The following is a 144,179-nucleotide window of genomic DNA, read 5'->3' as shown; positions in this document are numbered from 1 at the left end:
TGTTGTGGGTTTTTGTGTAATGTGTGAATGTTTCACTTATGTAATCAAATTTGTGTTTGTTCGTTATGTATTTATTTTATTCACCAGAGATGATAAAAAAAAGTTTACGGAATTTTTATAGATGCAAGGTTAGTCTTAAAAATAGTCTTATTAATTTACTCATGAATGATTTGGGCAGGTTCCCGATGGAAATGTATTGTCTCATTGGGACATGCATGTGTACATGAATTTATCCCTACGGTATACCACTTTCTACGTTCTGGATATTGCAGCATCTGGAAAAGTGTATTGAAAAGCAGGTGCATGTTCATTTAAAAAAAGGTAGGTGGTTGCAGGTCTTGATGTTGGTAAGGAATTTGTAAAAGTACTACTAATGTGGCTCGGCGCTTAGATGGTCTGGACTGTTAATGTGAATGCAGTCCTTTCTCTGAATACATCCGTCCTCAAGAGTTTTTTATTGCCCCATAAGCTTGTCCAGCCAGGTCTGTTGCAGTAGACATTATGACTATAAATGACTGTTTTAGTCCTATATTCATTACATCTATTGCCACACTGCCATCTTTATCGAAGCTGAAGCTCATTCCCCTCAATCTGTGTTTTTGTGTCTGTGACTTTCTTTATTTTTTCTTAACAATATATTCATTGATTTCATCCAATTAGTTTCCTCCATAAATGCAACAAAAGGAATAGATCAGTGGAGAAATAATGTAGTCTGCCAAGTACACAGAGATATGTTGAGAAGACGGGGTAAGAAAGGGTAACAAAAAAACCCAATGAAGAAAAGAAAAATAAGAACACACAAACTAAAATCAAGTGTGCAGGAAAGCAAATCAGATGTCTCATTCGACTCTAGTAGGATCTGTAAAATCTGATTCCATCTACATTTTGTGTTCTGGAACCTTGTGATATGTTTTGCTTGGTTGAAACCTTCGACAGCTAATTTCCCTGATTGTGACAAGAAACTGCGGTTATATGCCATTAGATACTGGATGAACACACTATGTTAAGCATGACATCCTCAGAATTGGTTTCCTCAGAAAAGCCCAAGATCCTATCCAGGTACCCTTATGTCACCAGGTCAGACACATGCTGAGCTGCCCTCGTCCTGCCTAGTCGGTCATTACCATAAGTTTTAAAGAGTTTACAAACTCAGTGATGCGTTTTGTCCTAAAATATTGGCAATAGCTTTTCTATGGGGTATATATGCTTTATTTTCGACAGCCACAGTCCTACGGATAGGGGTGAACTGCTACTTCTATAAGTTGGTGAGTGTCTTCTCCCCTACAGCAGCAAATGAGAAACCAGTATTCCCATGGGAGAATATAAGCATAATTGGTCCTCCCCAGGGTGGCCTAAGAGTATAACCATCCTATCTAGAGGGAGAGCTTTGCTAGTCATTTTCTTCATTAGGGTTATTAGTTAGACTCAATGAAGCTTCACTTGCAGGCATGCCCCCCAGACATGAAGCAGTGCGCCCCACCAAGCACAGGTCCGAGCCCCACAATATCGCCTTCAAGCAAACTGGGTCAAGTACCAGCAAGTCAAAATCTTGTTCACATTTTCGTTGTATTGGTACAGAGCGAGATTATCTATGCCCTCTGCCAGATAGTCCACCATTCTTCATCTGATAGAGTACCCTCGAACTCCCACCTATACATGTAGTTGTGGTGGTTGTAGGACCTACCTTCAATGTTGTGTATAAACAAGATGTACCCAGTATCAGGAAAGCCTGTGATAGGATGGTTTCAACTGGTGTTGACTCACTCCTTGCTCGTGCCACCTCAGTGCCCTCCCGTTGTATTGCCTGAATACATTTATAAGTGTTTCTGGGCTGTAATTGGAAAGGTTTTGCCTTAAATGTTTAGCCCTACTCCCTTGGGGGCTCAGGCAGTGCTTAATTTGTAAAAAAAGAAGTGCAGGTGCTGAAAAGTTTGCCAAGGAGGCCACAGCTCACTTCTTCCTCGGGTTATCCCCACTTTCAACACTCTCACTGACTCGGTCTCTATCTTCTAACCTTGATCTAGTGCCTGTCACCTAAGTCTTTGTTCTAAGTGTCTATCCTCTCACCTCTCTAATTGTTTTCTATCAGCTTTGCACACCTGGTGGGTTACCTTATTCCCTGTATTTCTGATTTGCCCTCTATTAATTCTAGCCCTGCCCCTTTTCCTCTTCACTTTTATCCATGCTCTGCTCTCTCTCCCCTCGATTTTAGCTCTTTACCATCACTCTTCTAACAGTGATTAGCTGTGTCTCCGTTTTATCATGTGTCTGCTTTTTTTCCTCTGTCCTGTCCTCTACATCCTTTCATTCTATATTCTCTCTTCTTAATGCTCTCTTCTTCACATCATGGCTGCTTTCTCTTTGTATCTGATTTGCTCTCCTTTTCTTCTACTTAGCTCAGTCTTATCTCTCTCCTCTTGTTTCTTTCTCCTCTTTACCCCTGCTCTTGCTCTCATCTATAACACTGCTGCTGCCTGTGACCTCTGTCGTCAGCCTGTACATGTCCCTGCTATTTTGAACTCTGTGTTTTCCTGTTGTCATTCCTAAAGAAGTGGAAGATGGCATGTTTTACTTTCTTACCTACACTGAGTGCAAAAACTAAATGTACACCAAATGAAAATGCTTTTTTTGCATATATTAATCAGTGCGGTATGACTGGGTTTATTGCGGAACAGACAGTTGCTCGAGCACAGCAGGTGATGTCACTGCTAGTGCTGCCTGTAATTAGAAGGTCCAAGGATGGCAACAGCATCGGCATCCACTGCTCTGCTTGCTGTGACACTGCCTCCTACAGCACAGGCTTTGTCCCCAGCCTTAATGCTGCCAATGTGGTAACTATGGCTGTGGTGCCTACTGGATTCACGCACGCTCAGCAATTACTATGCTGGGGTGCAGCGCATAGGTTCTACAGGTGACGCCATGGCGCACAAAAGGTGTGTTGGGCCACAGCCGCATCGAGCACGTTGAGGATAGCAGCAATGCAGGGCTGCAGGATATGCTACTCTGGCTACGCAGCAAGTAGAAAGTCCACACTTACTTTTGTTTATTCTTCCTCAAGAGCCCTCACTCCCAAGTTCTAAATGCGCTCTCGCAACTTCCTTGCCTCAACCCCATCATTAGCCAGCCCACAGCTACAATTATCCAATGGGAGGCTTAGGCTCAGGCTGTGGCAGGGTGCAGTAGACTCGGGGAATAGAATGCAAGCCATAGTTTGTCGATGACTTCTTGGATTTGTGATCGACGTGATGAAATCATCACTAATGTGGTGATACACAATCATGCTTGCCTGGACAGGGCAGGCGTATGCTGGCCTGTCTATGAACATTTACCAGCCAGTCACCATGAAATGTAAGTTGTTCTTTTTATTTTGAATTCGAACAATTAATATGGAGACCACCACCTGCAGGTCAGAAATTGTAGCCCCGGCCCTGTGAAAGAAGTGCCGGTGCTGAGCACCTGAAAGCACCTGAAAGCACCTGCTCAAATTAAGCACTGGCGGGTACTGTATAAGCCCGAGGCTGCATTACGCTACCACACTGCCCTGACTCATCCCTCCCTCACAGGATGGGGTGGGGTCAAGCATAACTGACCCCACCCATCTCTATGACGAGTTGAGAAAAGTAGGTTTTTTTTCTCGTTATTACAATAATGATTTTAAGCATTATTGTAATAACTCTACAGATTAAAAAAAAAATCCACACACACACATTTCCTTATATTACAGAGTCATGAGACTTAACTCATGACCCTGTCATGTGGAGTCACATGATACATGCTGCACAGAGTAGAGCTTTCACTTTCAGCTCCTCTGAACCAGCAGCAGCTCTGAATTCAAAATTTGCAAACATTCGTGACAAGAATTTTCAATTCTATTAAGGACAAGGAGGCGAGGATTATGCTATTCTCATTTCTTTACTAGAAATGCCCAGCAGCCAATAAAACAATAAAAAACTACAGTAGCCATGAACACCAGGGTAACAACCATAGAGACCATAGTATAAAAGGCCATGTAGACAGTCACACTTCCTCTTTCTTTGGTGAGGACAAAAGTTCAAATCAAAACAGGAAATCCAAAACGTAGATCATCAGGAAGAAGCCAACGACCACCGTAGCTGTCCAAGGTGAACGAGGATGCAGAAATCCATGGAAAGGCAAGCGAAGGCAGGCTGGTACAGGAACACCACTACTTCGGGTCAGAACCTGAAAAGAGACATACAGCCATAATACACATCCAGTGCAGAAAGCATAAGCCAAAAACAATAAGGGGGGGTAGAAAAAACAAGGGATTTGAAGAAATCCATATGCAAATATCAACATGTGTACAGTATCAATAAAGATGCAGAAACAATAACAACGGGTGGGATAATCCTCGCCTCCTTGTCCTTAATAGAATTGAAAATTCATGTCACGAATGTTTGCAAATTTTGAATTCTATTTCAGGACAGGAGGCTCCGATTATGCTTGTTTAAAGCTGATCCACCACAACAGAAGCAATATGATCAATCGGTTTATAGTAGAATGTTTTGAACACAGAATCAGAAGACCAATCTGCGGCCTTCATAATGTCAAAAAGAGTGACACCCACAGAAAATGCTTTAGAAGCCATCGCCCCTCGTGATGAATGAGAGCCAAAAATGGAAACATCAATGCCAGCCTCCGACATGAGCCATTGTACCCAGCGAGCCAAAGTAGCTGGGGTAACGGGGCGTAAAGGCTTCTGCAAAGCAATCAACAACTGACCGTGCATATCTGAACGAAAAGGAGCAGTACTTACTTCGTAATCCTTGACACATTGGACAACGCAAAGGTTGGGATGATTGGGAAAAGAAGGATAGGTAATTGAGGTAGTATTCGTTTTGGTACGTCTGGGAAGGGTAAACGTAACACCGTCAGGTGTAAAGCTGCGACCTGCCAAGTCTAAAGCTCAAACATCAGACACCCGTTTACAGGAAACAAGGCATAACAACATAGGTAATTTGTCTGACAGTTGTTTACGGGATAATAAAGAATTGGAAGGCCAAGCCTCAAGAAATCTCAAAACAATGGAAACATCCCATAACGAGACGTACTTAGGACATGGAGGGTTCGCCAGACGGATACCCTTAAGCAACTTGGCAATTAGAGGATGCTCACCCGCAGGTTTACCAGCATTATGTAAATGGCCCGCAGAAATGGCAGAACGGAAATTGTTGACTGTTCGATAAGCCAAACAAGAGGACACATGAGAGGCCAAAAAGTTAATTATCAAAGAGACATCCGCTGAAGTGGGATCAACGTCCCGTTGAACACACCAGTCACACCATCGCTTCCAAGACCCCTTGTATCGTTTGTGAGTATTGGGTGACCAGGCCTCACTAATGAATTTGGAAATGTCTCGAGAAAGGCCAGGGACCGACCAGCGATCCCCAAAATTCGCCATGCCAGCAGATGGAGATCGCCTGATAGAATCGGAGGGTACGGAGTGTTGAGAGGATCCAGCAAGAGATTCCACTTCAGGGGAAGAAGGAGCGGCACTGCGCAACACATTTCCAGGAGAACCGGGAACCACGCTTGAGCCCTCCATAGAGGAGCAATCAGAATCAAGTCTGACCGATAACGTTTCGCGTAAGCCAGGACTCTGGGAATCATCATGAACGGGGGAAAGGCATAACACAGATTGGACGGCCAAGTCTGAAGAAAGGCATCCGTGGCCAATGCTTCCGGGTCCGGCCTCCAACTGTAGAACAGCGGGTGCTGAGTGTTGAGGCGAGAGGCAAACAGGTCGATCTGACACTGGCCTCAAAGCCGGAGGAGAGAACGGAAAACGCGAGGATGGAGCCTCCAATCGCTGAAGTCCCGAAGATGCCTCGAATTCCAATCCGCAATCTGATTGTTGCGGCTGGGAAGATACTCTGCAATAACAGTGATCTTCTGCTGCAGACAAAAATGCCCAAAATCTTTGGCTATGTCCGCTAATACCCTGGACCTCGTTCCGCCCAGTTTGTTGACATAGCGGACTGCCAAAACATTGTCCATGCGGAGAAGTATACAGCAATTGGACTGAAGGGGAGTGAAACATCCGATCGCAAAGGACCCTGCCAGGAGTTCCAGGCAATTGATGTGGAGAGACAATTCCTGGGACGACCAACGACCCCCGTCGATACAGGACCACACCGGGCTCCCCAACCCCACAGGCTGGCATCGGACTCTATCACAAGTTCCGGGGAGGCACCGAACAGGGCTCGTCCATTCCAAGCATCCATGTGGTCCAGCCACCATTGCATCTCCCACCTCGCTTCCTCTGAGAGAGGAATCCGATCTGAATATCGGAGGCCTTTCTGGAGATGACGGATCTTCAAACGCTGCAACGCCCTGTAGTGCAGAGGACCCGGGAAGATCGCTTGAATGGAGGACGCCAACAGACCTACAACTCGTGCTAACGATCTTAATGACACAGTCTGTTTAGAAATAACCAAAGTCAATTCCCTCTTGATATACCGAATCTTTTGATTGGGTAAGAGAAGTTGACATGAAAGCGAATTGACCTGGAAACCCAGAAAGTCGATCACTTGAGTTGGAGTCAAGAGGGATTTCTGAATGTTCACTAGAAATCCCAGAGATTGTAAGAGGTCGATGGACCAGTCAAGATGAGTCAGGAGCCGGAGCGGACAGTCTTCCTTAATCAGAATGTCGTCCAAGTAAATAATCAGGCGAACACCCGAGCCCGTAAGTGTTCCACGACAGGCCTCAGAAGCTTCGTGAAGCACCAAGGTGCTGACGAGAGGCCAAACGGGAGAACTTGGTATTCGAACCAAGTCCCCTGCCAATGAAATTGAAGGAACCGATGATGAGGGCCGAAGATGGGAACCGACAAATACACGTCTTTGAGATCGAGACGAACCATCCAGTCCCTTTCTCGCAGAAGATCTCTCAACAGATGGATTCCCTCCATCTTGAAATGTCTGTAAACAACCCCTCCGTTGAACTCCTTTAGGTTTAGAACTAGGGGAGAGCCGCCCCCTTTCTTTTTGACCAGAAACACTGTGCTGACGAACCCCTTGGGATGACGGACAGTCGGAATTATCACTCCCTTTTGTAGGAAGGAGTCTATTTCTGTCTAAATGAATTCCCGATCTTTAAGGGAAAAACACAGAGGTGAGGGTGGGCGGGTCTGATGTTCTGGCTTGTAAAACTCTATCCTGTAACCTTGGACGGTTTCCAGCACCCAAGCATCGCTGGAGATCAGACGCCAATTGTGGAGAAAAAATTGTATCCTGCCCCCAGAACCACTTCGCATGCAGGAATCAAGCTCACCTGAAGCGCTGGAATCTTGGTAACCACCTTGGTGTCCGCCGGAGCGTCCTTTGTGATACTGGCCTCTCCCTTTTTGAGAGGGATAGAAATTGGATCTGGTATTATAGCCGGAATCCTGGCCACCGCCTCTATGAGACTGGGATCCCCTCTGGGATTGCTGCTGAGAGCCACGGCCGAACGAGCGTCCACTATTTCGTCCGCCCCGGCAAAAACCGTATGCATTGCTCGCCGTAGGGAAGCCTGAGCTTTGTCTAAATCACTGAAGGTGGCCACAAACTTTGTGAGTTCCTTAAGAAAGGGCTGACCGGGGGAGGAGCTACGCGCGCATCCGAGATGGCCGCGTGAGCACAGGGCTCCCGAGGACCCTCGCTGCCTCCCGCATTTATCCTGGATAATATCCTGATTTGATGGAAGGTCATTGAAGACACAACCCGGCTGATGTACTAGCAGGTTTTTGGGTCGGAATCGGACGCAGGGTCCCCGAGTTCTGCCGTCTTGAAATTTGTGGCCTTCTCCATGGAACAGCCTGGACCTTGAGTCGTAGCAGTGCCCAGGTCGTAATTTAACAACAACGGCTTGAGGGGATCAGACCACAGCCTCACTTCACTTTCGGTTTCGTTTCTCCAGCGCATTGTCTCCTATCTGTCTGTTGATCGGACGAGCTCCGATGCCAGCTCATTGAGCTTCGAGCTAGCGACGGTTTGGCTGTGGACTCAAATTGGCCCAACTTCGCCTCCTGTATTCTTGTGTGTGAATTTTAAGGAGCCATTTGGACCAGATCCCAAGCCTCCCTCCGGGGCACCCGGCTCGCCATGACGGGCAAGCCCGAGGGTGAAAAACGGAAAGTCAAGACCACTATCCGTGGAGGTTCAACCCAGACGAATGTCATGGATCGCTACACACTTTCTAAAGGATCCCCTGGTGGCGCACCTAAGGCCCGGGAGGAGGCTGTCGACGATCCTGCTGTATTGGCGGAATTAACGCTACAGGACGTGATGGGCGCCATTGCTGGTATTCAGTCTTCTATTGGCCAACAGTATGAAGCCCTGGCTCTGAAGTTAGACACGGTGGCTATTGATGTCAACCTCATTCGAACTGATTTGGCCAAGACGAACGAGAAGGTGAAGTCATTGGACCTAAAGACATCCAGCCTTACCACGGATGTGTCCGACTTGCAAACAGAAGTGCGCAACCTTAGATCTGCTAATGGCTTTTTTGCTAGTCGCTTGGAGGATTTTGAAGGCCGTGCACGGCGCAACAACGTGCGTATTATTGGGGTCCCGGAAGATTCTAGTTCACTCGCCACTGATCTTCGAGTGGAGGACCTCATTCTTAATCATCTTGCACCCAAGGGCCTGAGCAAATTATTTGCCATCGAACGTGCGCTCAGAGTGCCAGGGGGACAGGCGAAGCCCGGTTTTCCCCCCTGTCCGAATATTGCACGGTTCTTCAACTTCAGAGATTGCGACGCCATTCTGCAGGTGGCACGGACAAGCGGCCCTACGCAGTTCGAGAACGCTGCTGTGAACTTTTATCCGGACTTTTCTCAATCGGTCCAGAAACAACGAATGGGATTTCAAGGGGTGAAACGGCGACTAAGAGACATGGAACTAAAATACGCTATGTTATTCCCGGCCCGACTGCGTGTTGAATATGACAATCGAACATTCTTCTTTGTCAGGCCTGAGGAAGCGAGTGATTGGTTGGACACTTTGCTGGCTCGCCGTGCTCGCCAGGAACATGCTGGTGGTGCTGAGGGGGGACTGATGGACCAAGAATGATTATGGAGCCTGTGTCCGGAACACTATTCAACGTGTCCAGCTGAGGCTCACTGACTTCCTTGATCATTCCATTTGTATCTTGGGAGGTAGCGGGGATGGCGGGACCCCTTTCCTCCTCTGGGGTTTTCTTTGTGTAGATTAGTTCTTTGTTTGTAATTGTTATGGCGACAGGCACACTGCAAATTGGGGTGGCTTTTGAGTCGGTGCAGGGGTGCAGGGTGGGGGGGAAGTTGTGCTGGGAACCTTGGGGGGAGGGAGGGCCATGTTTTGGGATTGTTTGTTTTTTCTTTTTCAAGGCAGGGTACTTTCATTAACTTTGACATTGGTGTGATGCTCGTTTTGCGATGGGAGTTCATTGTGGATCTGGATGGGGGGTAGAGGGTTGAGGGTATTATGCTGGAATGTGAATGGGTTGGGTGATCGGATAAAGAGAGGGGTGGTTATGCAGCTGTTGCGGCGCCTTTCGCCTGATGTCGTTTTGCTACAAGAGACACACTTGATAGGAAATACTTGTCACGCTCTTAATAGACGGGGTTATCGTCTTGCTGCCCATTCTGGATTTACATCTAGTTCTAGAGGAGTGGGTGTTTTGCTTAGGGTTTCCGTCCCCCTCGAGGTTGACGATATGATCCTTGATGCCAGGGGTCGATATGTTGCACTTGTTGGGCGGTGGGAGGGAAAACCAATTTCGTTGGTGTCGGTGTATGTCCCTCCGGGCTTACAATCCACGACATTTACGGACCTGGGGCAGATGGTTCTGGGTCTCCCAGAGGGTGTTTTGATACTGGGTGATGATTTTAACTCCGTAATTTCTGGCAGAATAGACCGCTATCCGCCCCGAGATCTTCCTGCTGCGCAATCCTGGTTGGGTGACTTCCTGGAAACATTGGGACTTATAGATTGTTGGAGACTAATGCTTCCAGAGCAAACACAGTTTACTTTCCATTCGGGAGCTCATGGTAGTCTTTCTAGATTGGATTATATCCTGATACTGGCTGCCCTGTCCCCTTCGATTGGAGAGATTAGACACTTGGCCCGGAGTATATCAGACCATTCCCCTATTTGGTTTCATTTGAATCTTCGCATCGGCGCCGAAGGGAGGGTGGCCCGATTAACCCCTGGTATTTTCTTAACCCTAAGACTCGCACTGAATTGATTAAATCATTTGATCTGTATTTTACTGAGAATTCTGGTTCTGTATCCTCGCCTGTTTCGTTATGGGAAGCTTTTAAGACTGTGATCAGGGGACAGGCATTGTCTTTGGTGGGGTGTGCTAAGAAATGTAAGAATGAGGCAATTGTTCAGCTCGAGACTGAAATCACAGACCTGGAGACTGCATTGGAACGAGAGGTGTCTCGAGAAGCATTGCATGTCCTCCGCCTTAAACAATTAGAATATAAAACTTTGGTTACTGATGCCGCGAAGATGATGAGTAGGGAACAGCAGGGACGGCTATATGATGTGGGTGATAAAGCACGAAAATTGATTGCCTGGCTGGACAGAAGGGAGAGAGCGAGTCGAGTGGTTCCGGTGCTTGAGACATGTGGTGGTGTGCGAGTAACGGACCCTGTTGAAATTGTAGAATGCTTTGCTGATTATTTTCGAGAGGTCTATACCTCGGTGTCCGACAGGCCCGAGGAGGATTCGCAGTTGTTGCTTCGAGATATAGCACTTTCATGTTTGTCGGAATCGGATCGGGACTGTTTGGATGCCACGCCCTCGGTGGATGAGGTGGCTCTCGCGCTACGCTCCATTCGTTCCGGCAAGGCTCTGGGTCCCAATGGCCTTCCTGTTGAACTGTACAAATTACGCCCTGATACTCTAGCTCCCTATCTCCGTGATATGTATTTGGCTGTGCGAGACAGTGGCTCCCTCCCCAGAGATCAGCGTCTTGCCACCATTGTGGTGATCCATAAGGAGGGTAAACCACGGGATCGCTGCTCGTCTTATTGACCCATTTCGCTCTTAAATGCGGAGCCTAAGATCCTCGCCAAACTGCTTGCTAATCGCCTGATTACGGTTATTAGCGACCTGATTCATCCGGATCAATCTGGTTTTATCCCGCACCGTAACACGACATTAAATTTGCGACGTTTGCATGGTGTTCTCGCGAGGGCCCGACGCTGCGTGAACCGGCCATCTTGGCGTCCTTGGACGCCACGATGGCCTTTGATACAATCGAATGGTCTTATCTCTGGGCGGTACTCGACAAATTTGGATTCGGCGCTGGTTTTATTGGTTGGGTCAAACTCCTGTATGAAACGCCACTGGCACAGGTGGTGGTTAATGGCCGTGTCTCCGTGCCTTTTACTCTTGGGAGGGGCATGCGGCAGGGTTGTCCGTTGTCCCCCCTCCTCTTTGCTTTGGCGTTGGAGCCACTCGCCGCTTGGCTACGGTGGGAACCTTCGATGAAGGGTATACGCTGGACGCCGGAATTTGAAGATCGCATTTCCTTATACGCGGATGATATTTTATTGTACCTTACATCGCCCCAAAAATCGCTCAACGTATTGTTTGACGTACTTAACTCCTTCGGGAAGAACTCGGGCCTCATCATTAATTGGTCTAAATCCTACATTTATGTACTTGCGGGTGATGTCCCTCGTTTGCCGCGGGGCTGTCCCATCCAGTTGTCGCAGTCTGGCTTTAAGTACTTGGGTGTGTTTATCTCGTTGGATCCGGCGGTTCGCTATGAACGCAATTTACTCCCCCCACTCCAAAGGTTGCTCTCCGATGTAGCGCGTTGGCGTGAATTACCGTTATCTCCCCTAGGGCGTGCAGCCCTTTTTAAAATGATGTCCTTGCCGCGGTTCCTATACGCACTTCAGAATAGTTTTGATGTCATCCCGTCGAAATATTTTCGGGAAGTAGAATCGTTGCAGAGGCAATTAATATGGGACGGACGTTCACTTCCCTGGTATGATGGCGTTCTAGCACTCCCGGATATTCGTAGGTATTATTGGGCCTCCCACCTTGCTGCCATCAACCACGAGATGTATGGCCCGGCGTTGAATCCAGCATTTGAAATGGATAAGTGGCTGCTCCCGGGTGGTGATTACTACAGGACGCTTTATTCGAGACCCTCGCGTTCACAACTCTCGGGACCTACCGCTATAGCTGTGCGGGTATGGCATAGCGCAACGGCGGCTATGGGCTGGAGTGATAAACTAACTGGTGCAACTCCGCTCTATGCCTCTGCGAAGTTGGGTGGCCTATGGAAGACGAAGGGATTTGATAAATGGGACACGATCGGTATTAGTAAAGTGCGTGATCTCTGGGTTCAAGGAGAGGTGAAGACCTTCTCGGATCTGCAAGTAGAGTATTAGCTGAGTGACAGGGAAAAATCTCGTTATGTCCAGGTACGCCATGCTCTGACCTCTGTGTTGCCAGTGGGTAGTGATATTCCGGAATCCTCCCCCCTCGAAGATCGTATACTAGACGGTTATGTGCCAGACAGTACTATCTCATTGTTCTATAAGAAACTGATTAATGACCGATCGAGTCTGCTTGATCGCCTTCGTGAAGCTTGGATTGCTGATGGTATTGAACTGGATGATGAGGACTGGCAGTCCGCGATCTCCTCTCCCAGGGAGGTGGCGATTCCGGCCCGCCTCCGTCTGGTCCAACTCAAGATCCTCCACAGAATCTATGTCACCGGTCCCCGTCTGATCCATATGGGCTACTCCACGGATGGCATGTGTAGGCGTGGGTGTGGTCTCCTTGGCACCTATATCCATATCATATGGGAATGCCCTGAGGTGGTGCTATTTTGGAAACATATACATGAGGTGATGGCTGAAGTAACGGGTGTTGTGATGATGCCGGAAGCCCGACAATGTTTATTGAATGTGTGGGGTCCGAATGATTATGACGTGTCGCAGCTTTGGTGGGTGACTCTTGCCAATATGGTTGCGAAGAGGGATATTGCACAGTTGTGGGGGTCCCCGAGGCGGCCTACAGGGACTGCTTGGAAAGAGAGTCTGGACTGGTGCATGTTCAGAGAGAAGACAGTGTATATGACAAGAGGCAGACCCCAAAAATGGGGGAAGATTTGGAACCAGTGGAACTCATACCGTGGAGATATCTGTACGCCCCCACTCACTGTGATTCCTAGTCCTTCCCAGTCGCACTGACCTACATTCCTTCTAGCTGTGGTATATTGTGCTGTTCATATGCAATTCTAACTTTGGCACCCTCCCCTCATCTGTATTCAAAAAATCTTTTCTCCTGCTGTCATATATCTCCCGTCCTCCTTGAGCGCAGGCCTAATGGCTGTATTATTGCTGTATTGCCTTGATTGTATGTTTGATGTGTTGTTTCCTTTTGTTTTATATAATAAAAAGTAAAAAAAAAAAAAGAAAGGGCTAACCAAACAGCAGACCTTGAGCAGCAGGAACGGATTCCGAGGAGGAGAGCTCCACCAACTTAGGATCTAGTTTCAGAAGAATGGAACGGCGCCTCTCATTTGAAAGTGCACAGTTGGCATTTCCCAACTGGCAAATAGCCCTTTGCGCCCACTCTATAAGCTCATCCGGGTCCACACCGGCTGATGATTCCTTGGCCAGGAAGCCAAGATCCAGGATTTTGGTAAGAGGACCCAATAAATCAAGGAGCTTGTCCTGACAGGAACGCCACGAACTGTCCAGACACTTCTTCGGGACTTTGGCGTACTTTTTGAGATAGGTGAGCATCGTGGGATCACCCTCAGGAGTCTCCGCCAGATGGTCTGCCAGATCCGGCCTAGGGCGCTCAGACCGAAGCCTAGCCCTGACATCCTTTTCGAAAGGCTGGCGTATGTGCGCCTGGACATACTCTGCTACAGCAGGGAAGGGAAGCCAGGACGTGGAATGGGGATGAACTATATCGGATGGATCAAATGTCAGGACAGGAGGGTGTGTGGGGGCATCAACGAAATGTTTCTTACACACCTTCTTCTTAGGCGGAGGATCATCATGATCCGAAGAAGTAGAGGAATGCGTGTCATCGGTATCAGTAGGAGGAGGGGCGGATGACGACGCACCCACAGAGGCCTTGGACTTATCAGACGCTAAACTTCTAGCCAACTTCTGAAAGTCAGATTTATGAGGATTTACAGGGGACTTAGAGGACTTACGGGAAGCAGGTAGCCAACCCTGCTTTTGCGCATATTAAGTTAAATGGCGCTTCAATGGATTAATAGCGTGCACAAGGGCTTTATTCACGGAGTGCTGCACTCCCTGGTCCAATGCCTCCACCAAATCATGCTCCAAAGAGCCAGAATCATCCTCCTCATAGTAATAGTCATCGTCATTTAAATATTCTTCCATGTTTACACAGTGTGTAAAAGTAATGCCCACTAGATGACCTTTATGAAAAAAGTGTCAGAGACACAATTCAGGGGGAGTGACAAAAACCACACAGCAAGCCAGCAGCACAGGCAAAACCTGCACACAATAATGATTCAAATGTGGAGGGAGGGCTTGCTGCCACACAAAAAACGCACTCTAGGCAAAGCCTATGCAGGTTATACAGCCCAATGCAGTCTGACAGCAAAAGGCGTCACACGGGGTTAAAATGTCGAGGCTGTGGGCTCTGACGCTGTAAAAACTACCTTCCTTCAATCCGGCACCGTGTAAACACGGAAGAAGACCGGAAAATGGCCGCCACGCATGCGCGGTAACGGCCTCCTCGAGATGTAAATAAAGAGCTCGCGCGAGCCTCCTAAACCCCTTTCCCGCCCCACAACAGAAAACCGACACGGGCAGCAAGCGCCCGGCCAAAACAGGGGGAGGTGCGCTCATGCTCCCAGCACAATGCGCGCAATAGCGGCAGAAGCAGAAAAACGGCAAAACAGGCAAGGCGCGTCGGAGACGCTAAGAGAAGGCGAGGAAAGCGCTAAGTAAATATGAGCAATATACAAACCGGTATGCAAGCAAAATGCAAAAGCAATATCAGGTTAAGAAGTAAAAGGCACTTAACTGGCTGCGGAGCAGCAAAGAAAGAGGAAGTGTGACTGTCCACATGGCCTTTTATACTATGGTCTCTATGGTTGTTACCCTGGTGTTCATGGGTACTGTAGTTTTTTATTGTTTTATTGGCTGCTGGGCATTTCTAATAAAGAAATGAGAATAGCATTATCGGAGCCTCCTGTCCTGAAATAGAATTGGAGGTGGCCGGAGTAGATCCAGAGACTTCAGGAGAAGCACAAAGCACACAGCAAGCAGCATCGAGGCCATCAACTAGCTGAATAAGACAGAAGCAGCTGCCTGATAAGGTAAGTGTGACATAATAAATTGTACTTTTAATTTTTTGTGCAATGTTTGCTTGTTTAAATATGCTGCTTTATAACTATTTTAGCATATTGCCCAGTTGGTTTGCCAGGTCTAGTATAATGCCTCATGAGTGCATGACATTTTTTTTGCAAGGGTTAATATGATATTAACCCTTGCAAGTTTTTTAAATGCCCTCTAATATGTCTGATGCAAAGCAGATCATGTAATATGCAGATGACAATATTTTTACTTTATGTAGCTAGATAAGTGGGTCACTGCTTTTAACACAGGGATAATTATCGACAGTTCATAAATTGTAATCCTTCTAATATAGCACAGTGAGCTATAAACAACATGCAACTCTTACACCTTGTATCCCTCACTCACTTATGTAACACAACCTGTACATTCATTTACACACTCATTTTTATAAAGCGCAACTCCTTACCCATAAGGGTTTCAAGCAGTGTGGGGGTGAGGGCAGCGGGTGAGGGGGATCTGTTGTTCTGTCGAAGAGCCAGATCTTGAGATCCTTCCTGAATTGCGGACGTAATGGTGATTGCCTGAGGTGGAGAGGCAGGGAGTTCTAGGAGTTAGGAGAAGGATATTTTTCCAGCAGTGGTCTTGCTGATACGTGAAATGGTGGCCTGGGCCACTTGGATGGAGTGGAGATGCCTGGTGGAAGTGTAGAAGGAGAAGTGGTGGTTGAGGTATCAATCAATCATGTGTTTGTTAAGCACGACTACTCACCCGCAAGGGTCTCAAGGCACCGGGGAGGAGGGGAGGTGCAGGTTCCAGTCCATCAAGGAGGGGGTCTGTTGAAAGCCAAGTTTTGAGGTTTCACGTGAAGATGGGAGTGATGTTGTCTGTCTAAGGTGGAGCGGTAAGGCATTCCAGGCTCTGGCCACGAGGAAGGATAAGGAGCGGCTTCCTCATCTGGTCTTTCTGGCGTTGGGGACAACGGCGTAAGAGAGCTCTGCTGATCGTAGGGTCCTTTTGGGTGAGTGGAATTTGAGTCCGCTGTTCAGGTATGCTGGTCCGGTGTTGTGGCGGCCTTTGTGTGCGTGGGTGAGAATCTTGAGGGTGATTCTAGCCTCGATGGCGAGACAGTGGAGTTTGCGCAGGTGCTGGGAGATATGGCAGTGTCTTGGCAGGTTGAGGACCAATCGTTCGGCAGCGTTCTGGATGTTTTATAGCTTGCGGGTAAGGTTTTTGTTTATTCTGGCGTAAAGTGCGTTGTCGTAGTAGAGTCTGCTGGTGACAAGGGCGTGAGTGGCGGTCTTTCTGTGCTCGAGGGGGATCCATTTGAAGGTCTTACGTTGGAGGCAGAGTGTGTGAAAGCAGGAGGATGCGGCGGAGTTGATCTGGCAGTCCATTTTGAGCTCGGAGTCCAGGATGATTCCCAGGTTGTGTGCGTGGTCCATGGGGGTGGGAGGGCTTTCCGAGGGCGGGGGCCACCAGGTGTCGTTCCAGGCGTTGGAGTGTGGGCCCATGAGAGTACTTCTGTTTTGTTAGTGTTGAGTTGTAGGCAGCTGCTTTTCATCCATTTTGCGACAGCTTCCATGCCTTTTTAATAGTTGTGTTTGCCTGCATTGGGTTCGCTGGATAGGGAGAGAATGAGTTGGGTGTCGTCTGCATATGAAACAATGTTGAGTCCATGGGTTCTGATGATGGGGCGAGCGGAGCCATGTAAACGTTGAAGAGCCTGGGGCTGAGGGAGGACCCCTGGGGACTCTGCAGGTGGTTGGTGTAGGGTCTGAGAGGAAAGGTGAGAGTCTGACCCTCTGCTTTCTTCCGAAGATGAAAGAGTGGATCCAGTCAAGGGCCTTGTCCCGGATCTCAGCATCATGGTGGGGATGCACTGCAAGATCTTATGAAGTAGATGGAGCGTGTGGAAATAGGAGGATGAAACAGCGGTGATTTGGTGGTTTATATAGAGGGAGGAGTCCAGGAAGATGCCAAGGTTTTGCGCGTGGTCAGTGGGTTCCAAGTGCTGCGGGCCCCCTCTGCCTGGGCCTCCAGGTTCATCCCAGGCAGAGGGGGTGGCAGCACTGCGGGATGGATCCCAGGATGAGAACTTAGGGGCTCATTATGATGGCTGAAGGACTGCCATAGCCGGGCCGGCGGTGGCGGTCCTACCGCCATCATACTGAAAATTCCCACCACCAAATTAGGATGATGGTGGGAATCACAATGGTTCCGCGGCAGACGGAAAGTCCGTATGCCATGGTTCTGCAAGGCAGTCCTTTTACGCCCGCCTTGTGGAACCCGGAACCAGGGCAGCATTGCAGCAGTGCTGTCCAGGCACTGCCATATTGATTAGGGTATGCCCTTCTGCCTGTCTCTTTGCGGCAGATATCTCGCTGCAAAAAGACAGGCAGAGACTGGCTTTGGGGGCCCATTGTGGGCCCCCTCTGTGTGTGGAGGGGGGGTGCACTGGGAAGGTACCATGAGTTCCATGCACCAGGTGCCTGCCACAATGGTGCAGGGAAATGCTGTGCATGCTCTTTTGATATTGCGGACGGTGCTGCAGCCAGCAGCACCATCCGCAATGTTAAAAGGCCAGGATGCGCCCAGTATGGCGGGCGCATCCTAATTGCACTGGTGGGACTGCTGCACATCTGGTGGGCAGTCCAAAACCAGTTATGATGGCCCCTTAGGTCTTGTTTGAGCTAAGCTTGAGGCAGCTGTCCTTCATCCAGGTGGGGAGACTGTTTTATCTCCTTGTGGAAGTTGCTCTTGCTGGCTGTGGGTTCTTCTGTGAAGGAGAGAAGCAGCTAGGTGTCGGTGACATAGGAGACAATGTTGTGTCTGTGGTTTCTGACGATGGCTGCAAGTGGAGCCCTGTAGATGCTAAAGATGGTGAGGCTCAGGGAGGATCTATGTGGGCTTTGAATTGAATGGTGGAAGTCTGACTCTCTGTGTTTGGCCGGTGAGGAAGGAGTTGATCCATCCAGGGATTTGTCCTGGATGCCGGCGTTGTGGAGTCTTGCGCAGAGGGTTTGGTGGGAAACAATGTTGAAGGAGGCTGAGAGCTCGAGGAGGATGAGTGCAGCTGCTTCACCTTGGTCGAGGCATTTGCATCTAGGTGTGAAGCTCTAGATAGCTCCCTGGAACAAAAGGATGACAATGGCCCTTTAAATTCGGTCCGATGGATTCTGATACGTCCCCCCACCCCCTTTCCACGTTGCTGCTTGGAATGAAAGCAGACAACCTGCAGGTGCTGCTGAATGTGTCCCTCTTACAAATGGGGATTTTGGTTTGCTAGGGTATACACATAAGCCAGCAATAACCCATCATTATAGTCAGGTTAATTCAGATACACATGTAAGATTACCTCTGCTCATCGTCTGGTAGCTTGGCCCAGAGCAGGCAGGCTTATCAAAGAGGCAATGTGTAAAGTATTAGTGCAACACACAGTAAAGTAACACAGTGAAAGACCCCACACCAGTTATAGAAAAAGAGGCCATCTTTATCTAGTTAAAGCTAAGCCTAAAGGACAACAGTCTAATCAGTTTATCAAGAGTTATGCCAGTAGTAAAGTTAATTGCTCATTCTCCTGGGGCATCACAATGCTCAAGAAAGATGCAGGTGCTCCCTTTGAGGGAGTTATAGTAATCCTCCAATGAGTCCACTGGTCACCTCCGCCTCGGAAATGTCTTCAATGCAGTGGTGGTAGAAGTTAGGCTGTGGGCCCTCAAGAGAGTACCTGGGGATTGGAGTCGCTGCCCTGGCTGTCTGCGGTCTCGCACACGGGGTCCACGGGGCAGGAAGTTGAGTTGGGTTCCGGCATGGTCGAAGGAGCACAGTCAGGTCTATGGCCCCATACTGCTGTGTTGGCGGGCCTCACACATGGAGCCAATGTTGGTAAGAGGCACAGAGGCAAGCAGGGCTGGGGTTCAGCCACAGTAGAGTCACATGAGGTGTTCCCATAACTCTGCTCACTACATCAACAAGATTCTAGAGTCCATGCACAGCGCCGCAGGCACTAACTGCAATGCACACATACTAAAACATACACACACATTGGTTCACATATATTCGTTTACAAGTGTATGCACTTCTTTGCAGAAACCAGCAACATTACACAAAAATATACAAATCACAATGCTTGCAGAGACCCAGTATCTCACTTGCACTCATGCACATTCCATTGAAACCACCTGATTGTATTATCTTAAATGTTTGTGTTTATTTGTTTGTTTAAAACAGTATTGTACAGGTAGCACATTTGCTAGAAACATTACATGAATACAGTGCAGTAATTGTTGGTAATAATTCATTTTTTTCTTCTTTTAGCACATGAGAAATTGGAGTTAAGACTGATCGTAATATAATCACACTCAAGATCAGTACTGCGAGATATTGAAAGAAGACACGTGGAGGCTCCGGCCCTGCTGCGACAGAACCTTGATCGAAACTCAGCTTCCTGGTCCTGTACCTCAGGCCAGAAGGTAGGACATGCTTCTCTATTTACCACAAAGGTCCACATTCAGCTGTGTATGGGTGCCAACTGTGTGGTCTTTAGGTGTGGAGGCCTGTTGGTTTCTCCTAGCAGAACAGTGCAGCGAGTATGAGATTGTAGCGAGTAAAAATGGGATAATTTTGTGTTTCTTCATGTTTAACTATGAAAATTCCAAAATTGTTGATTTTTAAATTTTATTATTGTATGCACTCTTTCATTTATCTAACTGTAGCCTAATAATCCTTTAATATCCCTTAATGCTTACCGTCCCTAAAGATATTAAACCCCAAACTGCCCACACATTCTATCGTTTCTTGATGCTTAGAAAATGTTATACTCTTTAATGCTACCCTGATTCATAATAGCCCTGTACTACTCCTTAGTGCTACCCTATAATCCCGTAACTATCCATTAACCCTAACTTTACCTGAATCATTACAATTCATTGCTAGGCTCCTGACCCTTTACTTCACCTCATTTTAAATGCTCCTGTCTACTTTTGGAGGATGGTCCCTACCCCTGCTACCAGTACAATTATGTTTCCTGTATAATGCATGAAAGCCACTACTTATTGTCATTCTTTTTTTTCAGTCAACAATGTTTTTCACACCGATGTTTTTCAGTCTACTTTTTTCCGCACCATTTTTTTTTTCTTTCAGAACAAATTTTATTAGTTTTGTAGCAGATGATGGAATACAAAAGAAACACTGCTTCCATAATGGCAGAAAGACAGTGAGCATATAAGAGCGATAGTGGTCGAGAAATTCAATCAACATTGCCCAACACCCCCCTCCCCGCATTCCCACCCGGTTCCCACCCCCCACCCTGCACGGTGTTCACATTGTCCAGAAACAGGAGCCTAAGCATAATAGTAGCCACGTGTGAGCAGTTCATTTGGGGGTAGCACAGACGTGGCCTATATCAGTGGTTCGTGGCGCCGGGGGGTCCAGCAACAGGCCCCTATAGTCTGCCCATTTCTTCCAAATTCGATAATGCTTCCTGGGGCAGCCCCTGGCCTCCAAGATCGGGCGTTCCAGTCCCATGCTAAAGTCCATGCCCCGCTTCCATACCCCCAACAACGGAGCCTTGGGGGCCTTCCAGGCTTGGGCTATATCCCGTTTGGCCACTGTAAGTCCCAGTAGGAGCAAATGCCGTTTATACAGATTACCCCCCACATGTTCCATAACATGAAGGCCCAGCTGTGGCGTGCGAGGGAGTTCCCATGCCAAAACCTCCTCCAGGCAGTCCCACACACTGGTCCAAAACCTCTGCAGCCGCACACATCCCCATACTGTATGCAAGAAGGAGCCTACCGCACTGCCACACCTCAAACAAGTCGGGGAGGCTATCAGCCCCGCCTTCCACAATCGCTCCCTTGTGTAATATGCCCTGTGAAGGTATTTAAATTGGATAAAGCGCAGACACACTGTTATCGCTGCTCCCCTAGGGGCCTCCAGGGCTTCCCTCCAGTCCTCCTCCTCCAAGTCTCCCAGATCACTCTCCCAGACCGCCCGCAACTTATCAAGGGAAGGGGAACAGTGTGTCACTAATGTTTGATATATGGTGGAGATTTTCTTCGATTCCAACTCCCCCATAAAGACTTTTGCTTCTAGGGGACTACATTCCGGCAAGGACGGTATGCCTGTTATTGCGGGGGTTAGGGCGTGTCGGAGCTGTAGGTACCTGAAGAATTGGGACCTGGGCATGTCATATTCATCCTGCAACGCCTGGAACGATTTGAGGACTGTGCCCTTCAGAACGTGGCCCAGCGTCGAAATGCCGATAGCATCCCAGCCCTCGAAGCCCCGGAGTGAAGCCATACTTTGAAAATTACTTGGGTGACCCTCGGGAGTCTCTTCCGGATAGCCGCCGAGTATAAAATAGTATGGAGCGTGTGCGGGTCCATCATATACCTCTCTAGGGCATAGGTCGGATCACTGCGATCCCCATACCACCATTCATTAAGGACAAGTAAGTGCGATGCCTGGTAGTAGGACTGGATATCAGCCGTGGCCAGCCCTCCACAGTAGGTCGACAGGAAGCAGGCGCGGAGCGCCACTCTTATTGCTCCCCCGGTCCATAGGAACCGACCCAAGGCTGAGTTCACCTGTCGAAACCACTGCTGCGAAACTGGGTATGGGTGATTCTGCAATTGGTATAGAATTCGGGGTAGGGCCACCATCTTAAAAATGGCTGAGCGGCCATAGACATTCAGGGGCATCCTGGACCATATCAGCATATCCGAACGGATCTTGTCCCAAACAGGCACTATGTTACGGGACCACGACACTCCCTGCACATCGGTCAGAAAGACACCAAGGTACTTGAGGCCTCCCGCTGCTTCCTGAAGGACCGAGGCCCAGGGGCCCAAAGTTACCCCGTCGCCCAGGACCCACAATTTCGACTTCTGAGTGTTAAGCCTAAGTCCTGACACCTCACCGAAAATGCGCATTATTTGAAGGACCCTCGGCCCCGATTTATTGAGGTCCGTGAGGAAGAACAGGACGTCGTCCGCATAGAGTGCGATTCTGTCAAACGGGCCTCCTACCCACTCCATACCGCGCAATTGGGCATCCATCCTCACCCAGGCCGCGAGCGGCTCCATAGCCAGGGCAAACAGGTAAGGTGAAAGAGGGCATCCCTGCCGGGTGCCTCGACCGATGGTGAACGAACTGGAGGTGGCTCCCGCTATTCTGACCACCGCCGTCAGGTCCGTATATAACAAATGAATGTATGACAGAAATCGTGGGCCCAGATTGAGCCGAAGGAGGAGGGCTCGGAGGTATGACCAACTCAAGGAGTCGAAGGCCCGATCCATGTCTGCCAGCAGGAGGGCCGCTGGAATGCCCGCCGCTCGTACCGCCTCCACCACTAGGTGAGCACGTCGTATATTGTGTCTCGTTGCCCTGTGGGGCATGAAGCCAGCCTGGTCGGCATGGATCCGGTCCGTAATGTAGGGGAGAAGACGGTTCACCAATGCCTTCGCCAGTATTTTCGCTTCAAAGTTCAGCAAAAAGATCGGACGATAAGATTCCGGACTGTCTTGGGGCCTCCCTGGTTTACAGAAAACCACAATCTCAGCGTGTCGCCAGTCCGCTGGCAATCTGCCATGAGCCCTAGCCGCCTCCAGGGCCTTCTTATAGCGCATCCCCAATTGGAGATGAAACAAATTCATGAACTCACAGGGGAACCCATTGGGCCCAGGGGCCTTGCCCGTGTTTAATCCGCCCAGAGCTTCTCCAAGCTCCTCTGCCGACAGTGGGAGGTCCAGTCGGGCTCGTGCCTCATCCGAGAGCGCCCGGGGTGGGAGGTCTGCGAGAAATCTGTCGATCTTCTCCGCTGGGAGGGATTCCTGGGGGGCATACTGTGTCCCATAATATTGGGCAAACATCTGGGCCAGGACCTCAGGGGCCGAAATAGGACCGAGGTATGAATACAATATGCTAACAAACCAGATCACCAGATGTGAAGAACCGGTAACGTGAGTCCCCCCTGGTGTAGGATTCCCATCAACGGTCTTGTGATGATCAATATTATCATTTGGTAGTCCTAATCGGGTATTGTGTCTCTAGATCATTGAGACCGGCATACCCCGATAATCAGATAAGGGGTAGCGACCCACAATCACTTGGTACTACCACATGTTGTTGATGTGGTGGGAAGTGCAGTGTAAAAATATAATAAGTGGTGTTTTAAAAAAGGATAGGGAGCTCAACCCAGAGAACTTTAATAATTGTTTGCCCCTTCCTTGCTAAAAACAAGAACAGTATAATATCGTCATCGCAGTACAAACAAATAGCTGCGAGGAGACCAACATGTTTCAGCCACTCAGGGATTAGTCCTTCGGCTTTCGTCAGGGTCTCTGTTCTATACCAATACTACTGCATTAGTCGTGAATAAGGTGTGAAAAAAATATATGAAAAAAACACACAAGTGACAAAACCAGCAAAGGATACAATTTTCCTTCAGCTGTTTCAACTCCTCTCTTCGGCACCTGGTTGAATATGTACTATTTAGAGAGGACAAACGTACAGGAAAAACACAATCTATTACCCTGGTCTGTATACAACATAATAAATTCTTTAACAAAAATGTATATACCAGCTTATTTACTCACCCAGTGTGTCCGGGGAGTGGACCTCACCTCTTCCTGGACCTGGCTCAGGATATGTGAGACCCCGCTCTACAATAACAAAAACCGACTACGTCAGCTACACAAACCGGGCAACTAAAAGTGCAGCTACTCTGGTAGTGTATATGTCTACGTAATCCAAGGTATTCTGTATATGGAGTCAAATGGCCCCCATCCATAGGTTCACAACACACCTACCCTCCACCTCCCTGCAAACTACAGGCTGAAGTAAACAAGGGTTCACATAGTTACAAATATGTAGCATATAGCTAACACAATGGCATGCCCATAACGTCTAGCTGATAAGGCAGGTCATCATACCTGTCCGTCGGTGTCCCGGGCCGTGACTGAGTCAGGGGGAGGCACAGTCCTCAAAGCACTCTGACTTCTTCACAGTTTGGCCGAGGAACACTCATCCAATCAAAACCGGTGAGGGAGGGGCTGGCCAAATCGCAGCCTCCTCATATATCACCCTGTATATGTATTATAGTAATACAATTGCCGCGTACCTCATTGTTAATGCCCGCCGTTAATTCCAGGACAAGATACCACATCTGTCCCGCGCGGTGTTTACACTCGAAACGAGGCCCTGAGCGCGTCCTCTCGCGAGAACGGGCCGGTCTAGAACTACAAAATGACATCATATCATGGGTGATTGTAGTTCTTGTCAACAACGCGGATATAATTCCGGATTGTTGTTTCTAGCGTTGCCCAGAGCGGTGTCACATAGGCCGCCTAAACTCAGGACCGACTGGGAAGTCACTCGGCCTAGATACAGATAGCTTCCCAACCCTGGGAGTATGCATAAAACTGGATTCTGTGAAGCGCTCGTTCAGCCAATAATAAAGAACTACACGATGACATCATGTCAGGAATAAGTGTAGTTTTTTATTCTGATTTTGGTAATGGGCTTCTGAACTGGAACCAGACTCTACTAGTAGTCACAGGAAAGACGTGAAAAATCCCAACTAGCGTCAAAATTGCAAATACATTAAGGCAAAATAACTGGTTGCTATTTAGACATTATCAAACATAGTGCACCACCACAACTGGGCACGTTAGAAAAATTACAGCGCGCTCTACAGGGATTTCTAGACTCCACATAACTTGTGAGCTGGAATTGGACGGGTAGTATTCGCACGTGACAAACCCTGCTCAGGCATCGGTGCACATCCAGATGAGCAGGTGCACCGTCGCATGTGACAGAAAGCGAAGTACTCTTTAAATACTCAATAGTTCTTGGGCTCAAAATGCTGTAACCAGAAGCCAACTCGAACTGTCTCCCAACGGGAATAATACTGTTAAGTATGGGGACAAATCCTCTGATTTACAGTGAAAGTCACGCAAGATGCTATTCATAGAGGCACAAATCAAATTGATCAAGACAAAGAGACCCACGGAATGTCATCGTTCAGCCCTTGTTTGTGTGTCCCCAATTTGAACACCCACCTTTGCTCACGAACGAACAGATATCTGGACACGTCACTCACATGTGGAGGAATGTACGGTTTCTCGAGAACATGCCATTTGAAATCTGTTTCGGCATGATTACACGTGAGGAAGTGCTTCGTGAGTTTGGAGACATCTTTCCTGCAACGGAAAGTGCTCTTATGTTCCTGCATCCTCACACGTACCTTCCTCGTGGTCATACCCACGTATCTTTCGTTGCACGTGCACGTGATGAGGTAGATCAGGTTGGTGCTGTTGCAGTTCGTAAACTGCCGCAGCTCCCAGGGCTTATCTGTACCAATGTCCACACTCGTGATTTTCATTGTTAGAGGGCAAATGGAGCAGCCTCCGCAAGGATGATGCCCTACTACTGGCGGGAGATCCCATAGGGTACCTAGTTCTCTCCTGGGTGTACTCTTGGGACGTGTATGTACCAGGCGGTCCCTCAGGTTGGTAGAGCGTTTGAAAGCGAACAGAGGAAAGGCGATCTTCTCTTTGCCACTGTTCAAAATTTTCCAATGTTTTCTAATCACTTTTTGGACCAAGTTCGATTTGGTGTTAAAAGTGCTCACTAGAGTGAGACGATCCAATGGTGGTTTCTCTATGCGTGGTTCCAAGAGGGCAGCCCGATGGTTGTTCGCTGCTCGTTTATATGAACGTTGGACCAATTTCTTGGGGTAGTGTCTCTCTCTCAGCTGTTCGGAAAGTTCCTCTGCATGGAGTTTGAAATTGTCTGAGGTAGAACAGTTCCGATGGACCCGGAGAAACTGTCCAAAGGGCAGATTGTCCCTCAAAGACTTAGGATGTTGACTCTCATACAGGAGCAATGAATTCCTCGCCATTGGCTTTTTGTACAATTCACTCTCCAAGCCCGTCGAGGTGCTGTAAATAGAGAGATCCAGGAACGGGAGTCTGTCTTTACTCATTTCCATCGTGAAACGGAGGTAGTTATTCTTGCTGTTAAGCCATTCGTGAAATTGTACAGCCGATTCACTAGTCCCTCTCCACACCATCAGGATATCATCAATATACCTTTTCCACCAAATAATGGATGGAAAGAAGGGATTGGTGGGATGTAAAACTGTCGACTGTTCGAATTGGTGGACATAAAGATTCGCCAGCGAAGGGGCAAAAATACTGCCCATGCTGGTCCCAGAGACTTGATGGTATATCTGATCCTCGTACATAAAAAAGTTCTCTTTCATGGCTATAGTTGCTAGAGCCATAATAAACGGTACAGGAGTGATGGAGTTCAGTTCCGATTCCCCCAGGATGGACCTGATGGTATCCAGGGTCGCATCCTGGGGTATTGAGGTATATAGAGACTCAACGTCCAGAGAGGTCAGATAATCTGTCTCTCGATCAAAGGCAATGTCGGGAATCACTCTCAGGACATCAGCAGTGTCCTTAAGAAACGTGGGCATCTTGCTCACCAAGGGTTTGAGAAAATAATCAGCAAACGCCGAAAGCGGTTCAAGTAATGAGCCCAGGCCTGAAATAATGGGTCTCCCTGGAGGCGGTCTCTGTGGCTTATGCACCTTAGGCAAGGTATAAAAATAAGGCATGATGGGATGCTTAGCCTGCAGGAAAGATGCCTCTGCGGGGGTAATCCAGCCTTCCGCCAAAGCTTCTTCAACCAAGACTTTGATCTCACTCGTCAATCTCGGAGTCGGGTCAATGGTCAATGGCCGATAGGCATCGCTGTTGCTCAACTGACGGAGACACTCTGCCCTGTAAGTGTCTACATTCTGTACCACAATGGAGCCCCCTTTGTCGGCGGGCTTCACAATTATCGTGCTGTCTTGGGTCAGTGATTTAAGACCTTGTCTCTCTGCAGTGGTGAGATTATTGTACCGTGGTCTGGAACTGTACTGTATGAGGTCTATTTCGTTCTTGACTGCTAGTTCAAAAGTGAGAACTTGAGTAGGTATGGCATGTGAGGGGGTGAAAAAGTAGATTTATTCCTCAAGCCTGTGTTGGTGTCCACCTCTACCTCTAATTCCTCAGAGTTCTTATTTTTGAAAAAATAATGGAGCCTCAGTTTCCGAAAAAACTGCGCCAATTCCACTTGTGAAACAAATGGATCGCCCTCATCAGTAGTCACAAAACCTAGGCCCTTGTTCAGAACCGCTTCCTCTGTGTCCTTTAAAGTTCTTGAACTGAGATTGACCACCAAACTCTGTTTGGGTTTGTTTATTGTTCTTGAGCATTCCGTCTCGTTTGGCTCCGAGTTCCTGCGTGAGGGCCTGTTGTATCCTCCCATTGGACCTGAGGTTGTCCCTGTGCCGGTCTTCTTTTGCCCCGTGACCGTCTGGGGCCACGTGCTAAAAAAGGCTGGCTGTTGAAATTTTGGAAACCTGGAAAAGGGCCCATCGGTGGCGCAAAATTGCCTGGATACCCCCAGGGTCCCGGAGGCCACCACGATTGGCCGGGCATATTGTACTGGCCCCTATAATTCTGTGATCTACCACCTCTGCCACGGAAGTTACCGGCGTTAGAAGGTTGATTACTGGTCTCTGAATCACTCCCTGACTCCGTGCTAGATCCTGAATAGTTCGATCCATACACTCTCCCTCTTTTGTTAAAATCAGGAGCTTTGTAGTTATCGCTGGTGTAGGGATAAACAGTTTCTAAGTTAAACTTGGCCAGGTCTTTCTTGAATTTCTCAAGTTTGGTCTGGAGTATCGAATCAGCAAATTCTTTGTTGGCTTTGTCTGATTCGTCTTTGTTTTTCTTGAAGGTGGCACTGATGGTAGCCTTGATTTTGCCCTCCAACACTTGTATTTCTACTAAAATGGCGTCTGATATCCGTTTGGCTGTGCTGATAATTAGAATTAGCCAATCACGGGTACAGCGCCAAGCGATCATTGACCAGTCCTTTAGGAATGGTTTGTCACTCAGAAATAGTCGTGGAGCATTGGTAACTATAAGCCCGGGAGGTGCGCAACTGGCTCTCATGTACTCTGCCATGATGACCCCATGGGTCTGAGTCCGAGATTGCGACTTCTTTAAGGCCAGCACTTTAGTCCAGTCATCTGTTACATTCACTGTAGGTGTAGGCAGTGTGTCTAAGAGACTTGGCATGTTGTCTAGAATAGAGTGGTACATGGCGTCGTCATATGCCAAACCATGGCGTTCAGCCATTATAGCTGTACAGTGGAGGGGATAGGAGGTGTAAGAAACCTACAGACAAAAGGTCAAAATACTAATCACTTCTTACCAATAGAAATGAAATGATCGCTATTATTCTCGATCAATCTATACAAGCCCGCAGCTGTACGCTGCTCTAAACATGAAAAAATACGAGTTAATGCAGGGCTAGAGGGATGTTTATCGACCAAGCCTAAGTATTATCCCCCAAAGGAATCAACAAACAACAACAAACTTAGGGGTCTAAATTAAGGATTCAACCGTCGTCCTCTACTCTTCAAAACCTTGTCAATAGTACAGAGGTATGAATACAATATGCTAACAAACCAGATCACCAGATGTGAAGAACCGGTAACGTGAGTCCCCCCTGGTGTAGGATTCCCATCAACGGTCTTGTGATGATCAATATTATCATTTGGTAGTCCTAATCGGGTATTGTGTCTCTAGATCATTGAGACCGGCATACCCCGATAACCAGATAAGGGGTAGCGACCCACAATCACTTGGTACTACCACATGTTGTTGATGTGGTGGGAAGTGCAGTGTAAAAATATAATAAGTGGTGTTTTAAAAAAGGATAGGGAGCTCAACCCAGAGAACTTTAATAATTGTTTGCCCCTTCCTTGCTAAAAACAAGAACAGTATAATATCGTCATCGCAGTACAAACAAATAGCTGCGAGGAGACCAACATGTTTCAGCCACTCAGGGATTAGTCCTTCGGCTTTCGTCAGGGTCTCTGTTCTATACCAATACTACTGCATTAGTCGTGAATAAGGTGTGAAAAAAATATATGAAAAAAACACACAAGTGACAAAACCAGCAAAGGATACAATTTTCCTTCAGCTGTTTCAACTCCTCTCTTCGGCACCTGGTTGAATATGTACTATTTAGAGAGGACAAACGTACAGGAAAAACACAATCTATTACCCTGGTCTGTATACAACATAATAAATTCTTTAACAAAAATGTATATACCAGCTTATTTACTCACCCAGTGTGTCCGGGGAGTGGACCTCACCTCTTCCTGGACCTGGCTCAGGATATGTGAGACCCCGCTCTACAATAACAAAAACCGACTACGTCAGCTACACAAACCGGGCAACTAAAAGTGCAGCTACTCTGGTAGCATATTGTATTCATACCTCTGTACTATTGACAAGGTTTTGAAGAGTAGAGGACTACGGTTGAATCCTTAATTTAGACCACTAAGTTTGTTGTTGTTTGTTGATTCCTTTGGGGGATAATACTTAGGCTTGGTCGATAAACATCCCTCTAGCCCTGCATTAACTCGTATTTTTTCACGCCGAAATAGGACCGCCCGCGACATCTCGGAGACCCGGCAGGGGTTGGGCTTGATAAGTGTTGTGACATAACCTATATAGCATTGTGCTAGACTTGTCCCCCCCATTGGTAGATTCTGCTCTGCGTAGCGAGCCAAGCCTGTCGGGCTTCGTCTAACAATAATGAGGTGTATGACCGCTGAAGGTGCAGTAGCTGATCCACGGCATCCCCACTCTCCCCCGTCAGGCATCTCGCCTCCTGGCTCCGCACCCGGTCTGCCGCCTCCTCTACTTCTAGCCTGTGGGCCCTACGATTCGCGGCACACCACGCAATGTCTACGCCCCGAAGGACAGGTTTAAGGGCCTCCCACATGGTCGTGGCATCTATACTCGGGTCCTCATTCTCTGCCCAGTAATGCGCTATCGCACCATATTTTTAATGCACACAGAGTATGTACAGTGAGTAGGATATATAAAACCTATCTAATGTGTTGTGACAGTGTGACTCCTGTCCATTTAGTAATAGGATCACTAATATGACTAGCACTGTCTATAGGTCTTTTGCTGTGCTTGGTACAGACGGCTACCTGATATATCAGAGATCTGCCTAGAACTCTTTTAAAGGGTATTGCTCAATGCAAGTCGTATGCTTTTTACGGAAATTTTCAACACGTTTTGTATTATTTGCCATCTAAACTCAAGTCTAAATGTATAAGTACTTCGTTTTAGGTTTACTCCTTACATATAGTGATTTTATCCTTATAATAGTAATTCAAGGACCCCATAATTGGAATATACCCTTTAAGTTCTAGGCAGATCACTGAATTGACTTGCTCAAGCTTTTCAATCACCACTGGTGTTGTGCTTGCAATGGCACTTAGCCTCAAAGCTTACATCATATTTTAATTATTAACAGGATCCCAGGAGGAACTCTGAACTAGTTACAAGGCTATACCACATGGGGGACAGCTGTACGTGCTGCTGCAGTTGCATTCCTGTCAGAATGAGGATGGATTACTAATTGCTGTTACTATTGTGTGCATGACAATTCATATTAGTGTATTCAGTATTTTGCGTAAAATAGTTTTTGTGTATTCAACCTAGGGAATATTTAAAACAGGTTAGGTTTTCTATTTACAGTCTGATCTATTGCTAGACACAATGAACACAGTTTACAGCTTACTCGTAAACCCCTTTTTGGGCTTGACACATGCAGATAAACTGCAAGTGAAAACATTAGGAGCTGATAAACCTGAAATTGAAATTGAGCAGTCTGCAAAAGATAGGGGACAGGGTTATACATGTCTGTTTACCCGAACATGGTATGATAGGATAGAGTGGGTTACTGGTAGCGCTTCTAAAAATGCTTTATTCTGTTTCCCTTGCTTACTTTTTGGAGGTGAAATTCCATGGACAAAACAGGAGTTACTGACCTAAAGCATCTGGCTGAAAAAATAAAAAACATGATTCCTGTAAATCCCATTTGACAAATATGTTGAAATGATCTCTTTTCGGAAAATCGGACATTGTACAGCAATTGAACGAAGCATACCATGTGGGAGAAAGAAAACATAATGCAGAAGTTGATAAAAACCGATATATTTTATCAAAATTGACTGTATTCATTTTTGTGGTGCCTTTGAATTGGCATTACGAGGCCATGATGAAACTGAAGAGTCTCTAAATCCTGGTGTGTTCAGGGGCCTTGTTGATTTTGTCTCCAGCATTGACAGTGCTATGGAAACACATTTAAAAACAGCCACAGTGTTTAAAGGTACTTCTAAAACTATTCAGAATGAATTGCTGGACTGTATGCTGGAGGTAATAAGAGAATATATTATACAGCAGTTGAGAAGCACTGATTATGTAGCTATCCAAGCTGACAATACAACTGATGTCTCTACTAAGACACAGTCAGTTCTAGTCTTCCGCTACATTGATGGAAATTGCAAGGTAGCTGAAAGATTTTATTGTTTCACACATCTAAAAGACTCATCTGCAGAAACAATTGCCTCAGCCATTCTTAATGAATTAAACATTGTTTTCCCTGAGCAATGTACTAAAGGAAAACTGATTGCTCAAAGCTACAATGGTGCCAGCGTCATGCGTGGTGCAACAGGTGGGGTACAAAAGAGAATCAGGGATGTTTACCCAAATGCACATTATATTCACTGCTAGGCCCACCAACTTAACCTAATTATGGAACAGGCTTCCTCCAAAATATCTAGAGTAAAAATTTTCTTTTCAGAGATTGGTGGTATAACAGCATTTTTTGCACATTCCCCGAAAAGGACTGAAATTCTTTAACAAATAGTTTCAAGAAGACTTCCAAGAGGGTCTGCAACTCACTGGAACTTCAATGTTCGAGCAATATTGATAATTTATGAATACAGAGACGATCTTCTTGAATGCATGTCAACCATTGCAAACAGTGGTGATTTTGAGTCAAATACTATATGTGAAGCTACTGGATTTAGTAGAGCATTAGATGATAGAGAGTTTATATTCTTCCTGCTTCTTTTTTACCATATAATGCCCCAGGTAGACATTTTATATAATCAATTGCAAAAGCGAGAAATTGACACTGTATCTGTCCAGAAAGCTACTACAGACTTTGTGATAAGCATCACCAAAGTACGGGAATCCATTGACAGTTTGGATTCCACACTGCCACTAGAATGTACATTTGTAAACTGGAGACTGAAAATAAATACTTTGACCCAAGAAGCAAAGGAAGTCTGTGACATTGTGGTTCATGCCAGAGATCGCATTGCATTCACAATGCATCTTGTAGGTGCAACACTATTGCGAAGTGACCTTTATGAAAGACATGACAAATCTTTCCCAGCTGAGGCACTCGCAGAAACGATAGAAGCCTATCTTATGTTAGACAAAGCCAGATTGCGTACAGAACTTTCGGTCCTGTATGGAAGACATGACTTCCGTCAAATTACTGGTGGTGCCATGGCTTTATTTAGCTTTTTGTGTGAAAACAACTTAGAGAAATCCTTTTCTGAGACCATAAAGCTTTTAAGAGTTGTCATTACGACACCCATGACAACAGCAGAGTCTGAGCGATGTTTTTCCACACTAAAGAGGGTAAAAACGTTTTTGCGAAACAGTGACTCAAGCTAGACTTAATGCATTGGCTATGCTGTCAATGGAAAAAGAGCTAATAAAGGAAATACCAGAATTCAACAAAAGAACAATCGAAAAGTTTGTTCATATTAAGGATCCACAAGCACATTTTCTTTATAAATAGAAAATATTAATCTGATGTGTGATCATAGTTTCAGGTGTTTATAGCTCGGTTTGTTTTGTTTGATAACATTAGGAAGTACTGTTAGAAATGTACTCAATCCATTTAATATTCATACAACTCCTGTATTTGATATGTATTTATATATGTGTGCTTATGTATCTGTGAATTTATATTTGTTTTCATACTTTATTATTATTTAAAATATTTTTGTTGTTAGTGTTTAAAAATATGTTGGTTTTGTGGGTATATGTCTTTTTATGTACAACATTTAGTTAATTTCCTAATTTATTTTTATTTAACCATTTTCTACTGTACTGACAGGGACAAGAACCCTTCTACCTGAGATTGACATGCAAATTATTTAAATATTATTTTTATTTTTTAAATTGTGTTTAAAAATATCATATTGGTTTTGAAAAGTCCTAAAATGTACATGTATTTATTTCCATAATTTCTTTTTGTTTAACTTTTTCTGCTGTGCTGTCTGAAGGGCACAAGAACCTAAGAGTGGCATGCAAAGTATTTACATAGTATTATTTAAAATAATTTTGTTTGTGTTTACAAATATCATATTGGTTTTGAAGGAATATTTCTTAAAATATACATGTATTTATTTTCATATTTTATTTTTCTGTAGTCATTTTCTACTGTACTGACTGGCACATGGGCCTGAGAGTGGCATGCAAAGTATTTAAAAATAAAGTAAAACGTTTTTACCTATCCTGCTTATACATATAAAGTTGTTGTTGTTTCTTTCTAAAATAAATGAAAGATTTTTAATTGATAAAACTTATATTTTAAGCAATGCATATTACACTCATTTCATAACTTATTTTTATTTAGTGGTTTTCTAAAATACTGATGGACCCTATAGAGCCATATATGAACTATTTTAAATACAATATTTACTTCATTTTTTATTTTGCAAAATTTACTTGCTCAAAAATGCAAAGCTTTTGCTGACTTCCTAAAAATTAAATTTTTATTTCGAATCGATATTTCTTATACTTGTAGCTATTTAATATGTCATGAAGATTACTGGACAATCAACATTCAATAGCTGATGCAGAAAGGGAAGTGGGCAGCCTTCATTTCTGGTAGGAACAAACTTGAAAGTGTGTTTCTTTGTGGATGTTTATGCACCTATGTTAGGTGTTTTCTATTGGAATGGGTAGAGACAAAGCAGTCTTGCTTAGTACCCTAGTCCTCTTCAGAAGTCAAACTTGCTTGGCAACACAAAAATTCTCTGAAATAATGTATGAGGTTTTTTTATGAATGCCTAGGAGAACTGATTTTTCAGTCCATTTATCACAGAAATAGTGCTGAAAATTACACCAAAAATTGCCAATTTAAAAAAAATATTCTTCACGGGGGAGAACCCCCCGAACCCCCCTTATTGCCGTCGGCCTCGCTCGCTCCGGTACGTTGATTCATACTTCATACATCTCACCAGTTTAAAATTCCATTAGCTGCCACTGGACTCGAGTGGACCAGGTTATGGTAGAAGGATGCTATTAGACGATAGCAGAGCTTCACATCCCACCTTTTGAGAAGTGACTGCTTGGTAGTCATGTGGCACAAGAAAAAAATCTGTGCAGAAAACACATTATCTGTAGCTCTGATTCTCTAGTGATACCGTCAGATTATCACAGATTCAGCCGCACTTAACTATCCTGTAAGGCATAGGGTTTTACTTCTGTGCTTGTACATGTTTATGTGCATTTTAAAAACTGATAAGTAGGGGTTTCCTTATAGCCTTTACAGTGATTGTCAAAATGTGGGCTTTTGCTGGTTGGGCTGTACATGAGAACCTGCTGTATTTAAAATGTGTGGCATTCTACAAACTAACACTGGCTAAGTGCCTTAATATTACTAACATTATATAAATCTTCAGTGCGATAATATTCTGCTCATTACTAGGCATCCCTCCTCTGTTTTTATATGTTTACAAATTCCTATGTTTCCTCTAGGTGTGTTGTCAGTCAACTGGTGACGCAGTGCTATTTTGAAGAGATGCTCACTCACCTTTAGTTTCCAGAGCCACTCCTTAATCTTTAGTTCTGCCTTGTTTTTAAGCTAGTTGACCCCTGCAATCTTAAATGAGCCATCAATTTCTACAAACCTTCAAGCTAATCATCTGTGTCTTCTGCTTGTATCCATCACACTAAGCAGGTCTCTGGTGGAAGAGCAGGCGCTGTGGTTCTTCTCATCAATCCCGATGTTAAGTGCTCCTCAGAAATCTGGGCTTGATTCACAAAGATAAACTTCCATTTAGACTATCCTATCTTTTAATGCACGCCCTCTCCCTCACGAGTTTGGAGACTTCACGGTCGTAAAGATTCTACTCGTAAAATATCTTTATGAATAGGAATGTATTTGCTTTCTCCCCCAACTGCCAGAATATCAGGTGGTACGTCCCTCCCAATCAGCACTTCCCTCTTTCCTTAGTTGCAGAAATGTGTTTTGTCTACCCACAGACATTGATGTTTCAGCACAGTTTCCCTGCCTGATACTTTGCTTCCTCACTGACACTGGAGAGGTGGAGAGGTGTGGCGCAGCGGCCTGGGCAGCTGACTTCAGAGCAGTGGGCTCACGGTTCGATCCCCAGCTCCGGTGGCAGCTCAGCTCAGTACCATGTGACTCTGGGCAATAGCTCACTTAATTTCAATGATGGCCCCCAGCGCCTTGAGACCCTATAGGGGTGAGTAGTTTGCGCTTTACAAATACTGGATTTACTATATACATTTACGATTCTTCTTGAGCCACAGTACTCGAATCATTTTACTTCTCTTCCTACATAAGATACTTTGTTTCATTCAAATAATTTCTTCCAGCATAAAAATGTGTTTTTTTAAATCAAAGTATGTTGTTGCTGTGAATAATTAAAAAATGTCTCAAGCAGGAGAAATATCCACAGAATTCTCTGAAGTCCAAATAGAAGAAAGAATATTACACCATGAAGTTATTGCTAACCCAATCAGCAACTCAGTTCAAAGAGTGGTTACAGAGTATGTGCAGGCTGTAGTAAAGGATCTAAGTAAGTTTTTAAAAGAGATTTTGATTCATCAGACACTCCTGGTTGGTGACACCAGGCATACTGCTGGTACTTACTGATTAAAACAGTTCTAAAAACCTCTCAAGAAGAATCTTTAAAAAAAGAAATCATATCATTGTTAATGTTTCTGCAGATCCTTCAGTAGCATGCTTTTCCAAAATCTTTGGAAATTTCATTCGTAGTAACAACTTGAAAAATTACTCTGGCTCGCAGTCTGTAATTAGACCCTCAAATATGGAGGTAGACAAATCTTCCCAACACAAACGTATTCTAGTTACTCAAATTATGGCACCAATTCACATTGTTATCATGGTCTACAAGAATCTCCTGACATTATCTTTGACCTGACAGTGATGACCTAGATTATTTTAGTGCAATAAATAAAAACCCAGTGCAAATTTGCAAATGAGAATGTACATTTTCAATGTAATGTTAGATTCTCGATTCTGTGGGAGTCCAACTCTTCGATCCTTCTCTTTTACAACATGTTGTAATCGCTAAATAAAACCCACATGATAATTCTATGGAGTATGTCTGCAGGCTCAACATCAGACTTTCCATTGGAGAAACCAATCTGCAAAAAAATTAAAATCAGAATTCCTGAGACCATCCGTTTCAGACTCTGTGCCTGCCATCTCAACAATTGATCCTAAGGTCCTCACAAGTTTGGAAGAGTCAAGTTGCCAGGACAAACTACTGAATTCTGTCGGTCCCATCGGAAAGAGTTTTAATATGTGTGAGAGTGACAAAGATAAATTCAAGACCAGTATCCCAGCTGAACTTCAAACTGGAAACAGAGATATTTTTCTAGTTTAATGACTCCTAATTGTATTAAAGACATACAGAGACCATTATTATCTCTCCTCAATTTTGCAAATATTTTTCTTGTTCCCCATCCTGTTTAATCCCCCATTAAAGTTTCTTTTTCTATTTCAGTTATTGCAAAAATAGAAGACTTCTGATATATGGTTGTCATGGGAACACCGGCCGACAAATGTATATTTGAGCTCCGCTGTTACTACAATATTGAACACATAGGCTAAGGTAGTGTAATTACATGAATTGACATCCTCCGCTTCACACTTTACTCCAATAAAAAAAATTCTAGCTTCTTTTCATTACAGTTTTGCAGGAAAGTTACATTACACCACTTAGATGTTTTTAACATTTTTCTAAAAACATACCAGCACATCGCATCAACTTTTCTATATTCCCTTCAATACAACTATAATCAGCTCTCCCCCTTCCCCCAAGGTTCCCTTCTATTCATTTCCATCCTCTGACCCCTGTCGTCTCGATTGGGCAGTAGGGTCGCTGCACGGAAGGCATCTCTACTTGTTTAAATTATTCCAGACTCTCTCCCACTTTTGAGGACAGCCCCTGTTCTGATAGATCGTTTTTTCGGCCACCATGCACCAGTCCATGTCTTTTTTCTAATCGCCCATGATGGTGTAACATGCCCCCAACTGTGTGCTATATTTCCTTTTGCAATTACCAGGGTTAAGGTCACTTCAATTCTCTCCTCCTCCCCAGATCTTTTGCCTCCCACTGTTGTAAACATACCTAGGACCCTATTTAAATATTCCCAATTTTATGCCCTTATGTGGTTATAACAAATCATATCCTTATAAAGGCATAAGAATCGTATCCATATTTAGTCATAGCCAATGCAGTCCAAATACGGCAAGGCTACTCCCATAGACTCCTAGAAAGCACAACGCGTTCTTAAACAAACCAAGCCTCCAGCAGCCCAGGAATTCCCCCTGCTTCTGTATTGATTTGTCCTAGAACTCCTGGAGTCCTAAAAAGAACTGCGAGTTCCTAGTGACGTCTTATGTCCAACCTTACGTCAAACTCTGCACCTTCCAGGTATAAACAGCAGCTGCCCTAACAAAACACATGGTGGTTTGGAGCAGATCAGCTATCTACTTGCCCGACGCCCTGCTGTGGCAAGTGCCGAAGGAAGCCGACCCTCCCATTGACGCACTGAGAGAGACGCTGTCTTTTCTCCTGCCGAGAAATCCAGCTCCAGTGTTTCCAGTCACCCTTGCGGGTTGCTGGGAGATCGAGTCCTGAGAAAGAGATACAAGACCTCCTTCATTCTATAACCAAGGTACGGAGCTGATTAGATCCTTAGAGAATTCTTGATTCAGATTCTTGGCAAAAACTAACTTAACTTAAAACTGCAGCTCACTTACTCCTTCCCAACACTAGGCTTAGGTTAGGTACACCGGGGTAGGCGTATCTTAGAAACACCAGTTGAGTACGTTTAGTCATGCTTTTATCTATGTATATATTTTATCTATTTTAAACACCGTATGGCTTAGAAACCATACAATGCTTTTACAGTATTATTTTATAATACTCCTTTTACTGTACGCACTTTACTTTATGACAAGTATTGCAATTGTGGCAACTCGCTTCTCTTGCATGAGAAAGAAGACTGTTCAATAAATAACCAATTTTATTGAAAACGCCCGTTTCTCTATTTCTCTGCGCTTCTGGTGAAACTAAGTATGCACGATTGACTGAGTGAAATAGTTATCTATTGTTTCCGCGACTCTGGAGGTATACTCCTTATTCTGGAGGGAGCAAAGTTGTCATGTTTATGCGGTTGTCAGAAACTAATCCCTTCTTGTCTATTCAGGAAAATTAACACCTTCTTGTTTACTCGAGAAAGTTTCTAGTGACCTCTGAGCTAGCTGGCATTCATAATTAAGTCTAACATATTCAATAGAGACCTAGTCGATCTCAGTCCTACATCTAAACTATCGTTTATGTTATTCCAATGCGCAGAGCCTATTGGGAATATAGGAACTACACTACATGGCGCCCAACGTTTGGTAAGGCGATAATTTAACGCTAGATGCTAGAGTAACTCAGTCATGCTTTTCACACAGACCCCTTTTTCCGGTAAATACTCCAATATACGTTTGGAGTGGGTGAAAGGTTATTATCCGCCGAAACTTAGTAGGAAGAGATTCCTATGTATTAGTTTTTGGTTTCGTCAACGTTGAAGGATACAGTGTTCCAAAATATTGTGCACCTAATCTTTGTTTCCTTGAAACTTGCTCTCCAAACTTTCTGTCAGAAAAAAGTCGGAAAGTGAAGACGAAAGGGAGAGAGCTAGAATAGCAACCCAACTTTTAGCGGAAGACACAAGTCTCTGGCAAGATGACCCGGAGGCTATAATCATCCCAGTCAATGTAAGGAAGGGTGTAACTTACAAACTTATAAATAATGGAGTATCACCAAGAGGTGGTACAGTCATATTTGTGGTAGAGGCCCATGAATATCGGCAGACAGAGGTATTCTATTCCTGGATACATTTTCCAGCAGCACATGCTGTGACACACGAGTTCCACTAGTACAAAATAGAGGGATCTCCAACGGAATACGTTCCTTTCGAGGTTATTGAAATTCCACTTATGTACCAAGAGCACCAGCTCTGGTTTAATGGCGCCCTAAAACATCAAACTCACTTCACCAGGTTCGGTCCACTAGGTAGACCAGGAGCCACATGGCCGGTTCTAGCCGGCTATACACCTCATCCTGACATTGAAGAAATGTCAAGCGGAGAACTTTTAGTTCAGCTAAAACAACTAATTAAAATACATAGACCATTGGTCCAATATGTCATGCGGACTTTAACAGTCCAACCAGCAATAAGAATTCCACGGCACACCCCTCACCAGGGGAACACAAATAAAATTACACCACAGACTATACAATCAGTCATTGGCAAATTACCCGCAAAACAGGAACAAATTCCATTCTGGTTTTTTTGGGGGGGGGGGCAGGTCTCCACAAAGGGAGGCCTCTGAAAAAACCTTAGAAAAAGGGATAATTTAAGAAAACCTGACAGATATCAAGATAATGATACACGTCCCTCTCTATCTTTTCAGACTTCCTCACAGAAATCGGAAAGAAGAGGACGGTCAGAACATAAAGAAGAGCGCGTCAAGTCCAAAGACAAGGAACCTGCTCATCAAAGTAAAAAATTACAATTTCCAAAAAAGAAGGTAGCCAGTATTAAAATTAAACATGCCGAGGATTCTGAGGACACAACTCAAGAACGGAGAATGGGCCCAGACAATGCTAGACAGCGCAGCAGAAGTGACCATAGTTCGCAAGATCCTGTTGAATCTTTTGGAGACAGTAGACACGAATGAATACATTCAGGTGGAAACTGCAGACACCAGAGTTAGTGTGCCCCATAAATTATATGAAATAACATTACGTATAGAGGGGGACAAAACTAGGAAAATAAAAGGTCTCTTTTGGGAGAACCTATCTCAAGGCTATGATATCCTGCTAGCAGAAAAGGACTGGCCACCAGAGTTTGTCAGGGAGTGCCCACATGGCGAAGAAATGATTACGCCTGCCTTCTCAAATCACATTCCAATTCATAAAAAATACACATTTGCTAGAAAATGGGCAGTGGCCCAAGCCCCTGCATTATATAAAAATCATGTAGGATGGGATGAGGATTCTCCTCACCATAAAATTCAGTTAAAAAATCAACCTACTGCACAGAGGCAGTATCCTGTTAAGCAAGAAGCTAAAAAACAAGTCAGGGAGATCTTAGATCAACTTGAATATCAGGGGATGATTGAAACATGCACCTCAAAATGAACAATCCTTTGTTTCCTGTCTCCAAGCCAGACAATTCATATCGTCTAGTTTTAGACTACAGACATTTAAACTCATGCTGCAAAACATTTGCAGTACAAAACTCACACATTGTGCGCAAAAAATATAAAACGACATTAGATATCTCAAATGGTTTCTTTTGTCAAAACATTGCACCAGAAAGCAGGTATTTGACCGCTTTCTCAAGTATGGGGGCGCAAAGGCAATTTTGTCGTCTCCGCCAGGGATTCAAGAACAGCCCAGGATTATTTTCAGCCAGGGTAACATAATTACTAAAAATGTATGATGATGAGGCATTATCTTATGTCGATGACATCTATCTTACAGACGATGACCTGGAGACACACTTGAAAAGAGTGAACACCATTATACTTGGGTTCGCATCTGAAGGGTACAAATTCAACTTCAAAAAGTCACGAATTGCCCACCTCACTGTCCTATTTTTAGGATATGAATTATCAAGTGAAGGCAAAAGCCTAGCAGACAACTTCTTAGAGAAGTGTGCAGTACTCCAAGCTCCAAAAACGCTGAAAAACTTACAATTAATTCTAGGTTTCCTGAATTTCGTAAGAGCTTACATTCTAAACTATGCAGAGATGGATAAACCTCCCTACGAATTAATAAAACCTGATTTCAAACCAATCAATTGGACTCAGAAACACACAAAAATTTTAAGATCAATACAAACAGATATGTTAACTAAAACAAAACTGCAAACATGCGCAAATGAACGCAACCTTGTAATCCGAGTCATCCCAGGAAGATGCGGATTCACGTACCTGACCTCTAATGAGGGAGAAACGGTAACAATAGCTTATAAATCACACTTGTACACACAAGCAGAAATGAAATTCAGTTCTACTGAAAAAATTCTGACTGCGGTTCAAACTGCTGTAGCAAAAGAAAGAGCCCTAGCCCAAGGCAAGAGCATATCTGTTTGAACAGCAGTATCAGCCCTTGAGGCAGTAACAAGACCGAGCATTCCGAATGCTAAAGCTTTAGATCCAAAATGGATACAATGGGAAAATTCTCTTGCTGCAACAGACGTGAAACACGCGTTTGATCCAAAAATGAAAAAAGTAGAAGATCTGGAATCCGAACATTAATGTCCTCTGTCAATCGAAATTCTGCCTCTCGAACAGTAGACCTGTGTAATCTACACGGACAGATTTGCACAACACTACGTTGTGGAAAAACAAATTTACAATGCAGCATGCACGATTGTTAAAGGTCGCTGGCGCTTAGGTAAATTCAGACTGATGGTCACTAAAACTGAATCACTCAGAAACTGTACAGCTCAGCGAGCTGAAATAAGATCTTTAAAGATGGCGCTTGAGAATGCCGATCACGAATTCCCCACACTAATAGTGTGCGATTCGTATTATTGCGTCCAGTCTTACAACAAATTCATGCAGACCTGGATTGAAAACGGTTACAAAGATGAGACAGGTGTCACAATCAAACATAAAAAACTTTGGGAACAAGTAGTTCTTTTACAGAAAGAACTACGAAAGACTCACGTGATACATACGCAGGGTCTTCAACGTGATGGCGTTCACGTTGCAGGGAATTCATTGGCTAGCAGAGCCAGAACGGCAGCGGTTCAACCGGCTTCCGTAGCTACAAAAAAGCATTCTAAAAAACAAATAGATGGAGAAACCATGCTGGCAGTAAAAGCCTCATTAAAAGGCGAATATGCAGCATTACCTCTCAACTATCCACTCGACAATACATACATAATTGATGCAAACTCCGTTCCTTTTGCTTGAATCCCTGGAGTGGGGGACAGAGTAATTCCAAACGTGAACCGGAGGGCTTACTTGATTCAAGAAGCACACATGGGAATGGTTTTGAGACACCAAGAGATCTTGAAATCTCTAATAGAATTACAATCACAATACTGGTGGCCGGGGATGAGCATGCAAATTTATAACTTTGCAATGGATTGTCAGGACTGCAACAGAGATCGCAGTTGTGAACCGGACCAGACACCTGCCCGGACACCTCTATTAGACAGCATTAGGCTATCTATACGCAGACATCCAGACGGAAAAATGCGATCCCATAATTATTAAGACGAGATTCATTTAGATGAGGCACCAGCGCTCGGCTGACGCCAGAACTGTTATAAAAGATTTGCGAGTCTTTATCGGCACATACGCAATTGGCATGCTACATTCTGACCAGGGTCCTGCGTTTAGCTCTCGAGCTTACAAGGTGGCCATGGCCAGCTTGGGCATTGCATTGCGGTACTCTAGTCCATTCCATCCCGAGTGAAATGCGGTAGTGGAGAGAAAAAAAACGTGACATAAAGCAATCTATAACAGCGAGGGTATTAGGTTCGGGTGACGGGTGGGTCAAACATCTAACAAGTGTCCAACGTAGTCTCAATAATCTGCAAGAAATTCTCTGGGGGGAATCACTCCGTATGAACTTTTGTTTGGTACTAGAATGATAATCGAAGACCTCGATTGTCAGACTTCAGTGGTAGAACAAAAAAGCTTTGATATCAAAGATCGTTTGGCTGTTTTACAGGACTTAAATGAAACAAGAAGAAGTCTAAGTAACACAAAGCTAAAGCCAACGGCCACTGAAGAAAAACCACCTGTCCCAGCAAGACCTGTCTGGATTCCAAAGATTGGGGATCTGGTCAGAGAAAAGATCGCGGTGAAGAAGGAATTTGGGCCTTCTTACAGAAAAGCAGTACCTGTCTTAGCTATCAGCGGAACAAGATAAGTTGTACTACCGCCCCTTGCTGGTAAAAAGGAGAACAGAGTTGTATCAATCGACCTGGTAAAACCACAATCATGTGGCCAATAATAAGTAGTAGGCCCAGTGGACTCCCAAGAAGTATCAGAAGACCAAACCTTGCTACAATTCAAGAGGTTCAAACTGAGAGACTAATCACATTTGATAAACCTGCAGTGAATAAAAAGGACTATGCAACAAAGCCATGGAACTTGTGCCTCTTGAAACCCAAATTGCAACAGTTCGTCAAGAAACGCCAATCTACAATGATGTAGCCTCTGACTACACAAATGCAAAGATTATTGAAAATCCGGAAGCAATTCCAACAATTGACAGAACTGCATCTGGCTACTTCATCAATTTCGATGACTTTTCTGAAGATCCAAGTGAACATGAAGAAACGCCAGCAACTACAACTTTCAAAGAAAAATTGACTGAACTCTTTCATCAACTCAAAGAAACATATCTGATTTCACCATTGATTGAATTATGGATTGTTTTAGGTGTACCTTTCCTCCTACTCTGGCTCATTTTGGTTTTAAGCTTGGGAAGAATGATTGAAGGAAAATATAGTACAATGGACACAGCAAGTCAGAACATCAACTTGGTCCTAAAGCCTCACAGATCTTCTCACATTGAAAAAAGAGAACTATCATCAGTGAATATCACAGCCTATCCTATACCTGGTGGTGTAGCAAGGGACACTACTGATTACGACATATATGGCCCGGTTGAGCTTTTGAGATATACACATCAGTTCAAGGTTTCATTAAGTGACTTTTTATCACCTAGTACTTTCTCTGATGATTGGGACTTTGAAAATATTAATAATATGATGTCAGATTTAGAAATGTCAGCAACATTTACAGAACATGATTATTTAGAAGGCTCATCAAACTATGAAGAAATGTATTGCTTTAATCATTATGGGCATCACTATTTGCATAAATCTGCTAATCCTAGAAATGTTTTTGCTTATACCAATGGGAACATTGTCCAACACCGCCAAAAGGCAGCTTGAAAACATTTTATGAGAAATTCTAATACTTCTCAGGGTTTAACATCACTGATTCAGAAACGTTTTATTTTAAAATGTTAAATAAGACAGGAATGAAAAACATGTTGACAAACACTAAATTGATATATTCCACAACATTTTATGAAAAAATGTCTACATTTGGTTTTGAATTTTGGAAAAACAACATTGAAACTAAAACCATTTGGGGTACAAAAGATTGGCAGGTACAAGGTCTAGATTCATTATTTAGAGCCTGCATAATCCCAGAAAAAAAAAATGTTCCTGAATGACACCATTCAACAAACAACCTGTCTTGGTCTAGCCAAGATAAAGGACTTAAACAAACCGTCTATACCAAAGCCCATACCTGATAGTAATAGCTCTACAGATGCGGAAATAGACGTATCCCATATTTTACACCAAAACAGAACTAATCCTGATTGGAGAAAATGGTTGATCTGGCCCACAGACACTAATAACTGTCAAGATAGATTCCTGAATAAAAGACAGGGGTTCAAACAGAACAGGCCAGACCCAAGATATTCCCAGAGACAACATCCAGGGATAATTACAACATACAGTGTATGGAAACTATGCCTCGAATGGCTACATAAATCCACACTACCTGAAATTAAGCAACACTGGACTTTACTTAAAGAAGGTGCTGACTTGCGAGATTTCATATTGGGACCTCGCAAACAGCGTCAAAAACGTTTCATATACGCCGGTATATACGCTGCTTACAACGAAGCTTGGAAAGTAACGCAAATTGAAACTGCTGAAAAAATACGAGAAATTGATTGTATTAATTTGGAAAAATCACTGTCTGTAGTGGACAATGGGTTAACGACTCTGTCCTCCAGAATTTATTCACTGGACAGCATTGTATCATCTGCTATTGATATAATAGAACAGAATATGCTAATGTTACAACATGGCAAGTCCCAGTTGCGTTCTATTTTACAGTTTGGCTGGACGTTGTAAAACCTCAGTTCAGGCTACGTGCCTTGGCGTCTAATCAACACAACGTCATTATTTTCTATCTTTAACCTTACTGATAAACAAATCTCTTTGGCACAAAAAGGAGCAGACTATACGGTGCTGAACGTTGAAAAACTTGAAAAATTGCCATTGACAGTCTCCGAAAGACCCGTCATTGAATGGATAATACATGGCACAGTTACAATTCCGATTACGACTTTTCAGTTTCAATATTGCCAAAAGCATATACCAGCAGGCCTGTATGAAAGGTTGGGTAAAGGTTACATCAAGTCGACCTGGAATCTACCTTATCCACATAAATGTTACAGTCAGGGGAAAAAAGAGGTGTTTCTTAGTGGTAATAACTGTAAAAATTCACTAAGCTGCACTTTTTATGTGTCAAGGAATTAACTTGCATGGAGCCTGCGAAGGTTCATCAAATAACCTTTCATGGGGGAGGAGCTTAGCCGGCAACCATGATGGCCGCTTAAACCCTCGGCTCCGCCGACCCTCTCGCTTTCCTCCCGCATTGCAATCTATCCTGTAATCTATCCTGTATGTGAGCCGAGTTTTCAGGACGGGGAGGCGACTCCGATCCCAATGGTGTGTTCCCCGGCGTGCTTCCAGCGGCGGAGGTGGTGAAATGTCCTCGCTTCTTCCCCGGCTCCTAATGGCGGTGAGACCGGGTCTTTGTACGTGAGGGACGGCCAGCCCCGACCACAACAACGGCGGCCATCGAAGGCTGGGGGAAGTCGGACGGCCGGAGAGGGGTTGCCGCATTGCGCTTCCCGCTGCAGAGATCTCCTCTGTTCCGTGAGTCTGCACGCTTGGAAGGTATTGCTGCTGCGCGGGATACATTGTATCATCACCCCAGCCCGTGGAAGACCCGGACAGTTCTTTCATCTCTCCCTACGCCGTGGTGGGAGCCATTTTGTATGTCGCACACTCGGCACTTGTATTTAATGACCCTGGGCCGCTATTGAAGGTCCAGGTAATTGCCGGCATTGATCAGCGCTGTGTGTGGTGACGGAATGGAGTCTGCTGTTCCTGCGCCTCTGGCCCGGTTGTGCTATGAAGGGCGTCGGCGGGGTGACCGGCTGATCGCGGGGGGTGCTGGTGGTCGGCTTCGAGGGCCATTACATGCCTGTGAGCCCCGGGTGGAGTCGAATGCTGCATCCTTTCTTCCGGGGGCGCCGCTGGTGACCAGCGATATCCTGGGCGCTCTGGGTGCTTTGCGGGATGCCCTGCACGATAATGCCCGGGACCTGGGGGGCCGGCTGGATGCTATTCTACTGGATGTGCCCTCGACTGGCCGTGCTTGTTCTCGAGTGCGGGGCACTGCGCCACACCCTGTGTCCGATTGCAGTGGACTACCTATCCGGGTGTTTACGGAGGCGTCGGAGGAGCGGGGTCTTGATACCGCCGCGGTGTTGACCACAATGGTCGTGCAGAGGTCTGGTGTTCGTGGATTCGTGCAGTGGCTGGGGACTCGTCTCCGGACACCATGTCCGGCAACTCCTTTGTGGTATGATGGCGTGACTCCCCGCCCTTTCCTGGAGCTGCTGCTACTGTTCTGGCCAGCCGGCCTCGGGGGATTGCTGCTCTGCGTTGCTTCTCTCTGTCCCGTTCCTGGACGTACAACGTTGGTTTGGACAAACTTTGTTGGACAGCACCCCGTTCTTTTGTGGCCTTCCCGTACGCCTAACTCATCTAAGATGGCGTCTGCACAGCTGGACTTCGTCGACGCACCTGATCGAAGGGTGCAAGGATGAGGACGTTTCCTTGATTACTGTTGCTTGCACTGCTGGGATTGTGACGGACAGGCGATACATTGACTGGGATGAACGTTGGTATTACATCGGTTCGGGGGTCCGGGGTTGGGCGGCTGAGAATACATATGTTGGTTGTCTTCCTCCTCCATCCTTTCTTCTCTCTTTACCTCTTCTTTAACTATATTTCACATTATATTTTTCCCTACTGTGGGGCAGTTCCGGGGCGACAGGCACGCTGTTAGTGGGTTGGGCCGTACCCATTACAGGGGTGCAGGGTGGTGGGTGTGGGGGGGGGTTTGTTATTTTAGTTTGTTTTGTTCTTTGGTCCCTATTGCTCTTTTCCGGCTTTGGGAGGGTTCTTTCCTCCTCATGGGGTGGGCTGTTTCTGGGTCTCGCACCTTTTTTCTTCCTGTGTTTTAACAAATCTTTGTTTCCTGTTCTTAGGGGTGGGCTCTCCGGGATTACACTTGGAATTGTTGCTTTTTGTAATGCTGCTTGTTGTCCGGTCTTATTGTTGCGGTGGCTTAGCCTATATAGTTGCTGTATTTTTAGCCTAACTTCGATTGTACATGGGGTACGCCCCTCTTGCTGCGTTTCCTTTGTGTCCCTTTATGTGAGATGTGCAGTACTTTCCGTTGCAGCCCCCTCGCTTCATCTAAACTTAAAAATGAAAACCTCCTATCCTGTGTTGCGCACCCCGTAATCACTTCTGGCGTACTTTGTAATATCCTGATGGTATGTTGACCTATTGTTCTCCTGCTTTTTCTCATCTGTCTTTGCAGCCGGCCGTGATGGTTGTGGGCTTGCGCATGTATCTCCTAATTTTGTCTCAATAAAGGTTTAAAAAAAAAATTAATAAATAAATAAATAAATAACCTTTCATGCCACCTGCACGGCACCCCAGCTACACAGATAGAGCCTTTTTTCAGACAACTTTCCAACGGCAGTTACGTTATAATAAGTGACCGCAGCTGTTGTGGCATGGTGGCAGGAAGTGCCTATCTTGTCAGTGTAACTTCCATGGTCACTTGCTGTATGCAAGTATTGTATCCAAACAACAAACCAGACAATGAGGCAACAATATGGCCTTCTCTGAATATCTCTTTTATTCGAATTGATACTTTAAGCAAAATGAAATCCATTCTTTTACAAACAACTGTGCCTTTAACCTCGTCCAAAGAGACGTATGATCTGCAAGTTGCAAGGACAGCCGCAGAGATACATGCATTATTATCAACAAATTGCCCCGTGCATTTCGCAGAAATGTTAGGTCAAATTTTAAACTTGTCCGATACCAGTGGCATCGCACATGTATTTAAGACAATTTTATCGGGACTATTAGCACCCTTTGAAGCAGTCCTGAGCATCTTCCCGAATTTCGTGCACTCTGTGTTTGGCAGCCTGCCTCTCATCTTTGGACTCGTAGCAGGAATTTTATTTTTGTTCCTTCTGCTCCGATATGGCAAATCCAGCCACAAACAAAACTCAGGCAACCATGGAGGAAACGATCCTTGCGATGAGGTGCCGAGAAAGAATAACTAAAGTACTCGGTTTAGCTCGGCTAAGAGATCTGAATACCACATGGTTTCTTTCATTCAGACCAATCTGGCAAGATTGCATCCTACCTGTTCTACGATGCCTGCTAAGCAGAGAAGAATGCGTGTTGGATGTCTGTCTCACACTACCAACAGCAGTACCTTTGGATATCGATACTTTGCTTGGTTCGGTAACGGCTCATGCACTGTGTTGTCCCCAGCGGCTACCTATTCTGATGACGGCATTCGTTGAGACTTCACCATTACGATTAGGTGACGGTGAGGTACGAGATGAAAGCGGCACACAGGTACCACCTTCTGTGACTATGGCTGATCTGAACACCGATAACAGCAATGCCTCTCATATCTGCACTATTTCTGCTTTTTCGAACTTGGTCGAACTTTCACCTACTGTTGTAGACAAATTCTTTGCCACCCTATCTGAGGTAATGTTCTCTCCTAACAATGAGAATAACTTTTGAGCCCACAGCGTTCCCTGAACTCTGAATTCAACCTTCAATTTGGAAAAACAGTAACTTCTAAAAAACGGAGGAACTATTTTTTTCCCTGAAAGCAAAAAATGTTTTCCCCGTTGCCAAAATATTTACTTTTTTTTGGGCACACGATACTCTGCTTAAAGTAGAACTATTCTTAGAGAACAAGATTTCTATTTTGAAACTCTAGAGACAATATTTTGATTCAGCCTCTAGCACATGTACAATCTTGTATAAATATGGGATGAAATGGTCTCGACCTTCTCTTCTGTATTAAGAGCCATTTCATCAATGTCATTTTAGTGATTCATTCAGCCAATATTTCAACGTACTATACATGCATTATCTGAATGATACCACTGCCTGAAAACGTACAGTATATTACTCATTTTTCATGTACATACCATTTCAAATGCATTTCATGTATTTTGGGGTGGGATGGAAAACGCATGCATACTCATATGTTTAAAATTGCTTAGTATTTAGTAATGATGGACATTGTACGTGAAGTGGGTGTTGTAAACGTATCTAGGACCCTATTTAAATATTCCCGATTTTATGCCCTTATGTGGTTATAACAAATCATATCCTTATAAAGGCATAAGAATCATATCCATATTTAGTCCTAGCCAATGCAGTCCAAATACGGCAAGGCTACTCCCATAGACTCCTAGAAAGCACAACGCGTTCTTAAACAAACCAAGCCTCCTGCAGCCCGGGAATTCCCCCTGCTTCTGTATTGATTTGTCCTAGAATTACTGGAGTCCTAAAAAGAACTGCGAGTTCTTAGTGACGTCTTATGTCCAACCTTACGTCAAACTCGGCACCTTCCAGGTATAAATATACCAGCAGCTGCCCTAACAAAACACACGGTGGTTTGGAGCAGATCAGCTATCTACTTGCCTGACGCCCTGCTGTGGCAAGTGCTGAAGGAAGCCGACCCTCCCATTGACACACTGAGAGAGACGCTGTCTTTTCTCCTGCCGAGAAATCCAGCTCCAGTGTTTCCAGTCACCCTTGCGGGTTGCTGGGAGATCGAGTCCGGAGAAAGAGTTACAAGACCTCCTTCATTCTATAACCAAGGTACGGAGCTGATTAGATCCTTAGAGAATTCTTAATTCAGATTCTTGGTAAAAACTATCTCAACTTAAACTGCAGCTCACTTACTCCTTCCCACGTACTAGGCTTAGGTTAGGTACACCGGGGTAGGCATATCTTAGAAGCACCAGTTGAGTACGTTTAGTCATGGTTTTATCTATGTATATATTTTATCTATTTTAAACATCGTATGGCTTAGAAACCATACAATGCTTTTACAGTATTATTTTATAATACTCCTTTTACTGTACACACTTTACTTTATGACAAGTATTGCGATTGTAGCAATTCACTTCTCTTGCATGAGAAAGAAGACTGTTCAATAAATAACCACTTTTATTGAAAACGCCCGTCTCTCTATTTCTCTGCGCTTCTGGTGAAACTAAGTATGCAAGATTGACTGAGTGAAATAGTTATCTATTGTTTCCGCGACTCTGGAGATATACTCCTTATTCTGGAGGGAGCAAAGTTGTCATGTTTATGCGGTTGTCAGAAACTAATCCCTTCTTGTCTATTCAGGAAAGTTAACACCTTCTTGTTTACTCGAGAAAGTTTCTAGTGACCTCTGAGCTAGCTGGCATTCATAATTAAGTCTAACATATTCAATAGAGACCTAGTCAACCTCAGTCCTACGTCTAAACTATCGTTTATGTTATTCCAATGCGCAGAGCCTATTGGGAATATAGGAACTACACTACACCACATGTTAAGCAGGCACAACTTGGCCGACAATGGCAACTTGACTCTGTATATACGACTTAAACATTGATTTATCGTAGCCCAGTACGACAGGATCTTGAGGCAGGCCCATATTATATGGAAAAATGTTCTCTCTTGACAACATCCCCTTTGGCCGAGTCGATCTGGTCTCCTACCCATCTTCACCAATGCTGTGCATGAAATATAGGTTCTGTGAAGCACTTTGAGTTGTATGAGGTGAAATCGGGACCTAATGGCTACTTCTCTAAGGGAAGATAGGGTGTCAGGCCAATCATCTTCTTGCATATCTGTGATGTCCCTCTCCCATTTCTCCTGCAGCTTTGTTAACATATCAGGGGCATTATTTACTAGCTTTCTGTATGTTAGCGAGATTGCCTTTTGAGTTATATGTTCCTCTCCTAGTCTGTTCTCCAAGGGTGAAGATTCTGGCGGCTCTTCTTCTCTGGGTATTACAGTGTGCAGGGCGTGGCGGAGTTGCAAGTACCGGAACGCCTCAGAGGGTGCCAAGTTATGTTTTTTGTAGGTCTGTAAAGGGTACTATTCCTGTCATCAATCAATCGATCAGGGGAATTTAAGCGCGCTACTCACCCGTGAGGGCATCAAGGAACTGGGGGGGGGGGGGAGTTCCGCAGATCTGTTTAGCCGAAGAGCCAGGTCTTGAGAGTCTTCCTGAAGGTATTCAGGGAGGGGGCGTGTCTGATGTCCGCCGCTAGCTAGTTCCAGGTCTTGGCAGCAAAGTGAGAGTAGGATCTTCTGCTTGCTCTGGCCCTGAGGATGGTCGGGGTTTCGGCCAGTGCAAGGTTGGCAGATCGGTGGTTTCTTTTGGGTACGTGGAAGTTGATTCTGCTGTTGAGGTATTTGGGTCCGTTGTTGTGTAGGCATTTGTATGCGTGGGTGAGGATTTTGAAGGTGGCTCTTTTCTCCATGGGGAGCCAGTAGAGTTTACGTAGGTGTTGGCTGATGTGTTCGGGCAGTGGGATGCCGAGGACAAGTCTGGTGGTGGCGTTCTGTATAGTATGGAGTTTATAGAGTAGGGACTTGTTGATGCCGGCATAGAGGGAATTTTAATAGTCCAGTCTGCTGGTGATGAGTGCGTGGGTGACTGTCTTCCTTGAGTCCGGGGGGATCCATTTGAAGGTCTTGCCAAGGATGCGGAGGGTGTTGAAGCAGCTGTTGGTTCATGGTAAGTTTTGAGTCCAGTACGATGCCAAGGTTTTTGGCATGGTGTGAGGGGGTAAGTGGGCTTCTAAGGGCGGTCAGCCACCAGGTGTTGTCCCTTGCTGAAGGGGGGGCTCCAAGGATGAGGACTTCTGTCTTCTCGGCGTTGAGCTTCAGGAAGCTGTTGGTCATCCAGATTGCGACGTCCTGCATTCCTTTCTGGAAGTTGAGTTTGGCGGTGGTGGGGTCTCGAGTGAGGAAGAGGATGAGCTGGGTGTCGTCGGCGTAGGAATTGATGTTGAGACCGTGTTGTTGGACGATGGCTGCGAGGGGAGCCATGTAGCTGTTGAAGAGGGTCGGGTTCAGTGAAGACGTTGTGGGACTTTGCAGGTGATTTTCGTGGGATTGGAGAGGAAGGGTGGCAGTCTGATCCTTTGGCTTTTTCCGGTGAGGAAAGATCGGATCCAGTCCAGGGCTGTTCCTTGTATGCTGGTGTCATGTAGTCTGGCTACTAGTGTGCGGTGAGAGACAGTTTCAAAGGCTGCTGACAGGTCGAGTAGGATGAGGACTGCGGAGTGGCCTTGGTCCAGGAGTGTGCGGACATAGTCTGTGATGGCGAGTAGGGCTGTCTCGGTGCTGTGATTGCTTCAGAATCCAGATTGAGACGGGTTAAGGACGGCGTTCTCTTCGATGAATCGAGTTAGTTCCCTGTTAACTGTTTTCTCTTCAACTTTAGCTGCGAAGGGGAGGAGCAAGATGGGCCGGTAGTTCTTGAGGTCGGTGGGGTCAGCAGTGGGCTTCTTGAGCAGGGGCCTGACTTCTGCGAGCTTCCAGTCATCAGGGAAGGTGCCTGTTTTGAAGGTGGTGTTGATGGTGTGTTGCAGTTCGGGTGCGATCGCGGCCGTGGCTCTGTGATAGATGTGAGGAGGGCAGGGGTAGGTGGGGGCCCCTGAGTGGATGCCTTTCATGGTCGCGGTGGTGTCTTCATTCGTGATTGGTGTCCAGCTGGAGATGGTGGACTGGCTGGTTCCTTTGGAGGACGGGGGGCCGGCTGTGGCACCTGATGGATGGTCGACGAAATTGTCGTAGAGGGTTTTGATCTTGAGGCGGAAATAGGTCCCAAGCTCGCCACAGAGGTCGTGGGACGGGGTGATGTCTGTGTCTTCGCTGCGTGGGTTGATGAATTTCTGAAAGACACTGAAGAGTTCCTTGGATTTGGTGGAGTTGGCGAGGATTTTGTGGTGGATGAAGTTCCTCCTGGTGGTTCTGATTTTTTTGTGGTAGTTGTAGGTGGGGTAGTTTTCAGTTGTTTTGGTGTTTCTCCAGTTCTTCTCCAGGCGTCTGCAGGTGCGTCTGGCTTCCTTGAGATTGGCGGTGAACCAGCAGCTTTCCTGGGGTGTTGTTTGTCGGGGTTGCTTAGCGGTGCAAGCTTGTCTACGCAGTTGGAGATCCAAGTGTGAAGTTCTCTGGCTGCGATGTTTGCGTCGAATGTCCAGGTATATAGCTGTCTCGGGTGAGCGTGGAGTTGAGTTGCTAGTCGGTGACTTTGCTCCAGTTTCTTGGTGGAGTTCGGATCATTGGAGTTGTCGAGGTGGAATTTCAGTTCTCCTATGAGTATGTAGTTTGTTTATGCAATGGCGTGGGGTGCAAATGAAGTCGGTGATGGTGGTGGCGAAGGGTGTCAGTGGGGGGTCTGTAGACGAGGGTTCCTTGCAGTGTGGCGTTTGGGCTGGTGTGGAGCTGGAAGTGCAGGTGTTCGGTGGAGGGGAAAGTTTTGCTGGAGGCGCTGAGGCAGATGGTGCACTTGTGGGCGATGGCGAGGGCTCCTCGGGGTGGTTGGGGCAGGCCTTCCTCTGGATCTTGTATCCTTCCGGGATGGCGGTGTTGATATCGGGGGCGGAGGAGGAGTTGGTCATGGTTTACATGAAGAAAGCGATATTGGGAGAGAGAGAGTCGAGTAGGTCATTGAGCAAACATCTCCCAATCTCGGGATTTCCAGTAGATCCCAATTATCGAATCGCTGCCTCAACCCCATGTCCCCAAGGAGGTCGGAGTCCAATAATGGTGTAGATAGTGTGGTCTTATTTTTCCATCCCAGCTTTTTAAGTGTAGATTGCCAGATTTGAACTGTCAGTGCCGTCGGCCCGCCTAGGGAGTTGTTCCCGATGCAGTATAGAGTGCATGCAGATATCCCTTTTGCTGTAGTATTAGTCTGTCCATATGGTAGGCACGGTATGTCATTGGTTGGTGGGCCCATTGATTAATAACTACCAGATGCGCTGCTCGATAGTATGTCTGAATGTCAGAGAGGGCAATTCCACCGTCCTGCCATCCCAAAGTTAATTTATTGAGTGCAATTCTAGGGGAACCCCATCCCACAATAAGGTTCTGACGTCGCTCTGTATGTCTCTGGGGTAGGTATCAAAAACAGGGAAGGGAGTATTTTGTAAGACATATAGAAAATGTCGCAGTGCCATAATTTTGAAAAGGGCCGCCCTTCCTAACAAGGAGAGCGGCAGGAAAGGCCAATGTTGCACGTCGCCCTTCAGGCGATTTCATGGGGGGGAGAAGGTTTTTGGACTTAAATAGGTCTTGACTGACAGTCACAAATATTCCTAAATAATGGAATCCTTCCGTAAGTACCTGTGTCTCGCACTCCTTCGGCATTCGCGGTACTGGACCACATAGGACAAAGACCCCAGACTTAGCCCAGTATATCTCATATCCAGAAAATCTCTGGAATGTCGCGAAGATGTTGAGAATTCGGGAAATGGAAGAGTGATGTGCCGCCACATATAAGAGAATGTCCTCTGCATACAGGGATATTCTATCTGCCCAATCTGCCGTCCATCGGAGGCCACAGCTCAATGGGTCACCCGGATCCAAGCTGCCAGGGGCTCCAGCACTAACACAAATAGCAATGGTGAGAGAGGGCAGTCCTGTATGGTGCCCTGCCAGAGCAGGAATGTATGTGACACTTTACCATTCACAACAGCTTGTGCCAGAGGGGCTGTGTATAGGAGGCGAATCCAGGCAATAATCCGATGTCCTACACCTATGTGTTCAAGGACTGTGAATAGGTACGTCCACTCGACGGTATCAAAGGCCATGCGAGTGTCGAGAGACAAAACCACTGCATCCTCTCAAATTTGATTGGCCCGTCCTAGAACCCCATGTAGGTGTCTTAGATTGAGGGCTGTGTTTCAGCCCGGGATAAATCTAGATTGATGCACTCATTTGGCAATGATCGGGATAAGATGGAGGGCTAGAAGCTTGGTCAGGATCTTGGCTTCAGCGTTTAACAAGGTTATGGGTTGGTACGATGCACATTTGTCAGCTGGTTTACCATCTTTGTGAATTACCAAAATTGTTGCAAGGTGCTGGTCCCTAGGCAGAGTACCAACTTCCTTGCTTTCTTCATACATCTTGAGTAGGTAAGGTACTGTAGATGTAGCCATTATTTCATATAGTTCAATTGGGATTCCGTTTGGACCCAGTGCTTTTCCTGATATAAGTGCGGTGATTGCCTGCCTCATTTCCTCACACGTCAGGGCACAATTTAAGGCTTGGATGTCTTCTGGTGTGGGTTTAGGGAGGGCTAGATCCCTAAGGAGATCTAACGCATCGTGTTTAGTATTTGTCATCTCAGAGGTGTAAACCAACTCATAATGTGCTGGTAATGCATCCACTATTTCCTGAGGGTCAGTGAGTTTATCGCCATTTGCCAGTTGGATGGAGGCTACCCACCGACTGGCTTTTTCTCTCTTGTCGAGCCAGGCGGGAAGCTTCCTGCTTTGTCCCATTGCTCATATACTCGGTGCTGAGTCATCTTAATCATGCTGTGGTAGTTTCAGTCGTTAGATCTCCCACTTGTGGGACACCCCCGCGCCGCACGGCCACCAGCTGCTGCGTGTGCCCCTGTGCTGTGCCCTCTGCCTCGCTGCCTGCCTAGCCGCCGGCTGACCCTGCTGTCGTTTGCTCTGTTCTGTTTTGCCATTCATTTGTGCTTGTTTTATTTTTCTTAGTTTCTGCCCGTGTCAAGCGTTCTTTGAGTGTCATTTGTGCTTGTTTTTATCTTTCTTAGTCTTTGCCCGTGTTAAGCGTTTTGACTGTAATTTGTGCTTGTTTTTCTTAGTTTCTGGCCGTCCTCCGTCCTGTTTCCCGCCTCCCTCGCCGCCCCCCGCTTCCCACCACCACCGCCGACCCCGCCCCTTTTTTCCTTCTGTTCCCTCCCCGCCTCCCAGCTGCCCCGCCCACCCGCGCACTTGGCCTTAAATGGCGACCGTGCGACACAGGTGAGTGTGACCCACTTGTGGGACACCCCCGCGCCGCACGGCCACCAGCTGCTGCGTGTGCCCCTGTGCTGTGCCCTCTGCCTCGCTGCCTGCCTAGCTGCCGGCTGACCCTGCTGTCGTTTGCTCTGTTCTGTTTTGCCATTCGTTTGTGCTTGTTTTATTTTTCTTAGTTTCTGCCCGTGTCAAGCGTTCTTTGAGTGTCATTTGTGCTTGTTTTTATCTTTCTTAGTCTTTGCCCGTGTTAAGCGTTTTGACTGTAATTTGTGCTTGTTTTTCTTAGTTTCTGGCCGTCCTCCGTCCTGTTTCCCGCCTCCCTCGCCGCCCCCCGCTTCCCGCCACCACCGCCGACCCCACCCCTTTTTTCCTTCTGTTCCCTCCCCGCTCCCGCCTCCCAGCTGCCCCGCCCACCCGCGCACTTCGCCTTAAATGGCGACCGTGCGAACGCGCAGCGTTGACGCGCAGCGGGCGCGCCGATCGTGCGCCGAAGGCGCGCCAAAGGTAAGCCCGTCTGCGCCTGGACCGCGCCCAGTGCCAGGACCCCTGGCCCCCACCGACGGAAGCCGACCCGACGAACCTACACCGCCGCCGAGCTCATTGCACTCAACACCGGCCGCATCCCAGGATGTCATCGAGCCGCCCCGAAGCACACCCACGGACCCTTCAGCTGCCACGCCTGCAAGTTCACCTGCATCCGGACCTTCCCTGCACCAGCCAAGCCGAACACCAGCAGCAACCACCTCAAGTGCATCCTGCTCAACACCCGCTCCGTCCACAGACACGCCGTAGAACTCTGGAACCTCCTCGACACCACCGCCCCTGACGTTGCCTTCCTCACCGAGACCTGGATGAACGCCTCCTCAGCCCCCGACATCGCCATCGCCATCGCCATCCCAGAGGGCTACAAGATTGTCCGGAGGGACCGCAACGCCAACCAGACGGGAGGAGGCATCGCCATCATCCACAGAGACACCATCCGCATCACAACCAACACCGACGACACCCTAACCACCGCTGAACACCTGCACTTCCAGATCCACACCAACCCGAACACCACCCTCAGAGGCACCCTGATCTACCGACCCCCGGGGCCACGCACACGATTCAGCGAGGACATCGCCGACTTCGTCAGCCCGCATGCCCTCCCCTCCGCCGACTACATCCTCCTGGGGGACCTCAACTTCCACCTGGAGAACAACAGCGACCGCAACACCATCAGCCTGCTCGACAACCTCGCCAACCTCGGACTCAAGCAGCTGGTGTCCACCCCCACCCACCTCGCCGGACACACACTCGACGCCGTCTTCTCATCCAGCAAAGACGTCACCTTCAGCCACGCAACAGGACTCCACTGGACGGACCACAGCTGCGTCCACTTCACCTTCAGAAGAACGACGATCCACCACCACCAGCAACAGGTTGCCCGAAGAAGCTGGAACAAGATCACAGCCGACCAGCTCACCGCTTCCCTGAGCCAGCACCCTCCCGCCAGCTCAGCGAACCCCAGCCAGGCCGCCGACAACCTCACGAAGTGGATCAACAACTGCGCGGACGAACTCGCCCCTCTGAGAACCCCACCCAGCAGACCCTGCAGCAGAAAAACACCATGGTTCACCGACGAACTCAAGAGCTTCAAGAAGAACTGTCGAGCCCTCGAGAAAGTCTGGAGAAGGGAACCAACTACGGACAACATGACCACCCTCAAGCTCGCCACCCGGAAACACCACCAACTGATCCGCGCCACCAAGAAAAATACATACAAGGACCGACTGGACAACAACCATCACCCCGTCGCAAAACCTCTGCAACTCCCTCGCGTCCTACTTCCACAACAAGATCACGGACATACACAACAGCTTCAGCAACCAACCAACGCAAGCCACAACCGCAACAACGCCACCCACCACCACCCTCCGCACCTGGACTCCGATCAGCACCGAAGACACCATCCGCACAATGAACTCCATCCATTCCGGATCTCCGACTGACCCCTGCCCTCACCACGTCTTCAACAAGGCCGACGCTGTCATCGCACCCCACCTGCGGGACATCATCAACACCTCCTTCGACACCGCCACCTTCCCTGAGAGCTGGAAGCACGCCGAACTCAGCGCTCTTCTCAAGAAACCCACAGCAGACCCCACCGACCTCAAGAACTACCGTCCCATCTCGCTCCTCCCGTTCCCGGCCAAAGTCATCGAGAAGACCGTCAACAAACAGCTGGCCGCCTTCCTCGAGACGAATGGATCCCTCGACCCCTCACAGTCGGGCTTCCGAGCGAACCACAGCACCGAGACCGCCCTCATCGCTGCCACCGATGACATTCGAACTCTGATGGACAACGGAGAAACAGCGGCCCTCATCCTCCTGGACCTCTCCGCGGCTTTCGACACTGTCTGCCACCGCACCCTAGTACAGCGCCTCGGCAACATCGGAATCCAGGACAAGGCACTGGAATGGATCACCTCCTTCCTCGACGGAAGAACACAGAGAGTCCGCCTACCACCGTACAAGTCAGAGGCCACCAAAGTCATCTGCGGCGTCCCTCAGGATCCTCACTGAGCCCCACCCTCTTCAACGTCTACATGAGCCCCCTCGCGGCCATCGCACGCCAACACAACCTCAACATAATCTCCTACGCCGACGACACCCAGCTGATCCTCTCCCTGACCAACGACCCCGCCACCGCCAGAGCCAACCTGCACGAAGGGATGAGAGATGTAGCCGAATGGATGACGACCAGCCGCCTGAAACTGAACTCGGACAAGACGGAGGTCCTTATCCTGGGCTCCTCGCCCTCCGCCTGGGACGACTCCTGGTGGCCCCCCGCCCTGGGCACCGCACCCAAACCGACGGACCACGCACGCGACCTGGGCTTCATCCTGGACTCCTCCCTCTCCATGACCAGACAAGTAAACGCCGTCTCCTCGTCCTGCTTCAACATCCTGCGCATGCTACGTAAGATCTTCCGGTGGATCCCCACCGAGACGAGGCAGACGGTCACCCAGGCCCTCGTCACCAGCCGACTGGACTACGGCAACGCCCTCTACGCCGGAACCACCGCCAAGCTCCAGAAGAGACTCCAGCGGATCCAGAACGCCTCGGCCAGACTCATCCTCGACATCCCCCGACGCAGCCACATCTCCGGACACCTTAGAGATCTGCACTGGCTCCCGATCAACAAGAGAATCACCTTCCGTCTCCTCACCCACGCGCACAAAGCCCTACACGACCAAGGCCCGAGCTACCTCAACAACCGGATCAACTTCTACACTCCCAAGCGCCTCCTCAGATCAACCAACCACGCCCTCGCCGCCGTCCCCCGCATCCGAAGAGCGACAACAGGAGGAAGGTCCTTCTCCTACCTGGCCGCCAAGACCTGGAACTCACTCCTGACCGACCTGCGCCTGACCCAAGACCACCTCTCCTTCAGGAAGAAGCTCAAGACCTGGCTGTTCGAGCAGTAACGGCACCCCCCTCCCACCCAGCGCCTTGAGACCCTACGGGTGAGTAGTGCGCTCTATAAATGACCTGATTGATTGATTGATTGATTATTTTTGTTGTTTGAGGGTTAATATATGTCTTGTGTCTTTTATCGTTTAGTCGTACCAATTGTGCTTTAAGGTCTAAAATATTTTGTAGTCTCTGCCTCTTTCCTCTTGTCCTTCTTGTGCCCGACCATCCGAGAGAGGGCCTGTCCCTGATTACAGTTGTATATGCTTCCCAGAGTGTCCCCGGTCATGTCACGGACTGCTCATTTTCTTTAAAGTAGAGGTCTGTTGCTTTTATCAAGTCTTCGCTAATCTTCTGGATTTTTAAGTATGAGTGGTTAAGGGTTATTGCGCTACTGGTTCACTGCTTGCCAATTCTATAGTGCGCCCATATGGGGGAGTGATCGTGTATTCCCAGGGGTAGGTGTCTCACCTCCCCAAAACCCGGCAGCTGGGCTGGGAGTGCGACAAGGAGGTCAATTAGTGAAAGGCCACCATGTACTCCAGAGTGAAAAGTGAACTCTTGAGCGACTGTTTCAGTGCTCTCCAGATGTCTATCAGTACCATGGCACCCATAAACTCCATCAGTTGTGTTTGTGTCTTGTGAGTCTTCCTCACCGACACACCCAATACATGTTATCTCATTGCTTTCAATGCAGTGGCTGAGAGGGAGTTTCATGAATGGATGAGGGAGGATGATATCAGACAGGTTTGATAAGGGAACAATCCAAACTTCCCCCAATTTAAAGAAAGGATAGCACCCTGGGAACACCCTCGAGGACCTGGCAGTGCCCTCATATGGATACGGATGTGGCATCTTCCTGGTTGTTTTGCAGCAAAACACCACTCCCCTGTTCCTAAGCAGTGTGTCTGACTGGTCCAATGAGATACAGAGGCGGTGTGCAGCAGTCTTCTTTTTCCTTGTTGCACCTGCTGCCAATGCTTTCCTGGAAGGGTAGTTGTGACAGGGCAGGGTGTGGGCTGATATTTCAGGCTGTTTCCTGGTTGGCTTGTTTGTCTGGTGCAACAGGTTTTACTGTTGTTGCAACATGCAGTCCATACCTTTGCAAAACACCTATACATAGTGTCTTGACAAGTTCAAAACATATGTTCTGCACGTTTTAACTGTCTGATTAGCTACTGGGGGTGGGGGGCACTTTTATTTGGATGCCCGGGCTTATTTTCTGTCTCAGTCTAGCCTTGTCAACGGGGATGCTTCCTTTCCAGTTTGGCTGGCAGACAGGGTGAGCTCTCGGACAGTTGGGGACTTGACTGTCCTAAGGTAGTGAAATGACATGAAATGACAGCCTCCCTTTCACACTTTACCCATTACATTTTAAAACCTCTCTTCCACTGCAATGGCTAAGAGGGAGCTTCATGAATTGAGGAAGTTAGGATAATATCAGACATGTTTGATAAGTGAACAATGAAAACTTCCCCCAATGTAAAGAATGTATAGCACCCTGGACCACCCTGGAGGGCCTGGCAGTCCTCTCACGTGGATCCGGGTGTCGCCATCTTCCCGAATGTTCTACAGCAAGACACCACCCCACTGTGTTTGTCTGACTGGCCCCATGCGATACTGAGGTGGTGAGCAGCAGTCTTCTTTTTCCTTGCCCCAGTGCAGTCTCCGCAGGGTAGGTGTGACAGGTCTGGGTGTGGGCTGATATATGAGGCTTTACTGTTGATTTCAACATGCAGACTTCCATGTATTGTTTTGTAATGTTGCCCCACCCTCATTCAATTTATATAAAAGCAAAATAAAAGAAAGGTCCAACAGCAAAGATCAGACACAGCTGAATCAGAAGTCAGGATAGGTGGTTTGAATCAGTTCAGCATTTGACCATCGACGTCCGGGACATAAGGTGAAGTCTGCTGCTGAGGTCAGTGTTGCTTTTGTTTTTACAGTAAGCCACATTTTCTTCTTTTCTCCCTTTATTTATAGTTCTATTTTTTCCCATTCTCTTTTTACCTTTCTTTTGGTAGGTTTGTATTTAGCCACAGAAAACGGTGGGCATTGACAGTGAAGACACGTAGTACCTTAACTCTCCACAAGTGGGAAGGGTTAATCTGGAATAGGCCCAGCGAGATGGCTTCCCGAAACCTGCTGAAGAACCCCAGCGCTACCGGTGAGTACTAGGGCTAAGGACGTTTCTCTGCATGTATTGCCATATGTAAAAAAATAATAATAATAATTACTGTAAAAAAAAAAAGTGCTTCAGCATTTACCTTTTCTTGCTGCATAATTTAGTCAACCCTGCCACATTGTTTGGTGCTCCCTAGCCGCATAATGCCAGTGGCCCTACCTATGAGGTTACCTGTCCTTCTAATAGCATTTATATAGAGCCTTTTTACCTATGGCGATTCATTGAAGCGCTTTACGTTGGGCAGCACGCCAGGATGCCAAGGTTAGTGGTTAATTAATTTGTTATTGGTTTGATCTTGTTTTTTAAAATAATACCATTCCATGCATATACGACTCCAGTTTCTTGTGTGGTGGATTACATGAATAGGAATTAGGCATGCTCATTGTGGGGTTGGGGTAAGGTGGTGTGGGGGGGTATGGGGTATGTGCAGGTCACAAGTCTTCAAAAACAGAAGGTGGGGGGACTATCCAAGTTAGGCTGTTTGCCCAACTGTGACATCAGTACGGCATCACAGAAAGTGGTACCAATAACCCTAATGACCTCTTAGGAAATTACATCAAAATAAGTGATATTAGATCTGAACACCTCACACATATGTTTAGCAGATCTATCATGAGTACAACATTTTGCATGCATTACGAGTTTTAACAAATTACATTTTGCATTGGGGTTGTGCCAAAGAAGTGACACAACCTGATGCAACATCTGGGCATCAAGGTAGACATTTTTTTAAACTGCCACAAAGAAATTGGCACCAAGGAGACACGTGGTAGTAAATCTCTGATGCTGAATTGGTTGCAAAGTCTACATTTTAAAATATCTTGTGGGATTAAGGTACCTGCTGCAGAGATTTTTGTGTGCCGTCAGGGACCAATAATATTGGTAAGAGGTTAACACATTTGCTGGAGAGATCTGGGTTTCATCTAGCCACAAAGTTGAATGAAAGTAGCATAGAGGGTTAAGTACTTCCTGAAAAGTACATCATCTATCATGCAGATGACAGATTTGTATTTTATTTAGCTAAGTAGGCTGGTTACTGATTTTAACACAGATATCCTTTTGCAACTTGCAGTTCATAATTTGTGATCCTTCTAATCTTGCAACGTGAGCTAGAAGGACATGTGGCTCCTATACCTTGTAACCCTCACTTGTTTTATGTAAAACATCATGTAGATTGATTTACATACATATGATTTATTGTCAATGTATGATGTGTACATGTGCTGTAAAGTGCTCTGACAAACTGCACTGGGACGAGTTGCGCTATAAAATAAATAAAATAAAATAATTATATTTAAAATTGTTATTTGTGAAAATACTGGGACAAATTAATACAGATGACATTCCTACAGTGCATGCATATCTCTTATTTACAGGGACTGAACAAAGTCAAAACTATGCCTCTCTTAAGTACTAGTGAAGTAATAAAATAGTAACAAGTTGTGTGCCTTTGTTTCCAATGGCAGCTGGCAGGGAATGGGGATGGTGAGGCGGGTGGTTTGAAAAAAAACTAAAGAAAAGAAAAACCACTTACCTCTTTATGCTCCTGTCTCTCCTCAGTCATTGCTTCTCTTCCTGACGAGTCCAGGAATCACACAGGCTCCCATAAGCCAATCACGACGCTGCTGTCACCATGACAGTAGCGTCATGATTGGTCTGAGCGCCATGGTTCGTGCTCAGAGAGGGACTGGGAGCCTGTGCATGTTCTCCACCCAGGCTGGGTATTACAGCCTGGTTGAGAACATGCTATGTGCGTATGACTATGTGGCCAGCCCAAGACGATGATGTTATTATCAACTTATTTTTCCTGTTTCCACTGCTCTTTGAGCACTAAGGTTATGCTCCGCCACCTTAGCGGAGGAGCCCCCCCAGTTTATTTCCCCGAACATGCGTATTTGTAAAGCGCACGTTCACCCTTAGATATCTTGGTGCTGAATAACAGATGTTTCCTGTTACCCAACTCAATGGTACTCATTTTATCAACCTCAGATGGATGAAAGGCTATGTAGACCCACCGAGATTTGAGCCTGTGACCATGAAATTGAGCACAGGCCCCTGCAGTGGACTCATTAGTCCACTGACCCACCAGACCCCTTCCATTGTATTTGCATCTACGTGTGAGGTTCTCGATATCTCCCAGGCAGGCTATTCAAAAACAATTAGGCCTACTGGCCCCTTAACTTTGGCCTTTGTTTAGTACCTGGCTGGAATTAAGTGATGCGCAAGCGGATGACAGACGGAGTGCTGAACAAATCAAACATTCACCCCCAGTCAAGAGATCTGGGTTAAACTCATTGTTTTTTTGCTCACCATCCCACCCCAGTTTGGACCCAGCCATATGCAAATCAGTCTTGACCCAGATCTCTTGACTGGGGGGGAAAGTTTGATTTGTTCAGCATTCCGTCCATCATTTGTTTGCACAGCATGGCTGGAATTTAGGGCCACTTGTACGACGAAAACATTTTGTGAGTTCCCATTTGTGACTTTTTGTGACTCGCAATTAGGAACTCGCAAAATGCGATGTACTACAGCGCCTGAGACACTGTTTGCGATTCCCGGTAGGGTTACAATTTACCTGCCTCATCAACATTCATGAGACAGATCGTAATTTTCGACTCATTGGGAATGCCTGTAATCACTGGGATCGAGGCATGCTGGGGTCAGCAGACCACCATGCCTGTAATTGCTTTTTAAATAAAGTATTTTTTTTTATTGAAATATAGCCCATTTTAAAATGGGAAAACGGAATGCATTTCAAAAATAAAAATGAAAAGCAACCTTTTCATTTATTAAGAGTAGGCAGTGGTCTGTGGGACCAGTGCCTGCTCTTAAAACATGTTGGTGTCCACATTCACAAAGGGAAAGGGCCCCTTGAGGACCGCTTCCCGTTTGCGAATGAGTTATCACCTCTTTCACGGAGTCGGTACAATATGAATGTTTTGCAACAGCATTCCGATTACAAAACATTAAAAAATGCCCTTATTTTGCGAGTCTGAAATAGGCTACTAACTCGCAAAATAGGGTTAGTGCATGCCAAACAACTCTTTAGTGGCCGCAAACAGCCTGATTCTCTGTTTGCAACTGCTAAAACATGTCGTATATGTGGCCCTTCAAATATTCAATCCCCCTTGCTGCCTGCATGTTGCTGCTCAGAACGAAGGCAGATAACATGCAGGCACTGAGGAATGTGTCCTGGTGTGGAAACTTACAACGGGACCGGTTCTGCATATTTCAGTGGGGCCCAACTTCTTGGCAGGGTGGACGGCGTCCACCCTGTGAAAATAGTGGGTTGACACCATCTACCCATGTGTACCCCGACTTGTGCCCTGGGTATTTGCTACATATATGACTTTAAAAGAAGACGAGATAATTTTTTAACATTTTGGAATGAAACAAGGACAATTAGCAAAAATACAAGTGACTTTCTGGTTCAATGACTGCGGATCAGTCAATCAATAACCTGTGCAAAAAAAATTAAAAAATAATTAACTTTCGAAACATAATTTCCTTTGGGAAACAAACAAGTAGTGAATAGGACCGAGCCAGTGATCTGCAGATCACATATAGATCTCTTCTGCAAACACTTAACTCACTAAGCACTTTTACTGACCAGCTCTCATTAATCTGCAAACATCCGCTCTCCTGGATCTGAGGTGGGTTTGATGAGTGCCTGGCATTTTGGGAGTGCTAATCTACTTTTTGAGGTAAAACACCTACTTTTCTTTTTTGGGGGATAATTCTTTATTAAGATTTTACATTACACAGTGAGTGCAGTATACTTGTCAATATAAAACACCTACTTTTCAAGAGTAAATGAGCCCGGTTTATCAAAGACTGACATTGAAAGGATAGGGCTCGCTTTAGGAGGACAGGGTTCTGGCTCCTGCATAAGGCGTACAGGCAGATTGCTATATCTGCTGCTGAGGGATCTTAAGAATTGTCCGTTTTTTATTCATTGGTAAGGGTAGAACCTGGAATAGGGACAACAGGGGGCAGCGAAGGGAGTGGAGTTGGCATTGATTAGATCAAAGCTTAGTCATGATATTGTCACCTATTATCAGTATAGATGTATCCAAAAAACCTCAGTATTATGAAGGATTGTTGTATATCATATTTAAAAAGGTACCACTTGCTGTGCTGTCTCCCATGCATTTATTTTGGGATACCATAGGCAGCCTTTGTAAAGTTATATTCCCTGGATTCTGAATATATTCAGGTTTTTTTTTTAACACTGTCACTCTCCTAATACGTTTTAAAGCTACATGTGCTTCCTAACTGCCCAAAAAACATAGGAGGGACTGAGTGGTATTGCCAAAACACTTTGTAAAGTTTCACTTTTGATCACAGTTACTGTCGAAGAGTATTTTTTCAAATATAATTTTGCGACCGATTTCCCAAATTATGAAGAGAAGTCTGACTCCCCCAATGTAAAAATATCGGTATGGTTTCAATAAATGCTTCTGGCTCACTCTGCCTTTAAAAGTATCCCCAACAGTCTTTGGGGTTGAATATTATTGTAATTTGGTGACAGAGCTGTCCACCTTACCTCACATCCCTCTCTTACAAGATTGTCAGTACATAGGGTTTTGTCCCATGAACATATACTTCTGGCCATAGATCTGAGCTCGAGATCTCTCCATGTTACTGTACCAACCATTTCTGTAAAGGGACATTTTTAAATTGAGTTGATTCAATTTTGTTTTCAACATAAAAAAGTGGCTCTTTAACACCAGCCCCCAGTAAGGCAGAGATGTTTTGCTCTAAGTGCAGGTGTTTGTCTATCCTTTGACCAGGGCATCAAATTCTTCCGAAATGTATCCTCGTGAGCTTCAATACCCTACATGAACAACATATTATTTAATACAATCATAATTAATTTTCATGTTCTTTGAAGATACCCTTGGTGTGAGTTGGAAACAAATGTAAATGTACAGGAATTTATATAGCGCAAATCACCAAGCGGTTTCTAAGCGCTTGCTTAGGGAACCCGTCCTGGTATTCCCCTGTGAGATAACCCCAGCAGGGTATCCGCAAGGTGAAAGCCAGGCATCCCGCCGCGAGGGGCCGTTGTGGAGATTAAGCAAGCTATTGCCCAGAGTCGCAGAGTGTGAACCCGTGAATCGAGTAGGCACCGGAGCGAGAATTGTCGAGTCCATGGACATTTTAGGACTCAAGACCCCGCCGAGCCGGGAATTGAACCCTGGTCCCGGGCTGACCTCTGCTTCCAGGTCTGCCTCCTCTAACCAGTGAGCCACACTTCAACAACCTAATGTTCATAAACAACCTCTGCTTTCCGCATCTTCTAAAGGAACTATAGCCCTAATTTAGAGTTTGGCACTAAGTGTGATTGAACACACTAGCTGTTATTTGTGATGGAGTACCCTATCTGCCAAACTCTCAGCCTGTGCACCCTACTTAAAGGTTCAGGACTATCAACTTTCTGTTGGTGGTGGCCCTTGAAGGAAAGCTTTCCCTGACGACCTGTCAAAGTGTAGGCTGTCGGAGTAAGAGCATTACAGTGGACAACCTAATTAGGGCTGTCAGTCTAATATCCTTGTTTCTGTCAGTCACTGCCAGGCGAACCAGGGCCGGACTGGGAACCCAAAGCAGCCCTGGCAATTTTGTCAGACGGGCTCCCACCCCCAGAGGGGGAGGGGTTAGCGTTAAGCACTACTGTTAAACAAAACCGGCCCCGAGCACTGCTGCTTTTGTTACTGAGACCCGATATTGCAGCTGCACTGCAAAACCGTCCCGCAGTAAAAAAACTGGTCCCCAATGCTCCAAAACCGGCCCCCACCCTCCCAGCCTCCTGGGCAAACGCCTGATGCCTACTGCAGCCATTCTGGCACTGAGAACTGAAAATGTCTGGCAGTGATATCCAAATTTGAAAGTTCGCTGTCTGTCAGGATGACAGAGGCAATGTCCAGCTGCGGCACCCTGACAGAGTTCTGGAAAAAATATTAAATATGTTACCTGATTTCTGGGGTTTTGTAGCATTAATCTTTTTCTTGTGAGGCCGATTTCGAACACCAGTCATAATTGATATTTGTAGTGCATTTTATTTTTCACCCATTCTCTTTGTAATAACCTGCTCTATATTGGTTTGAAGTTGTAAACCATTTCAAGTTGATTCTAGAAGCACAGAGTTAGCAGCTTATCGGAAAAGTAGTATTTGGATCTCATTAATTGATGGGACAGATGTTGCTTTTATGATAGTTTGTAAAATACAATCACTTTAGAAGTAGATGTGCTATTTCTGAGAGCTCCCCTATCATGCCTACCCTAACTGGAGGTTCATGATAAAGTGGGGAAAATTAGTGCTTGTCAATGTTACCTACACAATCTTTCCATAGTGCAGAACTTTGGATCCTATGAAGGGGAGCTGTGGTCAGTACTAAATGAGAGCGAGGCCATGTCTGGAAAACCTGAAATGCAGCCTACTATAAAAAATGTTAACACCCCCATCCTACCATTAAAACTGGACTGGCAGTAAGTACACTCACCTCTCCGCACAGAAAATGACTGGTACCTCTTTAGAGCAGGTTGTCAAGGACATAGTCTTCCTGGGTTCTTCTCAGAAACTGCAGCCTAGAGCAGGAGCCCTTATCTTGGATTCTGTTTCTCACCTACTATCTGAACTTTTATGTGTCCTCCATCATGTTATCATATTGTTGGCTGAAGGCCTCTTTTCTTTTGTCATTCGAGGGTGAAGGATGGGATTACTCCCTCAACCTGGTACTTATCAATTGGGTTCTCTGTAATTAGACTTGCTATTGGATGGCAATTCCTTCCAGGCTCAGTCCTCCTCCTGCATGAACCATTCCTCCAAATTTAAGACTAGGCCCTTTTCCCAATAAACCAGTAACTTGGTCTAAAGCTCCCATTTACTACTGAGGTTGATTTATAGTAGTTGCTCAGTAGGTGCTCCTTTAGCTGATTCGGGTCTAGAGTAATTGTAGCTTTTGTTTTGGGTAAAGGTAAGAAACAGAGTTAGGTTTATGGATGGGGATAGAGATACTTTTCTATTATTAGAATATAGGGTAAGTTCAGCCTTAGTATTAGGACTTAGCTTAGTTTTGGGTTTAGGTACAATGTAGGGCTAGACTTAATGATTGGACTAACAAAGTTTGTGTCAGCCCTCATTACTAGGGGTGGGAGAAATTATATATTTTTCATTTACGGATCGAACTTAGAGTTGCTCCGCGGGTGAAAGTGAAAGCCCAACACAGTTGCTTTAAGGAGCTCGAGGTGCCAGATATTATACTTACCTTAATGATAATAGCATTTAGGTAAAAATAGAGCCTATATCCCTGACAGTGCTCTTAAAAGCAACTCCCCCAGCAGGAAACCCTGTGTGCATCTCATGCCTGCAGGGTCCTCCTGGTGCTCTAGCAAGCAGGCGGAACTTACTGGCTCTACTGCTGGGGAATTTGATTTCATTCACTGGAAGGAGCCGGGCAGTGCAATTAGTTGAATGCAATTATTATTAACTACTGCATTGCCTGCTCCCTGACACATGTGGGCAGCACAATAAGTCCCCTTTCCATGCATTCCTTGCTTTGCGGAATGAAGAATTCTTGTGCTCCCTTTTAGTAAATTGGGGGCAGGCAGATGTAAAAGAAATGAAAATGGGTGGAATTTACCCAGTGTTTCGAATCCACTTACCATGGATTGAAAAAACAAGGATTACTCTCAACTCTGCTCATTATGAATTTGCCTCATCATGACTTGTCCAGAAGTGTATACTAGGAATGGCATATAGCTTTGCACAATGAAAACATTTCTGATCCCTCTGAGCTTGAAATTACTGGACCACAAATACCAGTCAACAATCCTGGACACAAGAGTTGGACTCAAAGAGGACCAGGCAGGACAACCACTGGCTGTTGGGCCCAACCTGTGCTTGCCCTACTGCATGGGGGAAACAGTAGAGCACCCCTAATCTCTCCCCTTTACTCCTGGCCTTCCCACCAGTCCTTAAACCATACCTAAGACAAAGCCCCTAGATCCATTTAAAACATGTTCTAAGCAGATGGTGAATGATGAATGAGTCTGTGATCTGGCCATTATTTTCCATGGCTGGAATAAAACACACAGTTTTGGACCAGAAACTCCTGGGGCAAAGTATTATTCTCTATTCCCCAGAAGATAGTACATTCCCTATTATTTGGTGCACAGATATGGTTTGGAATTATAGAGTCTGGCTGCCAGTAAGCCCACATCAAATAACAACCCTTTTGTAATGAGGCCCTTAGTGCAGTATATAGGGTTACATTTAAATGCTGGGAAATATGAGGTGTAGGGTTAGATTATATATTGTACTGCTAGTGTTGTATAGTTCCTAATAATACATAGGATCTGCACATTTAGACAACATAAACTAAGGGATTGGTGTCCAGACTGATTCTGGACACCCCCAAAGGATATATGCGCCTTCAGATCAGCTAGCTGACAGTGCCCCTATAAGCCCCCTAACTTCACCAAGGAGCAAATAGTCTCTGGCAACTATCGAACATGACAACCCTTGATCCAGGGATTGTGGAAACAGTGCTTTTTGCTCAGTCAATCGTGCTCAGTTAGTCTCAGAGAGATATACAGAACAAACGATGGGGACATTTTTCAATAAGCATTTATTGATCCAGCGTCATTCTAGTATAAAACATATTTGCTACCACAATCATTAGACAGAAACAGATATATAAGATTACAAGCACCGACAGAGTAAATAAAAGGTAGAATTCTGACATGGAACTAAAACAGTAAATATATGCAGGCATATCAATACATGACAGTAATCAAGCGTACTCCTACAATGCAAACCCTAAGTGTACCTAAGTGTACCTAGCATGTATGTTGGGTATAAAGCCAAGAATCCCCTAAGAAAGAGACAACCCCATTACCTGATGGAAGAGAATGGAGGACCCTGTCTTGGTATCAAGATGGACACCCCACAAAGGATGTCAGACGACTGCGTGCTGGAACTTGTGCAGGCCGGGACCTCAGCATCTAGTGTCAGTGTGAAAGCTTCTCCTCTGGTTCCCCAGCGAAGATGTGGTTCTTTTATCCCCATAAAATACACTCAAGGGTTCTACCTAGATATGTAATGGCTTGCCATTATGGGCCATATGTATCAAGATACCAATTAACGATTCTGTAATAGCGATTTTTAAGAAATCGCTAATTGGTATGTATCAAGAAAATCACAATTTTTTAGCGATTTCTTGATATTCCTTAATTGCGAATTCGCAAATTGCGAATTCGCAATTAAGGAATACTTTCCCATTCATTTCTTTGGGCCTCCTGGCCCATAGGAAGGAATGGGAATTTATTCTCAATTTGCGATTCACAATTTGCTAATCGCAAATTGAGAATAATTTCAAAGGTGCAGGGCTGTCCAAAGGACACCCTGTTGCACCCCTGAAATAAGTATGGGTGCACATGTGGTGCATATACATGCCCTAAGGGCATGTATATGGGTGCACATGTGGTGCATATACATGCCCTAAGGGCTTGTATGTGCGTCACATGGCACTTAGAAAAATGCGAAAATTGGCATTTTTCAAGAAATTCGCAAATTACCACCAACTTGAAGTTGGTGGTAATTTGCGATTCCTTAGGGACAATTAGCAATTTTTTTTAGCTTCATACATTGCATTTAAGGAATCACAAAATTTGCGATTCCTTAAATGCAATTGCAAAATAAGGAATCGCAAATTTTGCGATTCTTTATTTTGCACCGGATTTTCATTCATACATCCCATTTAGCAATTTCGGCCTTTGCGAATGCGAATTTGTTTCATACATATGGGCCTATGTATAGTGGACTTGTAGTTCAAGGATGATGTTAGCGGTGACTTATGTACAGTTATTATATAGAAGATGGCAATCCTGCTGTGCATGCCCTGGGCAAAGAGATTGAGATATGATACTAGGACTCCTTATGCATAATAAATGAGGCCAGTTTCGGAGAAAACTGATTGACATTTTTTCAGCATATAACTAGATGTAATCTCAGTGCCAGAACAGTTATGTAGAGAAAAGTAGGACGAATGTAGGTAAAAGGTCATATTGCTACCAAGGCTCATATTGGCGTACATTGGGGTTCGTAAGACCAGCCAACGCCAACCAAACATTGACATCTACATCTTCTCACACGCCGACGACACGAAACTCAGTGCCACTCTCAAACATAGCCCACAAGACCAGGGACAGGTTCACTGCCTGCTTGATCAACGTCACTGCCTGGATGAAGTGCACTGTCTCAAGCTGTACACCGACAGGACAGAAGTAGGGATCTTTGGACATAACACATCACCCTGGGACGCCACATGGTGGCCTACTGACTCGCTACCTAGACATCATCACTGACGATAAACCGGACATTTCCTCACAAGTCAATGCCTTCACAGCCGCAGGCTTCCACACCCTGAAGCTGCTGAAGATGGTCTTAAAATGGCACCCAAGCATTACCAGAAAACCCGTTACCCACACCTTCATCAAACTGGACTACGGGAACACCCTGTATGCTGGAATCACCAAGCAGTTTACCAGAAGACTACAGACCATATAAAAAAACGCAGCCAGACTCACCCCGCAACTTTCTTCCCAGGCCTCAACTCACACCACATCTGCAAGAGCTCCAGTGGCTTCCTATACACAAGTGCACCCAGTTCAACTCTTCACACACATATTCAAAGCTCTACCCATCACAGGACCGGACTACTTAACACCTTAGCCGCGGTAGAATTTACCGCGGTGCGCTGAGTTTTTTTAAAACCCACGTTACATGACGAGCTCAGCTCGTCATGAGTGTACGAGAGGTGTACCTCATGACGAGCTGAGCTCGTCATGATCGTCGAAGGTGTTAGTCACTTCTCCCTCCACCGACTTGCCAGACCTCAGCTCAGACATACTTCCTCTCGCACATACCCCACACAATCACAGAAATAAAGCACGGAGGTCAAGCCTTTTCATACATCCTGCCTAAAGCATGGCATGATCTCCCACCACACATCAGAGCCCCCTCCTCCTCTCTTTTTTTTAATTCTACAAGGACCTGAACATGTGGCTCTTTGAGTAACCAGCCCTCACACCTGTTAAGCACCAGGATAATCTCATGGGTGAAAGTGCACTATACGCGTAACATAATTTAAGGCTAGTGTACACATTCTTATACATAATTTATTCAACATAGTCATATTCTCAGTAGTGAGTGTGATACCCCTGTGAGACTCAGGTAAAAAAACACACTCGGATGTAATTGTATGATTAATGACAGATTTTTTTTGTTAAGCATTTGCTGTTCAGCTTTTCAGATTCGCTTTTGTTTTTCTTGCTCTAAAATCATAATATATCATCACTTTTGCACCAGTGTTCTCTGAAAAAGGTTATCCAATAAAAAAGTATCACGTCCTGAAATATTTTAATAGTTTTATTTAAGGTAGTCATTTTAGCTTCAATAATCTAGTATTTTCCTTCTCTTGACAACTTTTTGCAGAAGAATTTTGTCACTGGGAGCTTGAAAACGATGGAGACGGATGGGCAATTGTTGATTTGGAAGGCAGCTGTGGTGCAGTAGCGTCTCATGCATTTGCTTCTTCATATGGGTAATTGAACAAAGCGCCGATATGCTGAGCTGTTTTCAGGCATCACCTGACAGCTGCCTTAAATATTGCACTTTTATTTTTTGGCTATGGCTATGGCCTGATGATGGCCAAGCATAACACTAAAGGCCCTACAGTGTTTAAAATGTTAACCCTATTTTCATGACTTGTGTTCCTATCCTTCATTTTAGGTTTGCATTTGTTTAATTTTTTTGCAAAGGTTACAAAACATGAACTCTCACCTACATCCACTGGCCGGTGAGGTGAAACATGGGGGCAGGGGGCAGAAAAATGGGGGGAGGGGATAGGGAGGAGTAAAGGTGTTTTCAGGTCTAACAATATTGCGGGGGTGAATGAAAGAGGGAAAGCATGAGGGAGATGTCCAGAGGTGGTAGTACTGGTTGACAGTTTCCTGCTGCATTGAGCATGTAATGTTCCTGAGGTGGTCTCTGAGCGGATGCAGTCATCCGGGGTTAGTTCTCACTAGTCTTATAAGCACTCACTACTTTTGGTGCCGTGAGTCAAAGCACTCGTAAGTAGGCCCGGCAAGACAGCTCCCAGAAGTGTCGTGTGAGGAACTGTATGCATGGGCCCCATGTCAAATTTGGGTAGCTTGTGCTCTATGGAAGGTGTTAATGTTTCAGTGCCAAGTAGCTTTTAGAGTTTGTGTAGCCAGTCGACCTGGGTTGGTGTTGTGACCCTCTTTGACAAATTGACTTGCTTGGCCACACAGAGCGATAAGGACATTGCTTTCCTTGCTGCAGAGCGCAATGAGTAAATCAAGGCTTTAGGTAGCTCTAATAGTATGTACTAGGGAATTTGGATATGCCTGTCCCATACATCTCATTAATATCTTTCAACATGTTGTTCCATTACAATTTTAGTTTGGGGCAGTGCCATAGAAGTGGGAAGGTCTGCATTATGTAGAGGATCTTTACGAGTAGGGTCAGTTTGTTCATAGCTATTCTACCTGTGGTGTTCAGTAGTTAAGTAATAAATAAACTAGAAGCAAGATAACTTCAGCGTAGGTTTTATTAAACCTCAGCCACAAACGTTAGGAGTCAACTGACTCTAAGCATGATCAACATTCCAGAATACATCGTTCGAACATAGAATTAAATGACATCAGAGATAGCAGAATTAAAGGAACAGAGAAAGATTAATGGGAGAGAAATACATCACACATCTTCCTTCGCAACAAAAAAACAAATTAATAAAGAAGAAATTAAACATAATCTTTCATGTACATTGGTACACTACATAACCTCATGCTCCTCTTACGGGCATTACAAGATGAAGAAGGTACATCCGCAGAGAAATAGATAACATTAAATGAATCATTATCATTAGGTGAATTAGAAACTAAAACATTAGATCTAACAAGCACAACACGACTCTTATTCCATATTCTCCCATCCTGAGTTTTAATAGCATTCTTGAAAACTTTTATGACAGGCCTGACATTAGTATATTTAGACCACGATTTACAACCAACAGGTGCTTTTATTTTGACCAGATCACCAACTTTAATCTCAATCTCTTGAAAACGTACACACTTCTTCTTGTCAAAATAAGACTTCATCAGAAATTGTTTATTCAACTCCCTTTCTCTCCATTCTCCTATACTATTATCAACCAAACCTTTATTCATTTTCATCCAACCAGGACACCACATAGTATTAGGTATCCTACCTTTGAACAATTCAAAAGGAGACCTCCCAGTAGTGGAATGAGGAGAACAACGATAAGCATTAATTCTATCCTGGAGAGTCACAACCCAGTTCAAACCTTTAGACCTAGCCAATTGTATAGACTCTTTAAGTGTTTTGTTTACCCTTTCAACAGCACCATTGTATTCGGGATGATACAAAGAGTATCTCTTATGAACAACACCACATTTTTAAAAAAAATCAGAAAACAAACTAGAACAAAATTGAGGACCATTATCAGACAATAAACTATTTGGAAAACTCTCCCTTTTAAAAATATCGTCCAAAAACTTAATGACAGAGATAGAGGTAATGTCTCTAACTGCAGTCACCTCAATTCATCTAGAATACAAGTCAACAAGGACAATCAAGTACGGGGTATCAGATACACCACTAAGAGGACCTAAAATGTCAATAGCAACCTCATCCCAAGGATGACTAGGCAACTGTCTACACACCATGGGCAACTGTCTGGTTTTTAGAATCTTATCACTCGCACAACATTCAACACAATCCCTGACTAATTTCTCTACGTCCAAATCCATACTAGGCCACCAAAACTGCAAACGCATAATTTCCTTCGTTTTTACAATACCCAAATGACCACTATGAACATGTGATAACAGTTTTTTCCGAATACCAACTGGAGGAACTAACTTAGTACCACGAGTCAGCAAACCATCAGTAACAGAAAGTTCATCAGCCACAAGAGACCAGGGCTTATCCAAACGTACATTACCCTTCAAAGAATTCATAACAGAAATCATCTCATCATCCTTTTCCAATTCACTTTTCCATTCACATTCTTCTACAGCTCCCTCAGTGACCTCACAAACATTAATAAGCTCCTCCGTATCACATACAGCATCCACATCACAACTCTCACAGTCAACCAATCTTGATAAACAATCCGCAGATTTGTTAGCTACCCCTGGAACATATTGTACCTCAAAATCAAATTCCTCAAAGGAAATAATCCATCTTCTAATCCTAGAAGAAATAGAATCCAAACCTTTTTTTAAAAACACTTCTTTTAAAGGCTTATGATCAGAAAATACTACAACCTTAGTACCCCAAATCAAATTCTTAAACTTTCTTAATGCCCAATAAATCGCTAATGACTCTCTTTCAATTACCGAATAATTTAATTCAGACCCTCTTAGACACCTTGAAGAACAACAGATCAACACCTCTTTTCCCTCCTTCTTCTGGAGAAGAAAAGAACCAAGACCTTTTTCACTCGCATCAGTAAACATATAAGTAGGAAGACCAGGAACAAAAGCATGGAGAGAAGGAGCTTTCTTTAATTCATTCTTTATACACACAAACTCATTCTTGCAATCAGAAGACCACTCATACGTGACGTTTTTTCCTGTCAACTTCCTTAGATTGAATGACTTTTCTGCAAAGTTCGGTATAAACTTCCCATAAAATTCTACCATCCCAAGAAATGAAAGCAATTCATCCTTGTTAACTGGCTCTTTAACTTTATCAATTGAGTCAACTAATTCTTTTTTTGGAAACACACCTTTGCAAGTAATGCGATGACCAAGATAATTTACCTCCTCCATTCCAAATTTACACTTTTCCTTTTTTAAAGACATGCCAGCACCATTCAAACGTTCCAACACAATACAAACACGTGAATTATGCTCCTGGATGTTCTTGCCATAGATCAAAAGATCATCCTGATAGCATTTCACACCCTTTAGACCTTTAAGAATCCTAGACATTATACGTTGAAATACAGAGGCTGCCGAGACAAGGCCAAAAGGCATTCTCCTAAATTTGAACGTACCAAAAGGTGTAATAAAGGCAGTCAAATCTTGAGAGACTTCATCTAACTCCACCTGATGATATGCGGAGGCCAAGTCTAATGTGGTAAAGTATTTTGCACCCTCAAGTGTAGCAACCATCTCATCTATGTTAGGAAGAGGAAAACGATCTACAACTACTTCCTTGTTTAAAGCACGTAAATCAATACAGAAACGAATCTCATTATTCGGTTTTTGAGCAATAACAACTGGCGCTAACCATTCAGTGGCCTCAACAGACTGAATAATTCCAATCTTAACAAGTCTTTCAATTTCTTTCTGTACACTTGCTTGTTGAGATAAAGGAATTCTTCTTACTTTTGCTATCACAGGAATAGCATGCTCCTTTAACATAATATGATGCTTGTAACCCTTCAAACATCCTAAACTTTCTTTAAATACATCAGGAAATCTCGCAGAAAACATAGCAGACAAGTCACATATCTCTTGAACTATGACTTGAGGAGATGGATTGGGATTGAGTTGAACACCAAGATCACGCTGACGCAACCAACTCAACAAAGCATCACCTTTCTTTGTCACATATATCTTCCCAACTGTCAAACGACTTCCCAGTTCTAGCTTAGCAATGAAGTAACCTAACATTTTGATGGGTTTATCTCCATAACCCAAAGGAGCAATATCACATCTTAATAGTTTAACTTTACTCTTAAATTTTTTTATAAACAGTTCTTCATCAATCATTGTAATATGAGAACAAGAATCAAATTTTAGATTTATCATCACATTTTCTACAGAAACTAAATGAGAGGGATGATCAATTTTTTCACAATTGACTTGAAAAGTCACAGTTTTTACTTGTGGCTTGGACCATTTTCTAGTTGAACTCTCAGCACTAACCTACAGAATTTTGCAAAATGTCCTCTTTTACCACAAGTGTTGCACAAAGTTTTTAGCGCAGGACAATCAGGAGAATTTGCCAAATGACTAAATTGTCCACACCTGAAACAAGAAAACCTATTTCCTGTGTTTGTATTGGAGACAAAAGGCATAGATTTTTGTTTCTCCATGTTAACATTTGCTTTATCGTTAACCTGACAAACCACTTCTTCTACTTTAGTTTCACTTTTTGTTTCAACAGAAGATGTTTTCTCTTTTTCTCCTTTCAATTCTTCAACACATTTGGTCATATGTTCAACTTGCTTTGCAATTGCAATAACTTCATCAAGAGGTGGTTCATCTTTTAACCACAACTCCTTTCTTATGCTGTCATGTGCACATCTCAAAACAAATTGGTCTCTAATTCTCTCATCCAATGTTTGTCCAAAATTGCACGAAGATGCCAACTTCCTTAACACTGAAACATATTCCTCGACGGTTTCATCTTTCTTCTGTTCTCTTAAACCAAAATGATACCTCTCCATAATAGTGCTAAGTCTAGGCAAATAGTGTCGATCAAGTTGAAGAATCCTCGTCGCCAATTTATGTGGTGTTCAGTAGTTAAGTAATAAATAAACTAGAAGCAAGATAACTTCAGCGTAGGTTTTATTAAACCTCAGCCACAAACGTTAGGAGTCAACTGACTCTAAGCACGATCAACATTCCAGAAAACATCGTTCGAACATAGAATTAAATGACATCAGAGATAGCAGAATTAAAGGAACAGAAAAAGATTAATGGGAGAGAAATACAACATCACACTACCCAACCAGGAGATGGTGCCACCCCTCCAGATTTAATAATAGTAATAATACTGCCATTTGTAGAGCGCGAACAGCTACATCCGAAGAGGTGTCCCGGCGCTATAGCAACAGGTGTCGCGCAAAGACATGCGGCGTTCAGAGAGTCCAGAAGATTAATCTTGATTAAAAAGCCATGTTTTAACTGCTTTCCTAAATTGTGTTTTGGCACAGGGCGTTGGGCAAGGCGTTTCAAATCATGGATGCCCTGAAGGTGAAAGATCTGCCACCCATCCATGCTTTTCGGGGGTGCAGAGCAGGTTCTGAGAGCTAGACCTGAGTAGTCGAGACTGCTTGTACGTGCCTAGCCACAGCTTCAAATAACTGGGGCATGTTGCATGGAATGCCCGAAAGGCTAGGGTTAAGGCCTTGAACCAATGAAATTATTTGAGATGTGGAGAGATATGCTGTCTAAATGGAACACGTTTGATCAATCTTGTATATCAGACCGAGTGGACGCTAGCAACTCAGTATAGCCATCTACTGCTGTTTAATCAATTAATTAATGTATTTCGAGACCCAATCACAGAACCTTTTGAGTGGCCTAAGGGAAAGGGAAGAGGCGCTCGAGCTGGGCCTTATCACTCTGGAGAATAGTACGGTTGAGGCCCTGTGACTTTCATATGTTGACTTTGAAAACAGACACTCTTTCAAAGGCTTTAAGTTCTTGCAGGAGCGGTGGTAAGGAGGTTTGTGGCTGGGTAAGGGCAATCATAACATCATACACATGAAGTGCAATTTTATGCTTCTGACGGCCCATGATGATGCCCTTGATCTGGGGGTTCATGCATATCCTTTCACATAAGGTTTCCATGTAGAGGACAAATAAGAGTGGGGACAGGGGTATCCCTGTCTCGTGCCTTGTGGTGGGTCGAATGGCCGCAAGGTCAGCTCTTTAATTCTCACCTTAGCCATGGGCTTGGCATAACTGCACCATATCCACTTCCAGAATCTGGTACTGGCCTTCACTGTAAAGTACCCATTGGAGAAAGGGCCAGTGTACATGCTATCAAATGCTTTCCCCGAATCTATGAACAGCAAGTGCGCAGGGTTCCAGGAGCATCTTACTTTATCTATAAGAGTTAGGAATCATTTTGTATTATCAATACAGCACCTTTAGGTATGAAGCAAGCTTGGTCCAGATGATCAACCCCCTGCATGTAGGGGCCAAGATGATTTGCTAAACTGCAGGTAAAGATCTTGGCATTGACAGTTAGAAAAGAGATGGGCCTATACAATGAACTTCGAGTGGGATCTTTTCCGGATTTGGGAATCACTGTGATGGTTTCCTCCCTCATTTTGTTGCTGAATGTGCCTGTTTCACTAAAGGAATTATTGAGGAGGTTAATGACAGATGCCAGTTGGGTGGCAAATAGCTTTTAGAAGCAAGAGTTGAATCTGTCTTGCCCTGGTGCCTTGCTCATCTGAAGTCTTAGTAGAGCCGCGAGGACTTCGTCCTCTTGTAGATTCTTTTCCAGTTGGAGGGTGTCTTCCTCCGGGATATGCACAGTGGTCACCTGGGACAGGTAATTTGTGGTGTCCATAGAGCTTCTGTTGAGTACAAGTCGAAAAGCATTCAAATTCCTGCGCTAATGTTATGTCATTGTGTTAGTTTTGTCCCTGTGGTTCCCGAATTGCGGCTACTCTCTGCCTGTGTGTTTGGGCCATCTACCGGTGAGCGAGTAGTTGCCCAGCTTTAATCCCCTCTGCGTAATACTTTTGTTTGGTGCAGAGGATAGCGTATTCCGCTTTGGCCATATACAAAGCCTTGAACTGTTTTCTATCCAGTGTTATTTGCCTCTTCACTTTATGGGTGCCCCATTGTTTGTGGACCTCCTTAAAGTCTTTCACCTGTTTTTCTAGGGTGGTGCATTTGTCCTTCCTGTCCTTGTTGAGTCTTGCGGAAATGGCTATGAAGGTGCCTCCAAGGAAAGATTTTAGGGTGTTCCCGAGAAGGGACATAGAGGTGCCTGGTGCTTCAGTAGTACAGAGGAAAGTGTGCAGGACCTCTTTGACTGCTTTTAGGGTCCAATTGTGCACTAACAGTTTGGGGTTAAGATGCCAAGTCTGATGAGACATGAGTGAGCTAGGAATACTCAGAGTGATTGAGAAAGGAGAGTAGTCAGACAGTGCAGCGGCCACTATTTCTACCTGGGCAGCAGTCACCGCGAAGCTGAAGGACATCAAAAAGTAGTCTATCCTGGCTTAGCTTTCATGGGATGCAGAGAAAAAGGTAAAATCCTTCTCAGTTGGATTTTGAGCTCACCACACATCCAAGAAGTCCCCCTCCTGAGGTCATTGAAGGCCTGCAGAAATGTAGGTACCTGTTTGTCCTGCTCTGTATGCTGAATTGCCTAGAAGTGTATCATGGACAATGTTGAAGTCACCTCCTCTTAGTATTTCAGTGTCCGGTTAGTCGGTTAGTCAGTGTATGCTCTAGGGCATTGAGGATGGATTCCTCCTGGTGATCATTGGGGGAATAGATGGTGGCTACAGTAAAGGTATGCATGTATATCAAGAGTCGCAATGAAAGAAGACTGTCTGGTAAATCTGCTTGGTCTGAAGAACTTGGTCCTGGAAGTGCAAGGCGAGTAGGATTGCCACTCCTGCCTTTTTCCCCGTCCGGAAAAGAAGTATTGCCGGTCGATGCTTCCAGTCACATTTGGAGTCTCTAAGCATAGAGAGTTGTGCTAGTCTCTTTGCCTGAGCGATGGGACAGCAAACATTGAAACTCAGGAGTTTGACCAGGTGTTTATAGATAGAGGGGTTTTTTCTGTTGGATTGGAGGGGAAGCCAGCAGTCAGCAAACTCAAACGGACAGTCAGGACAGTCCACCTAAGGGCTGTGCAATCTGTCAAGCAACCAGGTGGTCATAGAAGCCTAAGGAGTGGTATCAGAGAAACAAGGGCACTCATCCTCTCCCACCATGACAGCCAGAAGAACTGTATGAAAAGAGATAATGTAGTTGGCGAGCAAGTACTGATGGACATGAAGTGAGTGAAGGAAGCCCCGTCATCCCTATATATCTGTAAAGCGTAGTTTGTTGGCAGATGTGATTAATCCCCAGGCCTCTGACCCAGAAGGGGGTCTGCACTGCAGGTGCCACAAGCATCCCAGCCATGAGGTGTGAAATCTGAACCCAGAGTTACTCTTTGGAGTCTTGGTCGGAAGAGGGTCCCTAGTGTTGGAGCTGCAGAAGCAGGGCTGATCGCTCTCTGTGGGTCTCAGCCGCTGAGCATTTACCTGTTTTCTTCTGGGATGGGTGGTGGGTTCTCCCACTGGTGCCTGGGTGGGCCGATGAGTCTTGAGGCACTGGGGGCTGCACACCCTCGTCCCACAGAGCCTACAGACCCAGGATCTACTGTTCTTCTTCCATAGTGCGGATCATGTGTGTCTCCTTATAACAAATGAAGATTGGGCAAAAATGATGGCCCCACATGTATCTTACTCCTTTCTCCTTCTCAAGGAAGGCTTAAGTGAGCAGCGGCATTACCGTGTTATAGGGGACAAGTCCTGATACTGCCATACTTTTGTCCCTTCGAAGACGATCAAGCCCTGATCCCACACTGCTGACATGATGGCTTTCATTTATGGTTGTGGTGTACATTTTTTAGGATGTCCTATGGGGTGCAGCCAGTGCTTTTGAAGGCCGACCCACTGTAGCCGTGTGGTTAAGGACAATACACTTCTCACTGAGTTACAGCAGAATTTGATGAAAGAGATGGATCTTGTAATTCCCTAGGTTGCTAGAGTCAGCTTGGAGGGGGAACTCCTTTAATTCTAATGTTTGAATGATAGGATCTATTTTTAAGGTCTTCCAGGTTAAACTGTAATTCCTCGTTGTCATCCCGCAGCTCTAGCAATTCGCGTTGGTGACCGTGAAGTTCTTCTTCCCTTGCATCGCAGGCTTCCCTCAGGGGGGCTGATCTCCACCACATCTTTTTTGATTTCTTTGATGTCTACATTATCTTCTCCTTGTAAGGCGACGATATCGCTCCAGAGTGTGCCAAAGATGGTCTCCATGTAGGAGTGCATGAGCAGGGCATCGCCCTCCAAGGTGGTCTGCATCTGTTGCCTCACAGGATGCCAGCAGGGCAGGTGAGGTGTCCATAGGATGGTCGAGTTTCTTGGCAGAGGGTTTGGCGAGCATATCTTTCAATATAGTGTCTTTCTTGCATTGGTGTGGTCCCATGTCAGTGCTGGGGTTCTCCTTTACCATGGCCAGAAGCTATAGCATACGTTAACCGGCAGGCCTCCTTAGAGGTTTAGCAATGATGTTGTCTAGACCAGTGTCAGCAGGGGTTTTGCAGTCCTGATGGCAGACCGAGGGGCTTCGTCCAGCACCCCCTGACACAGGCTCCTATTATAAGCTTTACAGTGTACTGCAAAAACTTGGGGGGGAGGGGCTGCCACGCATAGCAGCTGTTGCCTCATTGGTCCTGCTGACCTCTCACCCCTGGTCTCCTTGCTTCTGCTCTCACCTTTATCTTATGCATTTGGCCCCACCCACCGCCAACAAGGAAGGGGAAAGCAATGTCTCTGACTGTGGTGTCCCACAGCTGGTGCGACCTGCCAGCTGATTCCGGCCCCTCCCAGGTGCAAAGGGGGTCGTCTGCTATTGTGGCCATCAGGGGGTGGCCCAGTCAGTTTCAGGGTCACAGTGGCTACACCACTGTATTTCACCCTGGTGGGGCCTCCAGAGTCTTTGGCTCGTGGGGGCCACCACAACCTAGTAGGTGGTTCAGCCGGCAAGCCCAGCGGCTCTGTAGCTAGCAATTTGCCCTGTCAGGGACTCTCCGTCCCCTGGTGCTGGTCCCGTAAGCTTCCTCAGAAACGGAGTCTGTGCGGCCGTAGGTGGCTCTAGTGACCTCATCAGGTAACAGGTGAGGGGCTCAGCTCACGCATCGGGCTTCAGCTGGCACAGCCTGGCAGGCCACTCAATTTGCAGGCCCGCAGCAATCTTCATCTTGCCTCCCAGCTGCCGATGCACATCTCTAGCATTTGGTGCTCCCCATCAGTTCACCCCAGTGTAGGGGCCAGGGAGTGCACTAGCAACCATCCATGTGCCGCCCCGCTGAAATCCACGGCCAGATATGCAGACGACCAGTCAAATCCACCAGGTACTGGATTCTGCTGACAGAGCTCCAGAGAAAGGCTCCTACTTGGATGCCATCTTGGGCACCCCCCCTTATCTTTCATTTTAAAAATACTTTTTTGAAATAATGCACTCTCTTTTCCACTACCAATCCTGCTAGAAGGTACTTTTACCACTCTTTGAATGCAAACAAGTTTTGTTATCCCTGAATCTCCTTTCTCTGGCTCTGTACATGCTGAGGGCGCTTTATAGTTGCTTTAAGGCACAATTCATAGTTACTTGAGATAACTGTAATCGATGAATTTCATTGATTTGTTAGTTGTTTTTTTTCGCAGTGTTTTATATAGCGCAAACTTGACCCGAACTGAATCAGGTATCAGAGCGCTTTACATTGCAGCAGTTACTTTACATGAGGACACACATTCATTTTTGTTAGGCACGGGGAGATTAAGTAATTTGCCCAGAATCACAGGATGTTTGGCGTCGTTACCAAGACTCGAACCCAGATCCCCATGTCCGAGGTCGAGCGCCTTAGCCGTTATGCATTATGTTCTAAATTGACATTTTCCCCGAACTATAAAGTCCCTTTAACCTTTTTTTTCAGTGCACATATGTACATCTATATTATCCAGTGGCGGTCACCACTTTTTAACTTGCTAATAACTGTGGCACTGTTTAAGAAATTTGCACAAAACTTTCCAAAAAATATCTCATCCACCTCTGCTCCTGGGAAGGTTTTCGGGTGATCAGTCAAAGGTGGGTCAAGAAAAAATGAGGTGGGCGGTCTCAAAATGTGTTTTCCCCTTGCAATTTAATCAGGAAAATTCAACACAGCCACCGCGTGATTTTGTGCAAATCCAGTCCTTAGTTTTTGAGAAATAAACTTTAATAATATATTTATATATCATGTTTCAGAGGAGCCAACAGGTCTAACGATGAGATCGAATTGGCTGTCACCACATCAACAAAGATGTGGTGGCAGCCATTTTAGAACTCAGGTACTCAGTCTCCTGTCCTAAAAAATGAATAAATACACATAGGGGGCGTGGTGGTCCAAGTAAATATTTTTTATATTTTTAGTTGTACCCTGGATCCCTTTTCAGATGTAAGCCCCTTGGGTGAGCCGTGGTCCAGGGGGTGGCACAGTTAGTTTTTTAGGGGAGGGAAGACATACAGAACTCTCCAAGCTTCAGAGAGGTCACGAGACCCCTGCCCTAGGGACACTTCTATATGGGAAGGGGGCTTCCCACAAAAAGGCTAGCCAAAGGACTCCGTCGCCCAGGGCCCAAACAAAGCAGTGTCCTGAGGATCCAATTCCCTAGGATACTGCTGTTCGCTGCCCAGGAGAGTGTGGGCAGGGAATACTAATTTACTTCTTTGAAACAAGAAGCCCTATTCAGCCTGCATGCTATAAATCTCAGACTAAGTAACTCAAGGGGCCATACCTCATATTGGCTCACCAAGCGGCCAGATCAAGCCAGTGCTGCGTTACTGGTCCGGACATGCCTTAAGACATACAAACAGAAATGTGCACAAGGTACAACACGTAAAGAAAATATGTGTGAGAGCAAGGAAAGTACCTCACGGACGTGACACCCGAGGGGGTTCCCGGTCTGTAAATGGCCGGTCTACCCACTTCTCATCATCGGTTACTTTGCTTGCTGGGAGGATGAAAAAAGTGCAAGAAGCATGTGCACAAAACAGAATAGAGAGACAAAGAGGGAGTGTACAAATACACTACCTAGTAGGACAGGGAAAAGTGTTCAGGAAAAGATTGACAAGTACCTACACCCAACACCAACAAACGTAAGATATAAAATAGTGAAGTTTGGCTGGCTGAATCGATTTTATTCTGGTGCTGCCAAACTTCACTCCTTAAAAATGGTTAAATTGATACCATTCAATGTTATGACTGGGCCGACATGTTTCATTGCCTTGTCATTGGCAATTTCGTCAGGGCAAATGGTTGGGTCTCTATTCTTAATCCTCCATTTTTCATATGGGAACCTGTGCACACACATACATTTAAAACAACAGAACACAGCAGTGGTAAGGTGGTGAGTCAATAGAGGTCTGTACACATATCACACTCAAGCCAATGGCAGCAGCTCGCTGCAATTACCTTATGCTCGCAAATGCTGGATATACCGTCGAGCATCAGAAGGACGGCGTGTCAAAAGATCACGAATCCGTCTTGGGGACTCCTCAATGTGAGTCACCTATATAAAAACATATAACAATCTAGTTTCATGCATCATGATGTCCACAGTGCTATTCGATATTACAGGATACTCGTGGGGCAAAAAGGTTCCTAAAGCGTGCCATCAAGTTAACCAGCGGTAACGACTGTCACAATTAGATGCACACCAAGGTAACAGATGACAATATGTTACTGGCGTCATCAGATCGGTAAAGTAAAGTAAAAATGTGCAACCTGGTGGGGGGATAAGTCGTCTGAAAGTTTAACTACTCGTTTAACCCATAGCCACGCAGGGATTCCGCTTACCTGCCAGGTTTGTGAAGTTATTAGGAGGAAAGAAACGCTCACCGCTCTAGGTAACTGCCCGAGCGGGGGTGCCTACCAGTACCAGTGTTAAGTCTTAGCAAATGGGCCGGGACAGAGTGCAACCGCGCCCGGCTTCCACATACCGCTGCCGAGTCCCTCCGGCGCTTCCGACGTCTCACAATCCAAGCCTGGATTGGGACGCGGAAGTACCCCGGCTGGGGCTCCGCCCATCACGTAACGTGGCGGCCATCTTTAGAAAGGAATGAAGTCAGACTCTGTAATCACCTAACTTTATTCATATAGCGCGAATAGCAATGAACATGGGACCTTATATTCAGAGTCTTGCTAAAAGCCCTGGGTTATTCAAGCCAATCGGGTGTGCCAGCGATGGAAAGGACAAGCGCCGAAAAACCTGGCATCAAACCATCCAGAGCAAGGAGTGATAAGGGAACAGTCTGTGGGGTCTCAACTCGTGTCATGGACTGGGGCAGGGGGGATTTGCGATGATCCCAAAGTTACTAATACTGTCAGACAACCCAATTTCAATACAGGTTTCTTGGAGAAAAATGCCCGAAACAGTATATCATGATCAAGCAAAGCCTTGGATCACATAATGATGGAATGCTTATTAAAGGGGGCCACATATATGTTGTTGGCAAGATAGCCCCGGTGTCTAACGTCTGCTCACTTTGTTCCATTCAATAGAATCGTTAAGACCTTCTTTATCTGCCTTCTCTAAATAGATCCATCGTGCTTCCTTCCTCGCAAGTATTGCATCTAGGTTGTGTGTGTTGCCCACCACCTTCTCCAATACTGTCCATTGTAAATCACTCTGCCCATGATTTTTTTCAGTGAAGTGCTGAACCAAACGTGTGGTAAGTTTCCTGGCTCGAATGGTGCTGAGATGCTCCTGAATACGCACTTTCACTTTACGTGTGGTGAGACCTATATACTGTAACCCACAACTGCAAGTTATTCTATAAATAACGTGTGTAGTGTTGCGGTTACTGAATTTGGTCAGGTACCATGTCTTGCCATTGTGTAGTGTGATCTCTTTAGTAGCGGTGGTCAGTGGGCACACAGAGCACCCACCGCAAGGGTAGTGACCCGCCGGAATGGTCTTAATTTCTGGACTGATAGTCGTATTCCTCGTATGTACCAACTTGTCACGCAGGTTGGCTGCCCTTTTGAATGCGAAACGAGGAACTGGCATCTTGTCGTTAGGAGTGTCCAATATGATCCAATGTCTACGGATAATCTGTCTTATTTTTGTGGACAGTGGGTCAAAAGTGGTCACAACAGGTAAGCACGGATGATTGATTTTTACATTACGTTCGAGCAGGGCATCGCGTGGGGTATTCAGAGCCCTCTTGCGTGCATGTTTGATGACTCTATTTGGGTACTGCCTCTGCTTTAGTCTGTCGACCAGACCAGCGGACTGATCTACATATGCCTCAGTAGTGGAGCAGTTCCTGCGGTATCGAAGAAACTGACCTACCGGCAGGTTATCTCTGAGGGAGCGTGGATGGAATGAGTGGTAATGTAAGAGGGAGTTTCTGTCCGTGTCTTTTTGATGGACCGTGGTGGCCAGCTTGTTTTCCTCCACTGATATATCCACATCCAGATATACTGCCTTACAGTTGCTGATTGACCATGTAAAGCGTAGGCTTTCATCTGCTTGATTCAGCCAGTCAAGAAATAGACGTAACCGGTCCTCTGTACCTGTCCAGATACAGAGGACATCATCTATATATCGTCTCCATTCCTGGATGTTACTTAGGAACGGATTGGAGGGATGGTAAATCACATTCTCCTCAAACTGGCCCACATAAATGCAGGCCAGGCTAGGAGCAAATGTAGCCCCCATAGATGTCCCAGACGTCTGGAAGTACAGTTGTCCCTTGTACTCAAAGAAGTTCCTCGTGAGAGCTAACTCTATACATTGGAGGACAAATGACACAGGTGTGTCATAGAACCATTCCATCGCCTCCAGAGCTCTAGCTGCTGCCACCAGCGTAGCGCCCTGGGGGATGCTGGTGTATAATGATTCGATATCGATCGTGACCAATAGTTGGTTCGTAGGGTCAAAAGTCATGTCCTTCAAGATGTTCAAGATATCTGTGGTGTCCTGCACATATGATTTCTGAGTGATGACTGCTTCTCTAAGAAAAAAATCAGAAAATTGAGACAGGGGTTCGAGAATTGATTGTATACCAGATACGATCGGACGTCCTGGCGGAGGGCGCTGTAGCTTATGAATCTTCGGCAAGATGTAGAATGCCGGAACGCGAGGATTTACATTAATAATGAAATCGGCCTCCTTGGTGGTAACCCATTTCTTGGATATCGCATCTGCCACCAGATTTTTGATGGTACTAGCGAGTTCCTGGGAGGGGTCGCTCATAATGGGGCTGTAGTTGGTACGGACGGATAGAAGTCTAAGTACCTCCGTCTCGTAGTCGGCGGTGTTAAGCACGACCACCGCCCCACCCTTATCCGCTGGCTTGATGGTGATCGCCGAATTCAGTTGTAATGCTTTTACGGCTTGCCAGTCTTCTCTGGTCATATTATGGCCCTGATGGAGATGTGTTTGCTGTTCAAGAGCCTCTACTTCGTGTAAAACTCGTTGCTCAAACACCGCAACCTCGGGGCCCAAAGCTGAAACTGGGGGACAGAACGTGGAAGGGCGGTGTAAAGTAGTATCGAACAATGATAGCGGGGTCTGCTCTTTATCATGGAAGAATTTTGCAGTTTGATCTTCCGCATCATTTCAGATAACTCAGTTCTACAGAGAAATGGATCATGCTGGGGTGTGGGCACAAATCCAAGTCCCTTATTTAATACTCCCTTTTCAGTGGTCGTGAGTGTGTAGCTAGATAAATTAACTACGATGTCATTCTCAGGGACTTGGATAGGTGTTTCTGGCTCTATCACTTCTGAAATGTGCGACCCCTGCTCCGTGTCACACTGGGTGAAAAGGTCTGCCATGTTGGTGGTGTTTTGCCCCTGCCTCTGCCTCTCTGGGCCTGACCACCTCCTCCTCGATGGCCTCCCGAGCCCTGACCTAAAAAAGCTCGCAATAATGCTCCTAGGTCGTCTTCAGGTTTGCCACCTGTAGCAAAGTTGACCCGGTTGCCAGTGGAGGTAGTGGGACGATCTGTTGCCTCCTCGTCTTCGCTGCTGGTGTTGTCGAATTGCCAGTTGTTAGGTGTGCGTCTGTATCCCTGCTGACCACCTCGATTGGCTTGTTGTCTACCCCTCCTGGACTGATATTGGCCCCTGGGTTGTTCTTGTGGTCTCTTGTAGTACTCGTCCTCTGTATATGGGAAAGCCCACTTATGAGTATGCCGTTCTAGATTCTTTTTAAGGCCTGTTATTTTCTGATTAACCATATAGGCTTTGTAATCGGCCAGGTCACTTTACTAATTTACTTCCCTGCCAGCACTCCCCCGGCCATGGAACACAACTTTGCTCCTGCCTGGGGGGACCACAGAAAGAAGCTGCTCCCACCCTGGTGGGAGCAAAGGAATGAAGCATGCTCCCTGTGGCACCCAGGATTGCAGCTGGCTGTAAAGCCAGCATGGTCCTTAGGGCCTTAGGGCTCCCTCCCGAGAAGTCAATGTCATATAAAGTTTGGGTGTCCTGGGTGGGACCAGGACACACAAAAATGACTTAAAATGACACCTTTTATATTGTTACATGTCATAGTCGGTGTTTGGAAGCCCAACGCCATGCTGTGCATGGCCTTCTGCTGTGCGATGTGGGGGGTGGGCACCATGCTCATCACCCAACTTCACACCATGCACGGTAATGCGCATCTTACTTTACGTGAAAACCCCAAAAGATTAAGGTGACGTTCTAGTTAGGAATTGTAATGATGTCTTACTTTACCTTGAAACAAACCTTAGAAATTTACTGAAAAAAATCAAAGGTTAAAGGGGCGTTATAGTTAGGTGAAAATGTCAGTTAAAACAGAACATAACATGTGTATTTGTAAAGTGCACGTTCCTCCTGACGAGGCATTTTGGCGCTGAATAACAGATGTCTATTGTTACCCAACTCAATTGTACTCATCTTATCTACTTCAGATGGATGAAAGGCTGAGTAGACCTGCCGGGATTTGAACCTGTGACCATGAGGTTGAACACAAACCCCTGCAGTGGATGCATTAGTCCACTGAGCGACCAGACCCGACATTTTAAGCTCGCAAAATCACAGACATTAATATTTATAGCTATCTCAAGTAACTATAGCTTGTGCCCTAAAGTAACTATAATTCGCTCCCTTGCCATGCACTGGTAATTACCTCACATATTACATCACTCATGAAATTTTCTATGGCCTTAGTGATAACATCACTGCAGCATCTGAAATTACATCATTGATGACCACACTGTACATGGCGGGGTACACAAGTTTTCATTAAGAGTTAAGCCTTGAGGGACCATTAAGAAACTAGGGGGCATATTACCAACAACTAGCGGTATTTATCGCTAAATGGGATTAGCGACATTTTTTCTATCGCCGTGCTTCACCTGATTTTATCGCAGAGAGAACTTGCTATTAGCAACGCTTATCTCAAATGCGACAAATTTTCAGGCGTTTGCGGCGAAATGCGTGAATATCGCTGGTAATCCAGCGATATTCATGCATTATCGCTATATGAGGACTTAGCCATAATATCCAACTCCCATTGGATATAATGGCTAAGAACTGGTCTGAGCAGGCATTAGTTATCGGACATATTCGCGCTTAGCTCGAATATTTCCATCGCTACGTCTGCCTTGCTAATAGGCGATAGCGACATTAGCGACTGCTTTCAGTCGCTAACAGGTTGAGTACGCCCACTTTGCATGTCATTAGCGATAAATATCGCTGACATGCAAAGCGGGCCCCAAACCGCTCGCTATCGCCTACAAACCGTCGCTAACTGGTGTTAGCGAAAGCTTGCTAATAGGGCGATATAATTATCGCCGCTTAGCGGCCGAAAACGGCCGCTAAAGTGGCGATAATCACATATCGCCCGCCTTGGTAATATGCCCCTAGGTTTTACTGGTGAAATTGGTCGTTCTGGGTCTGATTTCATAGTAGTAATGAGGCCTGTAAAAATACATGCAGTTTACTCAGCAGAATAAGTAACTATAGTAATACAGCTAAGCTAATATTTCTGCCAGGGTTTCTTCTAAATGCCTGCATATATTAGCACCAACACTAGGAGAAGTGTTACTGTTTTTTTATCTTGTTTTAAAATATTTTTCTATAGGCTTTTGAATAACAAGAGAGAATATCTGGTAGGCATACATAATTTATGATATATTTGTTACATGTAGTCTAACAACACTGACATTTGCATTTACATTTAAACAACATCTTAAAAATTACTATTATTGTTTCAGCACAAGAAAATGTATTTTTAGGCATGTGGGTTTGATTTAGTAGCTTCAAGCTTATTAGATCTCAACATTATTTCTGTAGTTTGCAGTAAGGGTACGCAACCTATTTTGATCGGTCAGTTTAAACCGATGAAAGTAGTTTTACTTGGCATGGAAATGTCATAAACAAAGACACTAATACAATAAATGTATAGGCCTCGTCCATTTTTTTAGACAAGCCGCGTCTAACGAAAGGGCCGTGGCCTCCATTAAGTGCACTTGCGGCATGGGGCGCTTGGAAATAACCCCCTAAAAAAATATTTGTAAAGCAATAGGTCTCGCATTTGTGAGAGTGTAAGCTATTGTCATTTACAATGATAATAACTTGAATCCTCCTAAATGCAAGACCTTTTGCATTGCAAAGAAGCGGACGCCATTGTCTCGGCTGCTTGGAAAGTGAAAGCACACTATTCCTCTCTCTGTCTATTCTACCTTATAATATACGCTGGAGAGTAGACCAGACCAACGCAAGTGAATTTTACGAATCTACTGTATCACCCGTAAAACCTAATAAAAATATATTTTTTTTTAAAAAAAGCGCACTGGTGCGCTGAATGTTGTTACAAAGCACGTTGTGTCTGCAGTAGGACAAAACTCACTAAAGAAAATAGTGCTTACAGACTAAATAACACAGACGGTCTTACAGCAGCAGTAAAAGGGCAAGTCCTCATGGGAGGTTATAAATGAAGACAAGGCAGTACTAATAAGGGACAACCAAGCCTATTACCGAATCAGAAGCCAGCATTTACAAACGGCAAAGACACAACCCAATGAAAAATATGGACAGAGTGGGCGGAGCTTCAAGTGCATACTCTAATACAGCATGCCTTGCAGAGCAGCACATGTGCTGCACAGGCTCGACCTAATACATCACACAAAAACAACAAATAGAATTGATGCAGTGTGCCAATCCCAGCAAAACAATTACAATACTGTCAACTGCTAATCAATTTTGTGATTGCGGTTATCTTATATAAAAAGTTAAAATCTAAATTTGAAAAAGACATTATTCAATATACGCTCCCTCTGTCTATACGCGTATGCTGCCTTTAATTAGCACTTTTTTTTAGATGTGTAGGGTATAGGGGCGTAATGCAGGCCCCGGTAGCTTCTTTGTTGCAGAGGATCCTCAACTTTTCAGACCCTGAATCGGCACGCGCCTGGCAAGGGCAGTGAGGGCAGCAGTTCAGGCCCCGTGCTTAGCTCACCAAAGGGGGTCCACACCAGTGTGCCTAAAACGGCTTTGCTTTTTCCCTTTTCCTCCATAGCTGCCACGGTTTCAGATTGCTATGTGTGACATTTTCAGAATTTCAGTGTAATTATGAGTGACATTTCTACGACTATGAGTGACACTTTCTCATGAGCAAAAGAAATAAGAAACTCAAAGAAGATCTTAAAACTGATAAAAAGCACCAGAAATATTATCTCTGTCCACGTGGGACCTGGATCAACAGGAAGGATATGTGATGGTCCAACATGAACAAGTTACACACGGAGGCATCTCAGCTGCCTAAGTGTCACACAGTCGCAGCTCACTGCACCACGCACAGGCTGTCGAGCACCATTTTGCATTATCCTCACCGACAAAGGAAATGTAGTGGGGTATGGACCTCATGATTTTATAGAGCATCTGCCCAATAGCTTCTGGAATTAACCACCATGTAAGGGACGATTCGCCTCTCGTGGGGGTGAAGCACACCGGAAAGTTGCTTCTTCAACCTCTGGGTAGCTTCGATATATTGAGTATATGCAGCTATTGGGTAGATGCTCTTTAAAATCATGAGGTCCATACGCCACTACATTGCATCAATAATTTAAAGCACTACACTAGTTTGCATCTATAATCCAAATTTAATTATTCGTCACCTTCCAAATATTCGGGTACATCCCTCTAAAAACTTGCGAATTCATCCAGGGTTGGATTATTTTCTGAAATAGATCTATTTGGACGCTCAGTAAAAAATCCTTGTCCTGATGATGACCATGTAATTATACAAAGGTCAAAATGCCGTCGATGTGGCTGTAATTAATGAAGGACGCATTGTCGTGCTTCATGTTGTTTCAGTTTTGTCCAGAACCCTTTTTTGCTATGTAATCCCTTCTGTCTGTCACTTGTCTGGTTTTGATATTGTACACCACATTTTTCATGTACCAGTGTATTGTTCTGAGCGTTTCTCTTAATTGCTTTACTATTTATAAACCGAATACAAATAATATATTTTTTTAATTCTTTTTCATATGGGTTTCTCAATATAGTTTGTTCTATATAGTCTCTCCTTTTTCTTTTTTAATAATTGAATCTGTTGGTATCACTGACTGTTTGTAAAAATTATATGTCTATGGAAACAGTATCTTGAACCTCTGTTAGGAATAAATGTTTGATACTGAAGGCAAGGGTCTGTTGCTGTTTAGTGCACTATTCAAATCCCCACCCAAAATCACTAGTATAGTCATTCGTTTCAGTATTTGTGTATATAGTAAGCCCAGGAAATCAGTTTGCAATGTGTTGGGAGCATATACATTGCCTATTGGCAATGGTTTGCAATTTAACTGTCCGTCCTCAAAGGCGTATCTACTCCAAATCTATTTCCGCTACCTTCATTACAAAAGCGAGTCCTAGTCTAGCCTACACCAGCATCCCTCTACCCCACTGTTGAGTAGATAGAATGATAAAGTTGGTCCTTCCACTTCTTCTGCACTATGATACCTTCAGTTGCTGTCAAGAGTTTCCGGTAAACAGTCTTCATCCACTTCCCTTGCACACAAGAATAAGTATATTTTATACCATTTGACTGGGCCCCCATTCCCCTTATATTCTGGGTCATCCATTTGTATATATATATTAGTAGTTGCTATTGGTCAGTTATGTCTTGTGAGAATAGATTGTGCTTATGTCCCAGATCAGTATTGTGTGCCTAGCGTTACAGCCAAGAAATGTGTATAGAGCATGTGTTTACTCATTTGTAGTGAACCTAGCTAACAAACAGCAAACAGAATGCATATTTGCCTATCATGAACAAGAGTCAAACTCCCTTTCATAGAAAGGTTCAGAATTACCAATGCGCAATAACTTTTAAACTATTTACTAAAGGCAGACCTGGCCACTCATGGGTCTGGAAATGCAAAGGGGGGCATTGATTCACCGCTGATCTGCCTTTGCATAATAGTCCACCATCCTTCAAGTCCTTCGTAGCAGCAGATCCTTTCTGTAAGAGCCATCATCAATTAGACAGATGAATAATTCAGCATGGGGAGGAAAGCGGGAGATACTGTGGAATAAAAAGGCTTTTTAGGTGCTCACTGATGCACATGCTAGTTTCCACAATACCTCCACCAGCCCAGGGCACCACACACCCTGCATACTTTCATTTGCTTGGTGTGCCAAGATTAATTCATCTGATGTCATCAGTGTGGCCTCTGGAATTCCTTCAACTACTGCATCTTCACCTTTCAGTTCTGAGCCTGTTTCTTGTGCTTGGTCAATAAACCTGGCCTTCTAATGCGATAGTTCTGCGGCCGCCTTCTATTATTCTTCTGTGAGTGGTTCCTGTCATCTGTGTTGCTTTTACTTGTGCATGGTCTCCATGGTGCAGGTAGTGATACCTTGTGCTCTGCAGCCCAGTTCTCTGCCCATGGCCCAGGCTTCCACTGGATTTGTGAAAACATTTGTCTATCTTTATCAATGATTTGTTGCTTTTTAGGAAAAAGGAGCATGTATTTCAGGCAAGCATTCTGAGGGTCCGCTTAACCTTAAGGAATAGAATTTGTAGTTGCTCAGCTGCGTTATGTGCTATCGGCATTCATCCATCAGTTGAGGTGATGATATGAGTCTTGGTGATCATGTTGGTACCTTGTGAGTTCTTTCTATCATGAAAAATGGTTGCCAGGTGTTTGACAATCCATTATTCTAGAAGGAGTTCCATGTTGTGCTCTTCTTTTCTTTTTCCAGGGAGATTCACTATTCTTGCGTTATGGCTTTTTGAATGTCCCGTGGAGTATTCTGCATTGAACTCTGAGTTTTATTTTGGCCTCTAGTTCAGATTCTTGGTTCTGCAGGTCTAGGATTGTAGGGTATGTGATGGCTATTGTTGACTTGTCTATCATAAATCTGTCAGAGATCTTGCGCTTATCCACTCTGAGAAGGTTCAGGTCAATTACCACCATATTTATCTTGGCTTCCAAGGCCTCTCTAGGCTCCACTATGACTACCAGTATAGTATCAAATTCTTTGGTGGCTGGTTTATCCACAATACTTCCTCACTCCATGTTTACTTGAATTATTGGGCCTGCCCTGCTTGGATCACCGTTTGGTGTTCTTTGGTTTACACATTTTATTATTGTTTGATCTCTTTTGCAGTGTGATTAACTCAGAGTTGTACGGTTTCCTACAGGCCAGTGTGACATTTAACTAGCCCCAACGCTGTACATCCACCCCTGGCCGCCTCCGAGGCACCTTGAAATGTCCTTCAGTCCCTTCAGCCTTATTTAGCTGTTCTACTGCTGTTGTTAGCAAGTATCCAACTCCACAACACCTGTGCTAATTCTAGGGCATCACTCTCATAATATGTTTCATGTTATTCTGGTCTGCTATGGTGCAGGCATGGCTGCATGGACTGTCGTTTTCTAGATCCATTATATCTAGCGCGTGGTGCTACCTTCTTTGCCCAATTTCTGAGATAAGTTGATTCAGTGACCATGCAGAGCTATTATTCGCTTTATCGCTGTCCTTTTGGCTGTAGTTCTTTACCCTGCTTGCTCCTTTGCATTAAAATTGTGCCTTTGCACCTACTTCATTACATGTCAATCTCGCCTTTAGCACAGCACAAACTATTCCAAGTTCATTGCCCATTTGCAGATGTCCAGTTTGCATTGCTTTTGTTGTGTAATGCTGCCCATCTTTTATCATACATTTCAGTTTGCTTACTCTGTTTCCCCTTCTGGGATCCAGAGGGGTACTTTCCTCATCAGCTTCGCTTTATTTGTATTATGTAACCAGCTCTGTTGCAGGAATAGCCCCTGTCACTGACTCCACTCCAGCAGTGGACATGAGTCAGCTCAGTCTGAATTTCCACATCCTTAATTCCACTCCTCCTGGACACCAAAGTGCTTTCAGGGCAGGTCTGCTGTACTGTATAGCTCACCCGGTGTGTCCCAGTGTGTTCTTGGATTTCCACCTGCTTCTCATGCCTGATACAGGATTGCAAAGCTGCATTGTCATGGACGAGTGTGTGTTGCTCTGAGTGGGGCAGCCCTGAGCTCTCTGCTCTCCACCAGCTAAAGATGCGGATCACTCCATTAATTCAGCTCTGCCATTCTACTGTGGATCACATTCTCTCCCGGCGCCATCCAAGAAGGTGAATCCACCCGGCCCGCTGTTCCAACTCTGTGGTCCGATGACTGCTCTCTCACGTCAACTCTGCCACCACCCATTGGGCCACACTCTTCCAGCACCATCCAAGATGGCGCCTCTGCTCGGTTGCGCTCATGTATGGAGCATTTTCACATCCAGACCTCTGCGGTCTAGCTCAGTCAAATCAGTGGTGCCTGGGCGTTATATCGAACGCGTTGCTGCCAAACAATGGTTCTGTGCAGCCAGGAGGGATGTATAGGATGCAGCCTGGTTACATTGCAACTGCTGGAGCCTCAGCGATGCATGTCTAGTCGGCCATGTTGTCTTGGCCACCCCCATGGCAGCTCTACTGATACTACCACTTCTAGTAGAGAGCTTACTACTAAAAGTACCACTACTGCTATTTCCCATATTATGCTTTCTCCATTTCTACTGCAACACTTAAGGTCTTAAAATATCATCATTGTTAATGCTGAAACTCGGGAACTGTTACCAGCAGTGCTACTGCTGTTACTTTAATGCTGCTATTACCCCAAGTACTACTATCTGTCCTACTCATACTGTTAATGTTGCTAGTGCTACTACTACAAATACTGGCGATGACACTCTCAGTACTCTTAGTGCTAAAGTCAATTACGTCTCAATAACACGCTTTAGTTAATAGTGTGTGTCTTATTTAAAGTAGATTGATAATGAGAAAACCTCCAGTTTCCAGAGGAAGAGCTCAATCCTGCGGTGAATCGTGCAGTGGCATTTCCTCCACCATTCAGGAATTATATTAGATAGGTGGATTCTCCACTGGACTATGCATTTCTCTGCAAATTGTGAGATTTTCCATTACAACCAACTCTAAATCGAGCCTTTGGTTTTCTGCAGTTGTTGATGATTTTTTTAAATGTATTCTCTTTACGTTAATCCTCTGTATATTTCTTTGGGTTTAGGGACTGTCATGCCCCCCCAAATAGGACAGGAGCCAGGAGTAGTAGACAACACGTCTTTATTCCTCTATGTCCTACTCGTAACTGACTTCCCATTCCTCCTTTCTTGCTCCTCCCTTTCCTGCTCCTCCCCAGAGTCTATCCTGAACACTAGACCGCTGTACACGATACTACATCTCCCCCTTTCTTAACAAAATAGAGTTAACTTCACACATGTTTATAGTTTCTTGATTGGCCGCACAGATCTGCAGATTGTCCGCATGGGTCATAAGCACGTTGCCATTCCAGGCTTAGGCTCAGTCGGCTCCTCAGGCGTTGGCACGGAATAGTCTGTTAAAAACACTGCATCGTTTGAGCTGTCAGCTGCCTTGACAAGAGTATCCTTGGTTGCGGGATTGTGCCTTTGAAAGTGCGAAACATTAAGTGCGATCCTCTGGTTCTCAGATTCGTTGCAGTTTCCAATAATCTTCCGAGTTATCCACTCATTTACAGATTCTGACGCGATCGTGGTTACCTTTTGTGGAGTGGCCGTTGATGGCTCAGTTCGATGGCGACAAACTGTGTCTCTTGGTAGCCCTCGTTCGACTGACGCTCGATCCCTTTCAAGAGTGGACGGTGTTCTAGTTCTCTTCCGCACATCTGCATGGACTCTTTCTTCCTTTTGTCTCTTCCGGTCGGGGGCCGCAGTGTCCTCTCGTTCCGAGTCGCGCATACCAGGCAGTAAGGCACTATCTGACATGGGTAGCTCGGTTTGGTCTCGGGACTCATTCGTTGACCTGGTTTGTCTCACCCGCTCACATTTGGGACCGGTGGACTCTTTGCTCATCCGGGCATGTGTGTGTGTCTCCCTTATCCACCCATTTCACCTTCTTCGCTGAGTGGTAGGATAGTCCTTTCTTACCCGGTGGGTGCTGTTCCGTATGTCTGGTTTCCTTCTGCAAGCGCGTTTAGTCAGCCTCGCTGACCCCTTCAGGGGTGCCGGGATATTCTTTATGTCTTGAAATTATTGTGACCGCCATGACGTGTTGTATTGTGGGGTGATCAGATATTGTGAGTCATTGACATGAGAGGTGCTGGTTGACTGGAGTGACCATACAGACATGCTTTCTGAGTTGGAGGGGCCTTTTGCTGGTTTCCTCTGAGAACGTTTCTTTGAAATTGATTTGACTGATACATTTCTTGAGCTGGTAGTCTGTGATGACATGCTCCTGGAGTCGGAGTCATCTGTGAAACATTTTTGTGAGTGTCGCTTTTGTGTTATTGCTGTGGATGAGTTATTTGCTAGCCACGCGTTAATTTCTTTGGTCTGGTCGTGGAGCATTTGGTCTTTGTCCCTCTCACATGACATTAACTGTCTCTTCCCAGTTTCCTCACTGTCGTGAATGTCTTTAGTGCATATGCCTATCCCCTTTTGGTTCCTGAGTGACTTACCACGCCTTATGTAATTTGTTTCTTCTTCTCGTTCGTTGGTTGCACTGACGGCAGTGACACTTGTGTAGTGTGTCCTCCTGCTGAGTGTTTCTTCAGAAGTGTCTACGACCGGTGTCCAGAGTTGGCGTGACTTGTCCCCTCGACTGTCATCTGTCTCCTTTGTGTGGTCTGTCTCACTTGATGTTTCATCCGAATAGTTTGTAATGTCTGTTGAATGATTCAATGAAGACTTCAATGAAGACGTATCAGTGAGGCTGTCGTAACCGTCCTTCACCGCCTTTTGTGTTGTTAACTCAGGGTGTTTCACGTCACTTGGTTTCTTCCGTTGTCTTGTCTCTGTTCTGCCTTCGCCCTCCCTCTTTCTGGTGTTGTACGTTTCTTGGGCTTTCTCCACAGACATGATAGACGTCTCCATTCTTTTATCTTCGTGACTTGCATTCGGGTGCAGTCCGTTTGCTGATTGTCTTGCTTTAACCCGCTCTCCAACGTCAGCCCTCCTGATGATTTCTTTTAGTGAGAACTGCCCTTGAAGGATCTTGCGTCTTGTTTCAGGTTTTGAGCAACCTTCAATTACCCGGAGTCGAACTGCTTCCTCATCTGTAAATGTATTGAAATGGCAGTGGTGCACTAGGCTTTGTAGCCTTGTGATGAAGTTTGGTAATGATTCTCCGGGTTCCTGCCGGGCCGCATTGAAAGCGAGGCGTTCATGATCCACTTCGTTCTTTGTGTTGAAATGAGCGCGTAGAGCCTCTTTGAGTTTTCCATATGTCTCTGTGTCTTTTGCTGAGAATGTTCTTATTAAGCGTCGTCCTTCGTGACCTACAAGCTGGAGTAGCAACAGTAGGCGTTTTTCATCCCTTCGCTCACCGGTTGCTTCAAGAAAGTCATCCAGTGATTTCAGCCACCTGTTCCATTGGGAGCTCAAGCTCTGATTGTTGGTCTGCGTCACTGGGGGTGGTATTTCAATGCGGGGTTTGGATATGTGTGTTTCTTCCTGCACCGACATGATGGTGAAATGGGACTGTTTCCTTTTCTTCCTGACCCCCCCTTTTCGGCCGATAGTCTTTGTTTGGTCGTTTCCTTTGGTTTTGATGAGTCGCTGAGCTCGGGTGACTCTTGTATGTTGACTTCATGTGGTTCTGACGTTTAGTTTGGTACTTGCCTTTGCTCGTGGTTGTTCCGTTCAGGATCTGCATGTGCTTGTGTTTGTTGCATTCGAGATTTGTACTGGCTTGTGCTGTGCTTGCTGTGTTTATCGTTGCTCGTATCAGTTATTGATTGTGTTCAAGTCGTCTTTGTCTGTTATTTGTGCTTGTTCACAGCTTGCAATTCTCGCATTTACAGTAGTTGTTTGTGTCCCTTTATCTTTTTGCACTCACCAGTGCTTGTTGGCTTGCATCCGTCAAGGTTTGTTCACTGATATTCCGGCACTTGCCAATGTTTGTTTACTGCAGCTGTTCCATTTGCCACTGCTTGTGTAGTACTGAAAATTCTGCACTCGAGAATTAAACTTCGTCGTAGCATGACGAATTTAGTATCAAAAGACCGAGAATGACGAGTACATCATGTACAAGCATTTTCACCATATTCGAGTGATGACTTCACTCGAATTCGTCATTATCGTTCTAAACCCCTTGGCTTCCATTTTGTATACGGCAGCCATTTTGTGAGTTGCCCTTTACATAGGCTTATAATCCAGCTAGATTCGATTCCAAAAGGACACGTACACCTTAATCGACTTCCCTATGACCTGTGCAAGTTGGAACCATCGCCCCAGGCTGAACCTGTTTGGTCAGTTCCTCTCCCAGTGGCCGAACGAGATAGCATCAAGGCTCAACAGGCTATAAACCCCTTGCATCGCACCCTGCCGAATCTTGCTCACACCTGTCCCTGCTCTTTTCTCTCTCACTTGCTTTATGATGGGGAGGTGCCCGTTTTATTGGGGTTCCACCGGTATCTGATGGAAATGCTGGGCCTTGCCGAGTAATTTGTTATGGGCTGGACAGAAAGAAATGTGGGCTGTCATCATGACTCTGCTTTTCCTTTGTATTGAAAATATGTCAATGGTATGCTGTAAAACCAAGAATGTTTGCCTGAAGCTTAATATTGTGTATAAAAAGAGAAGCCTGACTTTGTAAATTTGAGCAGTCTCCTGAGAATATACTTCCCGTGTGTTGTACTTCTAGGACGCTTGTTACCTTGGTTGCAGCCAATAAAATCGATCCTTGACTTCACCTAGAAGACTCTGAGTTTCTGTGGTCTGAATCAGGAAAGGACTCGAGGTCTTTGGGTGTACCCTGACACCGCTGGGTTACCGGTTCTGTACTGGTTCTGAAAACCCAGTACCTCACTTGTTCCTTTTGTTTAATGCATGTTGAGTTTCTTTTCTTGTCTTTACCAGTGCTTGTTTGTCCTTTTCCAGTGCTTGATTTGCAACTTTCAATGCTGCCTGACTTCAAAATGGCCGCTTATAATTTCCATAGGGAACTGTCCTCATGGCTGCCTGACTTCAAAATGGCCGCCGTCACTGAAGTCTCAGTTTACACGAGACTTCCTCACTGCTCATTCTCACCAGGGCCAATTCAGATAGGACTCACCAGCAGCCGGTCTCAAAGGCAACACCTTCCAGGTCTCCACGCCTTTCCACAGCTGCCATGTTCAGGTAAGGTTGAGGTGGGCTCCCACCTTGCTTCTCGGGGTCCCGCGCTCACTCGGCGACAACTTGTCAAGTCACGCATCGGGGGTGAGCTCCCGATTTTGGGCGCCAAACAGCGCTCGGCTTCAGGCGGCTCCAGCGCTCAACAGCGCTTGCTAGTCAGGGCTTCACACGATCGCCTGATCGTGGAGTTGGCTCACTTGCCAGGACTTTAAATTGAATTCATGGGTCTTTGAGACTCACCCTCGTACTGCCGATCGTGGCAGTTTGTCCCCGGGTGCTCTCAGACTTCTGTGCTGCTTTCCACTCCGTGTATTTTCTTCCAGCCGCTTCGTTTTGAGGTGGAGACGCTCCGGGTGGCCCTCCGATTGTACGGGCAACTTCACTTCACTCGCGTGGGGCAGCATTCAGGCGCGACGTGTAGCGCGTTTCATTTTCGCGCTTCTGGCACTCGGCGCAGACACAGCCTGCAGGCTCTCTGGTCTTGGGCCGTTCACAAGCGGCAGGGGTTTTGGGCAAATGTGGGTTTCAGCATTAATCCCATCCTCGTCGCCATTGTCATGCCCCCCCCAAATAGGACAGGAGCCAGGAGTAGTAGACAACACGTCTTTATTCCTCTATGTCCTACTCGTAACTGACTTCCCATTCCTCCTTTCTTGCTCCTCCCTTTCCTGCTCCTCCCCCGAGTCTATCCTGAACACTAGACCGCTGTACACGATACTACATCGACGAGTCCTCGGGTAATGATTTTAACAGAGGCAAAAGTGGGCAACATTCCTTGTATATACATTTCAGGACTTGGAGGGTAGGATTGGTAGGTATTTGAGCTTCTTGGTCTGAAGAAAAAGAGCTGCAAATGTTTATTGTTCACCAGTGGTGCTATAATAAATCCTTCCACCCTCGACGAATGTCTGTTGCTGCTTTGGTGGTCAAGGGAGGCCCAAAATTAATGGAATACTTAAGCAAAACCCTAAACACAGACTGAACATGAGAAAGATGAAAATGTGATTTTGATGGGTACATCTGACAAAATGTAAAACTATAACAATAAGTAACAATTTATTTTTATTAAAACAATGTACTGGTACAATTAGAGCACCACTTTACGCCGATCTGCTTTATCATTGTTTAATTAATGCTGGAGTGTAGGATTAGCCCATCAGAAGTCAGCTTGTGTGTGTCTGGGGTGGTTTCATTGATGCAGACAATTTTTGTAAATCTAAGCTACCATGATGTTTCAAACACATCCTTGGCTGAATAAAGTCCTATACACACACACCTGGTGTCTGCTAGAAATTAGAATAGTACAAATGTAACAACCTCAAAATAGTTGCATATTGCATATTTCAACATGTACTTCTTATTCACAGGTGGTGCGCCAAGTGGCAAACTATTGACCTCTATGATGAAGGGTTTTCAAAGCAGTATCTGGATGAAAAACAGCCAGAAATCAGCATCTCTGATTGGTAAGGCATAATGTGCACACCACATTTCTTCACAATGCATCAGAAAGTTATGTTGTTATGGTTGCAATAAGACTCCACCAATCCAGTGGCATGTGTCCCAGAGATCTTCTATCTTTGCTCACATTTTATTTTTTGCTTGTGGTCCACTCTCACTTCAGGACAAGGCCAGGCCTGGAACCAGTGGTGGCTGGCATGGCTCATGGGTGGTGAGGCGGGTGCGGGCGCGCAGGGTGAGGGAGGTGGGGGGGAAACAGTGTGCACTGTATAAAACAAAATACATTAAAAAAAATAAAGACTTGCCTTGCCGTGCCGGGTCCCGTATCTCTGCGCCTGTCCTCCTCGTCGGACTGAGGTACACAAAGCACAGCCCGGCTCCCCTGACCAATCACAACGCTGCAATGCATCGTTGTGATTGATTCGAGCGTCCGGTTTCGATGTTTAACCAGGGAAGGCGGGCCTGGGCATGTTCTCTACACAGGCTGTAATGCAGCCTGCATGGAGAACAGGGAAAGTGCGCACTGTTTTGGGCATTCCGCGAGGGCCAGCCAAACAGTCATGTGCACTTAGGAGAGGGCAAACCACTCCTCCCCTGCCCTGCTCTGAGAGCAGAGCAGCCACGCCCGCCCACAAATGCATGCTCATAGCAACATGCTCTAATGTTTTACATAGCTTTTCATGCAAAATACGTTTGCCCCTGTGTAGTGTTGGTGCATGGTTAATTAATACACATTATAAGAAGATGTGCTATGAACTGAATATGCATTGGCTAAATATGCAACAAAGCCAAAGTCTCTTAAGACAGGAACAGGGAGTGTAGATTACAAGGAAAATGAGCTGGGAAGAGAGAACACATTCCATAATTATTTTCTAAGCTAAAGAGGCCACTGAAATCACGAGTTTTCTCTACACTGCAAAAAAAACACATGTTAATTCAGCACAAGCATTTCAGACTGACTAGGCCTCATTTCATGTTTCATGTGCCATGTGCTTTCCACTTGCTATAAAATCTGCGTCATTTTAAATACAGTCTTTCTGAAGCACAAAAATAAAGCAATGCCTGACTCCAGATGAAATCTGAGCTAGATCAGGTGTCTCCTTTAATTTGGGTTAACTTCCTTGCTCCTGTTGTTTATAGAGGTATTGTGCCTACCGATAAATTGAGCTGTGCCCCTTTAATTCCAAATTTAAATTTTATGCAGTAAGAGGTTTTCCTTCCTCAGGGTAGACCATGTCATGCTGACTCGAAGCTCCCTGATTTAACTTCATGTTTTGGAATCTGCCTGAAGTTCCTTCAAGGCTGCCTGCCTACCTCCTGAAAGTGGGAAGGAGTATACCTGGCCCTGCAGAAGGTGAGACTGTCCAAGAGGAGGAGTCCAGCATGTCTCTGACTTAAAAAGCATCTAGAGAAATCTAACTGACACAAACAACAAAGCCAAGCGGGACCTCTGCTCTCTCTGTTCCTGTGTCAGCTGCACTAAGACTTTGTAAGAACAAGTACAACTGGGTAGCCTGGCATTCTGGCTCTAAAGACAGGTGCTGCCACTATTGACATCAGGAAGCACAGATGTATTGCCATCAAAGCAGAAATGACAAAGGCACACCATGGGTGAGTTAGGTCAGACGCCACAACTGCTTCGAATGAGTACCTGTCTGTAACCAGCTCCTAAGGCCACCTCTTCTAAAGATGATTTGTATTACAGTACAAGACTGTCACAATGGCCCGCAGAAAAGGAGCCATCACCACAAGGAGGGAATGCATTCTTCCCCACCACACTATTAGGCCTGCCAGCAGGTAAATGCATGGTTTAGCCTACATCTAGGACAATACACTAACATGCGAAGGAGATTCTTTTACCGAGTAAAACCAAGGGGTAAAACATTCAAACTGAGTTACGAGGTTAACCAATGAGAGTATGTAATACCATCTGCATCTGTGACTAATCAGTGCCTCTGCTCTTAGTGTTTTTGGAGCTGTAGTCATGGGATCCAAATCAAAGCAGGGCTAAAGGACCAGGAAGGGGTTGTAGCAACTCAATGATGTAGTTTACAACCCTGTATTACACTCCTATTGAACTGTGCGGTATTTAGTTTTGCTGTGATCTTAAAATATTTTCTTTTACATAAAATATAAGTGCTGGGCTGGACAATAAGTTAATGTGTCTGTTGGTTGATTGCTGAGTTCTGAACTCTTGTGCTCCACACTTCTACTCTGAGAAGTCTGTGATTGCTGCCCTTCTTACCTCAAGAGTGAAGTGTGAAAAGGTTTGCACTTGGCTGAGTTTGCAAGTACTTGTCTGAGTTTGCATAGCCATCATGATACCGACCTCAGGACCCCAGTGGCAAATTACACGGATGTGGTCTGGGTGCCTTCTGTCTATCCCGAGGCCCTCCCAATCAGAGTGTGAAAAGAAGGGAACATCTTTGGGGCTACATGACTGACCACTGCCTCACCACTGTATGCAGACCTGCTCTTCAACATACCTAAATGCCTACTGCGTGCACACAAATCTGTCTTGCCTTGACCAGATTATATTTGATGATTTCTCCAAGTCAGGTTGCTCCCCCAAACCCAACTACCCACAGACCCGCTGTCTCAACCATCCACAGACTTGCTGCCTTTCAATTTGCTTCTCATCTTGGCTTTGCTACGTGCTACTTTTTCAGACCAGTGATGTTCTTTTAGTATACCTCTCACAAATTGTTTGTCATAAACAGTATTTGTTTTTCTCCATTTAGGTACGGTGGACGCGCCGATTGTGGATGTGTGTATGAAATTTGTGTGACGCTACTAGCTTCCGATAAAGAAGAGATAATAGCGGAATATAAAGAAGCACCAGACAGCATTCCACAATGGAATGATGAGAGCTATCACCAGGTACAGATGACCAAGAGGTCATGAGGGGGAGGCTTGGTCGTGGGGGTTACTAATTACCATCAGTATAAAGTAGTTGTATCACCTGTGAACTGATTCACTTACAGGTCCCATTTCCAGTTACAGCTAATTGGGGAGGGTTCACCTGTTGGGAAGAGAATCCAATAACAGCTTTCAGTAAGGCCAGATTAGCTGACTATGCAGTGGAGTATTTGCGATGATTACGACTCAATTTCCTCTAGTTAGCTGATATTTATATGGAAGTTACAATAGTTATTCTTAGTATTGTCCACTAAGCTGTTCAGACTTAGAGTTGGGATTATAAAGGCTGTCTGTATTCCATGAAAGGTTTATTTATGGGTGGACCTGAGTCACAAGTAGAGTAACATCTGGAGATGGGTGGGGATAATGGCTGTTTTCAGAGGTTAGTTCAAGTGGGGGAAGAGGGAGTGGGAATGGCTGCGATAATTACATGTGGCATCACCAAGACTCTCAGTATCACCAACAAAGTTGCTGTTTAGAGGGGAAACATCCGTTACCACGCAGTTACAACGACAATCTGCATTTACAATGTAGTCACTACCCCGACTACCACATTACCACGTATTCCTTTACCACACAAGTCGTTACAATGACTTGTTTTAAGGGGCGCCTTGTTGAACTGGTGTTGGATTTTAAGTAGTGAATTATACTATTCCAAAGTCCAGCGCCCCCCTAAGGCAAGTTGTGGTAACGACTTGCGTGGTCACGTTGCAGTCTGAGTAGAGCCTGTGTTGTAAAGGCATGTATGGTAAATACATGTGCGGTTCCGTCATACAACCTGTTTAGAGGGGCCACTCATAGTGCAATTTCATAATTGGGTTATCATTCTAATTTGGGCACCAGAAGGCAGGCAGGGGTGACTGGATCACAACTGCGGCGATTGGGTCATTTGCCTCTGGTTCATCCCTCTATGGGTCCACAAACTGGGCAAAATACATGCCTTCCTCACCTGACTCTCACTTTACGGAGGGTGGAAATTTAAAGCTTTCTCACAGAGATAGTGGGGCTGGCAAAATCTCCAAACTCAACAGTCAACAAAGAGACACAATAATTTGCTGCCAGACCAGTGGTTTTGTAAAAAGAGAAGTACTCTAACAGTATGAAGAAACATACTACACACAGGAATCAGGTTCAGGTACAGAGTTCTTCCAATGCTCTGGGTTACAACCAATGGTAGAGCTCCTGCACTCAGACTACACAAGGCAAGCAATGTGCTGCCCTGACTACAGGGACCCAGTACTGTGGATTCAGTGCCCACCCATTGAAAGATGAGTGTTACCGTGGGGACTCTCAGGCAAGAAGTGATTCAGGTGTGAATACTCTATTTAGTTATGTAGGTGATTACTCACTATGGGAGACCTGTATGTCAGTTCAAACATAATCTTACTGAAGAGTTTGTGGCTACCCTTGTGCCGGATTTCATTATGCTTTCTAAGGCAAGACACAGTCTCCTAGTCTTTCAAACACAGTTGTGTGTTGACTTTCTGTGTGGAACACTGTTTGCCATTTCTGCTACTGTTCTATTCCCTTTGAGGCCACATGGCAGAATTCTTCAGCAGTGTGAGACAGGGGCGTGGTGGCTCCACTTCTCTGGTCAGGCTCTTCTTGTGGCATAACAGGCAGAGAATTTGTAGTTGTCTTTTCTTGGCTACCGTAACCTCCAGACCATTTATTTATTTATGGAATTTTTAATGCGCAGCTAATACCCTGAGGTGTCTAGGCGCAGTGAGATACTCCAAGATACAGTGGTCAGGACACAATCTTATTGATTGAAGAGCCAGGTCTTCAAAGCCTTGCGGAAGCTAATGAGGGTTGGCGCAGTTTTAATGTCTAAGGGGAGTGAGTTCCACAATATTGGAGTTGCTACCAAAAATCGTCTGTCGCCCCATGTTGCCGTTCTTGTACGGGGTACAGACAGTCGATAGCTTACTGCTGATCTTAGGTTCTTTTTAGGAATGTACACCTGAAATGCCTCCTTTAGGAACTTCGGTCCAATGTGATGGATGGCCTTATAGGCAATGCACAAAGCTTTAAATTTGATCCTGCTCTCCACTCTTAGCCAGTGGAGCTGGCGTATGGCTGCCGAAGTGGAGTGACGTCTGGGTATGTTGAGCAGGATCCGTGCTGCCATATTTTGGACCGATTGAAGCTTATTCAGGATGCATTTATGCGTGTTGAAAAAGAGAGCATTTCCATAATCAAGCTTGGAAAACACTAAGGTAGTAATCAGTGTTTTTCCTGCTGATGCAGATAAATACGGCAGAAGTTTTTTAATCTCTTTCAGCATGAAGAACGCCGCAGAGACCACCTTGTTAACATGGTATCCGAAAGATAGCTTGCTATCAAAAATCACTCCTAGATTCCTGACCTTGGTGGCTGGGACCGGGGGGGGGCCCATCTGACTGGGCCACCATGTCGGGGACCACTCTGGAGAGATATTACCGAAGGTCATCACCTCCGTTTTCTCCGCATTAAGCTTCAAGCAGTTACTGTGCATCCATGATTGTATGTCCAGTAACCCCTCCTGAAGCTTAGCTGCTACCACTGGGCCATTCTTATGCACCGCCAGCACAAGCTGGGTGTCATCTGCGTAGGTGGTTAAACGCATCCCATGAGATTTGATGACCCTCGCCAAGTCCGCGACATAAATGTTGAAGAGCGTCGGACTTAACGAGGATCCTTGAGGAACCCCGCAAGGCAGTTCAGAAGTCGGTGAGTAATGGTTACCCATTTTGACTGCCTGCTTACGGTCAACTAAGAAAGAAGCTATAAGCTTTTTAGCCAGATGGTTAATCCCAAGGGCTGCGACACGGTCGACCAAGATGACGTGGTCGACCGTGTCAAAGGCCGCCGATAGGTCCAACAAAATAAGCACTGCCGCTCCTCCCGAGTCCATAATATCTCTGATTTCATCGGAGGCCTTTATCAGTGCTGTCTCGGTTCCGTGTCCCCTCCGGAACCCGAACTGAGTATCATCCAAGAGTCCATTTTGCTCAATAAACTCTGACAGCTGTTGGTTCATGATGGCCTCTACGATTTTAGCCGGGAAGGGAAGGCAAGCAATAGGCCTATAGTTGGCCGTAATGATGGGGTCTAGGGAAGGCTTCTTGAGCAAAGGTTTGACAATAGCCTTCTTCCAAATCTCAGGATAGACACCGGTTTTGAAGATGGAATTACAAGTATCGGTGAGCGGCTGGGTGATGATGTTATGTAATTGGTTCATTATGGGAGGAGGACATGGATCAAGCGGAGAGCCGGATTTAATCCTAGCAACAAGCGTGCTGACCTGGTCTTCAGTAACTGACTGAAACTGAGCGAGGAAAGGGTGAGTGGGCGCTGGATGGATGGCTAAGTCCATAGATCCTTCCACCGGTTCTTTGGAAAATGTGGAATAGATATCCATCACCTTAGAGGTGAAGAATGTGGCCAGTGAACTACAAAGTTCCTGCGAATTCTCAGTTACAGGTCCAGTTGGAGGATTAGAAAGAGAGCTCACCACTTGAAAAAGCATCCTGGCTGAGTTCTGTGCTTGCTCAATTTGGCCAGTAAAAAAGATATTCTTTTGCGCAAAGACAGCTTTCTTGTATATTGCCAGTGCATTTTTATAGACTAGCTTAGCGGGGGGCTGTAATGCTTTCTCCAACGCCTTTCTAGGTTTCTGCAATACTGACGTTGGAGTCGCAGCTCCTCTGTATACCACTGGGGAGATGGAGTGGCTCTATTTGGGCGATAACATTTTTCAGGTGCAACTTGATTAGCTGCCTTCAGTATCCAGTCCTGAAAATTAGTGGACATGGTTTCAGGATCACATGAACTTTCCGGGGCTGATGTCATTAGGAGATTAGTGAGGTGTGGAATGTCTGCATTTTTCCACCTCCGCATCCCCACTGACGACCGGATTTTGATCTGAGAGGGTTTGGAGGGTGACGATCTAATCCTGAAAATAATAACTTGGTGGTCAGACCATACCAAAGGTAGCACCGCTGATAGATCAATGCCAGGGTTATTGGTAAACAGGCCATCCAGTGTGTGCCCGGCGTCATGCGTAGGGCCCCTCACCAACTGCTGCAGCCCCATTGCCTGCATATCGGTGATAAGTTGTGCTGTGTCTTTATTTTCAAGGTTTTCAAGCGGGAAATTAAAATCCCCTAGAATCGTATAGTCCGAGGATCCTATTACTAGTTCAGTTATTTCTGTAAGTTCAGCTAAGAATTTGGTACGGGATCCCGGTGGCCTGTACACAAGTGTCCCTTTGAAAGCTTGCCTCTGCGTAAGATTAATAACAAACGCAAAAGCTTCGCAGGTAGTGCTTTGAATAGGCTCAAATTTTGCACGATAAGTGTCCTTATGGATAATGGCTAAACCTCCGCCTCGGCCAGAAATTCTGTCCTGTCTGGCCACACAGTAGCCTTCAGGGGTGGCCAGAACAAAGTCAGGGCCCGATGCCTCATCTCCCCAGGATTCCGTGACAAAGAGAATATCCAGTTTCTGATTGAGAATACACTCTCTAATATCCAAGCTATGTTGGGGGAGAGAACGTGCGTTAATCAGTGCTGCCCTATAATACTGATCAACTGCAAGCAGGGCGGTGGTAGTTTCCGGTGCATACAATGTGGTAATGGTCGCGGACAAAGGAGGTGGAAGGGTAAAAGCGCAGCCTACACATGAAATGGGCGTAGATGTCAAGTGTTTAAAAGGCGGTAATACGTGGCATGACCTACCCAAACCTGGGTTCAGCTCTCTCAGCTGTGCGGAGGGGTAACGTAGGGTAGGTGTAGTATAATGGATAGCCGCCGGAGCAGGGGTGGTGACCCTGGGCCCGGATCTGGCTCGGACGGGCGCAGACGGGCTTGTCTTAGGCGCGTCTTTGGCGCGCGCCCGCTGCGCTCGTCTGCTGCGCATCCTAGACAAGCGAGGACTAAATAGCTCTCTCCCAGGAAGTGGAGAAGAGCTAGACCGCGTCCCGACCCAGCCCCAAGATGGCGGCTGGTGCTCGTGGACGGCTCCAAGTGCCCTATTCCCTCCGCTCTGGCGGGTCGGGTAGGTGCTGGGGATATGTGCAAATATGCTAGGATCAGTGCAGCAACATAGATATTTACACTAACAATATTTAAAACATGTGTTTTTAAAATCGGTAAATGTTTCTAAAATAATTCCAAGCAGCCTACAATTCTCCTAAATGCAGTACTAGTCTCCTAAAATAGAGCGCTGGTGTATCGTGGCAGTAGTTCGTGCTCTGTGAGTGTTTCAATGAGTATCAATTGAGCGAAGGGCTCGCTCGCTCTAAATAGCTCTCTCCCAGGAAGTGGAGAAGAGCTAGACCGCGTCCCGACCCAGCCCCAAGATGGCGGCTGGTGCTCGTGGACGGCTCCAAGTGCCCTATTCCCTCCGCTCTGGCGGGTCGGGTAGGTGCTGGGGATATGTGCAAATACGCTAGGATCAGTGCAGCAACATAGATATTTACACGAACAATATTTAAAACATGTGTTTTTAAAATCGGTAAATGTTTCTAAAATAATTCCAAGCAGCCTACAATTCTCCTAAATGCAGTACTAGTCTCCTAAAATAGAGCGCTGGTGTATCGTGGCAGTAGTTCGTGCTCTGTGAGTGTTTCAATGAGTATCAATTGAGCGAAGGGCTCGCTCGCTCTAAATAGCTCTCTCCCAGGAAGTGGAGAAGAGCTAGACCGCGTCCCGACCCAGCCCCAAGATGGCGGCTGGTGCTTGTGGACGGCTCCAAGTGCCCTATTCCCTCCGCTCTGGCGGGTCGGGTAGGTGCTGTGGATATGTGCAAATACGCTAGGATCAGTGCAGCAACATAGATATTTACACTAACAATATTTAAAAAATATGTTTTTAAAATCGGTAAATGTTTCTAAAATAATTCCAAGCAGCCTACAATTCTCCTAAATGCAGTACTAGTCTCCTAAAATAGAGCGCTGGTGTATCGTGGCAGTAGTTCGTGCTCTGTGAGTGTTTCAATGAGTATCCATCAGGAAAGTCCTTGACAACAGTGGCAGTGAGGTCCGGATGCACAGCACGACAGCAGGCATGCCCCACAGTTTGCAGTGTAGATGTCGGATAGCATACTGGTATTTAAAGTTGATGTTACTTCACGAGGTTCGCCAGTGTAGGGAGGCCGGGTGACCCTTCTCAGCTGGGGCCAGCATCGGGCACACTCCTCAATACAAGTCAGCTTCTTAAGGGTGTTTCATGCACCAGGAACATTTCTGGGCTTCTTCTCTGTCATGAACAGTCTCCCTCCCTTCAGGCCCAGGCACTCTCCTTCCCTCTTTGAGCAGACAGGCAGACTTCTAGGCTACAGAGAGACCCACATCTTCACCAGTAAGTTGTGCAGTGTTCAGGTAACGTCTCCTTACCTCTGGGAGACTGTCTGTCTTGCAGACAAAAGCCCTGGTCTCACAGCAGTTCTTCAAGTACTCCCTCCTTAGTCAAGACAAACTTGGAGCTGTAATCATGTGGAGTAGTTTGGATCCCACTTTTCTACTCTGTTTCTGACAGGTGATGTGGGCCTACTGTCTAAGGCCCTGGAACCTGTTTGAAGTGAGTCATTTTTAGCTGAAGATGTTTGTGACAGTGCTGGCTCCAGCCATGTGTATACAAAGCATTGCACAATGGAGAGTGAAGTCACTCATCTAGTGCTAATTTGTAAAAAATTAAGTGCCAGGGCCAAAGCAAATTTACATGAGTCCACTGCAGCTGGCACTACCCAAATGTTACCTTTAACTGTAGGGATTGTGTGGAAGTGCTTGGTTTATATTTTGTAATTTATTTTAAATAGTGAAACGGGTCACCAATGAACTTTGCTAATAAATACACACATAGCACCACCATTTGGTGGGCTCATTATCATTAATGCATACCGCATTTTTTTTTTAACGTGCCGGTTCCAAGCAATGGCAAACACCAGCACAAATGAAGTACTGTTCTCAACCTAGCTGTCATCAGCCTTCCTGAAATAGCAATCTGGGACACACAAAAGGGTAGGCCCTACCTGGAAACTTCCTCACCTTTAACAACTGAATCTGCTGCCCCTCTCTCACCTACCATCCACCAAATGGGAGTGCTCCAAAAGTACTGTAGCAATCCGTTGCTAAAAAGGCCTCATAGAATTTCTAAAAGTTGCCCGTTCTCCATCCTCACTCATTTAAGTGTCTAGGCCTCCATCCGTCAGCCGCAATAATGCAGACATTATCCTTCCACTGCCTGAGGAAGCTGTAACAACCTTCCATCTTGTGCAATTATAAAGCAGAGGCAAAACCTAATGATCCCAGCAAATATACTGTCACAACACACTGAGTCTTGGTACCAAAAATGTACCATACATTCACCAAGCATACACACATTCAGCATGAACACAGAATGTCAGCACAAAGATCTGGGTGTTACATCTTTCCCTGAACTTTATACAAGTGGGCCACTCCCCCTATAATAATAAAAAGGTCTGATTAGGTGTATGAATCTCCAAAATCAGTAACCACTTCTGTATGTCAACAACACCAGAGATGGATGGTAACCCTATCTTGCAGCAGAGGGCATGCTTGATGCTCCCCTCCAGGTCACAGAACAGGCTCTGGGCCTTAGCTTAGCAATCACCAGTCCTAGGCCTCTGCGGGCGTACACTTTGGTTACTATGCTAACGGAACAGCAATGTTTTTATATGCAGTCTCAGTCACAACTGGGGTGTATGCCTGTGCGCCATGCAGGGCACTTTCCTTTGTCAACAGATGTTCCTACAAAATCAGACTAGCCAAAACCTTACTCAACCATTGGAGAAATCCAGTCGTCAGATTAGCAAAACCGGCAAGAAAGTTCTTAATTCCAATGCTGTATTCTAGATTTGTGTTCTACAGTGAAATCTATCCCTTGTAATGAGATGGGCCATCTCAAAAACCTGTGATTCCCATTCTTTAATGATATTAACCACTTAAGTGGTTTGTTATCTGTGTGTACCACAACCTTGGTGCCAAACAAGTAGGGTGGAACATCCTCAGGGTCAAACTGTAGCAAAGCATTTCTTTTCAATGACAGACCAGTTCTGTTCCAAAGGAAGCAGTCTGTGACAGCTCAGTGCCACTAGGCACTCTTTACCCATGTCATTGAGTTGAGGCAGTACTGCTCCAACCCACTTGTCTGAAGCACCAGTCTATTCAATGAAAGGACTGACTGTTGCCTGGTGCATTTAACACAGGAGCATTGCATAGTGCTGTCTTCAGGTTCTAGAACGCCTTTCTTATCAATGTAGATAATTTCTTATGCTATATGTTAGATATCTGGACTATTAAGGGCACAGCTATGGACTCATAGTTGGCCACATAATTCCTGATAATAATCAGCGAGTCATATAAAGGCACTCACCTGGGTCTAGGTAGTAGGTACCAACCACTATTAACTTAGACTGGATCTTAGAATCCAACGGGTGGATCTTACTGTTGCCCCCCCACATCCAAGATAGATTTCAGAGGACTGCTGTACCTGGCACTTAGTTGCCTTGATGGTCAGGTTTGCTACATGTATCCTGGCCAGTACCTGTTCTAGGTGACTCGGGGGATCCTTTCTCGAATTGCTTAAAATTGCAGTATTGTCATTCTAGGCAATACTGAACTCCTCCAGGCCTGATAGAACATGGTTCAGCAGACCCTGAAAAACCACAGGAGAATTTGTAAGCTCAAAAGGCATAATCTTATACTGGTGCTTGGTCACTGGTGTGGAGAATGGAGAATGCATTCGTCTTGGCATGAGGCAGCAAAGTGAGTTGCCAATACCCACTACTCCGATCAAAGGTGCTCAAGAAGTGAGCAGCACCTAGATTGTTCATTGAGGAAGTAGATGTGCAGCAGTCTTGTTCACGTCCAGGGGCAGAGCTTGGTAAGTAAGATTGGGGGGGTGTAAGCTTCAGATTTCCCAAAAATCACCCTGGCATATCTTGTTTTTTTTCTTGAAATTACACTTTATTTGGTTTGAGATTGTCAAATCATAAAAGCACAATACATGAAAAAAGAAGTTAAAATTGCAGCAATGTATAAATATTAAAATCAACAATCCAATAAAAACATATTATTACACATTAAATGAAAATATAGAAAAATACAATGGCAATCCGATGGTACAATAAATTCATGAACAGATACAATAAGGCATTACCCTGCATACTCAGTCTAGATCCAACCACCCCTTTCAAGAATTTGGCAATGTGATCAATAAACATCATTTCATCAAGGAATTGTAACTTGATAAAAGCAGGTCAACATTGTCTCAGGGCTTGACATTTTAAGATGGGCATCTTTCCCTAATGAGTGTATAAAATTAACAAAAAAGATAACGTGGATTGTGGACTTGAGTCTAGGTGTCATCACATGGACAAGGGGGCAGGGTACGTGACCAAGCATTTATCTTGGGAAAAGTCAACCCTAATATGGAAGTTCCCTAAGCGCAAGGCCGTCACAGTATCCTGTCGTAATTCTCTGATGTTATGGATAGATAAGGTTGTAACCCCAGTTGTGTCAAGAAAAGTTGATGTTCTCTGACAGGTGCTTTCATGACATTGGCAGACAATCTAATCGTCTCCAGGTGATCTAGACATAATGATCTTAATTCCTTCACGGTAACACGGGACAAACAATCAGGATTAGCATAATACTCCGGGTGACATATGTCGATCATAAAGTTTTTAACATACACAAGCCATGAGATGCAGAGTGCCCGTTGTAAATGCTGGCAATCATAAATCACATCCCAATTAAGCATAGTCGCAGTACCTGTCCAAACCTTATGCCAAAGTAAGACTGGCTGGATTTTAATTTGGTCGGATAAATATGGTTAGCCTAGCTCAGCATGGAAAATACACATAGCTTTGCTGGTCAGAACAGCTAAAAGGTATTTTAAAAACCTATTCTCAACCAGCTGCAGGGACGCTGTATTTGTAAAGCTCCAGATGCCTGCTCCATACTTGGCTATGGGAATACATTTAACTTTGTAAATGGTCAACAGATCTTCGATGAGGCACTTGCCTAGTTTCCTGGAGAAATATATTAGAGCTCCAATGGCTTTAGCAAATAATAATTTTCTGGTGTTCATGGCTATACTCCATGAGCCCCGTTTTTCAAACACAATACCCAGGTAGGAGAAATGATTAACAAATATGAGTTTTCTGTCATCTATGAAAATGTCTCGACACTTGACATTCCAGTTACCACATTTCATAACAAAGGTTTTGGTGATATTTACCTTTAGGTCGAGGCTAGACATAAAAGACACGAAACTGGAGACAGTTTTCTGCAAACCTAATGGCGTTCGAGACAGGAGAACAGCGTCGTCGGCGTATAACAAGGCTCCAATTTGACGTCTACCAATGCTGGGTAATTCCTGACCTTCCCTCAACAAAGTAGCACCCAAACTGTATATATATATATATATAAAGTGAAAAGGAAGGGGGCCAGGACACAGCCCTGCCTTACCCCCCTCCTCCTAACAGGGAACTTACGGCTACGCTCAGCCGCTAACCCACAACGGACACTTGCCTGGACATCCAAATAGGACTGTTTAAAAAAGTTAATCAATGACGCTTCCACCCCCATGGACTCTGTGTGAGGCATCAATAATAATTTTTGAGACCTGGTAAAAAGTGTTAGATACCAAAAGATCAAATTGTTTTACATTTCTCCCATGTCTGGACGGTACAGCCGGGGTAAAAAAGTTTTTAACCCATTGATATGCAGAGGGCTGTCGACCCAGGATTCTTGGATACATAGAATATCAAAGCCAGCTATAAAATCAAACCAGGCAGGATTGGAAAGTTTGGTGGTTAAACCCGCCACATTCCAGAATATAATTATAATTATACCAGACCTATTTTCAGCCTGCATGGGACTAATATAATGAGTAAGTTCACTATTATGAACAATAAGGGAAGGGCGGGATTTTTAGGAGGAGTTAAATGGGAGATATTTAGATTGATCAAATCCGCTCCCGGCTCATGAGAACGTTGCACAGTAGTGTCAGCTACTACTACACCGTGTGACATAATATCAAGCTGGGCCACCGTGCTAACATTACAAGGACCAGTACAGAGATCAACATGTGAATCATCGCTAGCTCTTGCTGCACAGTATTTAAAAACATTTGAATCGCTAGTTGTCGGTTCCAGGCCAGTTGGGTGATTAATGATGACCCATCTGTATACCACATAACTGTGACTGTGTGTGAGGGTAAGTCAATCAATTCAATTCAAATAACTTTATTCGGTTACTGTACAAAGTAAAACATAAAAGCACAATTCATATATCACACAGTTAAAATTACCAGAACTATTTAAAAAAAGAGGGGCCACAATGATATCAGATTCTTTTGGCAGACGTAAAAAAGTTATTGGTATCATATCACAATTGATTTATGAGATTTAAAACATTTTTTTTAAAAAGCAATTACAGAGGCAATAATAAATTAATTGTCCAAAAATTGTAGTACCAAGAATGCAGGGCGACATTGTCTCAAACCCAATTTTCTTAACACTGGCACAATCCATCTTTCCTGGGGATAGAGTAACATTTGCAACAAAACAATAAATGTAGAGATGACTGTGCAGAGACGTCGTGACACTGGCACTTACATAATGTTCTGGACCAATCATTTAATTCGGGGAAACTCAAAGACCTATATAAAATATTTAATCTAAAATGTATTAGCAAGAATCTGTCATAGTCTCCAGCGATTAACTGAATGTATGGTTGCATAGTTGCAGAGACCAGGGTAAGATGGTGAGCTTGGACCGTTGTTTTTTTCATTTCTGTCATAAGTCTGATTTAATTCAGAAATCACAAACAATTAATTTTAAGATCCTTTCTACACATTGTCTGGGGGTCATAATAATATTCTTGATGACCTAATTGAAATAAGAATATTTTAACAGACTCTAACCATCTTATGTGTTTAACCCCATCGAGCCCGAGGGCATCCTTCAATATGTGACTGTTAAAAGCAGACTCCTCCGTGGTTCATACCCTGTGCCACAGGAGGACGGGCTGAGTCTTATTCACATCCTCAAAGTATGGCATTCCAAGCTCAGTGTGGCAGACAAAAGTTGATGTGCTGTCGTCACTGCCAGGAGGAACCTGAGAAACAAGTTTTCTGCCATCTGCAGTGAGTTTACATTGGCAAAACCCCAGATTCCAGCTCCATAGGTAGCAATTGCAACACACTTCGCCCTATAAATGTGCAGCCATTCCCCGGTGAGCTTTTCCCTAATTTTCTACTGACATTTGATAGCGCCATCAATGATTTGATAAACAAATGCCTTCTGGGTAAGTCAATCTATCTTCTAAGCCTGTCAATGTTTCAAATCTGTTATAAGTGAGTATGGTGAATCGTTGTTGAAGGTTAGAATTAGTGAGTCTCGGCTTTGAGGTATACACAATTTGGTTTGGGGGGATAAAAATATCCAAGTGGCAGTACATATATTCTTTGATTGGACACACTGTTGTGTAGCGTTTTAGGATCCAAGCGTAATTTACCGATTCATGCCCTTATATAGGTACAATTCACATTACCCTTATATAGGCATAGAAATCATAACCATATTTAGACATGACCCATCCAGTCCAAATACAGGCATGGCTACTTCCACTAGTTCCAAAAAGCCACAACGATTTCTTGGAAAACTCGGCGTCAGCAGTCAGGGACATCCCCTTTCTTGAATATCGATTTGTCCTAGAAAGAACTACCATTTCCTTGGGGATCTTTGGTGACGTTATTATGTCCGACTTTACGTCAAACTAGGCACCTTCAAGGTATAAATATGCCTACACTTGCCCTAGCAAACACACGGTGGTTCGGAGCAGCTCGACTATCTACTTGCCCGACGCAGCTCGCTACAGCAAGTGCCAAAGGAAGCCGACCCTCCAGCTGACGCACTGACAGAGTGGCTGCCTTTCTCTCGCTGAGAATCCAGCTCCAGTGTTTCCAAGCTCCCCTCGCGGCGTGTTGGGAAATCGAGTCCGAGACAGAGATACCAGACCTCCTTCATTCTAAAACCAAGGCACAGAGCTGATTAGACCCTAAGAGAAATCTTGGATAGATTCTTGGCAAAGAAAACTAAACCTATGCTACACCATACTTACTTCTTTCCTCGTACTAGACTTAAGTTAGATACATTGGGGTAGGCGTATTTTAGAAGCACCAGTTTAGTACTTTTAGTCTTTGTTATTTATGTATGTATTTTATGGCTTAGAAACCATACCATGCTTATACAGTATAATTTTATAATACTCTTCTTACTGTACGCATTATTGCAACCAGTATTACGATTATAGCAGTTCACTTTACTTGCAAGAGAAAGAAGACTGTTCAATAAATCCTTTTTATTGAAGACGTCCGAGGCATGCATGATTGACTGACTGAAATATCTATCTATTGTTTCCACGACTCTGAAGATACGTTTTATCTTGGGGAAACAAAGTTGTCATGTTTATGCGGTAGTCAGAAACTAATCCCTTCTTGTTTATTCGAGAAAGTTTCTAGTGACCTCTGAGCTAGCTGGCACTCACAATTAAGTCTAATATATTTGATAGAGACTTAGTCGACCTAAGTCCTACATCAAATCTATAGGATATGTTATTCCAATGCGCAGAGCCTATTGGGAATATAGGAACTACACTACAACACAGTCACTCCAGAGTCTGCGTAAGACTTCGCTTACCAGTCTTGGTGTTCTAAAAGTGAGGACTTTGCAGTCGACAGGGTGCAGCTTTTCCCCTATCCCAACCCAGCCTACTCTACTTAACATCTTAAACTCACAAAACAGTGTTTCGGTTAAGCCAGTTTTAGAGCCAATCCAGCGAAGAGATTTATTTCTTAAAGCCTCCCATGTTTCGTTAGCTTGATGGGAAAGATGCGGTACATTTGACAATATTATTATATAGGGAGTGACCTCTGGCAGTAAATTCAGTATCACATCCTCCATGCTCATAGATGTAGTACATTGGGGGAGGACAAGTGTTTTACTCTAGGACTGCTTGGGCGAATCTATTGCTTATAGCACTATTATTTTTATCTGCAGGCACATTTACTGAAATGTGACCCGCCTAGATGGGTGCATCTACCATGCCTGTGTAAACTACCGGAATTTAAGATTTGCTAGGGCGGGCAGTAGGGCTGACTTCAAGGTTGTTTCTAACTACCTCTTCAAAGGCTACACTCTTAGCCAGTATTTTCCCTACGGACTCAGCAACAGCCTTTTGAATTACATCTAAACTAGAACACAGTTGTTCGTTGGCCACCTTGGGACTGAAGTTATCAGTAAACGAAATAACAGGCTCTAAAGGAGCCATTCTGACATTTTTTAGTTTATCTAAGGGTTCATTAAGCCGTGCAAAAGCTAAATCTAGGGCAGACACCCCGGGCTCCCCGACAGTAACCGAATCAACGTCCCCATCCCCGATGGTGCTACATTTGTGTGCAAGAGAGACAACATCAGTCTGTGTGCTGATAGTGCGGGTGCTGGTCGCCTCAGGGCAAGGATGCCGAGTCCGTTTCTGTAATTTAGATTTTTGAAGTGCTGCACCCGCGCACCTTCTTTGCTTCACAAGTAGTTCTTTGGGCTTACCCACATTTGGGTCTTAGTGGACGGTGCCCTTGTCCTTATGGCTGTAGTTGGTACAACTTCTGTTTCCAATATGAGTGTGTCCAAGTCTGGTACAGAGGAAATCTGCCCCTGTCCCTGCCCCTGTATAGTGGGGGGTGAACAAATTTGAAGGTCTTCACCTGATATACTGGGGCCAGCAATGAACGCCTCGGTGGAGATAAAGTTTCTGAGGGCCCTAAGGAAAGTAGCCTCTCGGCCAGCACGACCTCATGACTGAGCATGGATTCGGCCCTGACAATGAAAGCGTCCAGAGTTCCGCCACTCCTTTGCATTTGCTCATTTTGAGTAAAAAAAAACAACAACCAAAAAAACAGCTCCACTCACACAATTAATGTAAATAAGGTCAACAAAACAGGGGGTTCAGACTCAGTACCTGGGGGTCGTTCAGACCAAGGTGGAAGGATCCGTGCCTCACTTGTTAGGGGGGGGGGGTCAGCCCAGCCTCCTCCAGGCTACGACTGGCGTGGACGGGCCCACCTTTGGCTTGGGCTTTGCCCGGGCTTGTCCCGCGCTGCGGAAGCCTCTGGCCGGTTTTGTAGTCGCTCTTGACGCTACTTGATCACAAGTGCGGCCGGGCGCCACAAGGGTGCAGGGCAGGCTGGTTGTTGTGGTCCCCCTAAGGTGAGGCAGGCAACAGGAAGCAACAGCAGCCGGCAATAACGAGTCCCGTGCTGTGGGAGCCTGCGGCTGGTTTTGTAGTGCCTCCTGGTGCTACTTGATGACAAGTGCGGCCGAGCGCGCAAGGTAGCAGGGCAGGCTGGACGTTGTGGTCCCCCTAAGGGCAGGCAGGCAACAGGCAGCAACAGCAGCAGGCAATAGCTTGTTAAAATACATTATGAGAAGCAGGACACCAGGGGGGCTTTAGAAGCAGTGAAAAGAGAGAGGAGTGTGGATTGTTAGGGGTTCTTAAAACACAATGGTTTTCAAAAGAGAGAGAGAGAGAGAGGGAGAGGGCGAGGGAGAGGGGAAGGGGGAGGGGGAGGGGCAGGGGGAGGGAGAGGGGGAGAGAGGGAGAGAGGGAGAGGGAGAAATCCTGTGGTCAGCATGACAAGATCGGAAAATGGTCCCAATACCTTTCCACACTCTTCTTACAGCTGGGAAATCAGTAGGGGGAAGCTGTAGCCCTCTACAGAATGATCTTTATCACCGTGCAGGAGTGACTCACTGCCCTCCTCGTCCTTTTCTGTCATAGCCAGAATGTTTGTGTTAAAGTCTCCCCAAAGGTATGGCTTCAGCCAATCCACATGGGACATCTTTTTTGGCTCCTCTGTGGCAACCCTGTCCACCAAGTAGGGAATCTCAGAAAAACGTCTGCACTACCTTGTATGGCACACAGCACCTACCCTTCATGCTCTGGGGCAAATGGGTTTCAGCATCAACACTTCCTGACCCTTCTGTTACCCAGTAGGCACTGCTTTCTGGTCAAACCATTCTTTTATCAGTTCTTGGCTTCCCTGACGGTTATTTTTCATCTGCTTTTTCAGTTTCCTGAAGCTAATCCCATAGTCAGCCATGTCTTTCTGGGTGGCTCAGAAGTTCCTTCCTATCCTTCTCAGACTACGAAGAGTGAGCAAAGCACTGGGGGCCCAAACAGATGTTTAAAAGGACTGAATCCAACTCCTTTATGCAAAATCTGTCTGTCAGCAGGTAAGAGGTATTGCAGGAGAAGATCCCACTTCCTCCTGATGTTCTCTGGCATGCTCTTAAGGGTTTTGCTAATCAACTTAACCAGCCCACTGGTCTGTGTGTTTTATGCTATGAAGTGGTAGGTTACACCACCTTTCTCCAACATCTCACTCATTTAAAAGGACCTGAACTTTGATTCCCAGTTGGAAATGACAGTCCTAGGAAATTAAATCTTAGAAATGATTACTAGAACTATCCCGGTTACTACCCTACCATCCTTGCTCCTCAGGACTAGAATCTTTCACCCATTGATAGCTGCTTCAACACATGGTATTTGGATGGATGAGGTTTAGTGGTTTAGGGCATCTGGGTCCCTTTCTTAGTGTCTATTGGCAGTAGGTGGAGTACCACTGAGCACTCTAGGGTCCCTTCACCCATAGTCAGTGCATTCGATATAAAGGATAGAGCTGGTCCAGGGTGTTTTACCACACAGTTTCTTTTGTAATGCCCTGTCTTGTGATATGTATAACAAATAATCACTTTGTGCATGAAGGAACAGTCCTTTCATCCTTTGTCATTCTGCATCTGACTTGGAACCCAATCCTGCTTGTGTCCTCACTTGCCCTGGCTCTTTTCCTCTTTATTGGAACCATTTTATTGAGTGTTCCACTCTCCTTTTGGCTTAGAGCCAAGCCGCTCCGAATCATTGTTAAATCTGTCACCCAACCACGAGTCAGTTTACCACTTGTTAGCCAACATTGCAAGTTTCTCTGGAACTTGCTATGCCAAGTCAATATAGACAGGTAATACCTATGTGGAGAAGAGTACTCTTCTTGCAAGCTGTGTTTATGCTTGATATTTCTAATCTGAGATTCCTCACTATTAGAATATCCCCAGCCGCAAGACTGTATTGGGAAGATTTTTCAGCATAGCCCCTATGCAACAGTAGGTGGTGTTGTGCAGCTTCACATCAACTCCGCTGCGCCCCAGAAGGGACAACTGGTGCTGCATATAAGCGCCACCCAAGTGCACTGACATCAGTTCACTTCTTTTTGAGCCTTTATACACAAATCCAGAGCTAGCTCCTACTTTTTATCGTCAGTTGATGAGCCTTTTTCTCCTAAATTATTTTCCAGTGTGCAAGGGAATATGTCCTTCCTAATACTACAGACTTGTGGGGGCAAATAAATGTCTGTGACAGAGCCCCACGAAGTCTGCCTCTGGTGTTTGGGATTGGTCTATGACTACATTTAATGCGAGGAATGGGCCCTAATGCAACACAGGACTGCAAAGCCAAGCTATATGTCACTGCGCACCAAACAAAGTTGTGTAAAGGCGGTTCCCACTCGACGTAAGAGGCACAAACCAGTTTCCCTTCTCTGACCCAGTCCCATGACCGTTCTTTACCGTGTTCCAGGTGTGCGGGTAAGTTGAAGTAAAAAAAGTAAAGCAAGAATTCCAATTGGGTCTCATCCAAGCCGCGCCACTTTCCATCTGAGAAGTTGCAATGATGTTGAAGTGTCCCACAGGCTCGATGTTGCTCCCCCACTAAGGACCCCGGTCTACAGCTGATGCGATGCTCACCAAATTTCTGGGTCCATTGTTGATGCCCCAACAGGTTGAGACGTTTAAGGAGGCCACACACTGCATCTTCAGCACCCTACCAGCGTCATCTGCCTCGCTATCAGTCTCCATGGATCAGCGGAGATTGCCAGTTAGGTTACTACCAGCTGGTCAGCCCTGGGCACCGCCTGTGCCTCCAGAACCTACCTCTAGTTCAGGTCTGAATGGGGAGATGACTCCAATCCCTCAACCACTGGCCATGGTGGTTCCTCCTGCCATCAACACTGGCACCAATGCTGTTGGAGTACACTGAGCCCATAGTCCTATCTGACACTGAACCGATTCTTCCTCGACCTCGGCAAAAGCTGCACTCAAGTTCAGGTCCTATACATCCAACCCCCAAACATTCTGACTCCTTTGCCTAGGAGTCACTCTCCAGTACTTCAACAACTATCAAGATCGAACTCTGACCAGAGCCTTACAGATATGATGGTGACAAACTGTGGGGAGATTTCATCCCCACTAACGATGACAATTTTTATACGGACTGGCAAGAGGCAAGTGGGCTAGACACCTCCCCTAACACAAGCCTGGTCTCGATCCCGGGTCTACCTTGGAAGAGTCTGCTTCTTTCGCCATGGTTATCAGACGGGCAGTCAGTCCTGCCCTTGTCCACCTGTAACCCGGCAAGTGGAACATCACAACAGACCTGCTGGTTCGGGTGACTCTGCCTTCTTCATGCAGCACCCTATTAATGCGATCCTGGTAGGACAATCCTCCACTAGCAGCGTTAACACCAATTCTTTTCTTACTACCTCACTGTGCAGATTAAAAAAGCAATTGAGGTATTTGGGAAGAGGATGTTTTCTTCAGCTATCTTCTCACTTTGGTCAGTCAACATAAGCTGTTTGCTAGGAAGGTACTAAGCAAACACAAGGAGATGAGGGACGGAGCGCTGAAACTTTTCAGACACTCACCCCCAGTCACAGATCTGGGTTGAATCCATCATCATTCTTTAGCTCACTTGGCCATCTCAGCTCAGACCCAGCTATATGCAAATCAGTCTTGACCTTGTGCATCATGGGAACAGTCCAGCCTGAACTGCCAAGTCAGGTCTTCCCTGAACCGGAAACAAGCATCCTGTGACCGGTTTCTGGGTAACACCCTTCATCAGTCAGGCTAGCTTGAATCCAGTGGTAGATAAGTTATGTCCATTAGCCGCATATGAATTTCATGCCAACTTGGCACAGACTATTCAAGGTGTCCAGGGTGTGACCAAGTACCTTATATGACTAGACAGAAGGGGGCCCCCCAAAAATGGAATGCAGGCAGGTTTGCAGGGGGAAACAAACAGTAAATAAGAACAGAGGAGAACCCTGCCTGTGATTTTTAAATGAGGTCCTATACAAGGATCCTAAAATGCAAACAAGACATCGGAGAAGCCATCAGAAGAGTCAAGGCATCAGACCCAACGATACATTAGTGATTTTTATTCATTTTTTCAAGTTTCAGGATTTTTTGCATTCATATTACAAAATTACCATTAATTCATTAAAGTCATTAATTAAAACGCACACACATGATTTTTAACATATAAAGTCCCACAAACACCGTCCAGATCTCACACCCACATAAACACACACTCAACTCAACCAAACAGCCAATCTCACATTCACAACAATACATATAATCACAATAGTACATAAACGCCATAGGATGAATTGGTGACCAGATCGAAAATGGATCATCAAACAAAAGGAAGTGGGCAGGGAAAATGGTAAGGACCGGGGATGGAAAGAACAATCCTGCTGCCCACACGAACAACGCCGACGCGCGTTTCGGTGTAGACCCCCGTTGGGGCCACACCTTCGTCAGGGCGAAGACGTACCACGGAGTAGGCGACAGCAAATTTCAAATTTAAAACACCAAGTCCGAACAAAGGAATTTTCTCTGTAACAACTAGCTCCTTGCAACTAGCCGAATTAGACCAGCAATGATATTGGAAGTTAGGCAGAGTAAATCCGGGAGTAAATCCACTAGCAGGCCAAAAGGCTGTCTTCTTCGCGATGTCGCAACTGGTGAAAAGCCCTAATTTCGGCGGGTATCTGGGGTCCTTCAATTATAGCGATAACATCTGCGTTAAATGGTCATACACAGTTCCCATCCGTAGGGGGGAGGTGGTGCCTGTTTCTTCGCAAGGCGCCGTCAGTAGGGGGCCGTAGGTACACACTCGTTGGTGGAGAGCTGTGATAGGCTGGAGCCACGCTCGTTGATGGACGTGGCCTTGAATCAGATAAACTGGATAGGTTCCATTCATCATCCATTCATCATTCGGGATAGAGAGACGCCGGCTTCCTCACAGGTGTTTGTGGGACTTTACAAGTACCTTATATGGTCAGACCTGGACATGACCAACTGTTAAGGCAGTGTGGTGCTCCAACTCCACTCCTGGATGAGATCCACAGGCATTTCAGAGGACGTTCAAGCATTGCATATGCGTATGGCTTTTATCAGGTCTTGCAATGTTTACCAGAAGGCTGACTCTACCCTTGAGTATTTCAAAGAGGAGAGCCACTGCACAATCTATTGGTTCTTCCACACAAGCAAGGCAGAATCCCTAACAATTTCACCCCTTTCAGGACATCGCATGGGGCTTCACTTACAGGCAGTTCCAATGCCCACCTCCCCAACAACAGCCAACCCATTCTTTAGAGGTATGGGTAGAAGATCCAGCAAACAATGTCCAGCCTTGCAGGGACAGCAAACCTTCTGGTCTACAGCCACTGCAGCAAACTCAATGGTTCTTTAGTGTGTCCTTAGGAGCACACAACCTTCTTGTGGGAGGCAGGGTCAGACATTTTCTCTATGGGTGGCAAGCCATAATTATTAAGCATTTATATAGTGCATCGCTACTCTCAGGAATCCCAGCACTATAACATTCGACATGTGGCACCAGTCTTCCCCCACCTCGATGACCTGCTGTTAAAGGGGAGCTCACCACAGTCATAGACCACCTCCAGATGATGGCAAACCTCCTTACATCAATGGGGTTCACTGTCAACATGCCCCCTTTCTTCTGTGCCATCCTGTATACAGAGCAGTTTCGGGCCATCCTTCCAAATCAATAAGTCCCAGGCATTCGGGCTATGATACTGATGTTTCAGCCTCACTCCTGGGACTCAGTGGGAATGGCTCTGAGGATTTCTGTAGTACTGACCTCCTGCATTCTGCTTACCGACTAAGCAGATGTGGTCCCTGCAGTGGGATCTGAAGCCTCCATGGGCCCAGCACCTGAGGATTTTGTCAGATTCCATCCAAGTTTCTGAAGAGGCTGAAAACTGTCTTCAGTAGTGACTACTCAACTGCAACTGGACCAACGGCAGAACCTTCTCCCTTCCCCACCCATAGCGGACGGTGGTGACAAACATATCAATGCGGGGTTGGGGAGGTCATCTGACAGAGGTGAAGAGCCACATCAATTTTCTAGAGTGACAGGGCATTTGATTGACATTAAAAGCCTGCCTACCATACACCAAGCAGAGGCTGGTTCAGGTCCTAATGGACAAGACCACCACCGTGCGGTATTACAACAAGCATGGCGCAGTGGAGTCCTGGGTCTGTGCCAAGTGCCCCTGCATCTCTGGACATGGTTGAATTGTAAGAGCCTCTCCCTGATGGTACACCACCAGGTGGGATCTGTAAACCTAAGGATGGATGAGCTCATACAACTTCTAGTGGACCACAACTGGCAGTTACACTCAGGTGCAGAATGGTGTCCTCCAGCAGCGAGGAGAACCCTGTGTGGACTTCTTTGCCACTGCCAAAAGCATGCAGTGTCAAGACTTGTACTTGTTGGAGTTGCAAAGAAGGTTCTATTTCGGAGACTTATTCTATCTAGAGTGGAGCCAGGGACTCCTGTATGTCTTCCCAAAGCCCCCTCTCTTGCCACGGGTTCTAAACAAGATCAGGAGTGACCAGGTTCAAGTTATGGTAGTGGCTCCAAATTGGGGCAGGAGAGTGTGGTATCCTGAACTTCTGGGAATGAGCATTTGTCCTCCAATCAGGCTGTTGCCTTGGGAAGATATATTGCAGCAGCAGGGCACGGTCCCACGTCCAGCCATGCACTATCTTCACCTCCATGCTCAGAGATTGAGTGGCAGCAGCTGACTGTGTTCAATCTCCCTCCCGAAGCAGTAGATGGCTGGGTGGCATTCTCCAAAATCTGTTTTAAGCAGGGTGCTGGGACGAGCTTGTGGCTTTGTTTGGCACCTATGGCGCAGACTTGTTCCAGACTAAACTGTCAGATGTGTTACTGTTTGTTTTGTCTTTGGCCCAGCAAGGTCTCGCAGTGGGCGCTGTTAAAGATTGTCTGTCAGCCCTTTTGGCTTTTTTGCTTTTACCAGAACAAACTTCCATGTTAAAATCACCTGTTGTTTGCATTTTATCAATGTTTGCTTCTAAACTTTTGTAATGCCACAGTGGTCCCTACTTTCCTTATGAGTACCCCTTTTGAGCCGTAACACAGGCCTCTTTTAATACAGCGTGGAGTGCATGGTTAAATCTTTGGCCATCGCTTCAGTTTACATCCAGAGAATGCACAGCTTCTGCATTCATTGACCAGACTTAGTTGTCCAAATAATTTTTAAGTTTGCCGTCAGCCCCCATAAAGAGCTTTGGTTCTGTTATGTAACTGAATAAACTTTTATCTCAAAATCCATGGCGACCTGAAGTGGACAAACATTCAGCTATGGGTGCTTATGGAGGTTGCTGCTTTTAATTAGTCAGACTTGATTACAAAATAATGTTGTAGGCTAGACATGGTAATAGATGGGAGGATTCCTCATGGTCGAGGATAATTACCCTCATCCAGGAGTGGCAGGAGTGGTACTCTCTTATGTGGTGCCCTGTAGTCAGGACACGTCCAAAAACTATAAGGGCCAGATGTAGGAGCCTAAATACCGGTCGGTAACGGCCGATTTCGGCCGTTACCGACCGGTATTTAAGAATCGACATGTAGGGGCATTTATTTTACAGATTCGGTAAATTTACCGAATCAGTAAATTTACCGAATCTGTAAAATACCGAATCGGTAATTTTATCGATTCGGTAAATCTAAATGTAGGTGGGACTCTTCTGAGTCCCAAAGGCCATACAGAATCGGTATTTTACCACCCAATTCAATTGGGTGGTAAAATACCGAACCCAGGTGTGCATGCACATGTGTGCATGCACACCTATGCCATGTGACACGCAGACCTGCTCCTAGGGCATGTCTGTGTGCCACATGTCACACGTGCCTGAATTCGGGGTGCTAGAGGGTGTCAAAGTGACATCCCCCGCACCCTTGCAACATTCGGTATTTACCGATTCGGTAAATACCGAATCGGTATTTCCCATTGATTCCTATGGGCTTCACAGCCCATATGAATCAATAGGGAATACCGATTCGGTATTTACCGAATTGATAAATACCGAATGTTTCCGATTCGGTATTCCAAGTTAAAAAATTACCTACATCTCACCCCTTCATATTTACCGATTCTTAAATACCGAATCAGTAATATTCGGTATTTAAGAATCGGTAAATACAATTTACCTACAACTGGCCCTAAATGTGCTGTTCGTTTGAAAGACTTTTACATATTTACAAGCCTGATATTTAGCCTTTCCTCATTAGAAGTATTATGATAGGGTCGATAAAATCAGTAATATTCGGTATTTAAGAATCGGTAAATACAATTTACCTACAACTGGCCCTAAATGTGCTGTTCGTTTGAAAGACTTTTACATATTTACAAGCCTGATATTTAGCCTTTCCTCATTAGAAGTATTATGATAGGGTCGATAAAAGTGCCCAAAGGAGAGTACCAAAGTTAGCAGAGGGAGGACAACAATACAGAATAGGAATGAAATATGACAGAGTGAAGATGGTTTACTGGCGAGTGAAGGATCAACCTGAGAAGTGTGTCACTGTGTGGAGACAAGTATGTGAAAGAGTTGTGATGGAGTAAAAAGGGAAGGGAGAAATTAACTGTCAAGTGCTAGGAGCCTGGGGCAAAATGCGTGCACCCTCATTGTGTTTTTCACCTTCTTACTGCACCCAAACTATGATATACAAGCTGGGTTGATTGTGTGTGTTTGTTATATAGGTATTGTCTTATTTGTTCATGACAAAAAGGGGTAAATAGTGATTTTAAAATAATATGACAGAGTTTTGGCATACGGTGGCGAGGCTGTGTGAAGTATACATACAAGGGCAAAGAAACCGAGGAAAGAGAGGAAAAGGGGGAGAGTTTTGTGGATGTAAAGTGACAAGAGAGTAAGGCTGCTTTATGTAAAATGAGAGACAGAAAATGAGGATTGGACGATATTGGCAGGGCAAATATGGGTGAGTTTAAGTGTTCTCAGATGCAAAGCTCTGATTATCTGAGCTTGACGTCTGGCCTTTAACCGATCTTGAGCTCGAGTGAGCCTAGATCAATCAATCAATCAATCAATCAGAGTACTTGTGAAGAGCGCTACCTACCCATGAGGGTCTCAAGGCGCAGAGGGGAGGGGGTGCCGCTACTGCTCGAAGAGCCAGGTCTTGAGGAGTCTTCTGAAGGCGAGTAGGTCTTGGGTGTGCCGTAGGTGGGTAGGGAGGGTGTTCCAGGTCTTGGCGGCGAGGTAGGAGAAGGATCTGCCACCGGAGGTTGTTCGTTGGATGCGGGGGACAGCAGTGAGGGCGAGGCTGGCGGAGCGGAGTTGGCGGGTGGGGGTGTAGAAGCTGAGTCTGCTGTTCAGGTAGGCTGGTCCGGTGTTGTGGAGTGCTTTGTGTGCGTGGGTGACAAGCTTGAAGGTGATACTCTTGTCGATGGAGAGCAAATGTAGGTCTCTCAGGTGGGGGGTGATGTGGCTCTGGCGGGGGACGTTGACGATCAGTCGGGCAGAGGCGTTTTGGATGCGTTGTAGTCGTCGTAGGTGTTTGGCTGGGATTCCTGCGTAGAGTGCGTTGCCATAGTCCAGTCTGCTGATGACAAGGGCCTGTGTCACCGTTCTTCTTGTTTCGGTCGGGATCCACTTCTAGATCCTGTGGAGCATGCGGAGGGTGTTGTAGCAGGAGGAAGAGACGGCGTTGACCTGTTTAGACATGGAGAGGGAGGAGTCGAGGATGAATCGTAGGTTGCGTGCATGGTCGGTGGGTGTCGGCGCTGTTCTCAGTGTTGTCGGCCACCAGGAGTCGTCCCAGGCTGAGGGGGGTCCGAGGATGAGTACCTCCGTCTTGTCCGAGTTCAGCTTCAGACGGCTGTTCCTCATCCAGTCAGCATCCGTTAGCGGAAGAGCTCTGCATCAGTCTAGTATTATCATAAGCAAAGACCTGGGTATAAACGACGTCAAAGCCCTGAGCAAGTCTGAGCAGCACCCCACTCCTAGCTCTCAATGCGTCTGGCTATTACCTGATGTTCCAGATGAATGCACATTTTGTGTATTCAGTGAGTGAGACAGTCTAATTAGGAGTAGGCTTGTGAAAAGTCATATGACTGCTTTCATTTTTGTTTTTGCGAACCTTGAAAACTCCACATCTCTTTGGTCAAATCAGGGGCGGCTTCTCCATTACAGCGAAGGAGCGTCAACCCAATGAAATGCCTCCAGAGACAAAAAATAAAATGGTAATGAAGTTAATTCATTACCATTTACGTTTTCGTCACTCCATCTCAAACTGAGTGCCAGGAAAGGAAAGGGACCTGCTGAACGGCAGCATGGAGGAGTGGGCAGAGGGCAGCCTGTGCACTTTTAAATCCCTATTGGCCAGCCACCTTGAGACGGCCATCAAGACATGTGCACTTTAAACCTCTCAACTGAGCTGTCTTAAGACAGCTGGATTGGGAGCAAGTGCAGGCCTCCAGTGCCCTTTGGAGCGCCGACAGAGGCCTCTCCCTCCAATCCTGTCACTTCTCTCAAGCTGGTTAACAGCATGAGAGAAGCGCCAGAATTGGTTTAAGGGAGTTTGTTGGGGCCTTGATGCCACAGCGAGGAAGAGGACTGGAGTGAGGAGGATGGCTGCTGCACAGTAAGTAACATTGGGGCATACTATCAAAAATGACGTTAAAATTATCGCCGGTTTAGCGGCAGAAAACTGCACCTCAAGCGGCGATAATGGGCTTGATAATATGCCTCGGAGAATTCCAATAGAAGCCCATGTTCACACCAGAACATGGACTTCTATTGGAATTCACAAGGGCATATTATCAAGCCCATTATCGCCGCTTAAGCGGCAGTTTGCTGCCGCTAACCCGGCGATAATATTTAATGCCGTTCTTGATAATATGCCCTATTATATTTTATTTATTTAATGTAATTTCCCTGCCCTTCACTCGCAGGAGTTGCATATCACCACTGGTAATGTTGCCAAATATGTAGTGAAACAGCTGTAGATCACTTGGAGAGAAGTGGGTAACCAGAGAGACTGTGTGCTGGTGTTGGGTACCATCCTATTTGTATTCAGTAGCACAGAAAAAGGATGAGCAACAGTGTACGTTTATTTGATTTGTCTGCTTCACTAGGGGGGTCATTAAAGAACAGTGCAATAGACTGTGCAAAAATATTTTAAAGTTGCAAAGAATGGCGTTTCTTGGAGCCACTAAGTGGCATGTCTAATTTTACTTTGTTGTTTGCAGGTCTCGCATGTGTTCCGTAACTATGGTCCCAATGTGCGCTACGTGAAGTTTTTTCACAAAGGGAAGGACACCCAGATTTGGGCCGGACACTATGGGGCTCGCGTCACCAACTCCTCCGTCACTGTGAAGGATCAGTAACAAACATGCAAAATAGGTACAACCAGTTCGGCTCGGAGCTGCCTCTGCTTTGGATCATTCGACACTGCCCTCAATTCGGATCTTCTCAACTAACAATCCCCAAGCAAAGCTCCAAAACCTACCTACTCCTAACACGCCTGTGCATCTGCCAGCATTACGCACAGTTTACTCTCGCCTACTTCTTGCATCCTGAACAACCCATCAGAAACACAGTTGCAAGTGTTTCCTACATATATTGTGTGTTCATGTTTCTCATGAAATCCGTCAATCTTGAAGATATGATACATCTGAATGTCTGGTTGCCAGGGACATCTGAAGGATTTTGGGGGCCCTGGGGCAGACATAGTTTTAGGGCTCCTGTTCGGAACAGCTTTAGATTTATGATCCGATTTTAGCTTTTTCGTGCCCTCATTGGCTAGGTCAGTGACGCTGCAAGGGCACACTGGTCCAAATTCTAAATGTTTTTCCATATAATATTTAGGGATAGTGATGTGTGTTTTAAATGTTGTAATGCAGCAGCAGACCCACTGCCTTTTCTCGTATGTGAGGTCCTATTTAGATCTAAAAGGAACTTTTTCATGGACGTTGCATTGTGTTGAAAACCATAAACGCAACATTTCTCTGCAAAATGCCTGTAATCGACGCCCGCTCATTACCTGTATTAAAAATAAAGGAAATGGTATTTAAAATAATTTATGTTCAAAAAATCATTCAAGGTCATCAGGGCTGGACTGTGTGGAGAAGAGAGCCGGAACTATCAGGGCCCCCCTGAAAAGCTGGGGCACTGGGCCGGAGCCCACTTTGCCCATGCCTTAAAACGTCTCTGCACTAGTAGTGGTGTTGTTGCCTTGTCAAAATAAACTAAGGAGTTCGCTGATGGAGACGATCTCTCTTAATTCGTGACTATCTGTGCAGTTATCATGCGAGTTCTTCTTCTGTGGGGCTGCGCTGCCATCTTCTGGTGAGACGTAGGATTGAAGAGGCATTGACTGCAGTGCTTCACCTCTCTGCCTGTTGTTAATGGCTGTGAAAATCGCTTTGAAGGAAGTCTCAACTCCTCCTCATCGTTTCTCTCGATGTTTCAGGACGACCTGCACTAGAAAACATTCCGACTGATATATTTTCATGCATATGTTTTTAACGAACCGAGAGGCATATTATCAAGGACGGGCGATACATTATCGCTGCTTTTATCGGCAGAAAACTGCCGATAAAAGCGGCGATAATGTATCGCCCGTCCTTGATAATATGCCCCCGAATCAGTTCAATCCGTCCAAACGAATAAAAAAGAATGCTTTTGAATAACTGCAAGCGCGTGATTTTTTTTTGCCGTACTTCTTCTTTTGAAGGTACAAGGTTGTTTTTGTGAATTAGCCAATAAATGTATCATGCGGTGCGATAAATATGTTCTCGAATAGTATTTGGAAACGTGCAGTGAGTGCCTTTTCCCCCTGCAAATAGCTGCATTTACGCAAACACGTTTGCTACGATTTTTGTCTGACTTTCAGGTACCTATATTCAAAACACAGTCTCTCTGGGGCATATTACCAACGATTAGCGATATTTATCGCTAACGATGCTTAGCAACGAATTTTTTAACGCTAAGCATCGCCGGAAATTATTGCAGAGATAACTTGCTATTAGCAAGGTTTATCTCTGAAGTGATAAAAATCCTCGCGCTAACTGCCAAATGAGAGATTATCGCTGGAAAACCAACGATAATCTCTCGAAGTTTGGCATTAGCTTGATGATAGGGGCTCACAAACTTAGCCATGATATCCACCTTCCATAGGATATCATGGCTAAGTCAGGAAAATACCAGGTGTAAAAAAAGCAGTGCTAACCGTGGTTAGCGCTGCTTTTTTTTATCACTAACAAGGTTAGCGAAATCCTTGATAATAGGAGAAATGTCGCTTAACAACATTTCTCCTATTATTTTTCTCTGGAACACCCCCTTTGCATCTCATTAGAGATGCAAGGGGAAGCGTAGAGAAAAAGGGTGCTAACATGCGAATTTGCATGTTAGCACCCTGTTGCTGATAGGGAGATAATTTTATCTCCGCTTTCTTGGCTTTTAAAGCCAAAAAAGCGGAGATAAATCCCTTGATAATATGCCCCTCTGTTCTGATAAGTTGCACGGTCAACAAATGAAGACTAAGGGCTTAGAAGGCCACACGTCGTCCAAACAAGCATTGGCAAAAGCATAACATCAAGCATTGGAAGGCTTTTTTTGTATTTTTTTTTAAAAACATGGAATAGTTACTAAAAGTAATCAATGTGAAAATGCCGCCTGCTAAAGGTGTTCTGTGTGCATATGTTTGCAAAAATACGTAAACAATTATCCATCACAATAATAATAATTTTAAAGAACGAAATGAAAGAAGATTGGCAGACCAGCAGTGGGAGCTGCCGTGGACTAACTTTTACGTGGATGTGTACCATCAAAATCCCCTCTCAGTTACGAGAGTTTGTGGCTGAAGTGCGCTGGCCCACTGCTCAGTATTACGTGCTGTAGTGGGCAGGAACAAAATGTGAACTGAACAAACCAATGGATGAAGTGGGCTGACCAAACTCCTTTGTATGTATAGATATATGTACATTTATATTATGATTTTTTTGGGGGTGGGGAAACATTAGACTGGTGAGACACCTAAAGGTCTCTTTAGGCCAGACCTAAAAAGAGTGGATGGGGTGGAAACGTGCACATATAATGATGTGTCATGCTTTGACGTCACACCCATTTAATAGGGAAACGGGTCTACCTTACTGTCAAACCTGAGACACTAGTTCCCTTATATACAACATGTAATTCATCCAAAACTGATTTGCGGATACATGAACATTCACTCACATAGGAATCTTCTAAGTTCTGACTTAAGGGAAGAAAAATCGACATGGAACGTGCCTAGCATTATTATAGATCAATTAAAGATACAAAGATTGGCGAGAGCCTGTCCACCCTATTGACAGCAACTGCCATTCGGACTGTATATGGTTGCCCCCTTTCTGATACACCTATTAGAATGACTTCTGGAATGTTTTTATTATAATAGATAATATAATAATCAATGTGGAAGCTTGGCACACAGTCATTGAGATGAGACTCAATCAGCAAATAGAATGCGACCATGCCCCCCTGGTATCTGGTGGTGATACACATAAGCACCTGAATCTACAGTCCTAAACCCGGTTAACCTCAACTTTAAGCCCAGTCGTGAGAACCTAATGGAGACAAACAACTCGAACTGGACAGATAAAACGCAGAACTTCGATGACGAAACTGTTTCGAGGCACATCAAATATAATTAATTACTTGATCGAGGCAAAAAGCAAGATGGAAGAAATGTCCTCAGGCTTAAGAGCCTTCTGTTATAACGGCAAAAATCGAGAATAAATTGCACAAGCCAACTGCAAGCATTAAAGACACCACATCGTTAGAGTGGTTTGACCAAGATTGCCTAGAACAGAAGAAAGTACAGTCATGTGCCCTATCACAAACTCACATGTCAAAGGAAGGAAACACATATCTAGAACACCTTGGACAATGTAGAGGTTTCTAATGAAAAATATTAAGGCAAGACTTCAAATCAAAGAATGGATGTCATAGGAGATGGCAATCAGAGAGAACAAATTCACCACATTTTGGGACTTGGTTAAATGCGGGTTTGAGGGGCCGAAGAAGAACCTAGAATCAGGGATCAACTGCAGCATGTGGGCTAATCATTTCTCCTCTTTGCACCAACTTAAATCTGACAGCCCAGTGGCAAGAATGGCCAGTGGGCGGGGGGAATTATAAAACACCTAGCTTCGAACAAGAATAATATGACCTAAAAAGACCCTGACCTCGATTCTTTTGACCCTCACCAACTGCAAGCACTTACCCATGCAAAGAAGCTACCAGTGGCGGTTTCTCACCAAGGACATCGGGGCTCCGCCTCTGTTATATTCTACAATATTACAGGCAGCAATGCCCATATATATTTTATTTTAATAAAAAAATACCCCCTTTGTTATTTGGTATTGTAGTCTACTTACTAGTTGTTTGCCACCATTGTGCAGTGACCACTGTCATGTGACACTGCTTACTTGCTCCCTCTTCGGGCGGGCCCAAAGAAGCTTAAGTGTTTGCCGGCTGACAACCCCACAGCTTTGAACACCACCAGATTTCTGACTACAGCGTAGCCAGACCAGTACAGACACCACTGTTAGACAGCATAAGGCTATCTACATGTGGACGTCCGAATGGACTGATGCAGTCCCACAAATATTAAAACGAGATCCATTTGGATGTGGCCTCAGCGCTCAGTTGACGCCCGAACTGTTATAAAAGATTTGCGAGTCTTTATCGGCACATACGCAATCGGCAAGCTACATTCTGACCAGGGTTCTGCGTTTAGCTCTAGGGCTTACAAGGAGGCCATGGCCAGCTTGGGCGTTGCATTGCGATTTTCGAGTCCATTCCATCCTGAGGGAAATTCAGTTGTGGAGAGAAAAAACTGTGACATAAAGCAATCTATAACAGCTAGATTATTAGGTTCGGGTGATGGGTGGGTAAAACATCTAATAAATGTCCAACGTAGTCTTAATAACCTGCCAAGAAATTCTCTGGATGGTATCACTCCATATGAAATCCTTTTTGGTACTAGAATGTTGGTTGAAGACCTTGATCGTCACACTTCAGTGGTGGAACAAAAACCCTTTGATATCAAAGATCGTTTGGCTGTTTTACAGGACTTAAATGCAACAAGAAGAAGTCTAAGCAATACCAGCGAAAAGCCAACAACCACTGAAGAAAAACCACCTGTCCCAGCAAGACCTGTCTGGATTCCAAAGATTGGGGATCTGGTCAGGGAGAAAATAGCAGACAAGAAGGAATTTGGGCCTTCTTACAGAAAACCAGTACCTGTACTAGCAATCCACGGATCAAGAACAGTACTACTGCCGCCCCTTGCTGGAAAAAAGGAGAACCGGTCTGTGTCAATTGACCTGGTAAAACCACACCATGTGGCCGATAATAAGGAGTAGGCCCAGTGGACTCCCAAGATGTAGCAGTCGACCAAATCTTGCTACTATCCAAGAGGTTCAAACTGAAAGACTCATCACCTTTGAAGATTCTAAAGTGAGAAAAGAAGGACTATGCAATAAAGCTATGGAACTTGTGCCTCTTGAAACCCAAATAACAGTTTATCAAGAAACTCCCGTCTGCAATGATATAGCATCTGACTATACAAACATGTCACAGGAAAAAACAGCTCCAGCGATTTCAAAGAATCCGGATGCAATACCAACAATTGACAGAACTGCCTCGGGCTATTTTATCAACTTCGATAACTTTTCTGAGGATCCCAGTGAACCTGAAACTACGCCAGCAAAGAAATCTTTCAAGGAAAAAGTAAAAGAACTTGGTCAGGAGCTTACAAATACATATCTGGTTTCACCTTGGGTTGAACTTTGGATTGTGTTAGGTGTAGTTTATCTCCTGCTATGGCTCATTCCTGTGTTAAGTTTGGGAAAGCTGATAGATGGAAAGCACATTAAAATGGACACAGCAAGTAAGAACATCAACTTGCTCCTGAAGCCACACAAATCATCTCATCGTGAACAACGAGACCTGTCATCAGTAAACATCACAGCGGTCCCACTACCTGGTGGAATAGCATGGGATACAACTGATTATGACATTTATGGCCCTATTGAGCTGCTAAAGATTCTTCGTCAATTTAAGGTTTCCTTCAGTGATTTCTTCTCACCTAGCAAATTTTCTGATGATTGGGACTTTGAGACTGTTAATAGCACGATGGCAGACTTAGAAATGTCAGCAAAATTTACAAAACATGAATACTTAGAAGGTTCGTCAAATTATGAAGAAATGTATTGTTTTAATCATTTTGGCCATCATTACTTGCATAAATCTGCAAACCCTAGAAATGTTTTAACTTATAATCAATGGGAACATTGTCCAACACCTCAAAAAGGTAGTTCTAAAACGTTTCTTAGAAAATTTCCATATTTCACAGGTTTTAATGTTACAACCCCAGAAAGTTTTTAGTTTAAAAATGTGAATATGACAGGCAAGAAAAGTATGTTGACAAATACAAAACAAATTTATTCTGCTGCCTTTTATGCTCAATTGTCCACCTTAGGCGTTGACTTTTGGAAAGAAAACATTGAGACAAAAACTGTTTGGGGCACAAAAGACTGGCAGGTACAAGGTTTAGAAGCATTGTTTCCCACGACATCATGCTCAAAAGGTTGGAAGAGGTGGGACTAAGAGGGTCAACTCTGTCATGGATGAGGAGCTTTTTGTCTGGGCGTTCGCAAAGTGTCACCCTCGCTCCTTATTGCTCTACTCCCATGGAACTGACCAAGGGGGGTGCCACAGGGCTCCTGTCTGAGTCCTACATTATTTAATATCTATGTCACCCCTTTGGCCAGTCTCCTAAGGACCTTCGGATTCATCCCCGTTTCCTATGCTGATAACACACAGCTCCTTTTTCCATTCAGCAAACTAACTACGACGGTCCAACGGGCCTTTTCTGATGGAATGCGAGCTGTGTCCTAGTGGACGGTAAACAACTTTCTGCAATGCAACGTAGGAAAAACAGAAGTGATGCTGTTCGGTGATGCTCCCCTTATGTGGACTCTGGAATGGTGGCCTTCAGATCTGGGCCCCAATCCGCCCCTAAATCAGTTGTAAAAAACGTAGGCATCCGATTAGACCAGGCCCTTAGTCTAAAAGAGCAAGTGACACAGACTGCTGGCTCATGCTTCCACATAATCGGAATGCTCCGGAGAGTCTTTCCATTACTCCTGGACTCTACCCGAAAAACATTAGTCCAGGCTTTGGTCATCAGTCGCCTGAACTATTGTAACAGGCTTCTGATCTCAGCTAATGACTCCCTGCTGAGCAGACTTCAAATGGTCCAGAATACTGCAGCCAGATTGGTTCAGAATGCACCTCCTAGGTTACCATCGCGTCCTCTACTAGTGAAGCTCCACTGGCTGCCCATCCGCCAATGGATTAGGTTTAAAGTCTGCTGCATTATCCACAAAGCTCTACACGATCTGGGCCCATCCTATCTGGCCGACAAATTCATTCCCTACACTCCCATGCGCGCCCTGCGTTCCAGCAGTAAAAATCTTCTTGAAGTACCTATCATTAAGAGGACAAGATTGGGAGGGAAGGCTCTCTCCTACCTCGGTCCTCCCCTCTGGAACGAACTTCCTGACTCTCTCAGACTCTGTTCAGACATACGACATTTTGGAAATTGCTAAAGACTCTCTTGTTTCTCACATATTAACTACGCCAGTCACTAACTTTCCTTAGCGCCCGCTGAAGCTCAGAGATACTCCTTCGGGAGTCGATTCCAGCGCTATACAAACCCAAAAAAAAATACATTGTTCAGAGCCTGCATCATCCCAGAACAAATGATGTTCCTAAATGACATTGCGAAGCATGCTTAGCATAATCTAAGCATATCTTAGCATTGCTAAGATAAAAAATTTAAACAAACCGTCCATACCTAAGCCCTCACCTGATAGTAATTTAACTTCAGATGAGGAGGTAGACGTAAATTATATTTTACAACAGAACCGAACAAATCCTGAATGGAAAAAATGGTTAATCTGGCCCACAGACACAAATAATTGTCAAGCTAGATTCCTGAACAAAACACAAGGGTTTACAGTAACTCGGCCAGATCCAAGAAAAATTCCAAAGACAACATCCAGGGATAATAATAACTTACAGTGTAGGAAAACTGTACCTTGAACCGCTACAAAAATCCACTCTTCCAGAAATAAAACAACACTTATCTTTGCTTAAAGATGGCATTGATTTACGAGAATTCTTGGTGGGACCTCGTAATCCACGTCATAAACGTTTCATATTCGCCGGTATATACGCTGCTTACAATGAAGCTTGGAAAGTCACGCAAATGGAAACAGCTGAAAGAATACGAGAAATTGATTGTATTAATTTGGAGAAATCACTCTCTGTAGTTGAAAATGGGTTAACAACTCTGTCGTCCAGAATTTACTCTTTGGACAGCATTGTATCATCTGCCATAGACATAATGGAACAAGACTTGCTCATGCTACAACATGGCCAGTCTCAATTACGTTCTATAATGCTATTAGGCTGGACGTTGCAAAACCTTCGTTCTGGCTATGTGCCTTGGCGTCTAATCAACACTACGTCATTGTTTACTGTATTTAACCTTACAGATAAACAAATCTCGTTGGCATAGAGGGGAGCAGACTATACGATGCTGAGCATTAAAAACTGGAGAGATTACCATTGACCGTTTCTGAGAAACGATCAGTTGAAATTGCTAAAGACTCTCTTGTTTCTCACATATTAACTACGCCAGTCCCTAACTTTCCTTAGCGCCCGCTGAAGCGCAGAGATACTCCTTCGGGAGTCGATTCCAGCGCTATACAAACCCAAAAATAAATAAATAAATAAATTGTTCAGAGCCTGCATCATCCCAGAACAAATGATGTTCCTAAATGACACTGTTCAACAGTCATGTTGTTTTAGCATTGCGAAGCATGCTTAGCATAATCTAAGCATATCTTAGCATTGCTAAGATAAAAGATTTAAACAAACCGTCCATACCTAAGCCCACACCTGATAGTAATTTAACTTCAGATGAGGAGGTAGACGTAAATTATATTTTACAACAGAACAGAACAAATCCTGAATGGAAAAAATGGTTAATCTGGCCCACAGACACAAATAACTGTCAAGATAGATTCCTGAACAAGACACCAGGGTTTACAGTAACTCGGCCAGATCCAAGAAAAATTCCAAAGACAACATCCAGGGATAATAATAAGTTACAGTGTAGGAAAACTGTGCCTTGAAAGGCTACAAAAATCCACTCTTCCAGAAATAAAACAACACTTATCTTTGCTTAAAGATGGCGTTGATTTACGAGAATTCTTGATGGGACCTCGTAATCCACGTCATAAACGTTTCATATTCGCCGGTATATACGCTGCTTACAATGAAGCTTGGAAAGTCAAGCAAATGGAAACAGCTGAAAGAATACGAGAAATTGATTGTATTAATTTAGAGAAACCACTCTCTGTAGTTTAAAATGTGTTAACAACTCTGTCGTCCAGAATTTACTCTTTGGACAGCATTGTATCATCTGCCATAGACATAATGGAACAAGACTTGCTCATGCTACAACATGGCCAGTCTCAATTATGTTATATAATGCTATTAGGCTGGACATTGCAAAAGCTTCATTCTGGCTATGTGCCTTGGCGTCTAATCAACACTACGTCATTGTTTACTGCATTTAACCTTAAAGATGAACAAATCTCGTTGGCATAGAGGGGAGCAGACTATACGATGCTGAGCATTGAAAAACTGGAGCGATTACCATTGACCGTTTCTGAGAAACGATCAGTTGAATGGATAATACATCATCACGATACCAGTGACGCCTTTCCAGTTTCAGTATTGCTTAAAACACATACCAGCAGGCCTGTATGAAAGGTTGGGTAAAGAATACATTAAGTCGACCTGGGATTTACCATACACACACAAATGTTGGAGTGGGGGAAAGGAAGTATTTCTTAGTGGTAAAAATTGTGAAAACTCACTAAGCGGTAGACTATTGTGTCAAGGTATTAATTTACACGGAGCCTGCGAAGGTTCTTCCAATAACCTTTCTTGCCACCTGCAGGGTTCGCCCACAGCGGTGATAGATCCAATTTTCTGGTAGCTTTCCAATGGTAGCTACATTATGTTAAATGATCACAGCTGTTGTGGAATGATGCCAGGAATAAGCTATCTCGTTACTGTGTCAGTCAGGGTCACTTGCTGTATGCAAGTATTGTTTCCTAAAACCAAGACAGATGGGGAGTCGCCACTATGGCCTTCACTGAACATCTCTTCTATACAAATTGATACTTTAAGCAGAATGAAAGCCATTCTTTTGCAAAAAAAACTGTGCCACTGACCTCGTCCAGAGAGACGTATGATTTGCAAGTTGCAAGGTCCTCTGCAGAGATACATGCATTATTATCAAGAAACTGCCCAACACATTTCACAGAAATATTAGGTCGTATCTTTAACATGTCTGATACCAGCGGTATTGCACATGTATTTAAGATGATTTTTTCTGGACTGTTAGCACCCTTTGAAGCAGTCTTGGGCATTTTTCCTAACTTCGTCTATTCTGTGTTCGGCGGCCTGCCTCTCATTTTGGGACTGTTACCAGGGATCTTATTTATATTTCTCCTGCTCCGTTATGGCACATCCAGCCACCAGCGATACCCAAGCCAGCATGGAAAATGCGCTGCAGGCTATGAGGTACCGTGACAGAATAACACAGATCCTTCGCTTGGCTCGTTTGAGAGATCTGAATACCACATGGTTCCTGTCATTCAGACCAATCTGGCAAGATTGCATCTTACCTGTTCTACGATGCCTGCTATGTGGAGAGGAATGCATGTTAGATATCTGTCTAACACTACCATTGGTTATGCCAACGGATGCTGACGCATTACTGGGTCCGGTATTGGCTCATGTGTTGTGTTGCCCCCAACGGCTACCAATCCTGATGACGGCATTTATTGAGATCTCACCGGCAAATCCAACTGGAGGTGAGATAAGCGGACCATCAGGCACTCAGGTACCATCTGCTATGAACATTGCTAACGTGGTTGAGGCTGACGAC

General features: G+C 45.2%; 1 protein-coding gene across 1 annotated transcript; it reads left to right on the top strand.

The window, feature by feature from the left end:
- Positions 1-61,837: 61,837 nt before the first annotated feature.
- Positions 61,838-134,145, top strand: LOC144783109 (F-box only protein 2-like). Its single transcript, XM_078662258.1, has 6 exons — positions 61,838-61,962; positions 62,066-62,208; positions 73,724-73,832; positions 103,831-103,926; positions 106,663-106,801; positions 133,345-134,145. The coding sequence occupies exons 2-6, from the start codon at positions 62,169-62,171 to the stop codon at positions 133,480-133,482; spliced, it is 522 nt and encodes a 173-aa protein (XP_078518384.1). The 5' UTR covers positions 61,838-61,962; positions 62,066-62,168; the 3' UTR covers positions 133,483-134,145.
- Positions 134,146-144,179: the final 10,034 nt, after the last annotated feature.

This window comes from Lissotriton helveticus, chromosome 9 (assembly GCF_964261635.1).
Source record: "Lissotriton helveticus chromosome 9, aLisHel1.1, whole genome shotgun sequence".
Lineage (NCBI taxonomy): Eukaryota > Metazoa > Chordata > Amphibia > Caudata > Salamandridae > Lissotriton > Lissotriton helveticus.
This window is presented reverse-complemented; position numbering and strand designations above follow the sequence as displayed.

Coding starts and splice junctions, on each gene's coding strand:
- LOC144783109 (XM_078662258.1), top strand. CDS start 62,169: ATGGCTTCCCGAAACCTGCTGAAGAACCCCAGCGCTACCG. Junction 103,927..106,662: donor GAAATCAGCATCTCTGATTG/GTAAGGCATAAT, acceptor TTCTCCATTTAG/GTACGGTGGACGCGCCGATT. Junction 106,802..133,344: donor ATGATGAGAGCTATCACCAG/GTACAGATGACC, acceptor TGTTGTTTGCAG/GTCTCGCATGTGTTCCGTAA.